The following is a 144,179-nucleotide window of genomic DNA, read 5'->3' on the forward strand; positions in this document are numbered from 1 at the left end:
CTCAATCACACTCCTCACTGCCCTATTCCTACCTGGAGAAAAGGAACACCTACGTGGGAAGCTGTTCATTGACTACAGCTCAGCATTCAACACCATAGTGCCCACAAAGCTCATCACTAAGCTCAGGATCCTGGGACTAAACACCTCCCTCTGCAACTGGATCCTGGAATTCCTGACAGGCCGCCCCCAGGTGGTAAGGGTAGGCAACAACACATCTGCCACACTGATCTTCAACACTGGGGCCCCTCAGGGGTGCATGCTTAGTTCCCTCCTGTACTCCCTGTTCACCCACGACTGCGTGGCCAAGCACAACTCCAACACCATTAAGTTTGCTGATGACACAACAGTGGTAGGCCTGATCACTGACAACGATGAGACAGCCTATAGGGAGGAGGTCAGAGACCTGGTAATGTGGTGCCAGGACAACAACCTCTCCCTCAATTTGAGCAAGACAAAGGAGCTGATCGTGGACTATAGGAAAAGGAGGGCCAAACAGGCTCCTATTAACATTGACGGGGCTTAAGTGGGTGGAGAGTTTCAAGTTCCTTGGTGTCCACATCACCAACGAACTATCATGGTCCAAACACACCAAGACAGTTGTGAAGAGGGTACGACAACACCTTTTCCCCCTTAGGAGACTGAAAGCTTTGGCATGGGTTCCCAGATCCTCAAAAAGTTATACAGCTGCAACATCAAAAGCATCCTGACCAGTTGCATCACCGCCTGGTATTGCAACTGTTCGGAATCTGACCGTAAGGCGTTACAGAGGGCAGAGCGTACGGCCCAGTATTTCACTGGGGTCAAGCTTCCTGCCATTCAGGACCTATATACTAGGCGGTGTCAGAAGAAGGCCCAAAGAATTGTCAAAGACTCCAGTCACCAAAGTCATAGACTGTTCTCTCTGCTACCACACAGCAAGCACCAAGTCTAGGACCAAAAGGATCCTTAACAGCTTTTACCCCCAAGCCATAAAACTGCTGAACAATTAATCAAATGGCCACCCGGACTATTTACACTGACCACCTCTGGTAAATTCTATTGATTGGACATGATTTGGAAAGGCACTCACCTGTCTATATAAGGTCACACAGTTGACAGTGCAGGATTGTGTTGAGGCACAGATCTGAGGAAGGGTAACAAAACATTTCTGCAGCATTTAAGGTCCCCAAGAAAACAGTGGCCTCCCTCATTCTTAAATGGAAGAAGTTTGGAACCACCAAGCGCTGGTCGCCTGGCCAAACTGAGCAATCGGGGGAGAAGGGCCTTGGTCAGAGACGTGACCAAGAACCTGATGGTCATTCTGACAGAGCTCTAGAGTTCCTCTGTGGGGATGGGAGTACCGTCCAGAAGAACAACCATCTCTGCAGCACTCCACCAATCAGACCTTTATGGTCGAGTGGCTAGTCGGATGCCACCCCTCAGTAAAAGGCACATGACACACCACTTGGATTTTGCGAAAAGAAACCTGAAGACTCTCAGACCATGATTAACAAGATTCTCTGGTCAGATGAAACCAAGATTCAACTCTTTGACCTGAATGCCAAGCGTTACATCTGGAGGAAACCTGTCACCATCCCTAAGGTGATGCATGATGGTGGCAGCATCATGCTGTCGGGATGTTTTTCAGCGGCAGGGACAGGGAGACTAGTCAGGATCGAAGCAAAGATGAACAGAGAAAAGTACAAAGAGATTATTGATGAAAACCTGCTCCATGTGCTCAGGACCTCAGACTTGGGTGAAGGTTTACCTTCCAACAGGACAACGACCCTAAGCACACAGCTAAGACAACGCAGGAGTTGCTTCGGGACAAGTCTCTGCATGTCCTTGAGTGGCCAAGCCAGAGCCCGGACTTGAACCCAATTGGACATCTTTGGAGAGACCTGTGCAGCGACGCTCCCCATCCAACCTGACAGAGCTTAATAAGATGACCTGCAGAGAAGAATGGGAGAAACTCTCCAAATACAGATGTGCCAAGCTTGTAGCGTCATACCTAAGACTCAAGGCTTAATTGCTGCCAAAGGTGCTTCAACAAAGTACTGAGTAAAGGGTCTGAATACTTATGAAAATGTGCTAAAAATGGTTTTACCTGTTTTTGATTTGCCTTTATGGGGTATTGTGTGTAGATTGATGAGAAAAAAAATATTTAATCAATTTTAGAATAAATCTGTAACCTAACAAAATGTGGAAAAAGTCAAGGGGTCTGAATACTTTCGAAGGCACTGTATATTATATATTTATTACACAATCATTTCTGCCTGCATTTGACCTCCTACAGAAATTACCCTTGATTTAGCCAAGCTGAGTTGACGTATGAAGGCAGGAATAGCTGCTGGTGACAAACTATTCCTTGTTGATATTCATTCAGTAAAACAAAAAATGTACCTCCCAAATGATGGAGTCTGACTGAGGTTATGGTTTAGATTAGGAACAACAACAGTATAATTTACATTGTATAGTGAAAGTCTATGTTGGTGAGGTTTAGGAAGAAAACTGAGTCCCAGGATGATTGTTGCTCACTAATACTCACTCAGAGTCCACACACTCTTGTTTTCTGTTGCTACTTCAAACCGGATGGGAGGGTTTTGCGCACTCTGGTCAAACATCACTTAATCTGGACCGCAGATTCCCCATTGAGGTAGACCCTGATGAGAAATTGTGTATTTGTTGATAAGAGCATTACATACCAGCTGCCCGACTCAAACACAGACCCTAAACCTCACCGAATTGTGACAGAGATACAGACTCATCATTTACATTACATTTAAGTAATTTAGCAGACGCTCTTATCCAGAGTGACTTACAAATTGGTGAATTCACCTTCTGACATCCAGTGGAACAGCCACTTTACAATAGTGCATCTAAATCATTTAAGGGGGGGGGGTGAGAAGGATTACTTATCCTATCCTAGGTATTCCTTGAAGAGGTGGGGTTTCAGGTGTCTCCGGAAGGTGGTGATTGACTCTGCTGTCCTGGCGTCGTGAGGGAGTTTGTTCCACCATTGGGGGGCCAGAGCAGCGAACAGTTTTGACTGGGCTGAGCGGGAACTGTACTTCCTCAGTGGTAGGGAGGCGAGCAGGCCAGAGGTGGATGAACGCAGTGCCCTTGTTTGGGTGTAGGGCCTGATCAGAGCCTGGAGGTACTGCGGTGCCGTTCCCCTCACAGCTCCGTAGGCAAGCACCATGGTCTTGTAGCGGATGCGAGCTTCAACTGGAAGCCAGTGGAGAGAGCGGAGGAGCGGGGTGACGTGAGAGAACTTGGGAAGGTTGAACACCAGACGGGCTGCGGCGTTCTGGATGAGCTGTAGGGGTTTAATGGCACAGGCAGGGAGCCCAGCCAACAGCGAGTTGCAGTAATCCAGACGGGAGATGACAAGTGCCTGGATTAGGACCTGCGCCGCTTCCTGTGTGAGGCAGGGTCGTACTCTGCGGATGTTGTAGAGCATGAACCTACAGGAACGGGCCACCGCCATGATGTTGGTTGAGAACGACAGGGTGTTGTCCAGGATCACGCCAAGGTTCTTAGCGCTCTGGGAGGAGGACACAATGGAGTTGTCAACCGTGATGGCGAGATCATGGAACGGGCAGTCCTTCCCCGGGAGGAAGAGCAGCTCCGTCTTGCCGAGGTTCAGCTTGAGGTGGTGATCCGTCATCCACACTGATATGTCTGCCAGACATGCAGAGATGCGATTCGCCACCTGGTCATCAGAAGGGGGAAAGGAGAAGATTAATTGTGTGTCGTCTGCATAGCAATGATAGGAGAGACCATGTGAGGTTATGACAGAGCCAAGTGACTTGGTGTATAGCGAGAATAGGATAGGGCCTAGTACAGAGCCCTGGGGGACACCAGTGGTGAGAGCGCGTGGTGAGGAGACAGATTCTCGCCACGCCACCTGGTAGGAGCGACCTGTCAGGTAGGACGCAATCCAAGCGTGGGCCGCGCCGGAGATGCCCAACTCGGAGAGGGTGGAGAGGAGGATCTGATGGTTCACAGTATCGAAGGCAGCCGATAGGTCTAGAAGGATGAGAGCAGAGGAGAGAGAGTTAGCTTTAGCAGTGCGGAGCGCCTCCGTGATACAGAGAAGAGCAGTCTCAGTTGAATGACTAGTCTTGAAACCTGACTGATTTGGATCAAGAAGGTCATTCACAGCAGTATTCATTCCAAGTCAAAAAAGGCAGCAAACACTGCAGATTTCAATTACAAAATATGGATACTTGATAGTGAAAAACTGGCATTGAGTTTTGACAACAAGAGGTTTCATGAGTTACAGTCTCTTTACAAAGACCTGGGGCTGTTTGATAATTGGTGTATGTACTGTATACATCTAAAAGGTCAGGTCAGTCCTGAATACATATTTGTACATGACAAATAATAACCAACAATCCAGTACTAAACACACATGCCCTTCCCATATCTCCAAGGCTTTATTCAACCACGCCAATAAAAGCATTTTTAGTTGGTAATAATGACACATTCCCCAGTAACTGCTCATAAAGAGAATACAATGCCTGAGGGTATATGTGTTATTGAACTCAATAAACAGCAGGGTCCCAAATGTTACCTTATTCCCTATTTAGTGAGCACATAGGGCTCTGGTCAAATGTAGTGCACTATGTAGGGAATAGTGTGTAATTCGGGACACAGATTAATTTTACAGGAAGGGCATTTAAGGTGTATCATTGCGTGTGGTGAGAAGGTGCATGCGTTTCAACTGGAAAAGGTCAGGACTGAAATGGTATCTCAGACTGGCAGCATGGAACAGCAAAAAGTTGCACCCTATTCTCTATATAGTGCTGACCTTTTGACTCAAGCCCTATGGGTCCCCATCAAAAGTAATGCACTATATTGGGAATAGGGTGCCATTCTGGAAGCACATTGAATGTACAGTACCAGTCAAAAGTTTGGACACACCTTCTCATTCAAGGGTTTTTCTATATTTGTACTATTTTCTACATTGTAGAATAATAGTGAGACATCAAAACTATGAAATAACACACATGGAATAGTGTAGTAATCAAAAAAGTGTTAAACAAAAAAATAAATAATAATATTTTATATTCTTAGAGTAGCCACCCTTTGCCTTGATGACAGCTTTGCACCCTCTTGACATTCTCTCAACCAGCTTCACATGGAATACTTTTCCAACAGTCTTGAAGGAGTTCCCACATATGCTGAGCACTTGTTGGCTGCTTTTCCTTCTCTCTGCGGTCCAACTCATCCCAAACCATCTCAATAAGGTTGAGGTCGGGTGATTGTGGAGGCCAGGTCATCTGATGCAGCACTCCATCACTCTCCTTTTTTGTCAAATAGCTCTTACACAGCCTGGTGGTGTGTTGGGTCATTGTCCTGTTGAAAAACAAATGATAATCCCACTAAGCCCAAACCAGATGGTATGGCGTATCGCTCCAGAATGTAGGTAATTTGCCCCTTGAAAAGCACTGTGTTGCTGTTTGTCAGAGTTTGGTATTGCTTGTGGTTGATCTCCCCCATCTCTTCCACAGTCTCATAAAATGTAAACTGAATGATAGAAAGATCAGGGCTAAGTATATTTTTGTACTTCCAAAACCACATGGAAAAGCAATAGGAATCCCTTTCAAATCAAATCAAATCAAATGTATTTATATAGCCCTTCGTACATCAGCTGATATCTCAAAGTGCTGTACAGAAACCCAGCCTAAAACCCCAAACAGCAAGCAATGCAGGTGTAGAAGCACGGTGGCTAGGAAAAACTCCCTAGAAAGGCCAAAACCTAGGAAGAAACCTAGAGAGGAACTAGGCTATGTGGGGTGGCCAGTCCTCTTCTGGCTGTGCCGGGTGGAGATTATATCAGAACATGGCCAAGATGTTCAAATGTTCATAAATGATCATAAATTTCACATGGTTTCTATGTACATGTACTATATTACAATACAGAGAATGTTTTAAACACTTCTGAATAGGCTTCTGACTGGAAATCACATTTAATTGTCAGTATTGTGAAGTATGGAACTCTTTGTCAGCCTCTTTGTGGTCAGATCTCCCTTATTCACAGATTCCCATCAGGAAAAAGAAGTCCTTTAGTTCTATAAATCTTAACTTCTCTAGGGTGGGGGGCAGCATTTGGAATTTTGGATGAAAAGCATGCCCATATTAAACTGTCTTCGACTCGGGCCCAGAAGATTGGATATGCATATAATTAGTAGATTTGGATAGAAAACACTCTAAAGTTTCAAAAACTGTTAAAATGATGTATCTGAGTATAACAGAACTGATTTGGCAGGCGAAAACCTAAGAAAAATCCATTCAGGAAGTAGGATTTTTGTTTGTTTGTAGCTTTCTATTCAATGCCATTACAGTATCCATTGACTTAGGACTCAAATTGCAGTTCCTATGCATTCCACTAGATGGAGATGGGAGTAACAGTCTTTAGAAATTGTTTCAGGCTTGTATTCTGAAAAATGAGGAAGCAGTCTGAATGAGTGGACCCTACCTTGTCACAGAGCTTTTTCATGCACGCGACCAGAGAGAGTGCCTTTCTTGTTTACCTTTTATATTGACAACGTTATTGTCCGGTTGAAATATTATAGATCACATTGGCTAAAAACAACCTGAGGATTGAAGGATACAATTTCGATTTTTTTGTCTGCGTGTTGTGACTGCGTTTGAGCGCGAACAAAACAGAGGTTTTTGGATATAAAAAGAGACTTTATCGAACAAAAGGAACATTTATTGAGTAAATTAATGTCTTCTGAGTGCAAACATATGAAGATCATCAGAGGTAAGGGATTAATTTTATCTCTATTTCTGACTTGTGTAACTCTTCTACTTGGTTGGTTGCTGTTTGTCATTATTTGTCTGCTGGGCTATGTTCTCAAATAATTGTAAGGTATGTTTTCGCCGTAATGCATTTTTAAAATCTGACACCGTGGTTGGATTCACAAGAAATTAATCTTTAAACCTATGTTTAATAGTTGTATATTTTCTGAATTTTTATAATGAGTATTTCTGTATTTGAATTTGGCGCTCTGCAATCTCACTGGGTGTTGGCCAGGTGGGATGCTACCGTCCCACATACTCTAGAGAGGTTTTAATACCATAATCTACTTTAGAACGATGAACAAAACACAGTAGACTCAAACAGGCCCATAGCAGCCTATTGAATCAGCAGTGGCTGAATTTTAGTCACAGGGTTTTTACCACACGAAGTAGCCGTGCTTGCAATCTATGGAGTACATGTGTGTATGTACTAATACATTACTAAATGGGTGCTAGGCTTATTCTTGAGAGGGCTTCAGTACTGGCAAACCCCTCCCTGGAGCTGCCAATGTCAGCCATCCATTAAAACACGTATGGTATCAGAAGAAGCTACATATCATGTTGGTGTACCCCAGTGGATTCCAGCCTTGGCACTTCGCCACTTCTAGTCCCATACTTCAAACTCACTCTGGTCTGAACAAGTTACTGTAATGATCTGCAACACGATTGGCTAAACAAACATTTATTTGTATTTATAGTGTGCAGGTTTATTTTGATTGACAAGATCTACAATTATTTGATACAAAGCTTTTCCTTGCCGTAGCATGAAGTCACCCCTTTTGATAGTGATGCCCTCTAACTTTGAATAGATTTGCATGAAGCAGGCTCAGTTTATCATTCTGTTCACAAACATGTCTGTGTCATTGAACACATTCAACATCAATCATTCAGACCATCAGGATATTTACTGAAAATATTCATACCCCTTAAAACGTTGTGTTATAGACTGAATTTAAAATGGATTAAATAAAAAATGTTATTTTAGCAAATGAATTAAATGAAATACAGATATATCTCATTTCCATAAGTATTCAATACTTTGTAGGAGCACCTTTGGCAGAAATGAAACCTTAGAGACATACCTAAGATGACTCAATCAGCTTTGCACATTTGTATTTGGTGATTTACTACATTTTTCCTCGCAGATTTTCTCAAGTTCTGTTAAGAAGGATGGGGAACTACGTTGAACAGCAATAGTCAAGTATTTCTACAGATTTTCAGTGGGATTCAAATCTGTGCCACTCAAGGACGTTCACATTCTTGCTTTGGCTGTATGCTTGGGGTCATTGTCCTGTTGGAACGTAAATCTTCACCCCAGTCGAAAGGTTGTTTGCACTCTGAAGCAGGTTCTCATCAAGGATTTGCCTGCATTTGTCTTCATTCATTGTTCCCTCTATCCTCACCATTCTCCCAGTCCCTGCCACTGAAAAGCATGCCCATAGCATGATGCTGCCAACAAACATGCTTCCCGGTAGAGATGGTGTTAGACAGGTAATGATCTGTGCCTGGTTTTCTCCAGACATAGCGCTTTGCATTCAGGCCAAAGAGTGAATTTTCTGTCTCATCAGTCCAGATCTGAGTTTCCACATGCCTTTTTGCAGAACTCCAGGCGTGCTGTCATGCTTTTTTCTCAGGAGTGTCCTCTGTCTGGCCACTGTTCCATAAAGCTTAGAATAGTAAAGTGCTGTTGCTGTAGAGACTGTTGTCCTTCTGGCAGATGCATCTAAAGCCAAGGAACTCTGTAGTTCTGTCAGAGTGGTTGTTGGGCTCTTGGTCACCTCCAAGGACCTTCTTGCCCGGTTTCTCAGTTTGGTCAGCCAGCCAGCTCTAGGCAGAGTCTGGGTAGTTCCATATTTTTTCAATTTCCCAATGATGGAGACCACTGTACTCTTAAAACTTTCAACGCTCTAGACATTGGTTTATACCCTTCCCCAGATATACAGTATATCTTGGAAATCTATGGACAGTTCCTTGGATTTCATGGTACAGTTTCTGCTCTGAAATGCACTGTCCACTGTGTAGACAGGTGAATGTCATTTGGGACTCAATCAGTGTATCAGTGGGTGTGCATCTACAGCTCCTAGTGTCATTGCTCTAGTCTGACACAGCAGTACACTCTTCGAAAAAAGGGTTCCAAAAGAGTTCTGCAGCTGTCCCCTAGGAGAACCCTTTTTATTTCTAAGTATAAGCCTTTATGATTCCAAATATAACTATTTTGGGTTCCATGTAGAACCCTCTGTGGAAAGGCTTCTACATCAGAGGAGGCTAGTGGGAGGAGCTATAGGAGGACAGGCTCATTGTAATGGCTGGAATAGGAATTAATGGAGCAAAGTCAAATGTGGTTTCCATATGTTTGATACCATTCCATTTATTACATTCCAGCCATCACAATGAGCCCATCCTCCTATAGCTCCCCCCTCTAGCCTCTTCTGTTCTACATGTAACCCAAAAGTGTTATACCTGGAACCAAAATGTTTTTTTTTCAAAGGGTTCTCTTATGCCGAAGAACCATTTTTGGTTTGAGATATAACCTTTTTTTCTAAGAGTGTATGAACAGTGTTAGGGCTATAGTTAAACCCAGCAGTAATGACCATTACTGACCTCCATCTCATGTGTAAATCAGAGGCATGTGGAAAGCCTGGACGGACTAGGGACAGGCGAGGGGGCAAGGGTGTAGCGGAGGGGAGAGAGGGAGGAGAGAAGAGGAAATAGGGGACGGGGTAGAGAGGGATGGGGGAAAGAGTGGAAAAGTCCTGTCAGTGGAATAAGAAGCACCGTAATACACGGAAAAGGCCTTTACTGCAGTACATATTATGACATGTGGTGGTTGCTGATGGTCTCCATTAAGACAGCAAAGCCTTAGACACTGACATTATGGAAAAGATCCTGCCAATCATAGCTCTTGCAGAAATATTCCATACGAGTATGGGCATATAGACCATTTGACTCAGAGGTTAGAATACAGCACGTCAGTGGCACTGTAGTGCTCAGTTGCAGGGATATGTGGAACTTGCCTCTGCAAGTCTGAATGTCAATCTGTTGTTCACTGGAACTGATCCTCTTTTCACAAAAAATAACTGTCTTAGAGCCAACATGAGAACCTGAAGAAGCTGTACAAGAAACACATTGTTCGTTGATGCAGAGCAGAGGAAAAATTAAATAAAAAATACTGTTTACCTAAAGTAAACTCTTTTCAGGTTGAGAAATAAAGAACTGCTGTACTGTTAACAAACAAACCTGAAGAAGTGAATAGAGTTGTCCATTGATGCATTGCAAATGAAAAATAAATGGAATGAAGAATAACAAAATTCAAGGTCGGCCGCCTGTCTTTTCTTGTGTGAGGTTTTTACACTTGTTTTTGGATGGAAGTTTGTGTCAGCGCTCCTTATTGTGATTTCCCGGTCTCTGTAAAATCATACCAGTCTCTGTGCGTCACACCGTCCTACAGCATAACTGTAAATATAATTGATGTCTTTTCAGCCCCAGGATGCAACAGTAGGCCAAGGCTTACCCTCTCCACTGACAGTGGAATAGTCTCTAAGATGGATGTGTTGCTTTTCTGCAGTTGGAAATGTTGCAGTGTTTTTCTTGGTGAAGATTTAAAGATCATAAGGATGAAATTCAACCTCTCAGAGAACCAGCACAAAGAAAAACAGATGACACTTGGAAAGCAACCACTGTAAACAGAAATATGACATTTGAAAGTGTTTTTGTTAAAGATGCAATATGCAGAAATCGCTCAATTTCCTGGTTGCTAAAATTCTAATAGTTCGCCTAATTTCAGTGTATGTGACAAAACAAGCAAGTTTAGTGTAGAGAATCACTGTACAATCTAAACCGCTATTTTCCACAACCAAAAATAATGTATTATGAACTGCTTGAAGCTGGTGTACAAAACCGAAAGTAAAATAAGCAAAAACAAAACTTAAGAATGGGAAGCATAGAAATAGCGCACATAGTATAAGAAGTGTTAGATCTGTTCTTTCTTTCAATGAGATTTCCCTATCTATAATAATAATCCTAATAATAAAACTAGAAATCCAAGATGGCAGCATGTCAAGTCATTTGTCTGTGACTAGTAGATTTTATTAACCTACTAATAATTTAATAACAATTTCCTTGTGTAGTGCAAACTATTTTGTTTTGCTGGTGTAAAGATCGAGGGTCTCCCTCAACTCCGATGCATTTTTTTCTCGCTATTTGCATTTCTTTACTTGAAGTTTACCAAAGTAACCCCTGGCTGGCCTGAGTTCTTTCTTCAGCTTTCCCTCCACGGAGTGTCTCGTCCAAGCTGCTCCTCTTCGCTCTCCGCCTGGCTGTCAGATGCAGCTCAACAATCCCCAACCCGTTTTCTCAATCGACCCCCACACCCAATCTACTCACACGCGCACACACTCTAGTGATTTGTATTCCGGCTCTTTTCAGTGCGCCGGCTCTTTTCAGTGCGCCGGCTCATTCGGCTCAGCTCAACAAAAAGATCTGTCTCTTTTGGCTCCCAAACGGCTCTTTAAAAAAACATGTTTTGTATTTTTTCAAGTCAAACAGTTTGCGATAGTTTGACATATGATTGGTGTTAAAACAATTCAAATTAAATTATTAAATGAAATCTTACTCTACCTTAACCACAATGTATTTAAAAAATGCATTGGTTTGTTATGAAAAATAATGCTATAAAACTTTTGCATTTAAAGTATAACTTTTATAATGTATATAAACAAAGTGCATATGAATGTAACAATTCAAAACAAATGCAATCTGAACAACATAATAGAATATTGTATCATATCAAAGAAAAATAAATAACAATGTGCAAAACTGCAGCATCCCACTTAAAACATTAAACTGGTCCCTCTTTTCTCTCTCTTCTTTATTGCCCTGTTATAACCAGCAGCACACAACAATGCTGACCATATATTGCTTTTATGAGAGATTTGCATTCAGAAATGCAAGCTGCCTCACTTTCGAGGGGCTGATGCGGTTTCTTCTCTCAGTAATTATTTGTCCCGCTTTCGAGAAGAACCTCTCAGAGGGAACGGATGTGGCCACGATGCAGTCTCCCTGTCATGACTTTAGTAAGCCATGGGTAGACAGAGGCCTTGTTCTTCTGCCAGCTCAGAGGATCTGCAGATCCTCCAAATAGGATCGGACCATTATGGCATCTGCTGAGGGATTCCTTCGTGCTGCATCCCCAGTTGCTCTCTCGTCAAACAGCATCCAAACAGTAGACGTTTGTGGCACTACTGCTGGTGCTTCTGCTCCATCTGTTCCCTCTTCTTCCTGTTGCCCTGGTGCTTGAGCCAGCTGACTGCTGGGTCTGTCCCTCCCTGCTGCCTAGGTTATTCTTTGAAAAGCCTCATCAATCGCTCTGGCATCACTGAAGGCTAACTTCTTAAACCTGGGGTCAAGTGCAGCGGTTTCTGATAGCACGTGATTCTATTCTATTCTGTGGAACTTTCTGTCCATTGATGAACATAGGGTATCCATTAACTCTGTCACATGTCCTGTGGTTACATTTGCTTCTCTCTGGCGGCTCGCTGTGATTCGCTGCAGACTCTTACCCTTTTTGAGGCTGTCACATAACTGAAACGAGAGGACAGTAAATTATTAGTTCAGATTCATGTTTTGTCTACTGACAATACATTCTCATCTACTGCTCATATACATATTGTGGCGTACAGCAGGTCAGCCACCAGGGGGAGACTCGTCGAGGCCTGGTAACAGATGGAGTATACATCACGAGGCGGTGACTCCATCTGCTGGACGTGCCAGGTCTCGACGGGCTCTCCGGACAGGACTAATTGGGGCTGATTGGGGGTGGATTGCTCAAGGGCAGATTGCTCAACAGCTGTGCGAGGCCCATTAAGCTGCCAGAAGGGCAGCACACAGAGAGAGGACTAGGGGAAGTGAGGTGACTTCCTTGTGGTTGGATACGGTTACCCGAGCTAAGCCGAGGGAGTTGAGTTTGTGTGGCCGACAGGATATAGGAGGACCGGAGCCCAGGAGAAGGTATCCTGGAGAGGATCTCATGAGGGAGACCTGTTCTTTTCTTTTTGATTTATTATTTAATAAACACCCTTGAAACCAAGCTAATCATACTCTGACCGTGTCTGATCTATGTAAAAGTCTTGACCAAACCCCCTGGTCTGCCACAAGTGGTGGAGAATGCGGGCATCCTGATAACGTGGTCAGATCAGGGTTGACGTTTATCAGCATGGACGAGTTGATAGCTCAGTTTGCCCGGGCCCAACAAGCACAACAGGCATTCAGGAACGAACGCTGGAGGAACAGCGACTAAAAAACGTCCGCCTCGTTGAGGAAGTCTGGATGCTGCAAAGAGGAGCATCTCCTGGATCACATCCCAACCAGTTTTTAATCAAGCTAACGGAAGATGAGGACCTCGAAACATACCTCTGTAGATTTGAACGGACAGCACTACGGAAAGGATGGCCAAGGCCGTAGTGAGCAAGTCTGCTGGCCCCGTTCCTTTCTGGGAATGCCCAAATGGTGTATTGGGACCTGAATGACAAACAGGCGGATAACTACAACGGACTCAAACGGGAAATACTCAGTCGCTACGGGTACAGCCTGGCCCATCAGGCTCAATGGTTCCACGACTGGAGGTTCGTACCCGACACCTCCCCCGAGCCCAGATGAGAGCCCTACTGTCTATCACCAGGGCATGGCTCCTCACCGACGTATCCACCCTATCCTTCCTTGACAAAGTGGTCCTGGATTGCTTCTTACGGGCACTACCTGTAAGACATGAAGAGGGCAGCAAGTTTATGCGCACCCCAGACCTTTGAGGGCCTCCTGGAAGCAGTAGAGACACAGAAGAACACTCAGGCACTGCTGAGTGGGAGCCGGGACGAGTCGGCGACCCGTCCGAAGGGATGGAAGGACAGCCCCACCGCAGTGTACCCCAAACCGACAGTCGGCAGGGCCAAAGGACCGCAAACCCGTGGAGAGACGGCAGGGGTAGGGCCGACCCGACAACCCCAGGTAGATGGAGATGTTTTGAGTGTGGCGCCCGGGGTTACATTGCCTGGAATTGCCCGGCTCGAGAGGAGTTGATGCCATCAGCTAGCCCCGTAGGTGAGGTGGGTCACGCCATGAACTATGTCACCTCCTATTGGGCGCACCATGAGTCAACTGCACCCATGGTCCCGGTGAAGGTTGACGGACACGACATGGAAGCACTATTAGACTCCGGAAGCATGGTTACATTTGTGACCACGAGCCTGCTGAACCAGGAGACCGAACGGGGTAGGGAGATGTCCATTTTCTGTGTTCACGGTGACACAAAACGGTATCCCACCGTATGGACCAACATCGTAATGCCACAAGGGAGCTGTCAGATGATGGTGGGTGCAGGACCAGAGCTGCCGGTACCCCTCCTAGTGGGACGGAATTGTCTGCTGTTTGCGGCCCTACAGGGGCACGAGTTGAGGAAGAAAGTATGAGCCGGCCAAAGAAGAGAGCAGGGACAACCCATCGCCTGTGTGGCCCGGAAGCCACCGGTTAACCAACCTGACTCTACGGGTCCGGAGTCGGAGGGGGAGCCGGAACCTGAACCCCCTGGGGAACCACTTGAAGAGGAGCCCAACCTCCCCCTCCTCGATTTCGAGGGGCCAGTCGAGACCCCGTGGGGGGCCAACTGAAGGGACAATTCAGGGCGGCCCAGTGGGAGGATCCGAATTCGAAAGCTGCCGCCGCCCAAGTGGTAGTGGTGGATGGACAGCTACTTCCGGGGGTGAGTGACTGGCGATACCCTCATTTCCAAATCAAGAATATCTTTTTGTATCAGGTGTCGCACCAACATAGGGAACTTCAAGAGGTATTGTTGCTGACCCAACGGTACGTAGGAACCGTTCTTCAGCTGGCCCACACCCACCTGTTGGGGGCGCACCTGGGAATGGAGAAGACCCGGGAACGGATCGCCACCAAGGTTCCACTGGCACAGGATGACAAGGTCCGTGGAAGACTACTGTTGCAGCTTTCCGGAGTGTCAACTTACTGCCCCGAAAGCACACTTCCGGAACCCTCTAGTCCCCCTGTCAATAATCGGGGTGCCCTTTGAATGCATCGCCATGGACATAGTGGAACCCCTGGTAAAGACTGCACGAAGACACAGGTACATCTTTGTAATAGTGGACAATGCCACTCGGTATCCCGAGGCCATTCCCCTACAGGCGGCGGTGTCCAAGGGAATCGCCCAGGAGCTGTTCCACCTCTTTAGCCTGGTGGGCATCCCGAACAAGATCATGACAGACCAAGGGACAGAGTTTATGTCCCGCCTCATGAAAGAGTGGTGTGCCCTCCTGCAGATCAAGCAGATCCGGACCTCCGTTTTTCACCCGCAGAAGGATGGGCTCGTCGAGCGCTTTAATAAAACGCTCAAGTAGATGCTGCGGCCTACTGGACCTCGCCAAGGCGGTGTGGGAAGCCCAACCGACCCCCTTATGCAGCGTGGTAGAACACGTGAAGACGATGCAGGAGCGGATGACAGCCATACGGCCAGTCGTGAGGGAACATATGGAAAAGGCCCAACGTGCCCAAGCCCAGGTCTACAATCGGGGAGCCCAGCCCCGGGAATTCCAGGTGGGAGACAGGGTGTTGGCTTTGATCCCCACGGCTGAAAGTAAGTTCCTGGCAACATGGCACAGACCATACGAGGTGATCGAGAAGCTGGGACCTGTCAATTACCGCGTATGGCAACCTGGGAGATGGAAACCCCAACAGATTTACCACGTGAACCTGTTGAAGAAGTGACACTAGAGGACAGTCTTGGCCGTGTTAGGGACGCCAACGGTACCAGTGGAGGTCCCGAGCAATGAGGACCTTGGCCCAGAAGCAAGAGCTCAGGGAGGTATCTTCCGTGTGGTTGGATACGGTTACCCGAGCTAAGCCGAGGGAGTTGAGTTTGTGTGCCCGACAGGATACAGGAGGACCCGGAGGCCCAGGAGAAGGTATCCTGGAGAGGATCTCATGAGGGAGACCTGTTCATTTCTTTTTGATTTATTATTTAATAAACACCCTTGAAACCGAGCTAATCATACTCTGTCCGTGTCTGATCTATGTAAATGTCTTGACCAAACCCCCTCGTCTGCCACAATATATAATACTGGATTAACTAATGATGTAGTAATAACTGCTTACTGTATCTCTCTCCACTGATCTCCACAGTGACCTGCTCAAAGGGTTCCAGGACTCTGCACACTTCCTCCACCACCTCCCATTCCTCTTGGGTCAGAGCATCAACAGGTGCCTTGAAAATGGACAGGGTAGAGATGATGGCATCCTTTGACTCAAGAAACGCATCAATATATAAAATGTTGAATTCCACCTTATAGTGCAGTCTTGTTTAGGCCTCAGCTCAGGCATCCCCATCTGGCGTTGTATAAACTTTAGTTTTTCAGCATCTACTGTGCTCCTGTGGAAGTTTTCCACAGCTGCTTTCACTTTGTCCACAGTGGGCTTCATCACCTTCAGAGCATCTCTTACTATCAGGTTGATTGTGTGGGCAAGACATGGATGATGTGTCCATTTAAACATTTTCATGGATTTGGTTATGTCAGCTGTATTGTCGCTAACACAACAGACAACTTTTCCATCTACTTGCCTTTCTCTGGCCACTCTCAACAGTTTCTCTGCCAAGTTATTTGAGGTGTGTATGTGGCTGAACTCAAAGTAGTCCAGAAGACAGCTAGACTTGGCTCTTAGAGCCGACTCGTTCGCGAACGACTCATCACTAACACAGTCACATATAGACTCATACATAAACACTGTCCCTCTCTCCCCTTACCTTTCCCTGGCCTCTATTTCTTACATCTCTCAGAGAAAATGACCATTTTCATGGTATTGCTTTGTGCACTGACTTTATTGAACTCTGGAGATAACGAACATTATCGCTGGGTAAGTATATCTGACAATGTGCTCTCCCGACCATTAGACATTTTGTCTGCGGGAACTCGCTCTTTTTCACTCTGTCCACTTGTCCAAGTGCCGATGCATTTGTAACGGGCAACCTAACCCTGGCCCTGATATGCAATGTCTTCAAACCCCCTCTGATTTTAAATCTAGATCTGGTTTTGGTATTTTTCATTTAAATGTACACAGCCTGTTGTCAAAAATGAATGGGGTTAGGATTTGGGCTAAATCAACTGATGCTGATGTAATTGTGTTTTCTGAAACCTGGCTCAGCAAGCCTGTTGTTGATAAGGATATTTGTATAAATGGTTACAATGTGTATCGCACTGATCGAGTTAAGAAAGTTGGGGGTGTGGCTATATATGTAAAGACTAAATTCCTTGTAAGTGTGGCAAAGTCTGAAACTTTTTGTAAACAGTTGGAATTTCTTGCTTTGAATATTGAGGTTTCAAATGGGTCTCTCTATAACTGTGATTGGCTGTTATAGACTCCCCTCTGCTCTCAGTGATGGATTTTCTTCTCTGATGCACCTCATGTCTAAACTTCTTTACAGTGTAATGATCTTGATTGGTGATCTCAACTGGTGTTGGTTAAAGCCGGTGTCTGATGATTTAAAAATGTTTTGTAATTCTGTGAATCTTACCCAGTTGATTAACTCACCCACTCGCCCAAATCTCAGATGTCCAGATAAATCTACCCTGATTGATTTGATATTGTCACGTTCTGACCTTAGATCTTTTGTTATGTCTTTGTTTTAGTATGGTCAAGGCGTGAGTTGGATGGGTTGTCTATGTTAGTTTTTCTATGATTTGCTATTTCTGTGTTTGGCCTGGTATGGTTCTCAATCAGAGGCAGCTGTCCCTGATTGAGAACCATATTTAGGTAGCCGGTTTTCTATTGTGTTTCGTGGGTGATTATTTTCTGTTTAGTGTGTGTTGCACCTGATGGAGCTGTTTCGTTTGTTCTCTTTTGTTACTTTGTATTTAGTGTTCAGTTTATTAAAAGGATGAACACTTACCACGCTGTGCATTCGTCTGACATTTCTTACTCCTCGTCAGAGGAGGACGAAGACAAGCATTACAGATATGGACAAATGTTCCATATAAATATTCTGCGGCGGGTGTTATTTGTAATGATTTAAGTGACCATTGTGCTGTTAGAAATACTAAGGTTCCTAAGACAAACCCACGCTTTATTCATAAGAGAAATTTTAGTTTTAATGAGCAGGCTTTCTTTCACGATTTGTTTTATTTTGACTGGAGCAAGATTGAGCTTATTCCTGAAGTGGAAACTGCCTGGAAATTCTTTCATGATGTTTTTTTTTCCCAAATAGTAAACAAACATGCCTCATTCTGGAGGTTCAGAGTTAAAGGGCGGGATAATCCATGGTTTTCTTCTGAGCTGTCTTGTATTATTCACAACCGTAGTCTAGCCTGGGCTAAAGCAAGGAAATCATGTTCTGATGCTAATTGGCTTATTTTTAGGCAGTTACGAAACAAGTGTTCTTTTCTTCTCAGGAAGGCCAAGTCTGAATATTTTTGTCTGTTAATAACAACCTGAATAAACCTAGAAAGTTTTGGAAGGCTATTAAGTCTATGTCTGGTAACAGTAATGTTAATGAATTACCGTCATGTGTACTGAAGGAATTTGTTGCTGTACAGTCGTGGCCAAAAGTTTAGAATGCCACAAATATTAATTTTCACAAAGTTTGCTGATTCAGTGTCTTTAGATATTTTTGTCAGATGTTACTATGGAATACTGAAGTATAATTACAAGCATTTCATAAGTGTCAAAGGTGTCATAAGTGTCATAAGTGTTTTATTGACAATTACATGAAGTTGATGCAAAGAGTCAATATTTGCAGTGTTGACCCTTCTTTCTCAAGACATCTGCAATCCGCGCTGGCATGCTGTCAATTAACTTCTGGGCCAAATCCTGACTGATGGTAGCCAATTCTTGCATAATCAGTGCTTGGAGTTTGTCAGAATTTGTGGGGTTTTGTTTGTCCACCCACCTCTAGAGGAATGACCACAAGTTCTCAATGGGATTAAGGTCTGGGGAGTTTCTGGCCATGGACCCAAAATAACGATGTTTAGTTTCCCGAACCACTTAGTTATCACTTTTGCCTTATGGCTAGGTGCTCCATCATGCTGGAAAAGGCATTGTTCATCACCAAACTGTTCCTGGATGGTTGGGAGAAGTTGCTCTCGGAGGATGTTTTGGTACCATTCTTTCTTCATGGCTGTGTTCTTCGGCAAAATTGTGAGTGAGCCCACTCCCTTGGCTGAGAAGCAACCCCACACTTGAATGGTCCCAGTATGCTTTACTATTGGCATGACACAGGACTGACGGTAGTGGTCATCTTGTCTTCTCTGGACAAGCTTTTTTCCGGATGCCCCAAACAATCGGAAAGGGAATTCATCAGAGAAAATGACTTTACCCCAGTCCTTAGCAGTCCAACCCCTGTAGCTTTTGCAGAATATCAGTCTGTCCCTGATGTTTTTCCTGGAGAGAAATGGCTTCTTTGCTGCCATTCTTGACACCAGGCCATCCTCCAAAAGTCTTTGCCTCACTGTGGGTGAAGATGCACTCACACCTGCCTGCTGCTATTCCTGAGCAAGCTCTGTACTGGTGGTGCCCCGATCCCACAGCTGAATCAACTTTAGGAGACGGTCCTGGCACTTGCTGGACTTTTTTTGGGCACCCTGAAGCTTTCTTCACAACAATTGAACCACTCTCCTTAAAGGTCTTGATGATCCAATAAATGGTTGATTTAGTGCAATCTTACTGGCAGCAATTTTTTTTATTTTAATTTTACCTTTATTTAACTAGGCAAGTCAGTTAAGAATTAATTCTTATTTTCAATGACGGCCTAGGAACAGTGGGTTAACTGCCTGTTCAGGGGCAGAACGACAGATTTGTACCTTGTCAGCTCGGGGATTTGAACTTGCAACCTTCCGGTTACTAGTCCAACACTCTAACCACTAGTCCAACGACTCTAACCCTGTGTGGATGAACCAGCGAGAGCTGGTCAAACTTTTAGCTTTTTGCCATTCTCAGTGCAGGAGGTACATAGCCCTGAAATCCTTAGATCATGTCAAATTGTCTGTCTGTAATGTCTGTCTGTAATGGTGTGCCCCAGGGTGCTGTACTTGGTTCCCTCTTATTCACTATTTATATAAATAATTTAGACAACAATTTGTAAAATGTGCAACGTCACTTTTATGCTGATGACAGTGTTATTTATTGTTGTGCCTCATCTCTCACAAAAGCTTTCCAGAACTTGAAGACTGCTTTTTATACTGTTTATACTTTTTATACTGTTCAACATACCTTTTGAAGTTTTTGAAGCTTATATTCAATACTTACAAAACTAAAATGATAGTGTTTTCTAAAGCAAAAAATATATCCCTGAACCTTTCACCTATTACTACCTGTCAGGGCAATGAGATTGAGACTAACCTCATATACATATCTTATTTTATATATGACTGCTTCTGCTCAGTGTTTGAGATCAATTGATACCCTGTACCATGGTGCATTGAGATTTATTTTAAACTGCAAAACACTTACGCACCACTGCACTTTGTATACCAGGGTTGGCTGGCCTTCTCTAGTCGCTCGTAGACTCAGTCACTGGTATACTTTTATTTACAAAGCCATTTTGGGTTTACTGACATTTTATTTGGTAATTTTTATTGTTCAGACTTATGGTCGGGTCACCCATAAAGTTACATATTGCAGCTAACGTCAAATGCATATGGTGGTCTGATATGGTGTATTGATGTATTTGATACCATTCCACTAACTCCGCTCCAGCCATTACCATGAGCCCATCCTTCCCAATTAAGTTGCCACCAACCTTCTGTGGTGAGTACAGACAAATAACCATTTTTTCTAAAAGAGTGTAGGATCCAGTGAAAGGAACTATTAGTGCAACTGTTGAACCGTATAGCCATAAACACTGGCTTATTGTACACTAACACTTGGCCTCTGTTTGTAGATCTGCAGCCAGATCGAGATAACTTCCTGATCTGATCTGTATTCCTGCCAGAGCAATACATCTCCTGTTCTGGGATCAGTTGGTTGTGGTTATAGTCTGGATAGAAGCAGATAGTTGACGTACCAATCATATAGCAAGTACGCTATGGCCCTACAAACACAAACATGTTAATCTGGACCTCGAAGCCAGTTCTACTTCTGATTTTCATCCTTCCCCTCTAATCAAGGATTGATTTAGAACTGGGACAGCAGGTGGGTGCAATTCATTATCAGGTAGAGCAGAATACCAGCAGTACTCTGGACCTGCTGAATGAGACATGAGGCCCCCTAAATGCAACAAAGTCAGATTTTGGGGGATTTCTGAATAATGCTAATTTAACCATTCTCCTATTTTTTTTATGCAATTTGTACTGCTACTGTACAGTGATATATATGAAAATTAAAGCTTATTCCAAATTCAACTAAATACCCCCACCTCTGTGTCATGGTTTAAAAAAATATCTCACGTGTCTGTACATCCTGGGACAGTCCTCTATCTCAGCCCCTTTTTAGGTGTCCCAACTTTTCGTTCTTCATAAAAAGTCTAAGAGTCTAGACCCAATGACAATCGCAGAATGTCATTACACTTTTTGGTGTTTAACAGATGTCTATTTCCATTCATCAAATGGTGCGAAGAACCCTTAAAGTCTAAACTCTTAACCCTTAAAGTCTGACATTCGGGGGTCTCTATTTTTTTGACTGGACCTATGTGTGCACAAACTTCCATGACATTTTTTATGGGCCTAATAGTAAAGACGTCATTTAATGGTGTTTTTTACTTATTCACTTTTAAGTTGGCATGACCACAACCAGTCATGATGTTTTCATCTTATTGTCAAACAAATCACTTCAAAAAGTAGGCGACCTGCGCATGTTTGTCCACTCCAAAACAGTTCCAGCATCCAAACAGTGCACAGTGATTTAATAAGTTGAAAACATCATGATTGGTTGTGTTCATGCCAAATTAAAAAGTAATAAATTAAAAAAATACTGTTAAATGACATGTCTTTACATGTCTTTTTTTATGTATGCGCAAGCGCGTGCACACAGGAAGTCCAGTCAAAGAAAAATAGAGACCCCTGAATGTCACGGTATCATTCACACTCTGATATTTGACATTTGCTTTAGATTTGGCTTCGTTCTCACTTTGAGTTTCTCTTTAGAGGGAGCTAGGTTAAAGTAACAATTCTAGCAATGTCAGACTCTTCTATAGTTTTTAGGAGATCTAAAAAACAGACAATCCCTTTTCCCTCCTCAAATAACTAGCGTTATACTAAGAAAATGGAATTCATTAAGTAGGCAGGGACCAGTACACTGGCACAAATTAGATTTGGTTATCATACATCTTCTCCGCAAATTTAGTAAATGTGATTCTAAAATGTAACTTGACTTTATTTCCTTATAGTGATGAACTACTAAAAAGTTTTATAACGAAGGGTTTTCTCCTGGCGAATGATGCACTTCATATCCAAGAATATACTTTATTGGAAAAGGTTTAAAAACTGCAGTAAAAAAAAGCTATTGAGAGAATACAGTATGTGAAAAGTTAAGTTTGTCAGAATGTTGCACATTTGAAACATCTAAAAGCAAAGACACGATCAATATCTGAATGTTTAGCAAGGTAGACAGAAAGGCAGAAAGAGAAAGCAAACACACTACTGTGACATTCAAGTCAGATCAGAGCTGAAATTACATCTGGTAGAAAAATATAAACATTTGCAGAAGTACAGTCAGAAAATAGCAATCACATTTGTATTTTATTTATTTTTATATGAGCACCACAAACTTGATATTATGCAGAGGTAAATTTAAAAAGTTCCCAAAAATTACTAAAACTTCCCAAAAATCCTGTTGTATCACCTCAACCAATGGCCAAGGCTTCCAATAGCTTGGTTTTAAAGATTATTTTGCTACCTCTGGCTAGCTTTTAATCTTTCATCTCTAATACACCCCCAAAACCCACAAATATGTGTACACTATTTACATATATTGATGGCTTTTAGTTATCTTTAGATACATTCACCAATGATTTGTGTTTTGTTTAGCAAATGGCTTTACTGGTCTCACTAAGTTCAAGTTCTGTATGTCTACACACACGTCATTTGGAGTGTAGCGCTTGTATGGGAGACCGATCATTGACATTATCTCTGTTGTTCCTCTCTGGTTGCTGGTGCATCTTCAGTCACCTGGTCTGTCCATGTTCATGCACTTTGTTCCTTTGGTCTGACATTCCTTCTGGGACCAGCTAGGAACAGAGACAACAGAAAGATCATCATACACTCAAAATCATAGAAATAAAGTTCCTAGAATGGACATTTCCATTCAAGTCAATGTTCTTGGTCATTCTATGTATATGGTCGCAATCACAGCTCCTCATAGGATGATATTGCCAATCATTTGAATCCTTCCAAGGAATAATGTTTTACCTGGAATTCTCTTGCTATTTACTGGTCTTGGGTTTCCCACTGTGAAGACAAATTTACGACGTCAAATATCCCAGGGTGGAAATGTGACAGTTTGAATCCTGTTTGTCAGTCTCTGCTTCACACTATCTGCTAAACCCCTATTCTAACAACCTGTCACATGTCCACCCAGTGACATGCATATACGTGATTTTCAATGAAACATTGCATTATTTCCTCTATATTAAGTTATCTATTTTTGACTAGAGAGGTGATGTTACTGACCTTTCTGCTGGAGGTTTGCGATACCAATGCTGGAGCCACTGTTGCTGGCTGAGTATTGAGGACCTGTGGATGACATCATAATGAAACACTACATCAGTCTTCACATAGAAACATCATGTTTTCACAGAGGGGCAGCTGTAGGAGTCATGAGGGGGGTGACGTACAGTAGAGGGGATTCAGTACAAAAGACTCACATCTGCAGACCTGTGTCTCACCTCAGCAAACCAAACACACCCTTCTTTGTTTCATGTAGTGCATCAATACACTATATAGCAACTATAGACCAAAACAGGCATAGCATACTGTAGCCTACAATACGTTTATTTTACTAGATGTTACTATGTACCCAGAGTTCTTCAGACCTCATGGACAAGAGTCAATAAAGACGTGTGTCTGTGAGGTACGTACCTGAGACCACTCTCGTAACTTTGGTGACCTTGGGCTCTCCCTCGATGAGACGAGTAACCTTGGTGAACTTTGGCTCACCTTCAATGACTCTGGTCACCTAATAATCATAATCATGTATTAGATTTATGTAACGCTTTTCCCGATTGCTAAAAGTGATTTGGTGGGTACATGGGTGGGTACAACAGTTGAAACATGGGTTGTTACATTGGTGTTACCTTGGTGATGGTAGGCTCTCCCTCAATCACCCTTGTCACCTTGGTGATGGTAGGCTCTCCCTCAATCACCCTTGTCACCTTGGTGATGATAGGCTCTCCCTCAATCACCCTTGTCACCTTGGTGATGGTAGGCTCTCCCTCAATCACCCTTGTCACCTTGTTGATGGTAGGCTCTCCCTCAATCACCCTTGTCACCTTGGTGATGGTAGGTTCCCTTTCGATAACCCTAGTCACATGGGTCACATCAGGAACTTTAGAAAGAGAGAGAGGACAACAAGTTTATTAACTGGAATAAGCAACAACAAAAGCGTCATTGAAGAACATGAAGTTTAAAGGGCACACTAGTGAGATCTGAAGGATCGAATGAACTTAGAAACTCTAGACTCCACAAACTACAGACATGTAGTGTGTCAGTGGTTCCTCTACTCCATTAATAGAGATGACAGTTTATAGGTTTTATCAAATTAGACTGAATGGCAATATTTCACAGACTCTAAAAGGATTCATATGACTGGAATATTTTACATAATCAAAGGAATTGTGGATATGTGCTTTGCAGATACTTTCCAGGTAAAGGCTTTCTCCATGACATCAGTTTTCCCCTTAGAATTGCAACTACACTACCGGTCAAAAGTTTTAGAACAGCGACTCATTCAAGGGTTTTTCCTTGTTTTTCCTATTTTCTGCACTGTAGAATAATAGTGAAGACATCAAAACTATGAAATAACACATATGAAATCATGTAGTAACCAAAAAAGTGTTAAACAAATCAAAATATTTTTAATATTTGAGATTCTTCAAAGTAGCCAGCCTTTGCCTTGATGACAACTTTGCACACTCTTTGCATTCTCTCAACCAGCTTCATGAGGTAGTCACCTGGAATGCATTTCAATTAACAGGTGTGCCTGTCACGCCCTCATCTGTTTCACCTGTCCTTATGATTGTCTCCACCCCTTCCAGGTGTCGCTGATTTCCCCCAGTGTATTTATCCCTGTGTTTTCTGTCTCTCTGTGCCAGTTAGTCTTGTATGTTTCAAGTTAACCAGCAGTTTTTTCCATACTCCTGCTTTTGCTGTTTTCCTTTTTCTAGTCCTCCCGATTTTGACCCTTGCTTGTTCTGGACTCTGTACCCACCTGCCTGACCATTCTGCCTGCCTTGACCACGAGCCCTTCTGTCACTCTGTACCGTCTGGACTCGGATCTGGTTTTGATATTTTGCCAAATTGAGATGGTTTGGGATGAGTCGGACCGCAGAGTGAAGGAAAAGCATATAACAAGTGCTCAGCATATGTGGGAACTCCTTCGAGACTGTTGGAAAAACATTACAGGGGAAGCTGGTTGAGAGAATGCCAAGAGTGTGCAAAGCTGTCATCAAGGCAAAGGGTGGCTATTTGAAGAATCTCAAATATAACACTTTTTGGTTACTACATGACTCCATATGTGTTATTTCATAGTTTTGAGGTCTTCACTATTATTCTACAATGTAGAAAAATAGTCAAAATGAAGAATAACCTTTGAATGAGTAGGTGTTCTAAAACTTTGGACCAGTAGTGTATCTCTTTCAGAATCTTGACTAGAGATAATTGTATAGACAGTAACTTGAACTTCTGTGCATATTTCTCTTTGAAGTCAGGAATTAACAACACAAATCAAAGGTCAGGATTAAGCCCAATAAAGTAGGGTTATTTTACCCAGAACAGATAAAAAACCTTCCCAGGTGTGGCAAGTATTTTCTTGTTGCTGTCTGTACTGTAATTATCTGAACAGCCATAATGGTTTTTCCTCTTGGACGTGGGTCATGAATTTCATTGAAGGCGGATATCCTCCCTATCTGAACTGTGCCAACTATTCTATCAACTCTTGTAGCACAATGTCTTCAAGTCTTTCCAAGACTAAATGTGAAATATCATTTACAATTATATACACTGAGTGTACAAAATATTACGTGACATAGACTTCTTCTGGTGAATCCAGGTGAAATATATGATCCCTTATTGATGTCACTTGTTAAATTCACTTCAATCTGTGTAGATGAAGGGGAGGAGACAAGATAAAGAAGCATTTTTAAGCCTTGAGGCAATTGAGACATGAATTGTGTATGTGTGCCATTCAGATGGTGAATGGGCAAGACAAAATATGATATGGTATTAGGTGCCAGGTGCACCAGTTTCAGTGTCACCGTGGGCCAGCATCCCTATTGAATGCTTTCGACACCTTGTTGAGTTACGAACTGAGGCTGTTCTGAGGGAAAAAGGGGGGTGCAACTCAATATTAGGAAGGTGTTTCTAATGCTTTGTACACTCAGCATATTACACAAAGCTAAGATTTATGCATGAAGAATGTTGCTTCGATCCTTTAACTGTAACTTACCTGACTCAATGAAGCGTGTGATGACCGTCCTCTCTAGAAGAAACAGAAGACACACAGCAGGCAGTTACTCACTGGACAACAACAAAGCTACAAACAAATGTAATTTCAATGCAAAAAGGTACAGCAGACATCTAAGACTTGAACAGATATAGTTTAACTCACTCATGAATGTGAGGGGGATTTCCTTATAGCTGTATCCTGACACAAACTGCGAATGAATGGAAAGAAGGATTAGAGGCTGTAAACTATATTATTGTAGGTCTGTGTGCACATCGTTCTGCTCAACTCCAATGCAGAGGGCAACAATGAACCTTCAGATGCACTGCTTGGGTTTTATGAAGGCAGGAGAAATGTCTTCCTCTATTATGTGGTGGGTACTGTATTTGCTCAAGGCTTTACATGATGTCTTGTCATCTTAAGGTAATTTTGTAACAAACACTTAGAGGTTAATCTCATCTTGTTAGCTCGGGGTTCTCTGGCATTGTAGTCATTTTCCTAATCATAATAACCTGTCTGGCCTTGTTCAGAACTGTAAGTAATGCTGTGGCACGATAGTCATGTGGGTGTGGCCTATTGTCCTGGTTCATTATATGGGCGTGGTCTGTTCCTTTATGTGGGTGTGGCCTGGTACTGTACCTTGATCTCCATGTACTTGATGAGTCTTCTCAGCAGCCCAAGCAGGTCAGAGTTTCCAGCAGGCAGCTCTACAGGACATTAGAGTACAGGGTGTTAGACATACTGGTAACACTTTATACTAGGGTTCATACAGTACAGGATGTTAAACATACTGGTAACACTTTATACTAGGGTTCATACAGTACAGTACAGGGTGTTAGACATACTGGTAACACTTTATACTAGGGTTCATACAGTACAGTACAGGGGTTTAGACATACTGGTAACACTTTATACTAGGGTACATACAGCACAGTATAGTGTTTTAGACATACTGGTAACACTTTATACTAGGGTACATACAGCACAGTACAGGGTGTTAGACATACTGGTAACACTTTATACTAGGGGACATACAGCACAGTACAGTGTTTTAGACATACTGGTAACACTTTATACTAGGGTACATACAGCACAGTACAGTGTTTTAGACATACTGGTAACACTTTATACTAGGGTACATACAGCACAGTAAAAGGTTTTAGACATACTGGTAACACTTTATACTAGGGTACATACAGCACAGTACAGTGTTTTAGACATACTGGTAACACATTTACATTTAAGTCATTTAGCAGACGCTCTTATCCAGAGCGACTTACAAATTGGAACACTTTATACTAGGGTACATACAGTACAGTACAGTACAGGCTGTTAGACATACTGGTAACACTTTATACTAGGGTACATACAGCACAGTACAGTGTTTTAGACATACTGGTAACACTTTATACTAGGGTACATACAGCACAGTACAGTGTTTTAGACATACTGGTAACACTTTATACTAGGGTACATACAGCACAGTACAGGGTGTTAGACATACTGGTAACACTTTATACTAGGGTACATACAGCACAGTACAGTGTTTTAGACATACTGGTAACACTTTATACTAGGGTATATACAGTACAGTACAGGGTGTTAGACATACTGGTAACACTTTATACTAGGGTACATACAGCACAGTACAGTACAGGCTGTTAGACATACTGGTAACACTTTATACTAGGGTACATACAGCACAGTAAAAGGTTTTAGACATACTGGTAACACTTTATACTAGGGTACATACAGTACAGTACAGTACAGGCTGTTAGACATACTGGTAACACTTTATACTAGGGTACATACAGCACAGTACAGTGTTTTAGACATACTGGTAACACTTTATACTAGGGTACATACCAGTATGTCTAAAACACTGTACTGTGCTGTATGTACCCTAGTATAAAGTGTTACCAGTATGTCTAACACCCTGTACTGTGCTGTATGTACCCTAGTATAAAGTGTTACCAGTATGTCTAAAACACTGTACTGTGCTGTAACACTTTATACTAGGGTACATACAGCACAGTACAGGGTGTTAGACATACTGGTAACACTTTATACTAGGGTACATACAGCACAGTACAGTGTTTTAGACATACTGGTAACACTTTATACTAGGGTACATACAGCACAGTACAGTGTTTTAGACATACTGGTAACACTTTATACTAGGGTTCATACAGTACAGTACAGGGTGTTAGACATACTGGTAACACTTTATACTAGGGTACATACAGCACAGTACAGGGTGTTAGACATACTGGTAACACTTTATACTAAAGGTTACTGCCAAAATAAATAATTGGAAACACTTGAGTAAATGAGGGATACTATGTATATTGAAAGCAGGGGCTCCACACAGGTGTGGTTCCTGAGTTAATTAAGCAATTAACATACCATCATGAATAAATGGGTCATGAATAAAAAGGCAGGGCAGGCCATTCTTTGGCTACCATGGTTATGCGCCCATAGAATGACAATGCCCCCATCCACAAGGCACGAGTGATCACTGAATGATTTGATGAGCATAAAACCACGTTCGGGCTTGTGTTAGCCCTATTAAGACACTTTATGTTGGTGTGTTCTTTATTTTGGCAGTTACCTCTACATACATACATTAGCATACATACAGCACAGGGTGTTAGACATACTGAACCATTCAGCACTGCTAAATATGTGTATTATATCAATAAATGATTCACTGCACAGTGCGTCTCTCAACACATGACAATATAATCAGGGTATAATCAGTTTCTCCAACAGAGGAGATGGCAGTCAGAGACGTTTGAGTCAGTCTTACCACCAGGGTAGAGGAGGGTTTTGACAAAGTGAATGACTCCATTAGTGGCCATGATATCGTGTTCAGGGACCTCAATAGTGTTCACTCTGATTGTGTTGTTAGCCTGGAGGAGAGGAGTAGAGAGGATTAAGATCCAAACACTGATGAGCTGATGAGTACAAGCTGGTAATGCACCATATGTTTCTCAATTAGGTTGGCATTGATGACATTATATACAGAACATTTGCAACAGTTGTGGTGTTGTGGTGTGATCATAACATACAGGAACTCAAGTCATTTTGTTCACCTGACCTAGAATTCCTTACAATAAATTGCCGGCCGCATTATCAACAAAGAGAATTCTCTTCGATTATAATCACAGTCGTGTATATCCCCCGAGCAGACACCTCGACGGCCCTGAAAGAACTTCATTCTCAGCCCTCTCCTGTACTCCTTGTTCACCCATGACTGCGTGGCCATGCACGCCTCCAAATCAATCATCAAGTTTGCAGACGACACTACAGTGGTAGTCTTGATTATAGAAGTTGGATTAGCTAACTCAACGTGCCATTAGAGCACAGGAGTGATGGTTGCTGACAATGGGCCTCTGTACAGCTATATACGTAGATATTCCATTAAAAATCTGCAGTTTCCAGCTACAATAGTCATTTACAACATTAATAATGTCTACACTGTATTTCTGATCAATTTGATGTTATTTTCATAGACAAAAAAATGTGCTTTTCTTTCAAAAACCAGGACATTTCTAAGTGAGCCCAACTTATGAACGGTAGTGTACATTTTTTAGTAACTTGGTGGTAGTTTTAAATTAATCCGTTAATAATTTTTCTGCCATGTAGCAGTGTAGCTAACTACTGTGTAGCAGTGTAGCTAACTACTGTGTAGCAGTGTAGCAGTATAGCTAACTACTGTGTAGCAGTGTAGCTAACTACTAACTTTTTTGCAAAAATAAAATATGGGTGAAGTAGGCAATGATTTCATGTCCTTTTCGGCATCAGACTAATTCTCACTTGAACCATTGTTTTTGTTTTAATTAATAGGCTAAATTAAACATGCTGTTGACATGTGACCCCAAAGTGATATGTTCTTGCAGTTTGTAGTCTACGACATTTCAGATTTACATACTGTATGATCATTTATCACAAAGTAATTTTGATATAGTGAACAACATTTTCAAAGTAACTGTAGTTAAGTGAACTATATTTTTTTAAGGGTATCTTAAACTACACTAAACTTTTTCCAGTGTGAAGTAATTGGTAGCAATGGAATGCAACGGTCTGTTGTTGGAAGTAAAATGTCATCTAAACTAAATCATGAATAGTCTGCACTACAAACATCCAGGGACTTCACGTGGCGTTAGGGTTTATTTCAAGAAAGGATTTGTTTGAATGATCTTAGAATATGACCCTAAGGACATTGCTGTAATCAAACTTAAAAGCTAAGTATAAAATTAACCCAAGGTCAAAACAGTAAATATCAAAGGTCAATGCAAGCCTTTGTGAAATCCTAAATCCTGTCAGCATGCTGAATTATGTTTGGGGGAGTTGTTTCCAGGGAAGTTAATCCAACAAATACGTTTTGGTTTCTTACTCATCAGATAAACGTTATTTAAGACGTCCTCTTTCTCCACGTTGAACTGTTTTATATACGTTTTCGAAGAAGTAATATTTAGTCATAATTCCTACTTTGAACGTTGGTTTACATTGTTGATGACAAAGGATTGCGGATGTTAATAATACTGAGTGGATCTGGAGGAGGGGCTCTTGATTCACTGTAAAAACATTGTACAATCTCTTCAGGGTCTGTCTGATAATAGCTTTCTTTCCTGGCTTTTCATACACACGTACATTGGAAAATGCCATGATTTCTTATATTTACAGTCTTGTTGAATGTTGAGAGATTTGGACTCACATGCAGCACTCGGAGGTTATTGCCCTGCAGAGACTTGAGGAGGTTGGTCACCCCAGTCTCCAGACCTCCACCGATGAACACTCCGTTACTGAAGTGGTAGAGCAGGATGGTACGCAGGGCATTCATATTACCTGGCCAGGACAGACAGGACTTTAGACTGAAGACTACAGTACCATAGAACGTGCCGTACATACAACCACTAAGTCTTATGGATGTTTCTCTGACATTACAACCTTCAGGAGAAAGCTAGTAGCTATGGTAGCTATGGTTAAGGTCAGCAGTTTTTCCTGACCATCATGATGTGGCCTGACAAGAAAAACCTCTGGCTATGATTTTTTTGTAGAGAGACTGACACAGACTAAGAAGGACGGAGAAAATGATGGAGAGAGTGACAGAGAGACGGAGAGAGAGACGAACCAACCTCTGAGCAGAGCCAGGTCGCTGTCTCTGACGCCAGTGAAGGCCTCATCACTGGGAGCAAACAGAGTGTATTCTCCTTCCTGTTTGAGCAGGTCAGTCAGACCAGCCGTCTCCATCAGTGACAGGAAGATCCTGCAAACAAAACAACATTAAGGAAACAGTTCCCTGCCACTCATGACAACCACTGAGGGTAGATACTGTATAACCGGTAACCAGTGCCAGTGTGATAGCTTAGCATATAGCGCTGCCTCCCTAAACTCGCCTCTGACCGGGCTTGACCAGGGTTCTCTACCTCGCCAACACACGTGACCGCCGGCTTGACAATGTACAAACCGATTGACCTATAGAACAGGATCCTCTTCAGTGATGAGATCCTATGTATTAATTAGATAATAAGATAACTTGCAAGAGGTGTATATGATTTAGAAAGAAGTTGGCCCACATGTCTGTATAAACTGTTTTCCAGCTTGCTCCCAGGTCTGTATGAAATTGATTGAACTCTGTCTGACTAGTGAACTCTCTCTGACTCTGTGGCTGTTTGGTTAGCTAAAGAACATCCTTTCCCGAGTAGGGAGTGAGACAAGGTTGTGAATTGGCCACAAAATCAGAACCATCTTTGTCTGTCCCTTGATCAAAATCCTTCCACTAGACTGGTCTCAGATCTGTATGAGCTTGAGCTAACTTCTCTGACTATTTCATTTGCTGAAGCACATACAGATCTGGGACCAGGCTAAAGCACACAGAGTCTATATGTGCCCAAGAAGCTTACTTGAATCTTCCATTGTCTGTGAGGATCTGGAACATGGTGGTCTCAGCTGGCTTCATCAGAGTCTTCATCAGGTGGAGGGCTCCGTTACTGCCCTCCTTGCTGCCGCGCACCAGGCAGGAGTTCTCTATGCACACCGCCTACAGACAGACAGGACAGGTTAAAGAACCACTTTAGTGAAAACTCTACTTTTTTTGTTGTTGAAAACTGTTTTTCTGGGTTTTATCCTAATAATGTAACTCTAGTCCTAATATCCTAATTCTAGCAAAATTATTACATATTTGGGCATGTGGGTATGCTAGCATAAGCACCTAACTAGTTAGCTAGCCAGATAGTTAGCTAGCTAGGCTAATGGTTTCTCAATTCACGTGACTTCTGTTTTGAGCATCTTTAAAACTGGAATTTGAGTTGGAACATCTGCTGAAGTGGCTCTTTATAAGGCATGGAATTGAACAGTCTGCTAGCTACTGAATTAACAGCCTCTTAGTCGGTCCAGTAGATGGATAGCCCAGTGAAATGGATTTGTGTTGTATGGCCATTGTGTTTGACCAGCTGTTCAGAGACAAGAGACACACACACATCACACAAACTCACACAGACACCCCCCCCCCCACACACACAGACTCACTGTGCGGTAGATGAAGACTCTGAGGAACTTCCCGGCAATGGTCTCCAGGCGCTGTCCATTGTATAGCTGTCCCAGAGTAATCTTCTCCTTCAGGATGTGGTTCTCTAGAATCATCTTCAGAAAGCTCTGGTCAATGGACATCACCTCATCTGGAAGACAAGATATTTCATATAGATACATTGTAAGAGATCAAAATATGACATTAAATATGTTTGTAAACAATAACTTTTTTAGAAACTATCCCCAATTCTGCAAAAATGGAGATACAAGGTTTTCTCAGGACGCAGACGATAACAAAAAGTATATAGGCTAATGATGCAGTCTGGTGGTCTAGTCAGTCATTGTAAAATGTCAACCTTATTTTCCAGGAAACCAGATTGATCAGCCACATTGTAACAGTATTATTCCCATAGGGCTCTGGTCAAAAGTAGTGCACTATATAGGGAATAGGGTCCTATTTGGGACACAACCAGGGACTGTTCCAGTCTGCAATACCCTGGGGTTGTCATTTTATATTATTTATTTGACCTTTATTTAACTAGGCAAGTCAGTTAAGAACTAATTCTTATTTTCAATGACAGCCTAGTGGGTTAAATGCCTGTTCAGGGGCAGAATGACAGATTTGTACCTTGTCAGCTCGGGGATTTGAACTTGCAACCTTCCGGTTACTAGTCCAACGCTCTAACCACTAGGCCAACGCTCTAACCACTAGGCTACCCTGCCGCCCCATACTGACTATACTGATGTCCCGTGGAAGAAGAAGAGCTGCCTCCTCCAGAGAGGAAACTGTGGCTCTATTAACAGAGGAACTTTTAACAGCTGCTGAGCTGTCTGAGATACAGAGCTGTTCCACACTGTACTTCACGTCGAAAATGGACAGACTATGTAGGGTCTAAATCAGAGAACAGTTCAGTGGGGGAATTTACGAACTCAACGCCGTAACACAGCTTTTCCACCCTGGGGGATTATTTTATTTCCTGGGGCGTACAGCAAGCTAGTCTATCATACTGGGGATTATTATACTGTCGTTCAGTTTATCACATGGGCGTTACAAATGTTGGGTTAAGGTAGGAGATATCTCTCCCCACGCCTTTTGAGGTTCTATGTTCCTATGCGGTGTGTGTGTGTCTGGTTTGCATGTCAAAAAGCTCCAGCTATAAATCATTCCAGCACTCTTCCCTTGGTGACCCATATATAGTAAGTCTAGTATATGAAGCTTACTAGTGAGTCAGCATGACAGCAAGACTAATGTCACAGTTTGGAGCTCAGTGTGCATTACCCACCTGTTGAGAGGAGAGAAACAGAAAGAAGGAGAGGAGTGATAAAGTAGTGACAGAGGAGTTAGAGAGAGGAAGAGGGGGGCAGAGAAAGGAGCTAGAGAGAGGAAGAGGGGGACAGAGAGAGGAGCTAGAGAGAGGAAGAGGGGGACAGAGAGAGGAGCTAGAGAGAGGAAGAGGGGGACAGAGAGAGGAGCTCGAGAGAGGAAGAGGGGGACAGAGAGAGGAGCTCGAGAGAGGAAGAGGGGGACAGAGAGAGGAGCTCGAGAGAGGACGAGGGGGACAGAGAGAGGAGCTAGAGAGAGGAAGAGGGGGACAGAGAGAGGAGCTAGAGAGAGGAAGAGGGGGACAGAGAGAGGAGCTAGCGAGATGAAGAGGGGGACAGAGAGAGGAGCTAGAGAGAGGAAGAGGGGGGCAGAGAGAGGGAATAGGGGGACAGAGAGAGGATCTAGAGAGAGGAAGAGGGGGACAGAGGATCTAGAGAGAGGAAGAGGGGGACAGAGAGAGGATCTAGAGAGAGGAAGAAGGGGACAGAGAGAGGAGTTAAGAGAGAGGAAGAGGGGGACAGAGAGAGGATCTAGAGAGAGGAAGAGGGGGACAGAGAGAGGAGTTAAGAGAGAGGAAGAGGGGGACAGAGAGAGGATCTAGAGAGAGGAAGAGGGGGACAGAGAGAGGAGCTAGAGAGAGGAAGAGGGGGACAGAGAGAGGAGCTAGCGAGATGAAGAGGGGGACAGAGAGAGGAGCTAGAGAGAGGAAGAGGGGGCAGAGAGAGGGAATAGGGGGACAGAGAGAGGATCTAGAGAGAGGAAGAGGGGGACAGAGGATCTAGAGAGAGGAAGAGGGGGACAGAGAGAGGATCTAGAGAGAGGAAGAAGGGGACAGAGAGAGGAGTTAAGAGAGAGGAAGAGGGGGACAGAGAGAGGATCTAGAGAGAGGAAGAGGGGGACAGAGAGAGGATCTAGAGAGAGGAGGATGGGGACAGAGAGAGGAGCTAGAGAGAGGAGGATGGGGACGGAGAGAGGAGCTAGAGAGAGGAGGATGGGGACGGAGAGAGGAGTTAGAGAGAGGAGGATGGGGACGGAGAGAGGATCTAGAGAGAGGAAGAGGGGGACAGAGAGAGGATCTAGAGAGAGGAGGATGGGGACGGAGAGAGGAGCTAGAGAGAGGAAGAGGGGGGCAGAGAGAGGATCTAGAGAGAGGAAGAGGGGGACAGAGAGGAGTTAGAGAGAGGAAGAGGGGGACAGAGAGAGGAGTTAGAGAGAGGAAGAGGGGGACAGAGAGAGGAGTTAGAGAGAGGAGGATGGGGACGGAGAGAGGAGCTAGAGAGAGGAAGAGGGGGACAGAGAGAGGATCTAGAGAGAGGAGGATGGGGACGGAGAGAGGAGCTAGAGAGAGCAAAAGGGAAAGGGAGAGACAGAGAGATAGGATGTTCAGTTCTGGATGTTCAAGAGTGTTTAAGGGAACGAGAGAAGTGATACAGACAGAACTGAGCCGGGCCATGATGTGTAATCACAGTGACAACATAATAGAGCCGGGCCATGATGTGTAATCATAGTGACAACAGAATTGAGCCGGGCCATGATGTGTAATCACAGTGACAACATAATTGAGCCGGGCCATGATGTGTAATCACAGTGACAACAGAATTGAGCGGGGCCAGTAGTGTGTTACTCACCAGTGAAGACAGAATTGAGCGGGGCCAGTAGTGTGTTACTCACCAGTGAAGACAGAATTGAGCAGGGCCAGTAGTGTGTTACTCACCAGTGAAGACAGAATTGAGCGGGGCCAGTAGTGTGTTACTCACCAGTGAAGACAGAATTGAGCGGGGCCAGTAATGTGTATTCTGCCTTGGCTTCCATGGCTGCAGACAGACCCAGCTCTGACACCATGTCACTGAAGGTGGACTGGGAAGGGGTGAGCAGCTCCATCACCTGCTTGGCTTAGAGGACACAGACAACACCATTAAAAGCTTTTCTACCACTGAAAGATCAACACTTCCACACTTATTCAGAGTTTTCAGATTTTATCTTAGTCTTGGTGGCATTGTGTCATTGTTTCCATCTATTTTCCTATGTGTATGGTTGACTTGTATACTAGTGTAACAGCAAAGAGAGCTCCAAATAAAGGTGTTGTGTATTTTGTGAAACAGTTCATTCCATTTACATTTCAACAAAGAAATGCAAATGCAAAAACATGCATATTCTGAGATGTGTGTTACAGCTCTGTAATGAAAGCACTATACAAATGACATTTATTTTTATTAGGTGGACCGAGAGCTAACCTGAGTCAGGCATGAGGACCTCGTCAATGAGGTGGATGACTCCGTTGGTGGTGACAATGTCTTTCTTCAGCACCATCTTGATGCCGTTCACCGTCAGGCTTTCCCCATCACAGCCAATCTCAATATTGTGGCCCTCCAGGGTCTCAAAGGTCTGGCCGGACATGATGCCCTCTGAACACTGGACAGAGTTCAGCATGTGGAAGTTCAGCAGGGCTGGAGGATAGAGGAGAGAGGAGAGAGGAGAGGATAAAAGTGTTAATCAGACCCACAGACTCAGAAACTTCTATATATACAGTGCCTTGCGAAAGTATTCGGCCCCCTTGAACTTTGCGACCTTTCGCCACATTTCCGGCTTCAAACATAAAGTAATAAAACTGTATTTTTGGGGGGAAAAATCAACAACAAGTGGGACACAATCATGAAGTGGAACGACATTTATTGGATATTTCAAACTTTTTTAACAAATCAAAAACTGAAAAATTGGGCGTGCAAAATTATTCAGCCCCTTTCCTTTCAGTGCAGCAAACTCTCTCCAGAAGTTCAGTGAGGATCTCTGAATGATCCAATGTTGACCTAAATGACTAATGATCATAAATACAATCCGCATGTGTGTAATCAAGTCTCCGTATAAATGCACCTGCACTGTGATAGTCTCAGAGGTCCGTTAAAAGCGCAGAGAGCATCATGAAGAACAAGGAACACACCAGGCAGGTCCGAGATACTGTTGTGAAGAAGTTTAAAGCCGGATTTGGATACAAAAAGATTTCCCAAGCTTTAAACATCCCAAGGAGCACTGTGCAAGCGATAATATTGAAATGGAAGGAGTATCAGACCACTGCAAATCTACCAAGACCTGGCCGTCCCTTTAAACTTTCAGCTCATACAAGGAGAAGACTGATCAGAGATGCAGCCAAGAGGCCCATGATCACTCTGGATGAACTGCAGAGATCTACAGCTGAGGTGGGAGACTCTGTCCATAGGACAACAATCAGTCGTATATTGCACAAATCTGGCCTTTATGGAAGAGTGGCAAGAAGAAAGACATTTCTTAAAGATATCCATAAAAAGTGTCGTTTAAAGTTTGCCACAAGCCACCTGGGAGACACACCAAACATGTAGAAGAAGGTGCTCTGGTCAGATGAAACCAAAATTGAACTTTTTGGCAACAATGCAAAACGTTATGTTTGGCGTAAAAGCAACACAGCTCATCACCCTGACCACATCATCCCCACTGTCAAACATGGTGGTGGCAGCATCATGGTTTGGGCCTGCTTTTCTTCAGCAGGGACAGGGAAGATGGTTAAAATTGATGGGAAGATGGATGGAGCCAAATACAGGACCATTCTGGAGGAAAACCTGATGGAGTCTGCAAAAGACCTGAGACTGGGACGGAGATTTGTCTTCCAACAAGACAATGATCCAAAACATAAAGCAAAATCTACAATGGAATGGTTCAAAAATAAACATATCCAGGTGTTAGAATGGCCAAGTCAAAGTCCAGACCTGAATCCAATCGAGAATCTGTGGAAAGAACTGAAAACTGCTGTTCACAAATGCTCTCCATCCAACCTCACTGAGCTCGAGCTGTTTTGCAAGGAGGAAGGGGAAAAAAATTCAGTCTCTCGATGTGCAAAACTGATAGAGACATACCCCAAGCGACTTACAGCTGTAATCGCAGCAAAAGGTGGCGCTACAAAGTATTAACTTAAGGGGGCTGAATAATTTTGCACGCCCAATTTTTCAGTTTTTGAAATATCCAATAAATGTCGTTCCACTTCATGATTGTGTCCCACTTGTTGTTGATTTTTCACAAAAAAATACAGTTTTATATCTTTATGTTTGAAGCCTGAAATGTGGCAAAAGGTCGCAAAGTTCAAGGGGGCCGAATACTTTCGCAAGGCACTGTATATATACACACCGTTATTGATTAACAGCATTTTTTTATTATACATGACTGGCCCAGCATCCTGAGAAAATTTGAATTCATATACTGTACTAGCAAGGCATATGTTTTATCCTTAGTAACATAATAAAAGAATCCCCAAAAATCAGTCAGTTTAAGATAGTGACTTTTTGCATGGGCTGCGTGTCAATCCACCACATCCTCCCATGTTGGCCTTCCGCATCTGCGCTGGAAGTAAGCCAAGCTACAGTTTGTCAGACCATGAGACATGCCGAAAATTGATCAGTGGCCTTGTGGTTCGAGTGTCTACGCTAAAGTTGGAAAATTGTGAGTTCAATCCCAGGCTGGGTCATAACAAAGACAGTAAAACTCACCTGAGTGCATCTTCCCTTGTCACTCAGTGTTAAGGAGATAGATTGGGGGTAAAGCCATGTGATGGACTAGCATCCTGTCCTGGGGATGTACATCAAGCTGCCTCACACTACAGAAGCAGGAGATAGGCTCCTGCCCTCTGAGCTGTTCCACTTGTGCAAGGCTACTTATTTACCCACAAAAGCTTCCCACGAGACTTGTCTGCAGTTGATAGCGCTGATCTGCCAACTTCTGTCTGTAGCATCTGAACAGTTTGGGCTTCAAACTAATATGACCCCACTGTGGAAAGGGGAGACACTCATAATGGTGTTCTCCATTTGCTCTAAACCGCCCCAACACACACACACGTTTTATTAGGACTATAAAAAGCTTTAAGGATATTGGTATAGGTTTTTATACTTTCATACGCTCTGGCACCGTATCGGATTGTAGGAGCAAATCCATGGTTACCTAGTATTATGGCTTGTATTACATGTCTGGATGAATTTGACTGAGATTTGAACATGAGAGTAGGCCAGTTGGATGCTAGAAACAGAGGCGCCTTGCATCGGATTATGTAATTTCCAGCATGGCTTCAAAATAGCGAATGAATCACAGGTTGCGTGCCAAATGGCACCCTATTATCCATTAGAGGTCCAATGTAGCCATTTTTATCTAACAATATAATAATTTCTGGGTAACCTTACTGTGATTGTTTTCAATTAAAACGGTCAAAAAGTAACAAAAATAGCTTCTAAGCAAACAGCAATTTCTAAAGCAAGAACTTTGCTAGGATTGTCTGGGAGTGGTTTGAGTGGAAAAGGAAAAACTGAAAATGTGTTGTTATTGGCAGAGAGGTTTGGAACTCTCTTATTGGTCCATTAACTAATTTACCGCATGGTGTTATCGCCATAGAAGGCCAAAACCTCTGATTTGTTTTGTTTAAATAATCCAGGCCACAATGTGGCAGCAGCTTGTTTGTCTCATGCCTGCTGTAGATAATGTAAGCTAACTAGCAAGCTGTGCTCATGGGTCATCACTAGTTATCACAGCCACAAAGTCATAAACCCCACCTATTTCTACCCCAAAAAATCTTCTTAAAATTTTTACTCTATAGCCAATAATGACAACTGCGCTAATGTTGTTATCCGGTGTCCTGTGTGAATTTCAGTATGCTCTCTCGAATTCTCTCTTTCTCTCGTTCTTTCTTTCTCTCGGAGGAGGACCCGAGCCCTAGGACCATGCCTCAGGACTACCTGGCATGATGACTCCTTGCTGTCCCCAGTCCACCTGGCCGTGCTGATGCTCCAGTTTCAACTGTTCTGCCTGTGGCTATGGAAACCTGACCTGTTCACCGGACGTGCTACCTGTCCCAGACCTGCTGTTTTCAACTCTTTAGAGACAGCAGGAGCGGTAGAGATACTCTTAATGATCGGCTATGAAAAGCCAACTGACATTTACCCCTGAGGTTCTGACTTGTTGCACCCTCGACAACTACTATGATTATTATTATTTGACCATGCTGGTCATCTATGAACATTTGAACATCTTGGCCATGTTCTGTTATAATCTCCACCCGGCACAGCCAGAAGAGGACTGGCCACCCCTCGTAGCCTGGTTCCTCTCTAGGTTTCTTCCTAGGTTTTGGCCTTTCTAGAGAGTTTCTCCTAGCCACCCTGCTTTTACACCTGCATTGCTTGCTGTTTGGGGTTTTAGGCTGGGTTTCTGTACAGCACTTTTACATATCAGCTGATGTAAGAAGGGCTATATAAATACATTTGATTTGATTTAGCTATGTTGTGCTAAATTGCTAACCGTTTAGCTAAAGTTAGCTAGGAAGCAAACTGGTACTGGAAGTATGGGATAATGGAGAATTAATTTAAACATCATCTTGCTAGATTGCTAGCTTGGTAAAGCATTTAGTGTTGTGTACATTATGCTGCACTTACCACCACATTTGTTTCATATGAAGTGTGTGTGACTGCATGGCTCAGTTAGCAAGTTAAAGTAAGCTAGCTAGCTAGCTAACTAATGAGCAGGTGCACATTATCAAACTGAACCTAACAAAAAAATCCTTCTTCATGCACAAGACACCTTAGCTCGAGGTAAAAGACATGAAGACTTGCGATAGAAAAATGAGTCATGTGTCCGCGGCCTGCTATATAAAGCAGGCAGACAGGCATTGAGACATTCAGTTGCTGTTCACATGAACATGAGAATGGGCAAAACGAGTGAGCTAAGCGACTTTGAGCATGGTACGATCGTCGGTGCCAGGCGCGCCAGTTCCAGTATCTCAGAAACGGTCTAGGGATTACCGAGCATGGTGCGACAAACAGGCAAATAACGGCGCAGTACAACAGTGGTGTGAAGAACGACATCTCCTTGTGACCTTCGGTCCTTGTCACCGATAGGCTATTGCAGCAGACAACCACACTGGGTTCCAGTCCTATAAGCTAAAAACAAGAAGAAGCAGCTCCAGTGGGCACGCAATCACCAACACTGGACAGTTGAGGAGTGGCAAACATCACCTGGTCCTACGAATCACGGTTCCTGTTGCATTATTCTGATTGAGGATTTGGCGTAAGCAGCTTGACCCATGGCCCCATCCTGGCTGGTGTCAATGATACAGGCTAGTGGCGTAGGCAATGTTTTCCTGGCACACGTTAAGTTGCTCAATTGGTATCAAGAGACCTTTCTATGCCCGAATATTTCAGGCTGTTCTACATTTACATTTTAGTCATTTAGCAGACACTCTTATCCAGAGCGACTATCAGGAGCAATTAGGGTTAAGTGCCTTACTCAAGGGCACATCAACAAATTTTTCACCTAGTTGGCACATGGACTCGAACAAGCAACTTTTCGGTTACTGGCCCAATGCTCTTAATAATGCTTAATGCTCTAAAAACCACTTAACCACTAGGGGGTCCAACCTGGTACTAGATGTGTGTACCTAATAAACTGTCCACCGAGTGTTTATAAAACACAGGAAAAAACTTTTTGGACTACAAGTGCTCAACTTCTGACCAGATCCCTATGAGCCCTGGTCAAAAGAAGTGCTCTAAATAGGGAATCGAGTTCCATTTGGGACGCACCCTATGAAATTCAGGAGACCTGGAGATCCCTTAGATCTCATGGGTTCTGGTGTCGGGAGACTATTGAGTGCAGGGAGATTCCTGACTGTTTTACTGCCTTGTTTGACTCTGTTCGACTGTGTGTGAAGTTGTGATCTCATAGCTCAGGGAAGCCCTAGGACTAATATTAGGGATCATCACACCGCTGCCAACCCTCCTAATGCTCTGAACCTTCTGAACCTTTCCAGTCCCAACACTCTGACTGGGGTGTGTCCCAAAATGGTACCCTATTAATAGTGCACTACTGTTGACCATAGCCGTATGATCGAAGTAGGAAATAAGGTGCACTGCCTTTGGGACACAGGCAGAGCGGGGTGCTTCCTGCTTCCTGCCCTGTGGTGTTTAGAACCGTATGAACGATACCTCTTTGGAAATGTTTTGGAACAAGTGAGAGTGTTTTATTATTGTGTGCCACCCAGACATAAATTATAGAGTGACAGTAAATGTTAAGCTCTTTAATGTGTCAAATTATCAAAAAGCTTCACCATATGAAGGTTTATGTCTGAATAGCTATTATTTCATAGCCCATCATCTGAAACTAGAGCTCTTTTGTTTTTCATTACTCACTCACACAACTGTGGTGAACGCTCAGTTTGCCAACTGTCTGAGAATTCAAAATCCACAGCTCAGACTGTAACTAGTCGGCTCCATCTGTTTAGAGTAGGAAAAGGCTCTTACATGTAAAAAGTCTGCGGTTACTCAGCCCTGCAAACCTGGCGAGCGGGAACCATTGAGTTACTTTTCCTGCACTTTCATCTCATTAAACACGGATATGGCCTGAGTTTGGAGGTTTATATAAAGTCTATATGTCTCCCCTCTGCTTTACTCTCCTGGGAGCTACTCTCTGTATTCATAGAAGACATTCCAGAGAGGTGATAGACCGTTGAAGCCTGGCCCAGCGGTTTGGTTTACCTTGGAGGACACCCTTGTCACCCATCAGTCGTTGCAGCACATCCGAGTCCAGCTTGGCGAAGGCATCGTTGGTGGGGGCAAACAGGGTGTACTGGCCGGACTGTCCCAGCTTGTCCAGCAGGCCTGAGGCCAGGGCCACATCCTGTAGTGAAAGAACACATCATTCCTCCATCATATCCTCCGTTAATACTGTGTGTGCCACCCTGTGTAAATCGAATAGAATGAAAACAAAAAGACGAGAAGTGGAAAGGAGACAAGAGGAGAACCATAATGAAGAAAAAGGTAGGAAAGGAAGTGAAAGGAATGGAAATGAAGGGGGAAGAAGAGAGGAGAGGAGAACAGAAGAAAATAAAACTTACACTGAGAGTGGTGAGGTCATCGTCAACCTCAATCACATCCTGGATGGTGTTGCTCACGCCAGTGATGACACGGTCAATGACGTGCACCACTCCGTTGGTGGCAACCTGGTTGCCATGGATAATCCTGGCACAGTTCACCGTCACGATCTTCATACATAATAACACACCGCATAGGACATGCACAGCACAGTTAGTATCTGCACACATCACACAACAGCATACTGTCCTTAACTCTCCAATGTTCACACAACACAGCCTTCAACAACTACCTGCACACAATAAAGCCTTAGCTCTCCATGATGGCAACTTTCCTATTTCATGGCATGGAAACTATTGGATTGCCAATACATTCCATGGATGCTGGTCAAATTAGTGCACTGCATGTGGAGTAGGGTGCCATTTGGGATGCAGATATGATGTTGTGTAGGTTTAGTGGGATGCTCACCCCGTTGGAGTAGTGGTTGATGTAGAGTCCCAGGTCGTTGTACATGGAGTCGACCACCAGGCCGTTCTTCAGGTCTTTGGTCTGTAGGCGTTTGTTAACCATGTGGTAGTGCAGGGCGTTGTACAGCTCAATGTTCACGTTGCTCACCAACGCACTACGCACTTCCTGTTGAAGAAATGCCGAATAAAAAGGCTTAAGATAACATATATACTTAACACGAAGTGATGACAGCAACTGGCTGTAGGGTTCAGGTATATTAACCATTCTGGTGATTTATGTTGTAGCTCTTTTAAATGGTCACATTACAAGCACTGAATGGTTTTGGTTTTGGAATAGTTACTACTATCGCTGGTGGGTTCATTTTTCCAGGTAATTTATCTGAATTACCTGGAATTTTCTAGCTGTAAGAGATGACACTTATCCTGACTCACCCCATCTAACAAGTCCCAAGCATCATTGCTGGGAGCGAAGAAGGTGTATGACCCAGATCCCTCTATCTCCTCCCTTAGCTTGGAGATGTGAGAGTATTCCTGGGTGGAGATGGCCTTGACCAGGCCCAAGGTACCATACACATTGTCTATAGGGGCCACTGTGGAACAGGGAAGAGAAGGTACCATAATGATTACATCTCCCTACATACCAGGAGTGATCCCAAATGGCATCCTATACCCTATATAGTGTACTACTTTTGATTAGAGCCCTAAAATATTGCAGTACATATGGAATAGAGTGCCATTTGGGACACACACAAGCCTCATTAAAACAACTAACAACTATAAAGAACCCCAAAGACAGCCGGATGATGCTGAAAGGGAACATGTATGGGTAGTATGATGTGCCAGCTGAATCTTTATGTTGGTGTGGCGTTGTGACTCGTACATTTTATGAGAAAATGTAAAGCCCATTGATTTGTCTTAGTTTAACCTCTTGTTGAACCTTTGAAGTACACTATAACATTAAGTGCACTACAAACTTGAGTACACTGCGTATCCTGTACATTACATACACTGTAACCGACCGTAGCTACATACCTGCAGGGCATCCTTTCATTCCTTCCAGCTTCATGTAACCTGGACAGCACTCATACAGCACCGTCCTACAGACATAGAGACACAGACACACCATGTTTAGGGACAGATCACTCATACAGCACCGTCCTACAGACATAGAGACACAGACACACCATGTTTACGGACAGATCACTCATACAGCACCGTTCTATAGACATAGAGACACAGACACACCATGTTTAGGGACAGATCACTCATACAGCACCGTCCTACAGACAACACACAGAGACCAAATTTAGAGACAACACATGTACACGTCACATTTTAGAGACAGAGACAACACACAGAGATACACCATAAACAGCACTGTCCAACAGACAACACAGGGACACAAAAGTTAGAGACAGAGAGGAGGGAGGGATGGAGACATCCCACACAGATCACGCTTTAGAGACAGAGACAACACACAGACGGACAGATCACGAGCTAGAGAAAGAGACATACCCTATTCTCTGTTTAAATATTCAGAGTTGGGGTACATAAACAGTGATCACCACATACCATGTAATTAGAGTGTTCTATAACTTATTTCAGAACATCAGAGCACATCTTATATTTATCCTGGAGTTCATCCTACTGTATTTCAGCTGAATCATCACTAATGTCTGTACTGAAAGGCTGTTTCATGCTCCTGTGTGTGTGTGTGTGTGTGTGTGTGTGTGTGTTCAGTTGTTTCCACATGGTCTTCATCATCTGTTTTATTAACCATAAGGCTTTGTGGTCCCAGGGCCCAGGCCAGCACGCCCCCAGGGTAACGCTACCACATTGTATACTGTAGATACATAAACTGTCTGCCTCCCGAACGGCACCCTAGTCCATATATAATGCACTTTGTAGGGAATAGGATGTCATTTACCAAGGACCCTGCCCCTTTGAAGCTAAACAAACAATTATTCTAGCCCTCTAGTCCATGATTTAGCCTTGTTTAACCTCTAAGACATTATGTTTTGGGTCTTGAAATCAAATCTGTAAGCAGTTGACAACCTTGGTTAGGAAATGGAACTTTTCAACTCCTGCATATGCCACAAACTGTTGAATGGGCTATGTGTAAACTGTAACAGACTAGCTCATTAGAAATGACTAATGGGGGGGGGGGGGTGATTTGAGGAAATGGCACTGTTATCTTTAATCTAAATCAAACATCTTTGAACAGCAGTCGTAATCACAGGGACACAAAAACAGAACATGCCTCTAATTAAACCCCGTGACATTGCAACCCAGCTAACAACAAGCATTCCCACAACTTTAGGGAACGTTCCCTTGGGAGTCTCATTAGGTCATTAACTAACATTTCCATAGGAATTTTCCTGTGATATGCAAGATATTGTTTCCAAGAGACCATTATATTAACCCTTTACAGCAGCATGTTCCCGGGACCCCAAGGGGTGCACGGTTTGTTTTACCCTAACACTACACAGCTGATTCAAATGATCAAAGCTTGATGATTAGTTGATTACTTGAATCAGCTGTGTAGTGCTCGTGCAAAAAACCTAAATGTGCACCCCTTGGGTAAGAGAAACCCTGCTCTGGAGTCTAAGCCCTGTCTAAGACTCCTTAAGGTATATAATTAAAAAAATATATATTTAATGAAACATTGCATTTGGCATGACTACCATTAGCCAAAAGAAACACATTGAATAACAGATTCTCTACATGGAACAGATAGCCCCCCCCAAAATCAAAGGAAATTTGTTCTGAAGTGTCTATCTTATATCTGAGAGATATAAGAAAGATCAGGAAACTATTTTTTTTAAATCAACATGTATTTAACCACTTATTTTAGGCACTAAACTATCACCATATATATATTGAACAATAATATAAATGCAACATGCACCAATTTCAAAGATTTTACTGAGTTACAGTTCATATAAAGAAATCAGTCAACTGAAATAAATAAATTAGGCCCCAATCTATGGATTTCACATGGGAATGCAGATATGCATCTGTTGGTCACAGATACCTTTAAAAAAAGTATGGGCGTTTATCAGAGATCCCAAACATGCTCAATGGGTAACATGTCTGGTGAGAATGCAGGCCATGGAAAAACTGGGACATTTTCGGCTTCCAGGAATTGCGTACAATCCTTGCGACATGGGGCCGTGCATTATCATGCTGAAACATGAGGTGATGGATGGCACGACAAAGGGCCTTAGGATCTGGTCACGGTATCTCTGTGCATTTAAATTTCCATCAATAAAATGCAATTGTAGCCTCCCTGGTGGCGCAGTGGTTAAGGGAGCTGTACTGCAGCCCAGCCTCTGTCGTAACCAACTGGGAGGTCCGTGGTGTGACGTACAATTGGCCTAGCGTTGTCTGGGTTAGGGAGGGTTTGGCTGGTAGGGATATCTCATGGGATGTCTCATTGCGCACCAGCGACTCCTGTGGGGGGGCGGGCGCAGTGTGCGCTAACCAAGGTTGCCAGGTGCAGTGTTTCCTCTGACACATTGGTGCGGCTGGCTTCTGGGTTGGATGCGCGCTGTGTTAAGAAGCAGTGCGGGTTGGTTGGATTGTGTATCGGAGGACGCATGACTTTCAACCTTTGTCTCTCCCGAGCCTGTACGGGAGTTGTAGCGATGAGACACAATAGTAGCTACTAAACAATTGGATACCACGAAATTGGGTAAAAATAAATAAATTTAAATGCAATTTTTATGCCTGCCCATACTAGTTTATGCCAGCAACAGCTCTGGTGGACATTCCTGCAGTCAGCAAGCCAATTACACGCTCTATCAAAACTTGAGACATGTGTGGCATTGTGTTGTGTGACAAAACTGCAGATTTTAGAGTGGCCTTTTATTGTCCCCCCGCACAAGGTGCACCTGTGTAATGATCATGCTTTTAATCAGCTTCTTGATACAGTTGAAGTCGGAAGTTTACATACACCTTAGCCAAATACATTTAAACTCAGTTTTTCACAATTCCTGACATTTAATTCCCTGTCTTAGGTCAGTTAGGATCGCCATTTTATTTTAAGAATGTGAAATGTCAGAATAATCGTAGAGAGAATGATTTATTTCAGCTTTTATTTCTTTCATCACATTCCCAGTGGGTCAGAAGTTTACATGCACTCAATTAGTATTTGGTAGCATTGCCTTTAAATTGTTGAACTTGGGTCAAACATTTTGCATAGCTTCCACAAGCTTCCCACAATAAGTTGGATGAATTTTGGCAGAGCTGGTGTAACTGTGTCAGGTTTGTAGGCCTCCTTGTTTGTGCACGCTTTTTCAGTTCTGCCCACAAATTGTCTATATGATTGAGGTCAGGGCTTTGTGATGGCCACTCATACATACCTTGACTTTGTTGTCCTTAAGCCATTTTGCCACTTTGGAAGTATGCTTGGGGTCATTGTCCATTGGGATGATCCATTTGTGACCAAGCTTTAACTTCCTGACTGATGTCTTGAGATGTTGCTTCAATATATCCAAATAATCTTCCATCCTCATGAAGCCAGCTATTTTGTGAAGTGCCCCAGTCCCTCCTGCAGCAAAGTACACCCACAACATGATGCTGACACCCCCGTGCTTCACGGTTGGGATGGTGTTCTTCAGCTTGCAAGCCTCCACCTTTTTCCTCCAAACATAACAATCGTCATTATGGCCAAGCAGTTCTATTTTTTTTTCATCAGACCAGAGAACATTTCTCCAAAAAGTATGATCTTTGTCCCCATGTGCAGTTGCAAACCGTAGTGTGGCTTTTTTATGGCGGTTTTGATCAGTGGCTTCTTTCTTGCTGAGCGGCCTTTCAGGTTATGTTGATGTAGGATTCGTTTTACTGTGGATATAGATACTTTTGTACCTGTTTCCTCCAGCATCTTCACAAGGTCCTTTGCTGTTGTTCTGGGATAGATTTGCATTTTTCTCACCAAAGTACATTCCTCTCTAGGAGACAGAACACGTCTCCTTCCTGAGAGAGGTATGACGGCTGCGTGGTCCAATGGTGTTTATACTTGCATACTATTGTTTGCACAGATGAACGTGGTATTTTCAGGCATCTGGAAATTGCTCCCAAAGATGAACCAGAATTTTTTAGAGGTCTTGGCTGATTTCCTTTGATTTTCACATGATGTCAAGCAAAGAGGCACTGAGTTTGAAGGTAGGCCTTGAAATACATCCACAGGTACACCTCCAATTGACTCAAATGATGTCAATTAGCCTATCAGAAGCTTCTAAAGCCATGACATAATTTTATGGAATGTTCCAAGCTGTTTAAAGGCACAGTCAATTTAGTGTTTGTAAACTTCTGACCCACTGGAATTGTGATACAGTGAATTGTAAGTGAAATAATCTGTCTGTAAACAATTGTTGGAAAAATAACTTGTGTCATGCACAAAGTAGATGTCCTAACCGACTTGCCAAAAATATAGTTTGTTAACAAGACATTTGTGGAGTGGTTGAAAAACGTGTTTTAATGACTCCTACCTAAGTGTATGTAAACTTCCGACTTCAACTGTATGCCACACCTGTGATTGGATTTTCTTTGCAAAGGAGAAATGCTCATTAACAGATCTCTAAACACATTTGGGCACAACATTTGAGAAAAATAAGCTTTTTGTGCATTTGGAACATTTCTGGGATATTTTATTTCAGCTCATGAAACATGGGACCAACACTTTACATGTTGTGTATATATTTTTGTTCAGTGTACTTCCATCCATCCATTCAAACTTGTACTGGGGACCTTCAGATGAGTGTAGTGAGGCTTGTGGGCGTGGTTCCAAAAGGGTTCTTCGGCTGTCCCCATAGGAAAACCCTTTTGGTTCCAGGTAGAACGCTTTTGGGTTCCATGTAGAACCCTCTGTGGAAAGGGTTCTACATGGATCCAAAATGTGTTCTTCAAAGGGTTCTCCTATGGGAACAGTCAAATAACTCTTTTAGCTTCTAGATAGCACCTTTTTTCTACGAGTGTAGATTAAACAGACAGATTTTGATGAGGATTTAAAAAAAATGTTGATTAGAATTCCACATGCTGAACTTGGTATTTTTGGAGGGACGTCTCGGGGGACGTTGAAGGAATATTTTCATAAACCACAGAAATATAGACACATGAATGTTCTTGCAACGTTCCCATAAAACGTGTCTAGAACATGAATATCCTATATTCTGAGCACATGGCAACCATGTTCTGTGTATGTTTGGTAGGACGTTGATGGAACATTCTCCGAACCCTAAAAAAACTGGACACATGAATGTTCTTGCAACGTCCAATGACTTGTTTTTAGAACATTAATATTGTGCATTCTGAAAACATGGCAACCACGTTATGGGCATTTTCTGTTTTCTGTCTCCTAACTAATGCCAAAACATGTTCTCAGAAGGTTTTTGCTAACATATATGTTTACCTTCATTTAACTAGGCAAGTCAGTTAAGAATAAATTCTTATTTTCAATGGCAGCCTAGGAACAGTGGGTTAACTGCCTGTTCAGGGGCAGAAAGACAGATCTGTACCTTGTCAGCTCAGGGGTTTGAACTTGCAACCTTCCGGTTGCTAGTCCAACGCTCTAACCACTAGGCTACCCTGCCACCCCCAGTGTTCCCCTAACTAATGGAAAACTGGACACTCAAACATTATGGCAACATTACGTGTAACATTACAAAACCCTTTTCTCTCCCTAGAATTGTAGAACTGTATCAAAGACTGATGCTTTCAGACTTGGGTTGTGTCCCATTTGGCACCCTATATCTCGTCCACCCAGCCAGCCATCTCTCTAGCAATTGAGCCTGGGGACAAGGTTAGATGTTTTGTGACTTGTACCAACATGTGACGTGAAGTACTGTTTAATCTAATTGAATGGGATCAGGACAGGACACCATAGCTATAAATTACTACAAAGAATTATAAGATATAAAGACGGGGAAATCCAACCTGCAGCTGTTATAAAGGGACTTATCTGAGCGTGTGTGTGTGTGTGTGTGTGTGTGTGTGTGTGTGTGTGTGTGTGTGTGTGTGTGTGTGTGAGAGAGAGAGTCTGTGTGTGCACGTTTTTGAGCGTACAGTAAAAGTCTGATTTATCCACTCAGAGAAACCGCGTCACTACTCTTCATCTCTGTCTTTAGCGGTAATCAGCTCCTACTGTATATAGGTATTTAAACTGTAGACAGTACCACGTGGGCACAAAGTTGGCATCAGAGTTTAATTCATTAATTATAAGCAGAGCCCTTCCAGCTCTGTTGGGTTTAATAGACAAAAACCATAGAATGACACTATCTGACTCCTGAATCGCACCCTACTCTTTATATATTGCACTACTTTTGACCAGAACCCTATGGGCATTGATCAAAGTAGTGCACTATAAAGGGAAAAGGGTGCTATTTGGGATACAGACTAGCTAGACAATTTCATAATCCCACACCTCATGAACCATGACATGACTCGTTAAAGCAGAACAATGATGCTTCAATTTGTGCAGAGCCAGCGGTACTGTTGAGAGAGGAGAACTCACAGACTTTGCTTTATGATATGCCAGTAAATGCCCCAGGGTGTATTCTACTGTTTAAGAAGAAGAAATGACTCAAATGTCAAATGTAAGTAAGCCTTTTCTGAGCCAGAGACAAACGTGAGGCAGCTTGATGTACAAATACACTCCTGGACAGCAAACTATTCCACTGTTTTCGGCTGCAGAAATTCTAAACCACGACAACAAATCAGCAAATTCTGAATATACAAATAATAACGATAGATGAAGTAGGCTAGAGTAGGAGACGTGTCCAGTTTAATATGGACCAGACCTTACGTGGTTGTGAAACTGAAATGTCTAGTGTGGTGAAACCCACTTCTCTGAAGAAAACTTTATGCTTTCTGAACCCTTCCACTGTTCACACACCGGTTGAATCAACATTCTTTCTAAGTTATTTTAACCAAATTTGACGTTGAATTGACTTTTGTGCCCAGTGAGCTCACCCTGCATGATGCTGAACCTAGGTAACTCACTAACACATGTCTGGATGATGGAAGAGGATTTAGTTTCTTTTCTCCAGAGTAATGGTTTATGAGTAATGGTTGCTGGTTGTTCAGTCTGTGGTGGCTTGGAACTTAAGTCCAGCTGTGCTTCTTCATCAGTGGTCCCCCCTGGGACGTCTGCAAACCAGAAAAACATTTCCACATGTTCTCCATGTTCCAGTGGTAGCTGGGTCCATACTAGGACAAGACAGCATTGTCTAAATCAACAGAGTTTGACTGGAGAGAGAGGGGTCAAGGGCAGGATGGAGTGAGGTTTACAGTGGCTTGTTTCCTTCAGAGAGACAGACGACGAGGCTACAGTGTGGTTGGGTGTTCAGGGCTGTCATCCACGGCTCATCCCTCAGATACACATGCATGCAAACGCACACACACACAGAGCAGACAGAAACAGAGCAGATCAAGGCCTGCTGTACGATGAGAAGTGCTATGTCCCAAATGGCACCCTATTTTCTATATAATGCACCATTTTGACCAGGGCCCATAGGGCTCTGGTCAAAGGTATTGCACTATATAGAACAGAGGTATTCAACTCTTACCCTGATTATTAATTGCATTCACCTGGTGTCCCAACTCTAAATCACTTCCTGATTAGATGGCAACTATGAAAAAACGCAGAGTAACTGGCTTTGAGGCCCAGAGTTGAGTTTGAGGGACTAGGGTGCCAATAGGGATGCAGATGAGGAGAGAAGAGGCCATGGCTCATGGCTGCCATAGTTGTCTTCTTTTGAACTTAGCCCCTGGAAACACAGAGAAGAAGAGGAGTGGGGAGACGAGCCAGGCATGAGATCACACATGCCCTGATGAGGCACAGTCAGCAAAACCATCTCCACTCTCCCACGCACATACAGGAGAACCAAGACTCCCGCTGGCCTGGCCTCGGGGTTGGAAATTTCCGTCTGTCTGGTCAGCAACTCTACTTTATGCTGGAGATCTCTGTATGTCAGCCAGCCAAACCAATACTACTGTAGTACTGGCATGTGGTCACAGGAGAAAACTGTTCTGTTTCCAAAACACATATCATTACTAATGAGCAGGGACAGTTGTTTTGGTAGTTTTTTGTGGGTGTTATCTATCCAGCATTATCCATTTGGTTTGCTGCAGATAGAAAATGTTAGGACATGTTATTTAATTGAAAGAAGCTGTCTCCAATCAATCAATAAATCAATAAATGTCTGATTGTGCGTGAGTGTTTGGTGGGGGGATTGCCTAAGCCAGGGAAGCGGAGCTCTACGAATCTTAATTGCACAAAGTCTTATTTGACAGGCAATACTATTTTTAGATCAGTGATTCAACACCTCAATTTGCTCGAGCTGATCCTCTCCAACAGACTCAGAAGTTACAGTTTAAAATGGGTCAATTATGGGGCAGTTTAAGGGGACAGTCAATGGAGCCAACCATGTAATCCAACACATTAACCATTCCACCAAGATGTTTGGACCTGTTAGTGTAACACTTATGTTGGCTTGATAGTCGCTGGACCAGGGTTTGACAAAGCCTATCATTTGGGAGGGAATTATATTTGTAGATCAGTGATTCTGCACATCACCTTGCTCAAGCTGATTGTCTCCAACAGACTCAGAAGTCTAGAGCATAGAAGTCCAGGAAGTCCATAGAACACTACTCAACATCCAGGAGCAAAGAACACTACTCAACATCCAGGAGCATAGAACACTACTCAACATCCAGGAGCATAGAACACTACTCAACATCCAGGAGCATAGAACACTACTCAGCATCCAGGCACATAGCTAGCATTGAACACTACTCAGGATCCAGGAGCATAGAACACTACTCAGGATCCAGGAGCATAGAACACTACTCAGGATCCAGGAGCATAGAACACTACTCAGGATCCAGGAGCATAGAACACTACTCAGAATCCAGGAGCATAGCTAGCATAGAACACTACTCAGGATCCAGGAGCATAGCTAGCATAGAACACCACTCAGGATCCAGGAGCATAGGACACTACTCAGGATACAGGAGCATATAACACTACTCAGGATACAGGAGCATAGAACAGCAGCACTATGTGGGCAGCAGCACTATGTGAGCAGCAGCACTACGTGGACAGCTGCACTACGTAGACAGCAGCACCACTATGTGAGCAGCAGCACTATGTGGACAGCAGCACTATGTGGACAGCAGCACCACTATGTGAGCAGCAGCACTATGTGAGCAGCAGCACTATGTGAGCAGCAGCATTATGTGAGCAGCAGCATTATGTGAGCAGCACTATGTGAGCAGCAGCACTATGTGAGCAGCAGCACTATGTGAGCAGCAGCACTATGTGGACAGCAGCACCACTATGTGAGCAGCAGCACTATGTGGACAGCAGCACCACTATGTGAGCAGCAGCACTATGTGAGCAGCAGCACTGTGTGGAGCAGCAGCACTATGTGGAGCAGCAGCATTATGTGAGCAGCACTATGTGAGCAGCACTATGTGAGCAGCAGCACTATGTGGACAGCAGCACTATGTGAGCAGCAGCACTATGTGGACAGCAGCACTATGTGAGCAGCAGCAGCACTATGTGAGCAGCAGCAGCGCTATGTGAGCAGCACTATGTGAGCAGCACTATGTGAGCAGCACTATGTGAGCAGGACTATGTGAGCAGCACTATGTAAGCAGCACTATGTGAGCAGCAGCAGCACTATGTGAGCAGCACTATATGGGCAGCAGCAGCACTATGTGAGCAGCAGCACTACTATGTGAGCAGCAGCACTATATGAGCAGCACTATGTGAGCAGCAGCAGCACTATGTGAGCAGCACTATGTGAGCAGCACTATGTGAGCAGCACTATGTGAGCAGCAGCAGCACTATGTGAGCAGCACTATGTGAGCAGCACAATGTGAGCATCACAAGTTGAGCAGCAATATGTGAGCAGCACTATGTGGGAAACCTCTCTGTACTATGTGGGCTCTGTCCTCTGTCTGTACTCACTGAGTTTCCAATGTTTCAACCTCCAACCAGTAAATATGGCTGTAACATTACTGCCCTATCAGAGCCAGGACCCAGCAGTGAACCACAGTGGCACCCCTACGGCGTCCACACTCACCATACCATAATAACCATCATAACCATAGTAACTAGGACCTTTATAATGCATGTGGTTGTTTATTGATGTTTCGTGCAAGAGTTGAAGGCTTGCTTGGGTATAATCTTAAAACTTGTTCCTTTGACGTTCATTACTAAACCCTCTGAACTCCTCTGCTTCAGACTAGTCTTTGTTTCCCAACATACACTGGATGAAGAGAGGGTATTTGATGGTCCGTCATCGTCCTAGATTAATCTTGAGTGCTGTTCATTTTTATGTTAATTTAACCTATCCTTCTTAACTGCTCTCCCTCTCAAATTCAAATTCAGGCATAGTTCCGTTAAAGGTCTCTTTGTTTCTCAACATCCTCCTACATCCTCTGATGTTGGTGACAAAATAAGTCAAAGATAACACAGACCTTTGTTATCTTCCCTAAAACTCCCTGCTTCATTCCAAATGGCACCCTATTCCCTATATTGTGTACTACTTTTGGTTCTGGTCAAATGTAGTGCACTATATAGGGAATAGGGTGCCATTTGCGACATACCCTCAAAATTCCTGACTGGTTTTAAAGGGTGTTCGTAAATCTACACACATACCCGTTTAACACGTACCATAACACGTACCCCGTATAACCCATACCCCGTATATAATCCGTACCCTGTGTAATCCGTACCATATCACATACCTTGTACCATATCACATACTCAGTACCATAACACATACCCCGTACCATAACACATATTCCGTACCATAACACATACACCGTACCATAACACATACTCCGTACCATAACACATACCCCGTACCATATCACATACCCCGTACCATATCACATACCCCGTACCAAAACACATACCCCGTACCATATCACATACCCCGTACCATATCACATTCCCCCGTACCATAAGACATACCCCGTACCATAACACATACCCCGTACCATAACACATACTCCGTACCATAACACATACCCCGTACCATAACACATACTCCGTACCATAACACATACCCCGTACCATAACACATACTCCGTACCATAACACATACCCGTATAATCCGTACCCCGTATAATCCGTACCATATCACGTACCCCGTATAATACGTACCATATCACATACCCCCGTACCATATCACATACCCCCGTACCATATCACATACCCCGTATAATACGTACCATATCACATACCCCCGTACCATATCACATACCCACGTACCATATCACATACCCCCGTACCATATCACATACCCCGTATAACCCATAACACATACCCCGTATAACCCATAACACATACTCCGTGGCTCGACGACTCATTGCGAGCTCACAGAACAGGGCTCCGGGCAGCCGAGCGGAAATGGAGGAAAACTCGCCTCCCTGCGGACCTGGCATCCTTTCACTCCCTCCTCTCTACATTTTCCTCCTCTGTCTCTGCTGCTAATGCCACTTTCTACCACTCTAAATTCCAAGCATCTGCCTCTAACCCTAGGAAGCTCTTTGCCACCTTCTCCTCCCTCCTGAATCCTCCTCCCCCTCCCCCTCCTCCCTCTCTGCAGATGACTTCGTCAACCATTTTGAAAAGAAGGTCGACGACATCCGATCCTCGTTTGCTAAGTCAAACGACACCGCTGGTTCTGCTCACACTGCCCTACCCTGTGCTCTGACCTCTTTCTCCCCTCTCTCTCCAGATGAAATCTCGCTTCTTGTGACGGCCGGCCGCCCAACAACCTGCCCGCTTGACCCTATCCCCTCCTCTCTTCTCCAGACCATTTCCGGAGACCTTCTCCCTTACCTCACCCCGCTCATCAACTCATCCCTGACCGCTGGCTACGTCCCTTCCGTCTTCAAGAGAGCGAGAGTTGCACCCCTTCTGAAAAAACCTACACTCGATCCCTCCGATGTCAACAACTACAGACCAGTATCCCTTCTTTCTTTTCTCTCCAAAACTCTTGAACGTGCCGTCCTTGGCCAGCTCTCCCGCTATCTCTCTCAGAATGACCTTCTTGATCCAAATCAGTCAGGTTTCAAGACTAGTCATTCAACTGAGACTGCTCTTCTCTGTATCACGGAGGCGCTCCGCACTGCTAAAGCTAACTCTCTCTCCTCTGCTCTCATCCTTCTAGACCTATCGGCTGCCTTCGATACTGTGAACCATCAGATCCTCCTCTCCACCCTCTCTGAGTTGGGCATCTCCGGCGCGGCCCACGCTTGGATTGTGTCCTACCTGACAGGTCGCTCCTACCAGGTGGCGTGGCGAGAATCTGTCTCCTCACCACGCGCTCTCACCACTGGTGTCCCCCAGGGCTCTGTTCTAGGCCCTCTCCTATTCTCGCTATACACCAAGTCACTTGGCTCTGTCATAACCTCACATGGTCTCTCCTATCATTGCTATGCAGACGACACACAATTAATCTTTTCCTTTCCCCCTTCTGATGACCAGGTGGCGAATCGCATCTCTGCATGTCTGGCAGACATATCAGTGTGGATGACGGATCACCACCTCAAGCTGAACCTCGGCAAGACGGAGCTGCTCTTCCTCCCGGGGAAGGACTGCCCGTTCCATGATCTCGCCATCACGGTTGACAACTCCATTGTGTCCTCCTCCCAGAGCGCTAAGAACCTTGGCGTGATCCTGGACAACACCCTGTCGTTCTCAACTAACATCAAGGCGGTGGCCCGTTCCTGTAGGCTCATGCTCTACAACATCCGCAGAGTACGACCCTGCCTCACACAGGAAGCGGCGCAGGTCCTAATCCAGGCACTTGTCATCTCCCGTCTGGATTACTGCAACTCGCTGTTGGCTGGGCTCCCTGCCTGTGCCATTAAACCCCTACAACTCATCCAGAACGCCGCAGCCCATCTGGTGTTCAACCTTCCCAAGTTCTCTCACGTCACCCCGCTCCTCCGCTCTCTCCACTGGCTTCCAGTTGAAGCTCGCATCCGCTACAAGACCATGGTGCTTGCCTACGGAGCTGTGAGGGGAACGGCACCGCAGTACCTCCAGGCTCTGATCAGGCCCTACACCCAAACAAGGGCACTGCGTTCATCCACCTCTGGCCTGCTCGCCTCCCTACCACTGAGGAAGTACAGTTCCCGCTCAGCCCAGTCAAAACTGTTCGCTGCTCTGGCCCCCAATGGTGGAACAAACTCCCTCACGACGCCAGGACAGCGGAGTCAATCACCACCTTCCGGAGACACCTGAAACCCCACCTCTTTAAGGAATACCTAGGATAGGATAAAGTAATCCTTCTCACCCCCCCTTAAATGATTTAGATGCACTATTGTAAAGTGGCTGTTCCACTGGATGTCATAAGGTGAATTCACCAATTTGTAAGTCGCTCTGGATAAGAGCGTCTGCCAAATGACTTAAATGTAAATATGTAAATATAACACATACCCCGTATAATCCATAACCAATACCCCGTATAACACATACCCCGTATAACCCATAACACATACCCCGTATAACCCATACCCCGTATAATCCATAACACATACCCCGTATAACCCGTACCCTGTATAAACCGCACCATAACACATACCCTGTACCATAACACATACCCTGTATATCCCGTGACATAACACATACCCAGTTATTTAAAAAAAAAAAATTTGAACTATGCAAGTCAATTCTTATTGACAATGACGGCCTACCCCGGCCAAACCCGGACAACACTGGGCCAATTGCGCGCTGCCCTATGGGACTAACAATCACAGCCGAATGTGATACAGCCTGGATTCGACCAGGGACTATAGTGACACCTCTTGCACTGAGATGCAGTGCCTTACACCACTGTGCCACGTTTAACCCATACCATAACACATACCCCGTATAATCTGTACCATAACACATACCCCGTATAATCTGTACCATAACTCATAACCCGTTTAATCTGTACCATAACTCATAACCCGTATAATCTGTACCATAACTCATAACCCGTATAATCTGTACCATAACACATACCCCGTATAATCTGTACCATAACTCATAACCCGTATAATCTGTACCATAACACATACCCCGTATAATCTGTACCATAACACATACCCCGTATAATCTGTACCATAACACATACCCCGTATAATCTGTACCATAACACATACCCCGTATAATCTGTACCATAACTCATAACCCGTTTAATCTGTACCATAACACATACCGCATATAATCTGTACCATAACACATACCCCGTATAATCTGTACCATAACTCATAACCCGTATAACCCGTATAACCTGTACCATAACACATACCCCGTATAATCTGTACCATAACTCATAACCCGTATAATCTGTACCATAACACATACCGCATATAATCTGTACCATAACACATACCGCATATAATCTGTACCATAACCCGTATAATCCGTACCATATTCGACTCTGGAACGGATTCAAAGCCTCACGAAAGGCACATAAATCTGTTACATTGACTTCCAAGTGAAGGAATGTGACCCCTGGCTGTATACCAACGGGGGAGTTGGGATATGCAAAAAAACACATTGCCAATTCATATGTGTATTAATACACACTTACTTGTACATATGTGAAAAAGGACAAATATAAACACCCACTTAATAATAATTGTTATTATTATTATTATTATTGCTATTATTAAGCTCTGCTCTGAGGTTCTGTGGTTTCCATGGCACTAGGGAGCATCCAGGGTTCATGTGGACATTTCTGTGTGGTACATGAGACTACGTCATTCCTGGGTTCATGTATGTCCCTAATGGCACCCTATTCTTTGTATAGTGCACTACTTTTGACCAGAAGCCTACGGACTCTGGTCAAAAGTAGTGCACTATATAGGTAACACGATGCCATTTGGGACACATCCTCTGTGGTCCACACAGTGGTCCCTATCAAAGCACCGAAGCTAAACCTAGCAGTGTCATATTATTCATCTTTGAACCCAGAGGAAATAATGTGTCCAGGAGGAGCCTAAAAAATAAATCAAAGTCACTTACGCTTTCTTTCCACAGATGGCCCCTTGATACCAGTTACGACACGTGCTGAAGTACTTCTTCTTGGTCCCCATGACCTGCTGCAGAGCGCACACGTTGGGTCTAACGGTCGCCAGGGAAACAGAGGAGACAGAATGTTAAATGAACACAGTTGGAATAGCTAAAGTGTTCTGCATGCAGCATACCATGTAGTAAATACTACAGTATATGTCTGTTTGATTTCTTATCCTTATTTCACTTTCACAGTATATTTCACTTTTGTTATTTCACTTTTGTCAATTTGGGAATATTTTCTTTCATAAAAATGTATCTGACATAGCAAGTTCTTTACATGAATCCGTACCATCCAGAAGGCGAGGTCAGTACAAGTGCATCAAAGCGGGGACTGAGAGACTAAAAAACAGCTTCTATCTCAAGGCCATCAGACTGTTAATAAACAGCCATCACTAACAGAGTGACTGCTGCCAACATAGACTCACATCTCTGGCCACTTTAAAAAAATATATATAAATGGATGTAATAAATGTATTACTAGACACTTTAAATAACACAACTTCAATAATGTCTACATTACTCATCTCATATGTATATACTGTACTCTATACCATCTACTGCATCTTGCATATGCCGCACGGCCAACGCTCATCCATATATTTATATGTACATATTCTTATTCATCCCTTTACATTTGTGTGTATTAGGTAGTCGTTGTGAATTTGTTAGGTTACTTGTTAGATATTACTGCACTGTCGGAACTAGAAGCACAATAATTTTGCTACACTCGCATTAACATCTGTTAATCGTGTGTATGTGACCAATAACATTTGATTTGATTTGATATTAGCTCTTAAATGTAGTTTAGTGAACTTTAAAGCATGATCAATTTATCATTTATGAAATAATCCTATTCAGAATTAAAGTCTCTGTAAATTATTATAAAAGCAGAAAAAGAGTATTGTTTCAACTCAGAAAAAGTTTGCATTAAAAAAGATTTTTGCATGACACATTTGTAGAGACTGTATGGATCAGCATAAATCAGTGACTGCAGAGCAAGCCCTTCAGATAATAATAGTAATAATAACAACAATAATAATAGAAAATAATAATAGCAATAATAATAATACTGCTACTACAACTATTACCAATATGAATAACAATAATAACCAAAATAATAAACTTACCCCTCTTTTCTTGCTCTGACTTTACTGTGGTAGACTATCTTATCATAAGAAGAGTCCACCATGTCAAAGTTAGACAGGACAAGCACAGCAAGGAGAGCTGCAAACAGGATCTTCATGATGATATCCCAGGAAGCTCCTCCAGGTACACAGGAACACTGAGAAATGGGATCTGGCTGGGGAGAGGGAACTTATATAGTAGGAGAGACTCACTAGGCTGGCTGGTTGAGGAACTAAGAGAGAGAAATGCAACACATCAAAGTCAGAGCCACGCCTGGACCACCCAGCACCCCTCCAAGACCATGTTACTCACTCCTACGCTAATACTGTGTGGTGGACATGCTACTGTACAGTGAAATAGTTGTAGAATTAACGGAGGGTGTTGTCATCCTTAAGATTGTTATTTAGTAATCATTTTCATACTGATAATTTGCTCTCACTTCAGATTTTGTACTTCAGACTTGAGATTACGTTTAAATTGAGATTACGTTTAAATTAAGATTACGTTTAAATAGAGATTACGTTTAAATAGAGATTACAATTAAATTGAGATTACATTTAAATTGAGATTACGTTTAAATTGAGATTACGTTTAAATTGAGATTACCTTTAAATTGAGATTACGTTTAAATTAAAAGAAAAACCATACATATGGTATTCACTTATGCTATGGAAAACACATGCTTGTGGAAACCACACTGGCATGTAGAAGCCAGAACATAGATCCACCGTTCCTGTCTGAAAACAAGTAGCTAGACAGAGAGTTATCTTGTTCTAGTCAGACAAGGTCCAGACAGACATGGTTCCATATTGCAGCATTAGTCACCTCTGTGAACAGGCAGGCACCACTGGAGGCTGTAAGTCATTTTATTCAGAACAAAGCTGGCCTCCAGATTTAAAAAGCCACAAACACACTCCAGATGGACTTAAAGTCCTCCAGTGCCAGTCACTGATCTGTATATCAACTCCTAATTATTAAACCACACAAACAAAACTCACACTGAGGTAGGAGTGAAAAATGGATTCTGTCAGAAGTAAGTTTGTGTTTAGCCCCACCTAGGGGACTGAGGGGAGTGTGACATAGAGGAGCCTATGACTATTGGAGAGGATAAGAGTGTGTAGAGGAGAGGAGGTTCAGAGTGTGGCTGTAAATACCAGAGCCATATGAACTATTTAATACACTAGAGATGTTAGGGAGGGAGGCCTCGCTCAGCCTGTCTGTCTACACGTCAGAGGAACAACCAACGCCACAAACACAAGCCAGGGTCTCATACATCCAAGAGCCTTTTAAAAAAATTATTCAGAATTTAACAAACTCAATTGTTGTGGGAGGAAATTTGAGAAATTGCCAGTGATGCATTATGGGCATAAAAAATCCAGAAAACATAACACCATTCTAAAAAAGGTTTTGTGTAAGAGACGCCTCATACCAGTGTTTGTTTGTCATATGGGTCTGTTGTCACTTAACTTCTAACAGAAAGGAACAAGATCATTTATTTCTATTATCTGTTGATTGTTTGCATGTGTTTGAAATGACATTTTTAAAATGAGCTGTGCAACTTTACTGTACCTTTGGAAATGGGGCAATCGAATCAAATTCTTTCTCAGAGCTACTTGAAGAGTTGAGTCTGCACCAAACAAAACCAACTAACAAGTCAATCATTGTTTTGAGCTGCCTCACATGCGCTATGAGAGACAGCGATATGTGAGGTTGGCAGGACCATGGAGATAACCCTACCGTTAGGGAGGGCAGTCTCTCTCTCTCACTCTGGTTAGATGAACAGAACACGCCTACTGCTCACTAGATTCTGCACAAACAGCGGAAACTACACAGTACACAGTATACACGCCAGAAACTACACAGTACAAGTCCCCTGAACCCTAACACTCACAGTTTATGACACATACTGTGGAGAATGCAGGCAGTTGTTTACAGCCCATAGTCCAAAATCAGGGTTTCCTAACGCCAATCTCTGTCATTGTCAAACCAAACATCCACCACATCCATGGTGATTTGATACAGTTTAGAATCCTATTAAACAATCTACAATCAATTCACTCTACAATCCATAATTAAGTATTTCCATTAGCCAGAGTTACCAGGCAATCTCCCGGAGCAGCATGTCCCTGTTAGATGAGAGAGTAATGACAGTGTTTCTACACCCAGACTGGTCAACTCATTTAACACATGCAGTGTGACTTTTCCCTGTAAAGGCCAGCAGACTGCTGGAACACTGAGTGACTCAGGAGAAGAGCAGCAGGGAAGACGGGCCATGTCTGACTCTGAAATGGTAACCGTTTCCCTATAATAGGCACAAATGTTGACCACAGCCCATAGTGCGACACGGCAACGGGGGGTTTGAGTCCCGGCTCAGCTGTCTGTCTGTGCCCTTAAATCCTTTATGTCCATCTCCCAAACTGTACATATCTATCCTATCATAAAAAAGAATATTTTAAAAATATGTCAGACGATCGGGGGAAAATAGTATCATCCAAGACAGGGTTCCTCTGTGACCTTAACTAGTCATAAGTAGCAGTGAAGTACCTTCACTATAGACTTGCCTAGTTAAATAAAGGTTAAATACATTAAAAAATAATAGAAAAGGATTCTTCCAATTCATGTTACCATGGAGACAGATCTAATGAGTAGATGGGACACTCCAGCAGATCTTTAGGTGTGAAGCTGAGAATATCCATGGAAGTGCAAAAAGCTGAATGAGGAATGGTGATATGAGAGAAACTCGCTGTCTATTGAAAGGATGGTGATACTGACTTCAAATCATTTATGTTAAAAGCATATTACGTTTATTGATTCATGTTGTATAGCCCTCTGGAGCTTGAATGAATGCCAGAAATAAAATACAATACAAATACTGGCAACATTAGCACTCCCTCAGACATTATACATATCTAGCCAACTCGCATATCAGAATACAATTCAATATTTCATATGTGAATGCAGTATTATGTCATTAAGGTTAACAATGGGATGCTGAGAGTCCAAGTATATTAACGTAAAGGGCAAATCTGGGATTCCAAAAACAGTGGCAACCCTGCCACTTGTTGTAATAAAAAGCAGAGGGATGGGCCTAAAGAAATAAATACTTACATTCATAAACTCAGCTATAAAAAGCCACCAAAATATGCACAAATGGATGTACCAATCTCAGGTTTCCCCTTTAAGGAATTCCTCACAAAAGCTAACTGCTAAGGAATTGGATTTCACAAGCTAAGCCATGTCAACATTCAGTTGTAGGGGAGAGTAGGGTAAGTTGAGCCATTTTTTACATTCAGTATCACTCAGTCATGGGAAATATAGTATTATTTCTAACAAAGTTTCTTGGCACAACTTACTCAGAGTATGGGGTAAGTTGAACCATGGGACAGGGTAAGTTAAGCCGCCTTCACATTTCTGTACTATTACCACTAACTTTTTAAAACCATGTGTAACGGCTTTCTTCATGTGAAGGAGAGTCGGACCAAAATGCGGTGTGGCTAGACTCATGTTTTAATGAAACACGAATCAATAAACGTAACGTGAAAACCGAAACAGCCTAAACTGGTGCAAACTAACACAGGAACAATCACCCACCAAACACTCAAAGAATATGGCTGCCTACATATGGTCCCCAATCAGAGACAACGATAAACACCTGCCTCTGATTGAGAACCACTTCAGGCAACCAGAGACTTTTCTAGATAACCCTACTAATTCACAATCCCAACACCTACAAAAAACCCAAGACAAAACACACCACATAATAAACCCATGTCACACCCTGGCCTGACCAAAATAATAAAGAAAACACAAAATACTAAGACCAAGGCGTGACAGAACCCCCCCCCCCCCAAGGTGCAGACTCCCGGCCACACACCTAAACCCATAGGCGAGGGTCCGGGTGGGCACCTGTCCACGGTGGCGGCTCCGGCGCGGGACGTGGACCCCACTCCAACAAAGTCTTAGTCCACCTGCATCGCGTCCTTTGATTGGCGACCCTCGCCGCCGACCTTGGCCTAGTAACCCTCACCAAGGACCCCACTGGACCGAGGGGCAGCTCGGGACCGAGGGGCAGCTCGGGACCGAGAGGAGGTTCAGGCAGGTAGTTGGCTCTGGCAGATCCTGGCCGGCTGGCGGTTCCGGCGGATCCTGGCCGGCTGGCGGTTCCGGCGGATCCTGGCCGGCTGGCGGTTCCGGCGGATCCTGGCCGGCTGGCGGATCCTGGCCGGCTGGCGGTTCCGGCGGATCCTGGCCGTCTGGCGGTTCCGGCGGATCCTGGCCGTCTGGCGGTTCCGGCGGATCCTGGCCGTCTGGCGGTTCCGGCGGATCCTGGCCGTCTGGCGGTTCCGGCGGATCCTGGCCGTCTGGCGGTTCCGGCGGACCCTGGCCGGCTGGCGGTTCCGGCGGACCCTGGCCGGCTGGCGGTTCCGGCGGATCCTGGCTGAATGGCGGATCCTGGCTGAATGGCAGCTCCATGCAGACTGGCAGCTCTGGCTGCTCCATGCAGACTGGCAGCTCTGGCTGCTCCATGCAGACTGGCAGCTCTGGCTGCTCCATGCAGACTGGCAGCTCTGGCTGCTCCATGCAGACTGGCAGCTCTGGCTGCTCCATGCAGACTGGCAGCTCTGGCTGCTCCATGCAGACTGGCAGCTCTGGCTGCTCCATGCAGACTGGCAGCTCTGGCTGTGCTGAACAGGCAGGAGACTCCAGCAGCGCTGTAGAGGAGGAAGGCTCTGACAGCGCTAAACAGGCGGGAGACTCCGGCAGCGCTGGAGAGGAGGAAGGCTCTGGCAGCGCTAAACAGGCGGGGCGCACTGAAGGCCTGGTGCGTGGTGCTGGCACTGGTGGTACTGGGCCGAGGACACGCACAGAAAGCCTGGTGCGGGGAGCTGCCACGGGAGGGCTGATGCGTGGAGGTGGTACTGGATAGACCGCACTGGAGCTCTTGAGCACCGAGCCTGCCCAACCTTACCTGGCTCGATGCCCACTCTAACCCGGCCGATACGAGGAGCTGGTATGTACTGCACCGGGCTATGCACCCGCACTGGAGACACCGTGCGCTCCACAGCATAACATGGTGCCTGCCCGGTTTCTCTAGCCCCCCGGTAAGCACAGGAAGTTGGCGCAGGTCTCCTACCTGGCGTCGCCATACTCCCTGTGAGCCCCCCCCAAGAATTTTTTGGTGCTGACTCCTGGGCTTCCTTCCACGCCGCCGTGTTCGTCTCGCCAACCTCATTCTCCTGTAACCTTCCTCGCACTGCTCCATCGAATCCCAGGCGGGCTCCGGCAATCTCCCTGGGTCGACCGACCACCTGTCTATCTCTTCCCAAGTAGTGTAGTCCAGATTCTGCTCCCATGTCCCAAAATCCTGACATCGCTGCCTCTCCTGCTCCTCGTAATGCCGCCTCTCTGTTTTCGCTGCCTCCAGCTCTGCTTTGGGGCGGCGATATTCCCCAGCCTGTGCCCAGGGTCCTTTACCATCCAGGATCTCCTCCCAAGTCCAGAAGTCCTGTGATCGCTTCTCCTCCTGCCGCTGCCTGTCACCACGCCGCTCGGTCCTGTTGTGGTGGGTGATTCTGTAATGGCTTTCTTCATGTGAAGGAGAGTCAGACCAAAATGCAGCGTGGCTATTTAGATTCATGTTTTAATGAAACAAAGGAAACACGAATCAATACAAAAACAATAAACGTAACGTGAAAACCGAAACAGCCTAAACTGGTGCAAACTAACACAGGAACAGGAACAATCACCCACCAAACACTCAAAGAATATGGCTGCCTAAATATGGTTCCCAATCAGAGACAACGATAAACACCTGCCTCTGATTGAGAACCACTTCAGGCAACCAGAGACTTTTCTAGATAACCCAACTAATTCACAATCCCGACACCTACAAAAAACCCAAGACAAAACACACCACATAATAAACCCATGTCACACCCTGGCCTGACCAAAATAATAAAGAAAACACAAAATACTAAGACCAGGGCGTGACACCATGTCTATCTTTAACACAATTAAAATCACTTTTTTGTCTTTAAATAAGTTTAAGCATCTTTTAACAGAGGCTTAACACCTTAAAAGCAATGTACATTTTAAAGCACTATTAACATAGGAGGTAACAACAGGGACTGGCCTATCACAGCGATAATGCCTTGCAATAGGCCTGGGAAGAAAACATTTCAATTTGCTCAACTTGCCATTAGGTCAACCTACACCAAGGCAAACATTTTGACATATTAGCCAACACAGCTACTAGGATGTACTTTCATGCTAGGTTTAGGACTTCATATTGCAGCATATAACCTAAACTGATGTATAGAACAATCTTAAAATTATCTACTTTTGTTTAGATACAAGCATCATGAAACCTCTAACACAATACATTTATTTGACTTGGTGAAAATCCATTTTTGCTCACTAATTTTCCCAATTTCCTTCACAGAATCCATAAAATTACCTCTTCCTAAACATTTGGTCCAATTATTAATTTGGTGTATGGTTCCCAAGAAACAAGCGGGGCTCAACTTACCCCACTCTCCCCTACATGTACAGTATAGCATCTCTTGTGGGATTTCACTTGAAAGAAAACGTTGCTTCTAAAGGTCTTACTCGCTTGCATAGAAAACCAATCTTCTGTAGGCCCTACTTCTGGTCTTCTGGTGATAGTGGAGCCCAATCCTGGATTTCCAGCTGCAGTGGCAGACAGGGCATGTGAAGGCTTGGTTGGAGGGGGGCAGGAGTAGCGCTGCAAGCATCAGGAGTAGCGCTGCGAGCATCAGGAGTAGCGCTGCGAGCATCAGGAGTAGCCCTGCAAGCATCAGGAGTAGCCCTGCGAGCATCAGGAGTAGCCCTGCAAGCATCAGGAGTAGCCCTGCAAGCATCAGGAGTAGCGCTGCAAGCATCAGGAGTAGCCCTGCGAGCATCAGGAGTAGCGCTGCAAGCATCAGGAGTAGCGCTGCAAGCATCAGGAGTAGCCCTGCAAGCATCAGGAGTAGCCCTGCGAGCATCAGGAGTAGCCCTGCGAGCATCAGGAGTAGCCCTGTGAGCATCAGGAGTAGCCCTGTGAGCATCAGGAGTAGCCCTGTGAGCATCAGGAGTAGCGCTGCGAGCATCAGGAGTAGCGCTGCGAGCATCAGGAGTAGCCCTGCGAGCATCAGGAGTAGCCCTGCGAGCATCAGGAGTAGCCCTGTGAGCATCAGGAGTAGCCCTGTGAGCATCAGGAGTAGCCCTGTGAGCATCAGGAGTAGCGCTGCGAGCATCAGGAGTAGCGCTGCGAGCATCAGGAGTAGCCCTGCGAGCATCAGGAGTAGCCCTGCAAGCATCAGGAGTAGCGCTGCGAACATCAGGAGTAGCGCTGCGAGCATCAGGAGTAGCGCTGCGAGCATCAGGAGTAGCGCTGCGAGCATCAGGAGTAGCCCTGTGAGCATCAGGAGTAGCGCTGCAAGCATCAGGAGTAGCCCTGCGAGCATCAGGAGTAGCCCTGCGAGCATCAGGAGTAGCCCTGTGAGCATCAGGAGTAGCGCTGCAAGCATCAGGAGTAGCCCTGCGAGCATCAGGAGTAGCGCTGCAAGCATCAGGAGTAGCCCTGCAAGCATCAGGAGTAGCCCTGCGAGCATCAGGAGTAGCCCTGCGAGCATCAGGAGTAGCGCTGCGAACACCTGCATACTACTCCAGGTGTTGCCCCATAGGACTCTGGTCAAAAGTAGTGCACTATATAGGGAATAAGGTGCCTTTTGGGAAACACCCGAGATAATAGACTAGACAGCATCATCCAACTACTTATTTGCCAATGTGTGACATTGTATAGATCTACCTGCAAGATTTATTAGCGTTTTCCATTATACATTATGGCAAAGGATTGTTTTGCAAATAGCAGGGGGCTGACTGGGAGAAGTAGCAGAGACAGGGTCTGTTAATAAAATACTGATAGTTCTATCACGTACAGTATAGGTTGGCAAAACTCCAGTAACTTTCCCCAAATTCCCAGGTTTTTCAGAAATCCTGGTCGGAGAATGACGTCTTATCTGCTTGTTCCACATGACATCCTATTCCCTACACAGTGCGCAACTTTTGGCCAGAGCCCTTTTGTCCCCTGGTCAAATGCAGTGCACTATATAGAGAATAGGGTGCTATTTGGGACACAGACCAAGAAACAGACTTCTTGTCTCCTGTTTTCCAGCTTATACATTCTGTCTTATAGACCAGAATATATTAGTCTGAGAGCTGAATTGGTTCTGGAGAAGCAAGGCGAGCTACTACACAGGCCTCCAAGAAGACGCATCATAATGATACATTAAAATAAGTCCTTCTACATCTCATCCTCAACCGTCTGTTTTAACGTGGACTCTCTCTCTTCACTCTCCCCTCTCTTAATTTTCTTCCTTCTCTGTACACGTCCTCTCCCTCGCTCCACCCTGCTCCTCCTTCTCTCTTCACTCTCCCCTCCCTTCATTGTCTTCCTTCTCTGTACACGTCCTCTCCCTCGCTCCACCCTGCTCCTCCTTCTCTCCATCACAGTCCAGCTCCTCCAGGTCAACTTCTCCCATCTCCTCAGACACAGAGTAGAGCCCAAAGTCACAGATAACTTTGGGAAAGTCTTTCCTGGCCAGCCTGTCTTTGGTGGAGGCATGGATGGGAGTGGAGGAGGAAGAGGAGATGGGAGTGGAGGAGGAAGAGGAGATGGGAGTGGAGGAGGTGGGGCTGGAGGAGGTGTCAGTGGAGGCCCAAGAGGGTACCACAGAGCCGTTGACCAGTCGGTTCAAGCCCTGAGAGGTGGAAGGGGATGTGGAGGAGGTGGAGGAGAGGGCTGCCCTCTGCTGGAGTATGGATGTGGTGTCGGGAAACATGTTGGTCTTCGGCGTGGCTGGGGAAAACTTGGGGGAGTACTTGAAGGAGTGGTCAGGGTAGACCAGAATGGAGGCCCCTGCATCTTCACTGGGTTTACTTTCTGCTAGAGCCACGCCCCCACCCCCGGGCCCCACCTTCCCCTTCATCATCCCCAGGACCTCATACCTAAAGCTGGAGATGTCCTGCTTCAGCTCCTGGGGAAAGAAACATACACACATACAACTTGTTTATCTATTTATGACATTTACAGTGGACAGTGCACATTAATCAACATTCATTGCTGGAGTTAGAAACAATTCTTATTGTTCTTCTGTCGTCCCTGTCTGGTGCTGGATAGAGAAACAATTCTTATTGTTCTTCTGTCGTCCCTGTCTGGTGCTGGATAGAGAAACAATTCTTATTGTTCTTCTGTCGTCCCTGTCTGGTGCTGGATAGAGAAACAATTCTTATTGTTCTTCTGTCGTCCCTGTCTGGTGCTGGATAGAGAAACAATTCTTATTGTTCTTCTGTCGTCCCTGTCTGGTGCTGGATAGAGAAACAATTCTTATTGTTCTTCTGTCGTCCCTGTCTGGTGCTGGATAGAGAAACAATTCTTATTGTTCTTCTGTCGTCCCTGTCTGGTGCTGGATAGAGAAAAAATTCTTATTGTTCTTCTGTTGTTCCTGTCTGGTGCTGGATAGAGAAACAATTCTTATTGTTCTTCTGTCGTCCCTGTCTGGTGCTGGATAGAGAAACAATTCTTATTGTTCTTCTGTCGTCCCTGTCTGGTGCTGGATAGAGAAACAATTCTTATTGTTCTTCTGTCGTCCCTGTCTGGTGCTGGATAGAGAAACAATTCTTATTGTTCTTCTGTCGTCCCTGTCTGGTGCTGGATAGAGAAACAATTCTTATTGTTCTTCTGTCGTCCCTGTCTGGTGCTGGATAGAGAAACAATTCTTATTGTTCTTCTGTCGTCCCTGTCTGGTGCTGGATAGAGAAACAATTCTTATTGTTCTTCTGTCGTCCCTGTCTGTTGCTGGATAGAGAAACAATTCTTATTGTTCTTCTGTCGTCCCTGTCTGGTGCTGGATAGAGAAACAATTCTTATTGTTCTTCTGTCGTCCCTGTCTGGTGCTGGATAGAGAAACAATTCTTATTGTTCTTCTGTCGTCCCTGTCTGGTGCTGGATAGAGGAACAATTCTTATTGTTCTTCTGTCGTCCCTGTCTGGTGCTGGATAGAGAAACAATTCTTATTGTTCTTCTGTCGTCCCTGTCTGGTGCTGGATAGAGAAACAATTCTTATTGTTCTTCTGTCGTCCCTGTCTGGTGCTGGATAGAGAAACAATTCTTATTGTTCTTCTGTCGTCCCTGTCTGGTGCTGGATAGAGAAACAATTCTTATTGTTCTTCTGTCGTCCCTGTCTGGTGCTGGATAGAGAAACAATTCTTATTGTTCTTCTGTCGTCCCTGTCTGGTGCTGGATAGAGAAACAATTCTTATTGTTCTTCTGTCGTCCCTGTCTGGTGCTGGATAGAGAAACAATTCTTATTGTTCTTCTGTCGTCCCTGTCTGGTGCTGGATAGAGAAACAATTCTTATTGTTCTTCTGTCGTCCCTGTCTGGTGCTGGATAGAGAAACAATTCTTATTGTTCTTCTGTCGTCCCTGTCTGGTGCTGGATAGAGAAACAATTCTTATTGTTCTTCTGTCGTCCCTGTCTGGTGCTGGATAGAGAAACAATTCTTATTGTTCTTCTGTCGTCCCTGTCTGGTGCTGGATAGAGAAACAATTCTTATTGTTCTTCTGTCGTCCCTGTCTGGTGCTGGATAGAGAAACAATTCTTATTGTTCTTCTGTCGTCCCTGTCTGGTGCTGGATAGAGAAACAATTCTTATTGTTCTTCTGTCGTCCCTGTCTGGTGTTGGATAGAGAAACAATTCTTATTGTTCTTCTGTCGTCCCTGTCTGGTGCTGGATAGAGAAACAATTCTTATTGTTCTTCTGTCGTCCCTGTCTGGTGCTGGATAGAGAAATAACTGTAAATACATGTGTAATGTCAGAGGAAACCAAACCTGACCTTAAAGTTCTCCTCAGTCAGTCCTTCCTCTGTCTTGGCATCTCTGATCATGGCTGCTACATATCTCTTCACCAGGTTCCTCAAAACCTCCTGAAAACAACACAGTCCACAGGTTGATAAAATCCTATCAAATACATCCACTGCTGGGTTACTAACAACTTCTGGCGATAATATGGAAAACATCATCCTAAGAGTGGACAGGTACAGGGATGTGTTCCAAATGGCATCCTATTCCCTATATACTGTAGTGCATAACTTTTGACCATGGCCATAAATGTAGTGCATTATATAGAGAATAGGTTGCCATTTGGGGAAAAATCAAGTTCAAAATATGTGCATCTACAGAATGAAACACATTGAAAACTGAAACATAATGAATTTTATATTGAAAAAAGAAACACATAAATACCTGATACTGGTGGTTTGTTCTTACGTTTAAGGCAGCCCGTCTCTACAAAAGAGGAACATTAATTTACTCCAAAAGCACACCAGGCAGCATGACTAATCAGTTCATGTGATTTCCTGCTTGGTAGAGAGTTGGCCAGTTAGCGCTGTCATCACCTGCCCATTCTCTGTTAAAGGGATAGTTTGGGATTTGGGCAATGAAGCCCTTTATCTTCTTCTCCAGAGTCAGATGAACTCGTGGATACCATTGTAATGTCTCTGGATCCAGTATGAAGGAAGGTAGAGGTGTTTTTGTGAGCCAATGCTAACTAGCTGTATGAGAAGACTTCCCGTCTTTGGGCTACGTCTTTTTCGCTAAGCTAGCGCGTATGCTAGTTAGTATTGGCTTGTGAAACTACCTCTAACTTCCTTCATACTGGACGCAGAGACATAAAAAGGGTTACTTGCCAAAATCCCAAACCATCCCTTTAACTTCTAACTGCTGATGCTGTCAGAACAGTTATGTCTCATGATGCACGTCTAACCATTCTGGGAAGAACAGGTCATTTCATTCATGATAATTCGTTGTGAACAACCCACTGAGAGCAGAGAAGAGAAGGAGTTTCAACTGGAAGCTGGTCAGTGGAGTTGCAGAACTCCAGTAACTTCACTAGAATTTTGCAACCCTAGTGTTCAGTAAAAGTACTGTTGATGTAGACTAGAGACCACATCCTCACCCCTATGGATCCAAATGTTTCTGTTTTCTTGGCCCTGGTGATCTTGAAGATGTGTTTCTTGATCCAGCAGATGAAGTACCAGATTGACTTGGGGCTAGGGATGATGTTGAATGGAGAAGGCAGAGTCCCCCCCTCTTCAAAGTAACTCATCCACAACTTGGTTCTTGCAAACTTCCACTCAATGTCTGCATGATCCTGAACAGAAACAACACATGCTAAGCAACTGAACAAGTGATATGAACAAAACTGTGTGATATTAAATGACAGCAGACAGGTTGTTGGACTCATAAACAAACAAGTGAATGAATGAATGATTTTGCATTCCAGTGATAGAGTAAGACTCACAGCAATATGTTGGTAGCAGTTGTCCATCATGGCTGGGGTTAGTGTTAGGGTTAAGGTCAGGGTTACACTCACAGAGTTGTGTTAAGTTGTCCATCTTGGCTGGGGTTAGTGTTAGGGTTAAGGTTAGGGTTACACTCACAGCGATGTGTTAAGTTGTTCATCATGGCTGGGGTTAGTGTTAGGGTTAAGGTTAGGGTTACACTCACAGCGATGTGTTAAGTTGTCCATCATGGTTGGGGTTAGTGTTAGGGTTAAGGTTTGGGTTACACTCACAGCGATGTGTTAAGTTGTTCATCATGGCTGGGGTTAGTGTTAGGGTTAAGGTTAGGGTTACACTCACAGCGATGTGTTAAGTTGTCCATCATGGTTGGGGTTAGTGTTAGGGTTAAGGTTAGGGTTACACTCACAGCGATGTGTTAAGTTGTTCATCATGGCTGGGGTAGTGTTAGGGTTAAGGTTAGGGTTACACTCACAGCGATGTGTTAAGTTGTTCATCATGGCTAGGGTTAGTGTTAGTGTTAAGGTTAGGGTTACACTCACAGCAATGTGTTATGTTGTTCATCATGGCTGGGGTTAGTGTTAGGGTTAAGGTTAGGGTTACACTCACAGCGATGTGTTGGTAGGAGTTGTTCATCATGGCTGGGGTTAGTGTTAGGGTTAAGGTTAGGGTTACACTCACAGCGATGTGTTGGTAGGAGTTGTTCATCATGGCTGGTGTTAGTGTTAGGGTTAAGGTTAGGGTTACACTCACAGCGATGTGTTAAGTTGTTCATCATGGCTGGGGTTAGTGTTAGGGTTAAGGTTAGGGTTACACTCACAGCGATGTGTTAAGTTGTTCATCATGGCTGGGGTTAGTGTTAGGGTTAAGGTTAGGGTTACACTCACAGCGATGTGTTAAGTTGTTCATCATGGCTGGGGTTAGTGTTAGGGTTAAGGTTAGGGTAAGGGTTACACTCACAGCGATGTGTTCATTTGTCCATCTTGGTTGGGGTTAGTGCTAGGGTTAAGGTTAGGGTTACACTCACAGCGATGTGTTAAGTTGTTCATCATGGCTGGGGTTAGTGTTAGGGTTAAGGTTAGGGTTACACTCACAGCGATGTGTTAAGTTGTTCATCATGGCTGGGGTTAGTGTTAGGGTTAAGGTTAGGGTTACACTCACAGCGATGTGTTAAGTTGTTCATCATGGCTGGGGTTAGTGTTAGGGTTAAGGTTAGGGTTACACTCACAGCGATGTGTTAATTTGTCCATCTTGGTTGGGGTTAGTGCTAGGGTTAAGGTTAGGGTTACACTCACAGCGATGTGTTAAGTTGTTCATCATGGCTGGGGTTAGTGTTAGGGTTAAGCTTAGGGTTACACTCACAGCGATGTGTTAAGTTGTTCATCATGGCTGGGGTTAGTGTTACACTCACAGCGATGTGTTATGTTGTTCATCATGGCTGGGGTTAGTGTTAGGGTTAAGGTTAGGGTTACACTCACAGCGATGTGTTAATTTGTCCATCTTGGTTGGGGTTAGTGTTAGGGTTAAGGTTAGGGTTAGACTCACAGCGATGTGTTAATTTGTCCATCTTGGTTGGGGTTAGTGCTAGGGTTAAGGTTAGGGTTACACTCACAGCGATGTGTTAAGTTGTTCATCTTGGTTGGGGTTAGTGTTAGGGTTAAGGTTAGGGTTACACTCACAGCGATGTGTTGGTAGGAGTTGTTCATCATGGCTGGGGTTAGTGTTCGGGTTAAGGTTAGGGTTACACTCACAGCGATGTGTTAAGTTGTTCATCATGGCTGGGGTTAGTGTTCGGGTTAAGGTTAGGGTTACACTCACAGCGATGTGTTAAGTTGTTCATCATGGCTGGGGTTAGTGTTAGGGTTAAGGTTAGGGTTACACTCACAGCGATGTGTTAAGTTGTTCATCATGGCTGGGGTTAGTGTTAGGGTTAAGGTTAGGGTTACACTCATAGCGATGTGTTAAGTTGTTCATCATGGCTGGGGTTAGTGTTAGGGTTAAGGTTAGGGTTACACTCACAGCGATGTGTTAATTTGTCCATCTTGGTTGGGGTTAGTGTTAGGGTTAAGGTTAGGGTTACACTCACAGCGATGTGTTAATTTGTCCATCTTGGTTGGGGTTAGTGTTAGGGTTAAGGTTAGGGTTACACTCACAGCGATGTGTTGGTAGGAGTTGTTCATCATGGCTGGGGTTAGTGTTGGGGTTAAGGTTAGGGTTACACTCACAGCGATGTGTTGGTAGGAGTTGTTCATCATGGCGATCAGCATGTTGAGTAGAACCACCAGAGAGATGACATTATAGGTTCCAAACATGGTGGCCCCTACAAACTCTGTGAACTGGTGGTCTGCCTCCACGTTGGTCACATACAGACTGATCAACCCAAAGATAGACCAGAACAACGACTGGAGCGTCTCAAACAACCTAAAGGAGTGAGTGAGAGAGAGAGAGAGAGAGAGAGTAGAAAATGGAGGAGAGAGAGAGTAGAAAGGGATGAGAGAGAGAGAGAGTAGAAAGGGATGAAAGAAAGAGAGCGAGAAAGTAAAAAGTGATGAGAGAGAGAGTAGAAAGGGATGATATATATAGAGAGAGAGAGAGTAGAAAGGGATGAGAGAGAGAGAGAGAGAGAGAGAACGAGAGCGAGAGCGAGAGAGAGAGAGAGAGAGAGAGAGAGAGAGAGAACGAGAGCGAGAGCGAGAGAGAGAGAGAGAGAGAGAGAGAGAGAGCGAGAGAGAGAGAGAGAGAGAGAGAGTAGAAAGGGATGAGAGAGAGAGAGAGAACGAGAGCGAGAGCGAGAGAGAGAGAGAGAAAGAGAAAGAGAGAGAGAGAGAAAGAGCGAGAGAGAGAGAGAGAGAGAGAGAGAGAGAGAGAGAGTAGAAAGGGATGAGAGAGGAAGGGTTATATTTCTAAATATATAAGGTAAGCAGGATTTACAAGAATAGTCAATTTATCATAACAGGCTACCATTCTACTTTTGCCACAATCCAGGTAATTGTCAAAACATACATATCCGCCTAAATTACAAAAATGATAATTGCCTCCTGATTCTGGGAATATTGGGAAAGTTACCAAAATTTTACAAACAAACACATTATAATGGCATGGTCTTTACTAACGTTGAGAAAGCGTTGTTCTGTGTTGCGCAGCGGATGCCCTTGCATCCCTTCAGTCCCTCGTCTGTCTCGTAGTAGAAGTAGAGCTGGTTGAGCCCGTTAGCGAAGGCCAGGAGCACCAGGCAGTAGATAAACAGGAACTTAAGGATGTCCAGCAGCATCCTGCCCAGAGAGATCTGGAATAATGAGGATTATCATCATATTCATCATCATAGTCATCATCATCATAAACGAGAACCTTTCATACAATAAATTGCAGCTCAAAGTGCATTACAGATCAGGGGCCATGTGTACCAATCTTATCAGAGTATGATTGCTGATATAGGATCAGGTCCTCCCCTGACCATGTAACATTATTCATTGCGAATTAAAAGGAAAAACTGATCCTCAATCAGCAATCCTACTCTAAGACGTTTAATACATATACTCCTGGACATAATGACAGAAACGCAGTTGTATGATAATCCTGACCTGTAGAGGTCCCAGGTGTGAGTTAGCTGTAAACAGAGAGATGAGGCGGATGGAGCTGAAGATGTTAGCGATGGCAAACACAGCCTCTGCTACCAGGGTAGGATGCCACATCTGCCATTCATTTCTGGCCCTGAAGCCACTGTACTGTGAGAGAGAGGGAGACACAGAGGGGATAGGTCAGAGTCTACTGTGGGAGAGAGGGAGACACAGAGGGGACAGGTCAGAGTCTACTGTGGGAGAGAGGGAGACACAGAGGGGACAGGTCAGAGTCTACTGTGGGAGAGAGGGAGACACAGAGGCGACAGGTCAGAGTCTACTGTGGGAGAGAGGGAGACACAGAGGTGGACAGGTCAGAGTCTACTGTGGGAGAGAGGGAGACACAGAGGCGACAGGTCAGAGTCTACTGTGGGAGAGAGGGAGACACAGGGGGGACAGGTCAGAGTCTACTGTGGGAGAGAGGGAGACACAGAGGTGGACAGGTCAGAGTCTACTGTGGGAGAGAGGGAGACACAGGGGGGACAGGTCAGAGTCTACTGTGGGAGAGAGGGAGACACAGAGGTGGACAGGTCAGAGTCTACTGTGGGAGAGAGGGAGACACAGGGGGGACAGGTCAGAGTCTACTGTGGGAGAGAGGGAGACACAGGGGGGACAGGTCAGAGTCTACTGTGGGAAAGAGGGAGACAGAGGGGGGACAGGTCAGAGTCTACTGTGGGAGAGAGGGAGACACAGGGGGGACAGGTCAGAGTCTACTGTGGGAGAGAGGGAGACACAGGGGGGACAGGTCAGAGTCTACTGTGGGAGAGAGGGAGACACAGGGGGGATAGGTCAGAGTCTACTGTGGGAGAGAGGGAGACACAGAGGGGATAGGTCAGAGTCTACTGTGGGAGAGAGGGAGACACAGAGGTGGACAGGTCAAAGTCTACTGTGGGAGAGAGGGAGACACAGGGGGGACAGGTCAGAGTCTACTGTGGGAGAGAGGGAGACACAGGGGGGACAGGTCAGAGTCTACTGTGGGAGAGAGGGAGACACAGGGGGGACAGGTCAGAGTCTAATGTGGGAAAGAGGGAGACAGAGGGGACAGGTCAGAGTCTACTGTGGGAGAGAGGGAGACACAGAGGGGATAGGTCAGAGTCTACTGTGGGAGAGAGGGAGACACAGAGGGGACAGGTCAGAGTCTACTGTGGGAGAGAGGGAGACAGAGGGGACAGGTCAGAGTCTACTGTGGGAGAGAGGGAGACACAGAGGGGATAGGTCAGAGTCTACTGTGGGAGAGAGGGAGACAGAGGGGACAGGTCAGAGTCTACTGTGGGAGAGAGGGAGACACAGGGGGGACAGGTCAGAGTCTACTGTGGGAGAGAGGGAGACAGAGGGGACAGGTCGGAGTCTACTGTGGGAGAGAGGGAGACAGAGGGGACAGGTCAGAGTCTACTGTGGGAGAGAGGGAGACACAGGGGGGACAGGTCAGAGTCTACTGTGGGAGAGAGGGAGACAGAGGGGACAGGTCAGAGTCTACTGTGGGAGAGAGGGAGACAGAGGGGACAGGTCAGAGTCTACTGTGGGAGAGAGGGAGACACAGAGGGGATAGGTCAGAGTCTACTGTGGGAGAGAGGGAGACACAGAGGGGATAGGTCAGAGTCTACTGTGGGAGAGAGGGAGACACAGAGGGGACAGGTCAGAGTCTACTGTGGGAGAGAGGGAGACAGAGGGGACAGGTCAGAGTCTACTGTGGGAGAGAGGGAGACAGAGGGGATAGGTCAGAGTCTACTGTGGGAGAGAGGGAGACACAGAGGGGATAGGTCAGAGTCTACTGTGGGAGAGAGGGAGACACAGAGGGGATAGGTCAGAGTCTACTGTGGGAGAGAGGGAGACACAGAGGGGATAGGTCAGAGTTTACTGTGGGAGAGAGGGAGACACAGAGGGGACAGGTCAGAGTCTACTGTGGGAGAGAGGGAGACAGAGGGGACAGGTCAGAGTCTACTGTGGGAGAGAGGGAGACACAGAGGGGACAGGTCAGAGTCTACTGTGGGAGAGAGGGAGACACAGAGGGGACAGGTCAGAGTCTACTGTGGGAGAGAGGGTATTTCAAGCGTATTTCATATTATCTCGTACACAACAACCATCATACCTTGACATAGGCAACGAACTTCAAAGAGATGGTAGCCAGGTACAGAGAGTTCATAACAAAGTCCATGAGGTTCCACCAGTCATGGATGTAGTCCTGGAACCCTCCATCCCACATCTGTTTAATCTCTGCCCAGATGAAGCCTACAGGACAGAGAACAGACCAGCAGGTTATGATAATGTCCCAAATAGCACCTTGTCTCTTACAAAGTACATTACTTTGACCTGAGCCCTATGTAACTCACCCTATCCCCTACATAGTGCACTACTTTTGAAGAGGGCCTGTGGGGGCCTGGTCAAAAGTAGTGATCTAAATTGGGAAAATGGTGCCATTTGGGACGCAGTCCTAGGGTTAGGGTTGTCATGCCTGTTTGACGCCCGACAGAGCTAATTTATCATGTCTGTCTCACTTCTCTGATCTACAGCCACATTCCTCAGGTGAAGAGGGAGTGTTAAAATCAAATCAAATTGTATTTGTCACATGCGCCAAATACAAGACTTAACCTTGAAATGCTTGCTTACGAGCCCCTCCAAATGATGCAGAACTATTATAATAATTAGTAACACAAGCGGAACAAAATATAGAGGGAGTACCAGTACCAGATCATACCAGTATTTCAGGGAGATATGTACAAGGCAGGGTAAAGTGACTCAGTATGCATGTGTGTGTACAGATGTAGGATCTTCATTGTATCACTTTTCTTGTTTTCTGAGGATGTTCCTGCATAGCAGGAAATGCAAACGTGTAGTGTATTTGAGTTTTAACAAGGCTTCTAAAGTTTGCCCTAATGAAAAATGTATCAACCCCTATCAAAATGTCCATTAATTATAATCCACATAATAATTCACATTTCCTGGTGCTGCAGGATTTGTTTCCTGCTGTAGCAAACTGGCTCAAATGAAGATCCTACAGAACACCATAATGGAAGTTACATAGGACACACATGGGCTGGGTTGTCTTACAATGCAGTGTGCGTTCAATGCATGAAAACCAGGTGTAAACAGTTGATAGAGTATTTGGCTGAAACACAAGCTTGGTTTCCACCCTTTCCTGTCAGAATTGTCATCAACTATCATTAACATCAATAGCAGTCCACTTGGTATGTCTCAAATTACTCTAATATCAGCTGACCTTCTGTGGAGTTGACATGTTGTTTGTATCAATGAAGCACGTGTCCAAGTCTTTCCTTTCTTGATCAACTATGTTGTGCAACTCTGCGCACGTAAAACACACACACACACACACACACTTTCTTACCCAGTACCCAGGGTAGTATCATCCATTCCACCACAGTAGGAGGCGGCCCCTGTCTGTTAGGGTCTGTAGAGACGATGTGCTGGGAGGCCAGCAGCAGGAGGAACAGGAAGGTAAGATACGACGTTGTGTGGCAGATAAACTTGATGAAGGGCTTCCTAATGAGGAAGAAGAAGATTACTTAATTGACCAATAGTTCTAACAGAAATTCAACTTCAGCTTCCTGACAGATTTTTCCCATCAGACCAGGGATTCAAACTGGCAACCCTTCGGTTGCTGGCCTGCCTATCTAACCTCTAGTCTACTTGCCTGATGAAGTGTCCATAGCGGCTCTTAGGAGAGACCAGGTAGCAGAAGGATAAGAGGGGGAAGAGGAGGCCGATGAAGACACAGGTTAGGAACTTCACTGCCCAGTGACGACGCCTCCACCCAGGGAACTCATCGTACCAACGAGATGCAAGCAGCTGCTGACAGTTAGGCTGGGCTACAAACTGGAGGAGGGAGATTGAGGAAGGAAGGAGGGGAGGAAAAGAGAGAAGGGAGGAGAAAGGGGAGGGAGGGAGCGATGGAGAGGGGGAGAGAGAATTAGAGGGAGAAGGCAGAGGGCAAAGAGTAGGGAGGGAGGGAGGGAGGGAGGGAGGGAGAGGGGGAGAGAGAAGGAGAGGGAGAAGGGAGAGGGCAAAGAGTAGGGAGGGAGGGAGGGAGGGAGGGAGGGAGGGAGGGAGGGAGGGAGGGAGGGAGGGAGGGAGGGAGGGAGAAGGAGAGGGAGAAGGGAGAGGGCAAAGAGTAGGGAGGGAGGGAGGGAGGGAGGGAGGGAGGGAGGGAGGGAGAGGGTGAGAGAGAAGGAGAGGGAGAAGGGAGAGGGCAAAGAGTAGGGAGGGAGGGAGGGAGGGAGTCAGCCTTTATGATACATTACTAATTAGTTGTTAGTGGAGACGTGTGTCTAATGCAACTTCACAATGTTTACATTTCTTTCTCATTTACTTTCCACTCCACATTGACAAACAACTGACACAAAAACAGTTGCCTGGGCAGTTGAGTACAGCATAGAGCATACTGACAGTTGGACAGTTGGGTACAGCAGTTAACACACTCAGCTAATGGAGGAGGTCCAAATTACACCATATGTGCCATTTGGGCTGCAGTCAATGACTGTTTAGTCTGGTTTAGTCCAGCAGCACCTCCAGACCTTAATCATCCTGATCATTCTGGTGAGTGTTACCAGCTGTCCCTGCCCTGGTCCCAAGTGTCCCTCCTTGGCATCTTTGTTCCTCTCTAATATCCTCCTCACACACTGTACTGCGCTGTGCCGGATGCTTTCTCTTCATATTGTCCTTGTCAGCACAGTTCCAGGAACTGCGGTGGATGTGTAACAAGACCATTACAGCTTGGCTCAACTCGGCTCAGTACTGTGAAAAGGGCATTTCTTTCAGATCTGCCTCTGCTCACAAGGTTTGATAAGAAATACTCTGACTGTCTCAGGGACCATCTAAAACACACTCTGTCTCAGTCGCTCTCTGACTGATGACATCACTGATGACCTCATACCCACAATGCCCTGCTCTAAGTGATGGGGATCCATTTGGTTGTAATGTGTTCGTAATTCGGTTAGACTGAGATTAACCTCACCGTCACACAGAGCAGTGCAGATGGTTCAATCAAATCTCCCAAAGAGAAAAACATAACAATGTTTCATGAGGAACAGATTTGACGGACAGGCACTCTTTCAAACAGGAACATGGAGTTCTTATAAATGTCTCTCCCTAACCCTAAAGGGATATAGCATGTTGTGTATTTTCAGCAGTGTCATACTGTAAATGTCCGTCTCACGGAAAGGGTTAAAAGTATTATGCAATGAGTGTGTGTGTTTTTTCTGCAGTTCTCAGTCATCTTCACTCTCTACGTGAGTACAGATGCCGTGTCCCCTTCTACTCAGGAGGGGGCAACATTTCACAACTTCCATTTCAGAACTGTACTAGGGAATAGGGTGCCATATAGGACAAGACCAAGGTTGTTGTTTTCCTGTGCAACATGCTGCTTTCTGGGTAATTTAGATGTATTGCGAGTTAGTATTCCAAGCAAACATTATCCTATTAGTAGCATCCTTATTACTTTATCATTATGTTTCATTACGTTCCCATCAAGGGACTGGACAGCAGACTGAGGCATCGCTCAAGTAATGTGTTGTTTCACTGAGGAAAGATGCCATTTTCAGACACAACCTGGTGATTACCACAAAATTACAACTCCCATAGGAAGTGTCCACCCCAATCTGGCCATCTACTACTTCTAAATCCTATCTTAGAGATAACAGCAGACATTAGCTTCGTGCTTTATCCACTGAAATACAACATGTAAAACCCTCAGCTGTACTAAAGACATTGGGAGGAAGAGCCAACTGGCTGAGCTTCAACATGCAGTAAAATAAGAATAAACACACCTTTCTGAGGAAACATGGGTTATGTCTTACCTCTTTCTGTGTGTATTTGATAGCCAGTTTGAGTCTGGCCAGATCGTTGGTGTTCTCATCCAGTAGAGGGTTGATGTCATCTCTGTAGTTCAGGATCAGCTCTAGTTCTCTAGAACTTCTGGTTTGGTCCAACAGGTCCTTGGCAAACTGTTTACACTGCTGAGATAACTCTTCATACTCCGACATAAACTCATTCTCCACCTGAAACAGACAGAAACTGTTAGTTAACAGTCAATAAACTAGTTAATAACTCTTTATAAAACCTTTATACGGCTAGGACAACTCCTCATACTCCGACATAAACTCTTTCTCTACCTGAAACAGACAGAAACTGTTAGTTAACAGTCAATAAACTAGTTAATAACTCTTTATGAAACCTTTATACGGCTAGGACAACTCCTCATACTCCGACATAAACTCTTTCTCCACCTGAAACAGACAGAAACTGTTAGTTAACAGTCAATAAACTAGTTAATAACTCTTTATGAAACCTTTATACGGCTAGGACAACTCCTCATACTCCGACATAAACTCTTTCTCCACCTGAAACAGACAGAAACTGTTAGTTAACAGTCAATAAACTAGTTAATAACTCTTTATAAAACCTTTATACGGCTAGGACAACTCCTCATACTCCGACATAAACTCTTTCTCCACCTGAAACAGACAGAAACTGTTAGTTAACAGTCAATAAACTAGTTAATAACTCTTTATGAAACCTTTATATGGCTAGGACAACTCCTCATACTCCGACATAAACTCTTTCTCCACCTGAAACAGACAGAAACTGTTAGTTAACAGTCAATAAACTAGTTAATAACTCTTTATGAAACCTTTATACGGCTAGGACAACTCCTCATACTCTGACATAATCTCTTTCTCCACCTGAAGCAGGAATAAACTGTTAGTTAAAAGTCGAGCACAAAAAAACACTGTCATACAACACGGTCCATCTCCTAATAGGCAGAAGATGGGCCGCTGTGCACTCTCTTGTGGAGGCCTTATGTTCCACATAAGAATGAAGAGGATAAAGTCAATTCATAGTCCATAAACCGCTTATAAAGTACTTACACTGCTGAGACAACTCCTCATTCTTCTTTGACTCATTCTCCACCTCAATTGAATTAAATGAAATAAACGTAGCAAATCTCTGTTAAAACCCCCACCTTGCTGAGTTCCTGGAGTTCCCAGGAAAGCTGGAAGGCTGTGAGGAAAGGGTCTTCACTGGAGAGGGCCAGGAGTGATGGGCTGGCCAGGGCCTTGTAGATGTTGAGACGTGAGCGGGAGTGACGCAGACTATCCACATCAGAGCTGGACACGCACTCCATGCAGTTACAGCGCACCTGGTACACACACCGGTAGTGGAGAGTTAGGGGACGGAGGGCAGTATTGGAACTATCATACTGTACTCTACTATTGTATCATACTGTATAGTGTCGTGTAGCCTGCTGTGACAATTGTACTGTACTACATTACATACTATATCATACTGTAGCACGTAGTACTTAATCATTTACCATAGTACTACACCATAGTGTAGCATATATCCTGGTTCAGACCCACCTCATGTGGCTGGGGCATGGACACCCCCTTCTGCACCAGCAGTTTGATGATCTCATAGTTGTTGGTGTGAGCTGCCAGGATGATGGGTGTGATGTCAGGAGTAAAGTTAGAGAACTGCTTGTCCAATAGGATGGGAGGAACCTGGAGGGAGGGCGGAGCAGAGAAAAATAAGGGTTATAGTCAAATAGGGATGATGATGGGCAAGAGAGAAGATATGTGTTCAATCCAGATATCGATTGAAGAAGAAAACTGAATTAGACAAAACTGAATTAATAACAACATTGTAGTATTATCAATATCAATACCATAATGTTTCGTTATGAACCAATACAATAGAGGTACATGGCTTAGGTTTTACTTGAGAAGTAGCTGTGTTTTGTGTGTGTGTGTGTGTGTGCGTGTGTGTGTGATTGTGCGTGCGTGTGTGTGTGTGCGTGTCCGTATGAGTCACTGGCTTGCTAGTGCTCTTCCATGCCTACCCTAGGAGGGGTGCATAACTTTTGAGTATCGCTATACTCTAATTGAGTGGGTTGAGTCACTGAAGTGATCTTCCAGTCTGGTTTTGCGCACCCTTGAGCTCTTGCGGGGGGGGGGTGATCTTTGTTGGCTATACTCCACCTTGTCTCAGTGAAATAAGTTGGTGGTCTGTTGATATCCCTCTGGTAGTGTGGGGGCTGTGCATTAGCAATGTGGGTGCGGATATATCCTGCCTGGTTAGCCCTGTCCTGGGATATCTGTATAATCACTATGATTGTTATTTGTCCCTGCTTGTCATCTATGAATGTTTGATCATCTTGAAGAATGATCTTGCCTTAATGACCATGTACTCTTATAATCTCCACCGGGCACAGCCAGAAGAAGACTGGCCACCCCTAGCCTGATTCCTCTCTCATTTTCTTCATAGGTTCCTGCCTTTCTAGGGAGTTTTTCCTAGCCAGCCACTATGCTCCTACATCTGCATTGCTTGCTCTTTGGGGTTTTAGGCTAGGTTTCTGTAAAAGCACTTTATGACATCTGCTTTATAAATCAGTTTGATTGATTGATTGACAGGGTCTAATCATTTAGTGTGCATCCCAAATGGCACCATCATAAGGCTCTGGTCAAAAGTAGTGCACTATATAGGGTATAGTGAACCATCTGGGACACAACCACAGTCTGATTGGTCTCCCTCTGGGAGGAGATAATAAGGAAAGAGGCACTTGAGTGACCACTTCACTTAAAGTACGAGGAAATACTAGCTAACAGGATTACATTACTGTTCCCCTTATCACAACAACTCAGATCTAAGTGATGTTCCCGTAAACCACAGGTCTTCTTGTCATTGATTCCTGATGGTATGTGTGCATGCATGCGTATGGTCCAGAGGACCATGCATTAACGATGTGATGTTGAAACAATGACTAGCATCGCTGGCAGTTAGGTCATGCTGTTGAGATGGAGTCTGACCTTATTATCATTATCTCTAATCTCCCTCAGAAGAGATGGAGAAAGATAGGTGGAGAAAGAGAGGTGGAGATACAGTAGAGATGGAGGAAGAGTGGTGGAGAAAGGCCCTGGCCAGCCCATCACTCCCTCTCTGTCCATCCGATGGAGGGACAGAATCCTAACTCAGATGTGATACAATAGCTAACCAAATGGAAGGTTCTGTGAGTTCTTGTCCATCTAGTTAAAAGGGTCTCAGTTGAATCCAAAGTGTTTCAGAGCAGCACTGGTGCTGTGGGAGTTTTCTTTGACGTCTTTGAAAATGTGTTTGAGAAGTGTTCAGCCCCCATATACTTTCTCTGTAATGGTATGTGTGTCCGTATTTGTGTGTGTGTGTGTGTATGTGTATGTGTATGTGTGTATGTGTATGTGTATGTGTATGTGTATGTGTATGTGTGTGTGTGTGTGTGTGTGTGTGTGTGTGTGTGTGTGTGTGTGTGTGTGTGTGTGTGTGTGTGTGTGTGTGTGTGTGTGTGTGTGTGTGTGTGTGTGTGTGTGTGTGTGTGTGTGTGTGTGTGTGTGTGTGTGTGTGTGTATGTGTGTGTGTGTATGTGTGTGTGTGTGTGTGTGTGTGTATGTGTGTGTATGTGTGTGTGTGCGTATGTGTGTGTGTGTGTATGTGTGTGTATGTGTATGTGTGTATTCTGTTCTGTTACATGTTTTAAAACTAGCTAAATCATATACTTGATAATGCAGTGTATTTTATAAAGTTGTATGCATTTCAGGACTGTGTCTTCCGGTTACATTTCACATTCTATTTTTGGCCCTCTACAAACAAGAGTAATAGTCACACTAAAATATCTTCTTTCAAGATAAATGGTTCAGTTTAAATAGCTTAATATCATAATTCAAGATATTGTATCCTTTGTTAGGAAGAGTTTTGCCTGTGATGGCCATAGCCCCGGTCTCACTTGTGTACCCTTGAGTTAGGCCTAATTATGTTACTGTGTTTATTGTTACTGTTTTTAACATGTGCACTGCTGCTAAATACTTGTTTGCAAGTGTCCAATTATCTATGTGATTCTAGTGAAGTTATTTTCCTTCAGTTTGAGCATGTATTTTTAATACTTTGACCGTGTCCTTGTGTGTTGCTTCTTGGAGCTCCCTCGCTCCCCACTCACATATGTTTACTCTCCCCTTCAGAGCATACAGGACAGTGAACCAGCAACCTTTCAGTTACTTTGCCAAGGCTCTTAACCACTAGGTTACCTGGAGCACCGGGGAAATACATTTTCCCTCCTAGTTCGTTTGTTTTTGTAAGTAATTTTGCCTATCTTCACAACATGTTTATTTATTCTACCATCACTACCGTTATTTAGACAAATATATTTTTGCACCTTATCCTTTTCCTACTGCCTGCCTGCCTGCCTGCCTGCCTGCCTGCCTGCCTGCCTGCCTGCCTGCCTGCCTGCCTGCCCTTAGGACTGGTGAGACCATGTAACCTTGTCACAGTTTCACATAACAAGATGTCGTCAATAGGCTACAGATGTATCACTGTACACACAAATCAGACAAATACAGTAGCCTATACAAATGAAAGACAGTACCTGCCTATTGACTCGTTTGCTATAGTGATCAACAGACATGTAAATCCGATGATTAACATATCACGAAGCGAGTGCATAAGTAAACAGACTGCAAACAGAGGAATCACGGGAGGGCGAGGAGATGTGATTAGGAGGATCTAGTTTAGTGGATCAGCAGTGATTTAAATAAAGTGATGAGCAGAGTAAAGCCTCCCCCTGTCTGGTTTATCATACCTCTGTTCACCTGTTCATGGCTAAGTCTCAATGGCACCATATTCCCTACATAGTGCACTCATTTTGATAAGGGCTTATAGGGTTGTGTGCACTATATGGAATAGGGTGCCATTTTGGGACGCAACCAAGATCAACACAGAGAGGGAAGACATGCTGTGGAGAATATATAGTAAGAATTATGGTTCAAATATCCAGAGTGCAAGTGTATGGGGAAAATGTGTAAACTGCCCAGAGTAGCATATCTCATTGCAGTCCTGAGAGAACTAGTTAATTAGAGTAGACCAACACATACAGAGAGAGAAGTGAAAAGGGAATTATGTGCAGAAGAGAGAGACACTGTGCTGAAGCAAGAGATGTGAGGAGTAAGAATATATAATTCACCAACATCGAATGGTTCAAATATACAGTGTGTAATGGCATGGAGAAACATTTCTAAATTGCACATGTACATTTTCTCCTGGTAGCTTTCAGTTCGGGTTGAATGTTAATGTTTTCCACCGAGTCCCCTAACCAGGGGAGAGGGGGGTTGGCATTATATATAAGAAGGGGGCGGGATTAGAAGTGATGCAAGTAATGTTATTTAATAGACTCAAATCTGCTAATTTCATAGCTGATCTATTCCATGACAAATAAAATAGGGTTGAAGTAATCCTTATAGGAATGAGTATGTGCCTGGGAGGGGATGGGGTAGTGTAAAACACAGGGAAACAAGAAGAGTGCATATACAGTGCCTTGCGAAAGTATTCGGCCCCCTTGAACTTTGCGACCTTTTGCCATATTTCAGGCTTCAAACATAAAGATATAAAACTGTATTTTATGTGAAGAATCAACAACAAGTGGGACACAATCATGAAGTGGAACGACATTTATTGGATATTTCAAACTTTTTTAACAAATCAAAAACTGAAAAATTGGGCGTGCAAAATTATTCAGCCCCTTTACTTTCAGTGCAGCAAACTCTCTCCAGAAGTTCAGTGAGGATCTCTGAATGATCCAATGTTGACCTAAATGACTAATGATGATAAATACAATCCACCTGTGTGTAATCAAGTCTCTGTATAAATGCACCTGCACTGTGATAGTCTCAGAGGTCCGTTAAAAGCGCAGAGAGCATCATGAAGAACAAGGAACACACCAGGCAGGTCCGAGATACTGTTGTGAAGAAGTTTAAAGCCGGATTTGGATACAAAAAGATTCCCCAAGCTTTAAACATCCCAAGGAGCACTGTGCAAGCGATAATATTGAAATGGAAGGAGTATCAGACCACTGCAAATCTACCAAGACCTGGCCGTCCCTCTAAACTTTCAGCTCATACAAGGAGAAGACTGATCAGAGATGCAGCCAAGAGGCCCATGATCACTCTGGATGAACTGCAGAGATCTACAGCTGAGGTGGGAGACTCTGTCCATAGGACAACAATCAGTCGTATATTGCACAAATCTGGCCTTTATGGAAGAGTGGCAAGAAGAAAGCCATTTCTTAAAGATATCCATAAAAAGTGTTGTTTAAAGTTTGCCACAAGCCACCTGGGAGACACACCAAACATGTGGAAGAAGGTGCTCTGGTCAGATGAAACCAAAATTGAACTTTTTGGCAACAATGCAAAACGTTATGTTTGGCGTAAAAGCAACACAGCTCATCACCCTGAACACACCATCCCCACTGTCAAACATGGTGGTGGCAGCATCATGGTTTGGGCCTGCTTTTCTTCAGCAGGGACAAGGAAGATGGTTAAAATTGATGGGAAGATGGATGGAGCCAAATACAGGACCATTCTGGAAGAAAACCTGATGGAGTCTGCAAAAGACCTGAAACTGGGACGGAGATTTGTCTTCCAACAAGACAGTGATCCAAAACATAAAGCAAAATCTACAATGGAATGGTTCAAAAATAAACATATCCAGGTGTTAGAGTGGCCAAGTCAAAGTCCAGACCTGAATCCAATCGAGAATCTGTGGAAAGAACTGAAAACTGCTGTTCACAAATGCTCTCCATCCAACCTCACTGAGCTCGAGCTGTTTTGCAAGGAGGAATGGGAAAAAAATGTCAGTCTCTCGATGTCCAAAACTGATAGAGACATACCCCAAGCGACATACCCCAGCTGTAATCGCAGCAAAAGGTGCCGCTACAAAGTATTAACTTAAGGGGGCTGAATAATTTTGCACGGACAATTTTTCAGTTTTTGATTTGTTAAAAAAGTTTGAAATATCCAATAAATGTCGTTCCACTTCATGATTGTGTCCCACTTGTTGTTGATTCTTCACAAAAAAAACAGTTTTATATCTTTATGTTTGAAGCCTGAAATGTGGCAAAAGGTCGCAAAGTTCAAGGGGGCCGAGGCAAGGCACTGTAGCAAGGCACTGTAGTAGAGACTGTTCTGTTCTGGGGCGGCAGGGTAGCCTAGTGGTTAGAGCGTTGGACTAGTAACTGGAAGGTTGCGAGTTCAAACCCCCGAGCTGACAAGGTACAAATCTGTAGTTCTGCCCCTGAACAGGCAGTTAACCCACTGTTACCAGGCCGTCATTGAAAATAAGAATTTGTTCTTAACTGACTTGCCTGGTTAAATAAAGGTAAAAAAATATATATATATATCGACATGTCTGGTCTCCTTTCCTCTCATCCCTTCATCCCTCTAAGGCCTTTCTCTAGACCAATCTGATTGTAAAGCAGGTAGCCTATTGGTATGTAGGTGATAACACAAGCACAGTGTGTTGTGCTGTATCAGGTGAACCCCTCCTCCAGGTGTCTATAGCCAACACTCAAGAAAAGGGTGCAAATACCTGTTTCTCCCCGCTGGGCTTCTTGTGGTTGAGCAGCATTTCCACGGCCCCCACCACCTCTTTACGGATGGCGTGTAGGAGAGCATCACCGATGTACACGTTATAGCTGAGCAGCAGTTCTATAATCTCGAGGTTCTCATTCTCAATAGCGATCAGCAGAGCTGTGCGGCCCAACGGGTCTATACAGTTAATGTTGATCCGGAAGTAGATCTCTGCCTCCTACAGGCGGGAGAGGGAATTACAACGGATGTTTACTTAGTTATATGGTATCGGGATAGCAAATTGTATCATGTTTATTGATGTTGTACTTGAACTGAGACCTATTTATCCCTCCCTCCCACCCTTCCCTCTTCCTCTCTCTCTCCCTCCCTTCCATCTCTCTCCATTCCTCCCTCCTTCTCCCCTCCCACTCCTCCCTCCATCCCTACCTCTAAAGCTTGTTGGAGGGAGGTGTAGTATACTTTCCCTCTCTCCCTTCTCCCCCCCTTCCTCCCTCTCTCCACATCTTTATCCCTCCCTTTCCCCTTACTCCTTCAACCCTCCCTCTCCTTCCTTCTTCCCTACTTCCAGAGCCCGTCTGACTGAGGTGCAGTCTCCTTCCTCCTCCATCCCCTCCCTTCCTTCCTCCCCCCTCCTTTCCTCTCGTCCCTTCATCCCTACCTCTAGAGCCTGTTTGACTGAGGCATAGTCTCCTTCCTCCCTCCTCCTTTCCTCTCGTTCCTTCATCCCTACCTCTAGAGCCTGTTTGACTGAGGCGTAGTCTCCTTCCTCCCTCCTCCTTTCCTCTCGTCCCTTCATCCCTACCTCTAGAGCCTGTTTGACTGAGGCGTAGTCTCCTTCCTCCCTCCTCCTTTCCTCTCGTCCCTGCCTCACTACCTCTAGAGCCTGTTTGACTGAGGCATAGTCTCCTTCCTCCTCCATCCCCTCCCTTCCTTCCTCCCCCCTCCTTTCCTCTCGTCCCTTCATCCCTACCTCTAGAGCCTGTTTGACTGAGGCGTAGTCTCCTTCCTCCCTCCTCCTTTCCTCTCGTCCCTTCATCCCTACCTCTAGAGCCTGTTTGACTGAGGCGTAGTCTCCTTCCTCCCTCCTCCTTTCCTCTCGTCCCTTCATCCCTACCTCTAGAGCCTGTTTGACTGAGGCATAGTCTCCTTCCTCCTCCATCCCCTCCCTTCCTTCCTCCCTCCTCCTTTCCTCTCGTCCCTTCATCCCTACCTCTAGAGCCTGTTTGACTGAGGCGTAGTCTCCTTCCTCCCTCCTCCTTTCCTCTCGTCCCTTCATCCCTACCTCTAGAGCCTGTTTGACTGAGGCATAGTCTCCTTCCTCCTCCATCCCCTCCCTTCCTTCCTCCCCCTCCTTTCCTCTCGTCCCTTCATCCCTACCTCTAGAGCCTGTTTGACTGAGGCGTAGTCTCCTTCCTCCCTCCTCCTTTCCTCTCGTCCCTTCATCCCTACCTCTAGAGCCTGTTTGACTGAGGCGTAGTCTCCTTCCTCCCTCCTCCTTTCCTCTCGTCCCTTCATCCCTACCTCTAGAGCCTGTTTGACTGAGGCATAGTCTCCTTCCTCCTCCATCCCCTCCCTTCCTTCCTCCCCCTCCTTTCCTCTCGTCCCTTCATCCCTACCTCTAGAGCCTGTTTGACTGAGGCGTAGTCTCCTTCCTCCCTCCTCCTTTCCTCTCGTCCCTTCATCCCTACCTCTAGAGCCTGTTTGACTGAGGCGTAGTCTCCTTCCTCCCTCCTCCTTTCCTCTCGTCCCTTCATCCCTACCTCTAGAGCCTGTTTGACTGAGGCATAGTCTCCTTCCTCCTCCATCCCCTCCCTTCCTTCCTCCCTCCTCCTTTCCTCTCGTCCCTTCATCCCTACCTCTAGAGCCTGTTTGACTGAGGCGTAGTCTCCTTCCTCCCTCCTCCTTTCCTCTCGTCCCTTCATCCCTACCTCTAGAGCCTGTTTGACTGAGGCATAGTCTCCTTCCTCCTCCATCCCCTCCCTTCCTTCCTCCCCCTCCTTTCCTCTCGTCCCTTCATCCCTACCTCTAGAGCCTGTTTGACTGAGGCGTAGTCTCCTTCCTCCCTCCTCCTTTCCTCTCGTCCCTTCATCCCTACCTCTAGAGCCTGTTTGACTGAGGCGTAGTCTCCTTCCTCCCTCCTCCTTTCCTCTCGTCCCTTCATCCCTACCTCTAGAGCCTGTTTGACTGAGGCATAGTCTCCTTCCTCCTCCATCCCCTCCCTTCCTTCCTCCCTCCTCCTTTCCTCTCGTCCCTTCATCCCTACCTCTAGAGCCTGTTTGACTGAGGCGTAGTCTCCTTCCTCCCTCCTCCTTTCCTCTCGTCCCTTCATCCCTACCTCTAGAGCCTGTTTGACTGAGGCGTAGTCTCCTTCCTCCCTCCTCCTTTCCTCTCGTCCCTTCATCCCTACCTCTAGAGCCTGTTTGACTGAGGTGCATAGTCTCCTTTCTCCTCCATCCCCTCCCTTCCTCCCTCCTCCTTTCCTCTCGTCCCTGCCTCACTACCTCTAGAGCCTGTTTGACTGAGGCGTAGTCTCCTTCCTCCCTCCTCCTTTCCTCTCGTCCCTTCATCCCTACCTCTAGAGCCTGTTTGACTGAGGCATAGTCTCCTTCCTCCTCCATCCCCTCCCTTCCTTCCTCCCTCCTCCTTTCCTCTCGTCCCTTCATCCCTACCTCTAGAGCCTGTTTGACTGAGGCGTAGTCTCCTTCCTCCCTCCTCCTTTCCTCTCGTCCCTTCATCCCTACCTCTAGAGCCTGTTTGACTGAGGCGTAGTCTCCTTCCTCCCTCCTCCTTTCCTCTCGTCCCTTCATCCCTACCTCTAGAGCCTGTTTGACTGAGGCGTAGTCTCCTCCCTCCCTCCTCCTTTCCTCTCGTCCCTTCATCCCTACCTCTAGAGCCTGTTTGACTGAGGCGTAGTCTCCTTCCTCCCTCCTCCTTTCCTCTCGTCCCTTCATCCCTACCTCTAGAGCCTGTTTGACTGAGGCATAGTCTCCTTCCTCCTCCATCCCCTCCCTTCCTTCCTCCCCCCTCCTTTCCTCTCGTCCCTTCATCCCTACCTCTAGAGCCTGTTTGACTGAGGCATAGTCTCCTTCCTCCTCCATCCCCTCCCTTCCTTCCTCCCCCCTCCTTTCCTCTCATCCCTTCATCCCTACCTCTAGAGCCTGTTTGACTGAGGCGTAGTCTCCTTCCTCCCTCCTCCTTTCCTCTCGTCCCTTCATCCCTACCTCTAGAGCCTGTTTGACTGAGGCGTAGTCTCCTTCCTCCCTCCTCCTTTCCTCTCGTCCCTTCATCCCTACCTCTAGAGCCTGTTTGACTGAGGCGTAGTCTCCTTCCTCCCTCCTCCTTTCCTCTCGTCCCTTCATCCCTACCTCTAGAGCCTGTTTGACTGAGGCGTAGTCTCCTTCCTCCCTCCTCCTTTCCTCTCGTCCCTTCATCCCTACCTCTAGAGCCTGTTTGACTGAGGCGTAGTCTCCTTCCTCCCTCCTCCTTTCCTCTCGTCCCTTCATCCCTACCTCTAGAGCCTGTTTGACTGAGGTGCATAGTCTCCTTTCTCCTCCATCCCCTCCCTTCCTCCCTCCTCCTTTCCTCTCGTCCCTGCCTCACTACCTCTAGAGCCTGTTTGACTGAGGCATAGTCTCCTTCCTCCTCCATCCCCTCCCTTCCTTCCTCCCCCTCCTTTCCTCTCGTCCCTTCATCCCTACCTCTAGAGCCTGTTTGACTGAGGCGTAGTCTCCTTCCTCCCTCCTCCTTTCCTCTCGTCCCTTCATCCCTACCTCTAGAGCCTGTTTGACTGAGGCGTAGTCTCCTTCCTCCCTCCTCCTTTCCTCTCGTCCCTTCATCCCTACCTCTAGAGCCTGTTTGACTGAGGCGTAGTCTCCTCCCTCCCTCCTCCTTTCCTCTCGTCCCTTCATCCCTACCTCTAGAGCCTGTTTGACTGAGGCGTAGTCTCCTTCCTCCCTCCTCCTTTCCTCTCGTCCCTTCATCCCTACCTCTAGAGCCTGTTTGACTGAGGCATAGTCTCCTTCCTCCTCCATCCCCTCCCTTCCTTCCTCCCCCTCCTTTCCTCTCGTCCCTTCATCCCTACCTCTAGAGCCTGTTTGACTGAGGCATAGTCTCCTTCCTCCTCCATCCCCTCCCTTCCTTCCTCCCCCTCCTTTCCTCTCGTCCCTTCATCCCTACCTCTAGAGCCTGTTTGACTGAGGCGTAGTCTCCTTCCTCCCTCCTCCTTTCCTCTCGTCCCTTCATCCCTACCTCTAGAGCCTGTTTGACTGAGGCGTAGTCTTCTTCCTCCCTCCTCCTTTCCTCTCGTCCCTTCATCCCTACCTCTAGAGCCTGTTTGACTGAGGCGTAGTCTCCTTCCTCCCTCCTCCTTTCCTCTCGTCCCTTCATCCCTACCTCTAGAGCCTGTTTGACTGAGGCGTAGTCTCCTTCCTCCCTCCTCCTTTCCTCTCGTCCCTTCATCCCTACCTCTAGAGCCTGTTTGACTGAGGTGCATAGTCTCCTTTCTCCTCCATCCCCTCCCTTCCTCCCTCCTCCTTTCCTCTCGTCCCTGCCTCACTACCTCTAGAGCCTGTTTGACTGAGGCATAGTCTCCTTCCTCCTCCATCCCCTCCCTTCCTTCCTCCCCCCTCCTTTCCTCTCGTCCCTTCATCCCTACCTCTAGAGCCTGTTTGACTGAGGCGTAGTCTCCTTCCTCCCTCCTCCTTTCCTCTCGTCCCTTCATCCCTACCTCTAGAGCCTGTTTGACTGAGGCGTAGTCTCCTTCCTCCCTCCTCCTTTCCTCTCGTCCCTTCATCCCTACCTCTAGAGCCTGTTTGACTGAGGCGTAGTCTCCTCCCTCCCTCCTCCTTTCCTCTCGTCCCTTCATCCCTACCTCTAGAGCCTGTTTGACTGAGGCGTAGTCTCCTTCCTCCCTCCTCCTTTCCTCTCGTCCCTTCATCCCTACCTCTAGAGCCTGTTTGACTGAGGCATAGTCTCCTTCCTCCTCCATCCCCTCCCTTCCTTCCTCCCCCCTCCTTTCCTCTCGTCCCTTCATCCCTACCTCTAGAGCCTGTTTGACTGAGGCATAGTCTCCTTCCTCCTCCATCCCCTCCCTTCCTTCCTCCCCCTCCTTTCCTCTCGTCCCTTCATCCCTACCTCTAGAGCCTGTTTGACTGAGGCATAGTCTCCTTCCTCCTCCATCCCCTCCCTTCCTTCCTCCCCCCTCCTTTCCTCTCGTCCCTTCATCCCTACCTCTAGAGCCTGTTTGACTGAGGCGTAGTCTCCTTCCTCCTCCATCCCCTCCCTTCCTTCCTCCCCCCTCCTTTCCTCTCGTCCCTTCATCCCTACCTCTAGAGCCTGTTTGACTGAGGCATAGTCTCCTTCCTCCTCCATCCCCTCCCTTCCTCCCTCCTCCTTTCCTCTCGTCCCTGCCTCCCTACCTCTAGAGCCTGTTTGACTGAGGCGTAGTCTCCTTTCTCCACTGCTCCCAGGTAGTTCTTCTCCAGGCCAGACAGTTCAGACTCGGCCCTGACAATCCTCAGAGCGATCCGGTCCCTGTAGGAGGAGTTGTCTGTCCTCCTGTAGTACAGTCGAGACATCGCTGCTACTGCTAGGCAATCTCACTCACCTAGACAGGTTAGATTGGATAACATTGATTACCCGTAATCTACATTTTGGGGAGGCAGTGGACAGAGACAGGGGGAATCAGATTTGTAATGTGTCATGCTCAATGGTGTTGTGGATCAGATTTACATACCAAATCGTATTAATTGCCCTGAGGGCAGGTTGACTCATTCCAACGTTCTTGGCAGTAAAGAAAAAGTCCAGCGGAATCTAAATCAACAAAAATCCAAAGACTAACAACAAAGTCAGCAAAGCATTTACATACATTTTCTGGATAATATAAATATTTCTTAGTTTATTTTTTAAATGAATACGATAACAACAACTGCTGGTAATAACTGAATTTGGTGAAACCATTAATATCCACAAACGTTGAATGTGGTTGTTTGCAGATCATCCCATCAATGTCAATATACTATACAAACGCATTTGACAAGCAAACAAAAATACACAGCTAAACTTACCGTCTCAGTCCAGTACGTTTTGACTATGACATTTGACTGTCAAATAATTATACACTTCTGTTTCATTGCTTGAAACACATAGGCCTACTACAGCAGGGCTTCTGTGGGTTGCATAACAGAAATAGGACGAAGAAAAACTATTCCACCTTGTTCCTTTGGGTATTCCAGTTGACAGAAGTAGCCTATACTGAATATGTAACCTAAAGCAACAGCGTTATAATTAGAGCAAGCTGATACTATCTTCCTCTCTGGTCGCGATCAAACATGCAAAAAAAATCCTTTTCCAGAATTTCCAACAATTCCCTGAACATTCTCGGGACTCATAACCATTCAATTCAGTAGGTGTGATCTTGGGAAACAATTATTTGTTCAAGAGTAGGAAATCCAACCTCGTTAAAAACATTCCCAAGCAATCCAGTCCACCGGAGACGCACGCATCCTCTTCGCTGCCTCCAGCTTCGCGCGCTCTTCCGTTGATAGACTGCAGGAGCTTCTCGTGACTCAGTAGGAGTGTGTGCGCTCGCAGAAGAAAAACATGCAGGGATCATACAGAAACGCCATCTGCTATCTTCCTTTGAGATACATGTCCATGTGAATTGATTGATTGGTTTAATTGATTTATAATTGAACGTAAAAGGTTGTTCCAGCCAGAGACAACATTGCACATGGCAACATCGCAAGAAATATACAAACCACTGCAAAATAAACTCAACGATCCTTTTCTCATTTAAGCAAACCTTTTAAAATACATTTAGAGGAGGAAAACACAAGGTTGAAATATCTCGTGAGGTGCAACACGTGGCATTGACTTTGTAATAAGAGGTTGCTTTAGCTGACGTTGTGAACAACATTATGCTGCACCAGACACTTCAATATCTTCATTAGGCTCCATCTGAATAAAGTAGAACTAAGAGAATTGTGATGGTTTAGTTAGAGCCTCTGGGTAGAGTTAGGAAGACTGAACAGAGAGGATGAAGAGGGGACTGAAGAACATTCCTGAGGGAACTTAATATTGTGAATTCCAAGGTGAAGTTCATCCTGAAACAAACAGAGACAGACACACTTCAGTGCCGGAGGACAGGGACTGAACACAGTGTTACATTTGCCATGTGTCTGACAGTTTAACATACTTTCCTGCTGAACAGTTGTCTGTATCACATTAGAGGAGAACTGAAGAGGGGTAGTTGACTTTAATTGAATTAATATTAATCATATGATTGAGTTACATTCCATTTGTTTAGTTAGGAGTCCTGAGCAACAGAAGGATTAATGAACTTCCTGATAGTGGAGCTTTCAGTTGAGGACATTTATGTGTGTGAGGTGTGTCCTAAAATCTTCATGACTATTTGTCTGTTTTTATCATCCTTACAGCATTTACCATCCGCATGTAGATGTGTTCACAATCTTAGTGAACATCTAAGAGCAACTCATCAAGTCCCCACAAGATAAAAATTGGAGAAGCTTTTCTGTAGAAAAACGTACATAAGATTAAACACTGTACAACCAATCCTTACAGTATACAGTTTGGTCCACCATAATTGATAACCTACTTTGTTTTACAAGCTCATGTAAACATACGGCAACATTAGGTTTTGTTCTTCTCACTATCAGTTGTAACATTGACAGTGAGACAAAGCAGATGCATGAGTTGTGAATGTTTCCCATCATCCCGGCAGCAGGGCCATGATTCTGCACACTGCACAGCTTCTAAAACTAAGGGCAGTCAGGTGGACAGAGGAGACTCTGGTGAACATTTCCCATCGTCAAGACGATGCACCACATCTTTAAACAAGCTGAGAGTCAAGAGAGGATAGGAGGGGACAGGAGAGGGAAGTTGATGTGGCACATGCTCCATCTCTTAGACTGCCTCCTTTATAAATTCCTCTCCCACAGCCCTGTCAGAGGCAGTAGGAGACAGTCAAGAGTCCCTCTCCCACAGCCCTGTCAGAGGCAGTAGGAGACAGAGTCAGGAGTCCCTCTCCCACAGCCCTGTCAGAGGCAGTAGGAGACAGTCAAGAGTCCCTCTCCCACAGCCCTGTCAGAGGCAGTAGGAGACAGAGTCAGGAGTCCCTCTCCCACAGCCCTGTCAGAGGCAGTAGGAGACAGAGTCAGGAGTCCCTCTCCCACAGCCCTGTCAGAGGCAGTAGGAGACAGTCAGGAGTCCCTCTCCCACAGCCGTGTCAGAGGCAGTAGGAGCCAGTCAGGAGTCCCTCTCCCACAGCCCTGTCAGAGGCAGTAGGAGACAGAATGAGGAGTTTGATCCATTGACGTCGTTAGTAACGGTCAAGAACACCAACTGGGTATGACGGATTGGTTTAGGTCAGGGTTGTATTATGTTCTGAAACTTGATATGGGTACTAAGGCATGACAGTGTCCTTTTTGTCTCTCTCTCTCTCTCTCTCTCTCTCTCTCTCTCTCTCTCTCTCAGCCACATGACAGTTCTCTCCCCTTTTTCGTGACATCTAGTTGCGATCAAATGTTGTCTCATTGCTGCTCGCTTAACCCGGAAGCCAGCCGCGTCAATGTGTCGGAAGAAACACTGTTCAACTGATGACTGAAGTCAGCTTGCGCCCGGCCCGCCACAAGAAGTCGCTAGAGTTTAATGAGCCAAGGAAAGCCCCCCCCCCGGCCAAACCCACCCCTAACCCGGACAACGCTGGGCCAGTTGTGCACCGCCGTATGGGACTCCCAGTCAATGCCGGCTATGACACAGCTTGGGATCGAACCCCAGGCTGTAGTGATGCCTCAACATCGCGATGCAGTGCCTTAGACCGCTGCGACACTCGGGGGGCCCATCATCTTGTATTCTAATTATATAATTAGAATAAATGGTGATGTGTTGGTATATTTAGCCTGGGCACCAGTCTGTTTTTTCCCATCATACCACTCCTTGCCACACATTGTCATTGTTTTGGCATAGCAAGGAGTTGACGTGATAGCACAAACAGATCTGGGACCAGGCTACCGTATATTTCCAGCATCATAACAAATGCTGATGTACTGTAGGTCTCCAGCATCTCACTTCTTCTGCATTGACTATAACATGGCACTCTCCAGATTGAAACAAAGTGCCACCTTGTGTGCTTCATGTCAATCTATATTTATAATAGGCTTCTTCTCTGTTAAGGCTTTAAGTATAACAGTACTTTATAACACAGGCACGAGCTGATGTCAAATAACTCTAAAGAAGACATCTCTGGTACTGTAATGAGGAGAGGAGAACATGAGTTGTGTGTTTGTGTTTGTGTGTAGTGCGATTGTGTGTGCATGCGCGTGTGTGTTTACAAATCCAATTTGTACATTATGTCACAAATTTGTTGTCCTTAAGATCCCGGACTGCATCTTTAATCTGTGAAAGCATGAGCATTGCCTTTCAGCGGTGCATTGTCGACAGTGCTCCACAGATTGAATACCGGCCAACGAGCAGTTGCAATGATGAGTTGGAGTCTTCTTTATATAATTGTCGTTCTTACACATAATTTGATCAAATGATAATTTGATCAGCCGGAACTGATGTGAACTTGTTTTCTTCATGTCCATTACCACCCCACAACGTCATTCTTAGGCTGCGTCCCATATGGCATCCTATTCCCTACATAATGGGGAATAGTATCGTCAAAAGTATTGCACTACATAGGGAATAAGGTTCCAGTTGGGACGCGACTGTAACCTTATGTTTGAAAGAACAGCGGTCCTTAAAACAGCCTTCCGACATCTGTTCTTCCTATGCATCTAAATCTATGGAACTAGCCGAAACAAAATGTATAAGACCTTGTGATCTACCACAAATAATGTCTATTAGGTTCTCCAATCAAATTGACATAGATTGATATAGAGGATCAGGGCATTCACTGCAGTAGTGTGGCCTTGATATACCCATTGCCCACAATGTTAAAAGCACAAAGCAGTTTTGTATATTTGATTATTTTATTTCCAGGGAATAATAGAGGCCTACAGTACATCTACTCAGCCCAGTTTTGAACCAGTCTTTCCTCCACAGCATTGGAAGTCGTGTGTGTATGTGAGCAGAATGACAGTTGTTTGGGCCTTGTGTTACTAAGCTCTGTGAAGGTAGGTACCAAATCGAAACACACAACGACTCCAGAGGTACTCTTGCACTATGACCAGGTGATCAGATTTAGATTGCTGCAATGTTTCCATCTCTGCATCCCAAATGGCACCCAGGCCATTTCTACACAATTTTACTCTGTATTCTCAGTCAGATTTCACTCCGTGTTGTATTATCTTCTATCTTCTAGTGCTACAACCACATTAGTATCATAATATCATGGCAGCTTTTAGTGGTTTCAGAACCACTCTGTACCCAGATAGGCTTTACCGGCAATGCAATATTTATGCAACAAGGCCCGAGGGGTTGTAATATATGGCCAATATACCACAGCTAAGAGTTGTTCTTAGGCATGACGCAAAGCATCTGTCAGTACAGATGGCAGACAGAACCATAGGATAGACCTCACAGCAGAATAACACCCAATTTCTATGCCTGCTAGTCATCTGGTGACAGGTAGCACCATTCACTATCTGACACAAAGACATAGAATTGTTTGGAAATGGTCCTCTCTGCAAGCCAGAAAATGAGTCAAATAAAATAACATTTTATTTATCACTTGCACAGAAAACAACAGTTGTAGACCTTACCTTGAAATGCTTACTTATAAGCCCCTAACCAAAAATAAGAATTTACTAAATAAATTAAAGGAAAAATAGTAGCTGTAACGGTTTTCTTTACTTGAAGGAGAGGCGGACCAAAATGCAGCGTGGTGGTTATTCATGTTTAATTTAAAAAGACACTATACATGAATAAACTAACAAAACAAGAAACGTGAAAACTCAAAACAGCCCTATCTGGTGCAAACACAGAGACAGGAACAATCACCCACAAACACACAGTGAAACCCAGGCTACCTAAGTATGATTCTCAATCAGAGACAACTAATGACACCCATAGAAATACCCAAATCATAGAAAAGCAAACATAGACTGCCCACCCCAACTCACACCCTGACCATACTAAATAATGACAAAACAAAGGAAATAAAGGTCAGAATGTGACAGTACCCCCCCCCCCCAAAGGTGCGGACTCCGGCTGCAAAACCTTAACCTATAGGGGAGGGTCTGGGTAGGGCGTCTGTCCGCGTAGGCGGCTCTGGCGCAGGACGCGGACCCCACTTCACCAACGTCTTAGTCCGCCTTCTTGTCCGCTTCCGTGGCCTCCTAACCACGGTGACCCTACTAAATGACCCCACTGGACTGAGGGGCAGCTCGGGACAGAGGGGCAGCTCGGACAGAGAGGCGGAAGCTCTGGACAGAGGGGCGGAAGCTCTGGACAGAGGGGCGGAAGCTCTGGACAGAGGGGCGGAGGCTCTGGACAGAAGGGCAGGGGCTCTGGGCTGAGGGGCTCTGGCGCCTCTGGGCTGACTGGCGGCACTGGCGGCCCCTGGCTGACTGGCGGCACTGGCGGCCCCTGGCTGACTGGCGGCCCCTGGCTGACTGGCGGCACTGGCGGCCCCTGGCTGATTGGCGGCACTGGCGGCCCCTGGCTGACTGGCGGCACTGGCGGCCCCTTGCAGTCTGGCGGAACTGGCGGCTCCTTGCAGACTGGCGGCACTGGCGGCTCCTTGCAGACTGGCGGCACTGGCGGCCCCTTGCAGACTGGCGGCACTGGCGGCGCTGGGCAGACTGGCGGCACGGGCGGCGCTGGGCAGACTGGCGACTCTGATGGAGCTGGGCAGACGGGTAGCTCCGGCAACGCTGGAGAGGAAAGCTCTGGCAGCGCTGGACTGAAGAGCTCTCGCGCCTCTGGAATGAGGGGCTCTGATGCCTCTGGAATGAGGGGCGGGAGCTCTGGCAGCGCCGAACAGGCGGGAGACTCCGGCTGCGCTGGAGAGGAGGAAGGCTCTAGGACAACGTGAGCAAGGCTGGTGCCATGAAAGCCGGCCCAAGGAGACGCACTGGAGACCAGAGGCGTAGAGCCGGCTTCATGGCACTTGGCTCAATGCTCACTCTAGCCCGGCCGATACGCCGAGCTGGTATGTACCGCACCGGGCTATGCACCCGCACTGGGGACACAATGCGCTCCACAGCATAACACGGTGCCTGCCCGGTCTCTCTCGCCCCCCGGTAAGCACAGGAAGTTGGCGCAGGTCTCCTACCTGGCTTCGCCACACTTCCTGTGTGCCACCCCCCAAGAAATTTTTGGGGCTGACTCTCGGGCTTCCTACCGCGCCGCCGTGCTTGTCTCTCCAACTCCATTCTCCTATACCCCTCTTCACACTGTTCCAGCGAATCCCAAGCGGGCTCCGGCACTCTTCCTGGGTCGACCGCCCACCTGTCTATCTCCTCCCAAGTAGTATAGTCCATCCTCTTGCTGTCCAAAACGTCCTCCCATGTCCATTCCTCTTTTCGCTGCTCCTGCTGCCGCTGCCTGTCACCACGCCGCTTGGTCCTGTTGTGGTGGGTGATTCTTCCTGTCTCTGTGTCTGCACCAGATAGGGCTGTTTTTGGTTTTCCACGTTTATTGTCTTGTAGTGTTCGTGTTTATCTTTTTTTTATTAAACATGAATCAATATAACCACGCTGCGTTTTGGTCCGCCTCTCCTTCACCACAAGAAAACCGTTACAGTAACACAATAGAATAACAACAATGAGACTATATAGAAGGAGTACCAGTACCAAATCAATGTGCAGGGCTACGGGTTAGTCGAGGTAATTGCGGTAATAAGTACATGTAGGTAGGGGTAAAGTGAGAGTAGCAGCAGCTCATGTGAAGAGTGTGAAAGAATATGAATGAGTGTGTGTGTGTGTGTCTCATCAATATGCATGTGTGTGTGTGTGTGTGTGTGTGTGTGTGTGTGTGTGTGTGTGTGTGTGTGTGTGTGGTTGGAGTACAGTGAGTGTACATTGAGCCTGTGCAAGAGAGTCAGTGCAAAACAACATAAAAAACAATAATAAAATAAGGGGTCAATGTAAATAGTCTGTGTAGCTATTTGATTAACTGTTCAGCAGTCTTATGGCTTGGGGGTAGAACCTGTTCAGGAGCCTTTTGGTCACAGACTTGCCGCTGCAGTAGCAGAGAGAACAGCGTATTTAAGTCTTAATTGAAACCTTTAAGTCTTTATTGAAGACTCATCTCTTCAGTAGGTCCTATGATTGAGTGTAGTCTGGACCAGGAGTGTGAAGGTGAACGGAAAGGCACTGGAGCAACGAACTGCCCTTGATGTCTCTGCCTGGCCGGTTCCCCTCTCTCCACTGGGATTCTCTGCCTCTAACCCTATTACAGGGGCTGAGTCACTGGCTTATCAAATCAAATCAAATCACATTTATTTGTCACATACACATGGTTAGCAGGTGTTAATGCAAGTGTAGCGAAATGCTTGTGCTTCTAGTTCCCGACCATGCAGTAATATCTAACAAGTAATATAACCTAACAATTTCACAACAACTACCTTATACACACAAGTGTAAAGGAACAAATACAAATGTACATAAAAATGTACATAAAAATGTACATAAAAATATATAAATGTGTGATGGCCGAACGGCATAGGCAAGATGCAGTAGATGGTATAGAGTACAGTATATACATATGAGATGAGTAATGTAGGGTATGAGAACATTATATAAAGTGGCATTGTTTAAAGTGGCTAGTGATACATTACATCAAGATGGCAAGATGCAGTAGATGGTATAGCGTACAGTATAAACATATGAGATGAGTAATGTAGGTTAAGTCAACATTATATAATATAGTGGCTAGTGATAAATTAATTTTTCCACTATTAAAGTGGCTGGAGTCAGTATGCTGGCAGCAGCCACTCAATGTTAGCGGTGGCTGTTTAACAGTCTGATGGCCTTGAGATAGAATCTGTTTTTCAGTCTCTCGGTCTCAGCTTTGATGCACCTGTACTGATCTCGCCTTCTGGATGATAGTGGTGTGAACAGCTAGTGACTCGGGTGGTTGTTGTCCTTGATGATCTTTTTGGCCTTCCTGTGTCATTGGGTGGTGTAGGTGTCCTGGAGGGCAGGTAGTTTGCCCCCGGTAATGCATTGTGCAGACCTCATTACCCTCTGGAGAGCCTTACGGTTATGGGCGGAGCAGCTGCCGTACAAGGCGATGATACAGCCCGACAGGATGCTCTCAATTGTGCATCTGTAAAAGTTTGTGAGTGCTTTTGGTGACAAGCCGAATTTCTTCAGCCTCCTGAGGTTGAAGAGGCGCTGCTGCGCCTTCTTCACCACGCTGTCTGTGTGGGTGGACCATTTCAGTTTGTCCGTGATGTGTACACAGAGGAACTTAAAACTCTCCACCCTCTCCACTACTGTCCCGTCAATGTAGATAGGGGGCTGCTCCCTCTGCTGTTTCCTGAAGTCCAACTCAATCATCTTGACTCATCGTTGTTGGTAATCAAGTCTACCACTGTAGTGTCTTCTGCACACTTGATGATTGAGTTGGAGGCGTGCATGGCCACGCAGTCGTGGATGAACAGGGAGTACAGGACAGGGCTGAGAACTCACCCTTGTGGGGACCCAGTGTTGAGGATCAGCGGGGTGGAGATGTTGTTACCTACCCTCACCACCTGGGGATGGCCCGTCAGGAAGTCCAGGACCCAGTTGCACAGGGTGGGGTCGAGACCCAGGGTCTCGAGCTTAATGATGAGTTTGGAGGGTACTATGGTGTTAAATGCTGAGCTGTAATCAATGAACAGCATTCTTACATAGGTATTCCTCTTGTCCAGATGGGTTAGGGCAGTGTGCAGTGTGATGGCGATTGCGTCGTCTGTGGACCTATTGGGGCGGTAAGCAAATTGGAGTGGGTCTAGGGTGTCAGGTAGGGAGGAGGTGATATGGTCCTTGACTAGTCTCTCAAAGCACTTCATGATGACGAAAGTGAGTGCTACAGGGCGGTAGTCATTTAGCTAGCAGATGCCATAATGGAGGTCTGATCCTATTTTGAGGAGCCCATCCGTTAAAGATCTGCAGATCCTCTGAGCTGGCAGAAGAACAAGGCCTCTGTCTACCCATGGCTTACTAAAGTCATGACAGGGAGACTGCGTCGTGGCCACATCCGTTCCCTCTGAGAGGTTCTTCTCGAAAGCGGGACAAATAATTACTGAGAGAAGAAACTGCATCAGCCCCTCGAAAGTGAGGCAGCTTGCATTTCTGAATGCAAATCTCTCATAAAAGCAATATATGGTCAGCATTGCTGTGTGCTGCTGGTTATAACAGGGCAATAAAGAAGAGAGAGAAAAGAGGGACCAGTTTAATGTTTTAAGTGGGATGCTGCAGTTTTGCACATTGTTATTTATTTTTCCTTGGTGTGGTGCAATATTCTATTATTATGTTGTTCAGATTGTATTTGTTTTGAATGGTCAGATTTATATGCACTTTGTTTATATACATTAAAAAGTTATACTTTAAATGCACATTTTAATAGTATTATTCTTCATAACAAACCAATGCATTTTTAAATACATTGTGGTTGAGATAGAGTATGATTTAATTTAATGATTTAATTAGAATTGTTTTAACATCAATCATAGTCAAAATATCGCAAACTTTTTGACTTGAAAAAATACAAAACAAATATTTTTTTAAAGAGCCGTTTGGGAGCCAAAAGAGACGGCTCTTTTTGGTGAGCTGAGCGGAATGAGCCGGCTCACTGAAAAGAGCCGGAATGCCCACCCTTACCCTACACAGACTGGTGCGCCATAACCAATCAGAGCTGCAGTAGGATTATATGCTAATAGAGCATGGCCATATTTGGATTTGTGCCGTTCACGTTGAACTGGACTGTTTTACAGTGGTTGCGAGTATTATGCGTTGCTTGTTTTGAGATCAAAGAGAGAGAGCTGCATTTAGCCACTTGTGCACATTTGTTCATATTATTTTCTAGTTAGTGAGTTATTAGCCCAGGTATAACTAATTTGTAGTGTTGATAAAAGTGAGAGACACAGGTAGGCGAGTCGGTCAAGGATCGATTCGGACGAGGAGATAAAGGTATAACATGTGGCAGTTTATTCAGAGTAAAGATATCTGGTACAGCGTATACGGGGCCGTTCATTCGGCTCCTAAGGAACCATCAGAAAGAAGCCCCGATAACAGAGTGTAAGCATGTTATATACAGTACAGAAAGTAGGTTGAGTCTGGAAGTTCTGGTTGGTCACAGTTGAGGTGTTGTCTTCTTGGATTGGTCCTGTTGAGCCGTGCATCATCCTTCTGAGTCTCGTCGTGCCTTTCCCCGTCACACAATGTTCAGCTAAGAGGGAGATTATGTGTGTGTGCTTGTCTCTGCAAGTCAAGGTTGTCTCTCCCTATTCTGTTTCTCCCTGCCAATGTGTGTAGGAGTCTTATCTGTATGTCCTCGGTAGTTAGTGTGTAATGTGTGTGCGTTCGTGTCCTCACTGGATGTTGTGGCCGAACTGAAGGCTAGCACCTGTGGCTAGGATGTATCCTATTTTGACAGTGTTGAGGATGATTTAAGTGAGTCTGTGAAAATACGTTGCTATGTGTTGTCTCAGTTACAGCAAGGCAATAGCAGTAAGTTGGTCACCTGCATAAGAATTAACATTTCTTTACAAATCCCTCTCTTCACGTCTCCCCAGAGACGTGACACAACCTAAACTGGATCCAGACACAAAAAGAAAACTTTTCCCAGAAGGAAAAGTTTGTGTTAATCATATATATGGTATGGCTACAATGTAAAATAACCCCAAGGGTGTGAATACAAAACCAGCAATGAATCATATAATAGTCACAAGGTTTAAAATACCTACATGTCCTCCATTCAATCCCACTATGTACTAAGTTGGCTACCAGCCACCTAGGAACTCAAAACCCTCATTTAACAGAGCGGAGAACAACAACTCAAAAATAAAAGTAAAATGTTTGTCCACATAAGCAAACTTTTTTCCAGCAGGAAAAAGTTGTGATTCCCTCTCTTCACATCTCCAAAGAGATGTGATAACTTGCTTGTGAAGAACATCCAGGCTCTCATGCTCCATACCGTTATCTCGCACCTGGCTCCTGTTATCTAACAAAAGACCGCTTGTTCTCGCAACACCCCGCTCTGAATGTGCCCCCTCCCAACTCATTGAACAGTTCCTGTCTTCATGCTACTTTTCCATCATGAGAAAGGCCCATGGCCTTGAAACTTTTAACAATGTTTCAAGTCAGCTATGTTGCACAACACATACATCCACACAAGGCAACAGCAGATAATATTCAATCATATATATGGTAATGGCTATAATGTAAAATACAGGATCCAACAATCCCCCTTTTTCCCCTTTTGACAAAAACAGGATAAGACTTTATTGTTTATTGACATGTAAGATGTAGGATAAAACTTTGGTCCTGGAAAACAGAGTAAAGCAGAGCAAAGCATTATTATAAACCATCTGGTCCTCCCAGCTACTCCTATCCTGCACCAGGTGGGCACCATGCCACCCAGGAACTCCAAACCTTCACAACAGGGAGAACAAACATACATGGGTCATCCTCAGTCAGTCTCATCCTCCCCTGATAGCATGCTTCAGTATCAGCATCTCCAACTGGAGCATCAAGCAAAGGCATCATGCCTGAAGCCTTCACCACATCTGTAACAGACTTCTTAAAATACGGTATGATGCAAGCAGCACAGCACATCAAAAACAAAAATACAAGAATTAGGGTCAGAAATCCAGCAACCACCATACCAGTGTACTTACCAAACCAGGCTCCCAACCAAGAGAACAGTCCAGACTCCTCCACCCCCGCCATGGTCCTCATCTCAGCAGATAGTGCATCAAGCCCACTAAGGGCCTTAGATATACTACCATCAGGACTGGTGTTATTAGGAATAAACGTGCAACGTTGTTCACCGAACATCTTGCAGACGCCCCCCTGACTGGCAAGAAGCATATCCAAAGCAAGTCTATTCTGTCTGGCAACCCTAGATGTGGCCTCAAGCTGTTCAGACATACCAGTGAGTGCATCACGGGAGTAATTCACAAAACACTGTTGATTATAGTAGATATAATTAATCCATGCAGTCTGTCTAGCATCCACTATGGCTGGACCCATAATAGGTAGTAAGTGCCAGGGTCCATCATTCCTACCCAAGGCCTGAAACTCATGATGAACCCCCACTGGCACTCCCAACAGGTTAGTGTGTATGTCAACTACATCCTCTGTCCATGGAGCACTACGTCTATGTCTCCCATGGGATGGAATGTTTTCAGGTCCCCTGGATACAGAACCCAGCAGCTGTTCAGCAGTAACATCAACAATGGTCAGTGGAATTATCAAACTGGTCAGACCACATGTACCTTGCCATTCTCCTCTAAGAATGGGTCTCAGCACTCTTTTGGGTCCACAGATCCACCACACATCAGCCAGACCACTAGTTTGGTTTAGGCCTGTAACTGGCCAAGTGGAATTAATGGTTATGTTACTACTGCAATCAGCTTCAGGCAATCTCCCATAATCAATGCCATTACCTGTACCCGTGATGCAACTGTAATTGCCCCCATATGTCTCAACACCCCAAGAGGCCCGATGAGGAGGTACTGCAGGAAACACAAGGCTCAAAGAGGAACAGAGGGTTGAATTGGGCTGAACCTGGTGAAAACTTCTCAGAATACACAACCACCCCTCTCCTTCTCCTATAGCAAATGGGTGTGTAGTCAGAACAGGTCTAGCATGACTACAAATTATGCAGTCCTTTCTTCTCAGGGTGTTAGCTGTATACCTCATATAGGACAGCCACAAATTGTCACTACCATCAAAACCAGTCTCAGTGCCTAACTGATCAATAGCTGAATAGTCTCTAACATTAATTACCTGAATGGTATTTTTAACACAGTGGTGGCAGGTTCGGTCCAGGGGTGGTAGAGGAGTGTGTCTGGCTCTGGTTCGTCTGGGACCTCTGGTTTTGGCAGCACCTTAATAGAAAACACACCCATCGTGTCTGTCCTCGTCCTTTGTAGTCCGAGGGTGTAAGTGCCTGCATCAGAGAACTTAATAGTTTTGATGGTTAGTAGGATTTCATCACCTTTACAGAGTTCAACAGTGCTCCCAGGTTTTCCCCATATCATGGAAAACCTATCCACCTTGGTGGGATCCCCTATGCTATAAGGATACCCTCTTCTCCAATCCTAGAACTGTCCGAAGTCGGTTATCATGTAATCTCTACTCTAACTTCCTGTCTACCCAGATCTAGGGATATCTTATGCTTATTTTGGAACAAAATCCTCATCGTCTAAACCATGGGTCAAATTACCACTCTCCGCATACTCAAGTAGGACTTGCTGTATCAGGAATATGTCACCCACGATAGCTCAGACGAACAGCTTCCATTTGAAGCCCCACCCTCCCCGAGAACACATCGCTTAGCAAGAGCCAGACACATCTTCACTTCTATGAACAAAAACAGGGGTGACAGGACAGGGAGGGTTACTTCATTCGAGAGATGGCCCCCAGAATTCTGTTAATTCCAGTTCTCCTCTCGAACACTGTTTATTGTTCGACAGTGCCAATGTGTCTTACCCTCCCGCCGTGCGATATGAATCTGGGTAGCTCTTTCAGCTAGCTGTCACCAGGAGTCCTTGGTATGGTCCCCCCAACAAGCCTCTGGGACTGGATTGAGTGACTTCACCTGTAGTTCACCTGTAATGCATAAAATCCTGGGCATACAGGGTTGGTTAACAAACAATTTCTCATATGTTTTATCTGATTATATCTTTAACTTCTATGCCCATTTGTTAGCTACATTTCTTTAAATTATTAGTTTCTTATCCAATAGGCCCCATCCTATCCTAGACCACAATTTACCCATCCCCCTTTTGATACCTGGCTCTGCCCAGGTAACAACCTTACCTACTCTAAATAATGACTTAGGTAAGATTAGTATATTATCCTTCTGTTCTGACATTATCATGTAGGAGCTCCCCTTTCATTTTCCACATGTCCAATTCTCCCTTTTGTCTCCATTCAGTAACTGTTATCTTTGCCTGTCCTGGCTCCCCTTCTAAAACTTCTCCTCTCTGCTCTCCAACCTTCAAGGTCTCTGCAGTGCGGGTTACATAATTGCTGCAGTGTGTGTGCTTGTAACTTAGGCTATGAATAACATATGGGTACATGAGTATATTCTGGTTTTAAGCATTATATACTGGTTTAGGGCAAAACATCCTTTTTAGTGGCAGAAGAGGGTATGGGTGCTCGCACAAAACAGATATTCAACAGCCATTTAAAATAGTAAATATACAATGGGGCTCCCCTAGTGTCCATCCATGGAGCCAAAACAAAGGATTGACAACTTTCCACCTGGCCTGGTGGAATGACCAGTCTCAACCCCACTTGTAGTTTAATTAACGTAAGCCTACTTCGCCATAATAAGACGCTCTTACCCTTAGAGTAACTTGACCAGTCCGGACCTGTTTCAGCAACGAGATTATTCCAAGACCATTCACTCACGCCCCCTAAGGTCATGTACCAATGGTATTTGGTTTGCCATAAGGTCCTGCCCCTGTCACCAGCACTTGAGCTCTCCAGCATTCCCCATGGCACCGTAACAGTGGTGGTGGTAATATTAATCGGAACGCATAGAGTAGTGCTTCTAACTGAGTCGGTGGTACAATTTCGGTCTATAGACTCAATATTCCGCTTGTGTATTATGTGGCTGTGTTCTACGTGGCTGGGAGGTGGATTAGTGGTGTTCGTGGTGGAATAGGCCTTATCATTTATTCTAGCAGTATTACTAACCATGTGTTCTATAGCCCAAAGCATGATTCCCACCACGCACCCTGAGGTGATTAAAAATAACACAAATACTGGAGCAGAGCACCCTAACCTGCCCCATGGTGTTGTGTTCCGTCTAGCCCACGGGTGCCCCTCCCTGTCACCTGAGGAATGGAGTCGCCTCCACATTCTTCAGTTGTCAGGGCCTGCCGAATTTGTAGCCGAATTAGATGCGATCAAATCGCTTCTGACTTCAGTCAGTGTTCTATCAGGTGCTGGTGCTGGTGTACAATGAGTCAGGTGGTGCCAAGGTGCGCCTGATTTACCTTTGACCTGGACTGAGTGTGAAGTAACCTCCTTCACTTCGTACGGTCCAGACCACCTGGGATCAGCCCACTTTCTCTTGTGGATCTTGATCCTTACCCAGTCACCAACTTTTACCCTTGGTCGTTCTGGTTCATCAGTCAGCTCCCCCTCTGCAGCACGGTGTATCTGTTTGGAGAGAGCTGCAGATAATTCCGTCAATTTTTTTACATAATCAGACATTCTTATTTGGTGTACGTCAAGAGGGGGCATATGACCTCCCTCTCTTGGCGGCCCAGGCATCACTCGGCCTGTCATTATCTCATGGGGTGATAGATGTGTCCCTGCTCCTGGTGAGGACCTCATGGCCATCAACGCCAGGGGCAGGGCTTCCACCCATGTCAATTTTGTTCCTGCACAAACTTTAGCTATCTTAGCTTTCAGAGTTTGGTTACAGCGTTCCACAAGTTCCTGCGATTGCGGCTTATACACCGAACCAAGTTTGTGTATTATGCCAAACCTCTCCTCAACCTGTCTCAGGTGTTGATTGGAGAAGTGGGACCCATTGTCGGATCTGATTTGCCGCGGAACTCCATACCTGGGTATGAGTTCCGTCTGAAGCCACTTAATGACAGATCTCGCATCTTCCTTCGCTGTGGGGATGGCCTCTACCCATCTAGAGAACCTATCTACCATCACTAGCAAGTACCTTTTTCCTCCCTCAGCTCTTCTTCCATAGCACTCAACTGACACTTGGTTGGTGTCCCCCCTGCTAGATAACCTGCCTGTGTCCATTTCAACTTCAAACCTTCCCATACTTTCTTAATATGTTTCCACTGTTCCTTCCCTCCTGATCTGTCCTGCATACGTTGATCTAGATAGTCATTAAATTTCAGTTTCGGAAGTTGCGGAGTTGCCATGGTGTCTTTAAGAAATTAAGACTATCTGAATATACTTAGCCCGTCACCGTCATATGACTGTGATGTATTCTTGGAGACACTATTGCTCGTACTCTGTCTTATCACAGAGCTTCTCCGTCGTATATCCAGAGTTTATCGAGACATGTAACCCAATTGAAAAACCTTGTGAAACGCTGTGTACAGCAGTAACCTCACTGGTCACAGCCAGTCTGTTGGTCAACCAATTAACACACAATTCATATGCCTCATTCGTATACTTCTCAGAATTAAGGTAGCAACTCTACAACGCATTTAACCAGTCATGAGCTAAGTTATGGTATGCAAATCCCCTTATTCAAGTATCAAACGAACTATCGGTCATATTTCAATTCACTTTCGAATCAAACCTATTCCTCATCGGTCACAGCCGAACTATATGAATAGTGTTTTTAACACAAATTAAGCCTATTTCATCTCAATTTACATTCTACCACACAAATTAAGCCTATTTCATCTCAATTTACATTCTACCACACAAATTGAGCCTATTTCATCTCAATTTACATTCTATCACACAAATTGAGCCTATTTCATCTCAATTTACATTCTATCACACAAATTGAGCCTATTTCATCTCAATTTACATTCTATCACACAAATTGAGCCTATTTCATCTCAATTTACATTCTACCACACAAATTGAGCCTATTTCATCTCAATTTACATTCTACCACACAAATTAAGCCTATTTCATCTCAATTTACATTTTATCACACAAATTGAGCCTATTTCATCTCAATTTACATTTTATCACACAAATTGAGCCTATTTCATCTCAATTTACATTTTATCACACAAATTGAGCCTATTTCATCTCAATTTACATTTTATCACACAAATTGAGCCTATTTCATCTCAATTTACATTTTATCACACAAATTGAGCCTATTTCATCTCAATTTACATTTTATCACACAAATTGAGCCTATTTCATCTCAATTTACATTTTATCACACAAATTGAGCCTATTTCATCTCAATTTACATTTTATCACACAAATTGAGCCTATTTCATCTCAATTTACATTTTATCACACAAATTTAGCCTATTTCATCTCAATTTACATTTTATCACACAAATTGAGCCTATTTCATCTCAATTTACATTTTATCACACAAATTGAGCCTATTTCATCTCAATTTACATTTTATCACACAAATTGAGCCTATTTCATCTCAATTTACATTTTATCACACAAATTGAGCCTATTTCATCTCAATTTACATTTTATCACACAAATTGAGCCTATTTCATCTCAATTTACATTTTATCACACAAATTGAGCCTATTTCATCTCAATTTACATTCTATCACACAAATTGAGCCTATTTCATCTCAATTTACATTCTATCACACAAATTGAGCCTATTTCATCTCAATTTACATTCTATCACACAAATTGAGCCTATTTCATCTCAATTTATATTTTACCACATATGTTTACTTCACTGCATATTTGATTATAATGATAAAATTTGCACAAAATTCATACTCACACTCGGTACTACTGGTCTTAATTTGGTTTCAACTATACGACAATATGCAAAGTTTGATTTAACAGGTTTTGCTTACCTTTTTAGTGGTCGACCAGAGATCAGTTTCCCGAGTTGAGAAGAATTGATGTCCTCCCCCGAATCACTTCCCCTGTCCTCCTTGAATCGTCCTTTCACCAATTCGCCTCCGCACTCTCACGACAATCTCCTGATTTTGGGTCTTTAGTAAACCATCCTCTGCTACCAAGATTCTGTTGATAAAAGTGAGAGACACAGGTAGGCGAGTCGGTCAAGGATCGATTCGGACGAGGAGATAAAGGTATAACATGTGGCAGTTTATTCAGAGTAAAGATATCTGGTACAGCGTATACGGGGCCGTTCATTCGGCTCCTAAGGAACCATCAGAAAGAAGCCCCGATAACAGAGTGTAAGCATGTTATATACAGTACAGAAAGTAGGTTGAGTCTGGAAGTTCTGGTTGGTCACAGTTGAGGTGTTGTCTTCTTGGATTGGTCCTGTTGAGCCGTGCATCATCCTTCTGAGTCTCGTCGTGCCTTTCCCCGTCACACAATGTTCAGCTAAGAGGAGATTATGTGTGTGTGCTTGTCTCTGCAAGTCAAGGTTGTCTCTCCCTATTCTGTTTCTCCCTGCCAATGTGTGTAGGAGTCTTATCTGTATGTCCTCGGTAGTTAGTGTGTAATGTGTGTGCGTTCGTGTCCTCACTGGATGTTGTGGCCGAACTGAAGGCTAGCACCTGTGGCTAGGATGTATCCTATTTTGACAGTGTTGAGGATGATTTAAGTGAGTCTGTGAAAATACGTTGCTATGTGTTGTCTCAGTTACAGCAAGGCAATAGCAGTAAGTTGGTCACCTGCATAAGAATTAACATTTCTTTACAGTAGTCAGAAATGTGGGAGTGGTTGCTTCTTGTAAAGAGCACAAAACGTGAACATCTCTAGCCATCTTTGAAAAGCGAGTCAGGTAAAGAGCTTTTTTTTTATCTCTTAAGGGGGCAGTGTTGTATTTTGAGACAGGCTTGAATATGCTATGTAGCCAATAGGCAGAGGGGAGGATAATTTGTCTGATTCTCTGTAATAATGGTAGAAGGAATAATAATGCATTTTATTTTGTAAAGTCGTTTCTTGCATCAAAGAACACAACAAAATGTTCAGTCACCTCCTTGTCTGAAGGACAAGTGAATAAACAGGTTAATGTCAAACCCTGCATGTTTTTCCCCCCAAAAGTCTCATGGAATATAGGCCTACATTGAATATCACATATTGGTTGCTACTGTAGGCTGAATGATAGAACCGCTATTTCCATGTTAAAATGTTAGGTGATGCATTTTCTCCATTGTTTTATATGGTAGGACACTCTGGTAGGCCTACATTATGATCAAATAGTCACAGTAGCCTACTTGGCCACTGTTATAAAACACTAAATTAAAGTGGGTACAGCCTCAGTGTTCACAGTAAACGCCCGCAGGAAGTTGCACAGAATTTTCACAACATTCAAGCTCTGTCGACCTGAAGTTTGCTCAGTTCCAAAATATTTTTTAGGGAACATTGCTTGTTACTAACAACTGTTGCGTTTGCTGCTGCTAGGTGTACTGTAAGGACATCGTGTTTCATTGAACTGAAGTGAAGGCTGATCTTAGTTTCTTTAGTTTTAAGTTTTATCTCCATCTCTACATTAAAAAACTCAATCATGAACACTTACTGACACTTGTGGCTGATTTGCTTGATGCATTGTTGTCTCTACCTTTTTGCCCTTTGTGCTGTTGTCTGTGCCTAACAATGTTTGTACCATGTTTGTGTCATGTTGTGTTGCTACCATGCTGTGTCATGTTGTGTTGCTACCATGCTGTGTCATGTTGTGTTGCTACCATGCTGTGTCATGTTGTGTTGCTACCATGCTGTGTTATGTGTTGTTGCCATGTTGTGTTGTTGTCTTAGGTCTCTCTTTATGTAGTGTTTTGGTGTCTCTCTTCGTAGGCAGTCATTGTAAATAAGAATTTGTTCTTAATTGACTTGCCTAGTCAAATAAAGGTTCAATAAAATTAATATAAACACTTTTTTTTAAAGTACATGATGTTTCTTCCATTTGACATCCTTTTCTCGCTTTTGGTGATTTACATTTTCATATTGTGTTTGGATCTGACAAGTGAAAGAGTAGGGTATGTTTGAGAGAGAGAGGGAGAGGCAAAAAGACAAACAGAATATTTTATTTGCTGATTTAGTGAGTTTGGGAATACCTAGTGTTTTCTACAGTTACATAAGACTTTGTCATCAATATTTAGAGCTTCCTCTGAAGTTATGTCTGCAGCTAACAGTACTGTATATGCAGTAACTTTTTCAAGGGAAACTAAACTCACAGACTGTGTCCCAGTCACTTATAATGCATTCGGACCCCTAGACATTTTCCACATTTTGTTAGGTTACAGCCTTATTCTAAAATAGATTAAATTGTTTTTTTCCACCTCATCAGTCTACACACAATACCCCACAATAACAAAGAAAAAACTGTTTTTTGGAACAATTTTGAAAACTGAAATATAACATTTACATAATTATTCAGACCCTTGACTCAGTACTTTGTTGAAGCACCTTTGGCAGCGATTACAGCCTGAAATCTTCTTGGGTATGACGCTACAAGCTTGGCACACCTGTATTTGGGCACATTCTTCTCTGCAGATCGTCTCAAGCTCTGTCAGGTTGGATGGGGAGCTTCGCTGCACAGCTATTTTCAGGTCTCTCCTGAAATGTTTGATCGGGGTGAAGTCCGGGCTCTGGCTGGACCACTCAAGGACATTCAGAGACTTGTTCCGAAGCCAGTCCTGCGTTGTCTTGGCTGTGTGCTTATGGTTGTTGTCCTGGTCGAAGGTGAATTTTTGCCGCCCAGTCTGAGGTCCTAAGCGCTCTGGAGCAGGTTTTCATCAAGGATCTCTCTGTACTCATCTTTCCCTCGATCCTGACTAGTCTCCCAGTCCCTGCCGCTGAAAATATCCCCACAGCATGATGCTGACACCATCATGCTTCACCGTAGGGATTGTGCCAGTTTTCCTCCAGACATGACTCTTAGCATTCAGGCCAAAGAGTTGAATCCTGATTTCATCAGACCAGAGAATCTTGTTTCTCATGGTCTGAGAGTCCTTTAAGTGCCTTTTTAGCAAATTCCAAGCGGGCTGTCATGTGCCTTTTACTGAGAAGTGGCTTCCGACTGGCCACTTGACCATGAAGGCCTGATTGGTGGAGTGCTGCAGAGATGGTTGTCCTTCTGGAAGGTTCTCCCATCTCCAAAGAGAAACTCCACATTACTACTTCCTGCTGTTTGAGATTTACAGTATTAGAACTGAATGTATATATTATTTCGCTTTATACAGTCTACAATATATTCTCTCTGTATTCTCTCCATAATGGTTGATTCAAAGACCACATAGATCCTATAAATTATATAGAGTATGGAATTCTATGGAAAAAACTCATGGAATACAGTATTGTATAGGTCAATGTAAACACACCAGATTCCCCATGGAAACCATCTATTCTCAGATATCACAGAGGCTGCTTCCTCAGACCTAGTTGTGCACATAGAAATCTTATAATTCATGTTTCTATATGGAATTCTATACTCTAGGAGTCCATCTTTCCTTTCCATGGGGTCCTGTCCTGTCCTGAGCTGTTTTAATCATCAGACTATTAGACGTTTTAAATGTACTGTGGAGCATGGAGAGGTTCGGTACAGCAAATGAACACTCAAAGTGCCCTGACGCAATACTCCAGCTCAGAACATAATTTCAGACTTCACAAGGTACAGTTTTTAGCCGAGTTATGAAACTTAATATAGTTTGTCAGACATACTGCATTACTGTGAAAGTATCTCCTTGTGTGCACAGAGAAGAAACACAGAGGAGTGCAGGCCATGTTCTTCCTGGCAGAAAGGTGATACAAGCAGAGTGGTGACACTGGACTACAGGATAGATCTGAGGCATGTCTCAAATGGCACCCTATTCCTTTAATAGTGCACTACTTTTGAACGCATAAGACTCTGGTCAAAAAGTGGTGCATGTGACTCTTAAATTGCCCATGTCTTTCCAGCGGCTAATATAAACCCACACCAGCAAACCAAATGATCTCACTCTGTTTAGCTCTCTCTCTCTCTCTCTCTCTCTCTCTCTCTCTTTACCTCATTCTCTCTCATTCTGACTACCTGTCTGTCTTCCACTCTCCTGTTAGACTGCAGACATTGATTAGCGGTCGGACTCTGATCAAACAGACATTGATTAGTGAAAACCACAGAGCTCAGAGAGAGACTGGATCAGCTAGTCTGTAACACTGTTACTCCTCCGCTACTCTCTGAGATGCCTTTAGGTTCCTCTGTAAAACCAACCAGTGATGACAAAGGAATGCTTCCAAAATGGCACCCTATTCCCTTTATAGTGCACTACTTTTGACCTGGACCCATAGGCCCTTGGGTCAAAAGTTGTGCACTATATATGGAATAGTGTGCCATTTGGGACACATTTAAATACTAATGGCGCTTAAAGGCATGTCTTATGGTCTCTCAGAGACTTGAACAGCTTGGTGCTCTATATCTTTCCATTCTGACTCAGTTTTCCAGTAGGCAAACTCTGCTAATAACAGATATCTCATATTGGATTTTACTGGAAATACATTTGAGTAAAATAGTAATGAGGGCACAGGCTCATCACTTCCTATCTAGAAATGCAAAGTAGATTGAAGTGAGGAACATGATACAATAAAGATATACAATGTTACATTGCCACCTTCTGGCATCGAGCATGAAGTACAAGTACATTAGCAGTTTGTATAGAAACTTCATGTACTACATAGGAAACATGGTGCTATTTGAAACACAGCCACTGACTGCCTGCCCCAGTGGGACCTGAGTGGGCCCTTAGTAGGTCGCTGCTGTCCAGGGCAATAGTGCAGTACACATGGTTCTGGTCAAAAGTAGTGCAGTATATAAGAAATAGAGTCCCATTTTGGAAGCAGGCATTGTCATTATTTGGGGTTGATTCTGGCAGCAGTTGCCAGTGTATTTCATCCTGATAGTCTGAGAATAATTTTAGTAAAAGTACAGAAACTGATAATAACCTCCTAAAAAATAGTGTTTTACGTGGTTAATGTCTGTTTGCCCTCTGGTTTAACAGTAGAACTAACTGTCAGTTCATATGATTCCACGGTTTCAATCCAGAGAAAAACAATTCACCATGAGAGCAGCATTGTCATAGAACAAACACAGAGAGAGAGAATGAAAGAGAGACAAAGAAAGAGACACACACACAGAGACAGACAGCTAGACACACAGAGACAGATAGACACACAGAGAGAGCAATGAAGAGTAAACCTCATGCCATTATGCAGTAGAATCATTGTTAACCAATATGAATCTCAAAGCCAGCAGCTCTCTCTGTAGACCCAGAAACCACCACAGTTTGGATGCAATTTTCTGACAATTTCCAGAAGGCTGTTGTTATTGTTATAGTGTGTGACACAGAAGTGTCAGGTTGTGAACCAAACACAGATCCATGTAATGCTGCTCAGACTACTGCTGTCCTCCCACCAGGAATTATGAAACTCTACTTTCACAAGTAGAGGTGTGATTCTTAATGACAAAGACAGTGTTATCTTTTCATTGTATGACGTACAGGTGTGGGATCTTAATTTGACCAGTTTCTCACAGCAGGAATAGAATCCTGCAGCAAAAGGGATTGTGAATTATTGTGTGGATTATACTTAATGGACATTTTTGTAGGGGTTGATACTTTTGTATTTACGGCAAATCCAGCTGAGAATTCTCAATCCCACAATGGAGTTGAGTGGTGATGAGATTTGGCTGAGTGTATCTCCGACTACATCGAGTCGGTATCAGTCGTTACTTAAAATGTTTCTTTTATTTAATCCAGAGTTTTTGATAAAAATAGCTTTTTACGCAGCCTCCGCCAAGGGAGTTGTTGTTTGTTAATGGCGAAGGAGCAGCCCAGTCATTTCACCACTGTAGCGGGGTGCGTAATTGGCGGCAGAGAAGTCAGGCGCAGGAGAGCAGAACTGGGTAATAACCGGAGATTTATTAAGCAAAACCAACAGCATCCAGAACAACAAGATAAATGGGCACAAAAATAACCCGTTGTGCGATCACGGGGAACGTGCACAAGCACTACAATAAACAATCCCACACAAAGACATGGGGGGAACAGAGGTTTACATACACAAGTAAATGAGGGAATTGAAACCAGGTGTGTGGAAAAACAAGACAAAACAAATGGAAAATGAAAAGTGGATCGACGATGGCTAGAAACCCGGTGACGCCGAGCGCCGCCCGAACAAGGAGAGGACCCGACTTCAGTGGAAGTCGTGACAACCGCATATATTTTAGTATCGTGGAGTTGAGAATCCTCAGCTAGGGCAAACCAAATCTGGAATTTTCAGTTGGAAATTGCAAACTTGATAAGCCTTTTTAAACCTTGAATACACTACAAGTCCTGCTGTGCAAATTTCCTGCAACAACAGGTGACCAAATTACGATCCTGTAGTATGTTAAAGGGATGGTCTGGGCTTGGTACAGCCATAAAGTGGGCCTGTGGGTTAAGTGCTTCGAGTTTAAAACTCATCAGCAGCCTGTGTGGGATCTAAGCAGAACTGGCACAAACCGGATTAAACACAGTGACCTCTGAACTCTAGGTGACTACAGCCCAGCAGGAAAAACCTCAGGAACTTTTGAATGAGTTCTATAAAAGCTCACAGCTCTGGGCAAGAGTCAGACAGTTTTCTATTGTGGTTGAATAGTCACAGAAGTGACATTATTGATGCAGTCAGTCATTTAGACCCTGCAGGATCTTTATTACCCTAACCCAGGCTACATCCCAAATAGCACCCTATTCCCTATATAGTGCACTACTTTTGACCAGAGCCCTACGGGCCTGGAGCCCTGGTCAAAAGTAGTGTACAGCATTTGGTATGTAACCCCAGCCTCTCAGCAACTAGTTAAACACCGGAATGTGAGGAGGGTAGTTGTGAAATAACTCTATTCCCTGTCCTTGGTGTTTCTAGTAAATCCCTCTGATTTAATAGAAGGTTAGGGGTGAATAGGGATGGGCAGCCAGTCAGTGGAAATAGTTAGGATGGAGCTAACAAGTTTTTTTTTTTTCAGGAAAAAACAGGTGTATGTGCTTGAGTCCAAAATGACACCCTATACCCTTTATAGTTCACTATATAATGGGTTCAGATCTGTGTGAGTAATCGACAGGGCCCAGTCAAAAGTAGGGCACTACATGCATAGGGTATTCCCTATGGGTGCCATTTGGGAAACACCCACCGATGGAGTGATCTGATTTGGAAGAGGAGCTCTCATATCATTTACCCCTACCCCTGTTATTAAAGATATCAGAAGAACTAGTGTTGCATGTACTTGCCCTGGAAATGTCTACGGTCTGTGTTCATGTTGAGGCACCTCGGTTCATAATAAAAAGCATTATACCCTACTCTGTCTGTTTGATCTGGCTGCCTTTACTTAAAGTCCTATGTCTTAAAATGGCTGTGTGAGATCCATATTAAACATACCAGGAGTGGGGTAAAGAGACAGTAAAATGGATAATTCCATCACAACAGAACAGCTGTCTTGTTCCTTGCATGCCTCATCCTTTCTTTTATGAATTGTCCACTACATGCCTCACACCCAAACATTGTACGTATGTACTGTATACCATAAAAGGGTGAAGACTTCAATAATGGTTTTTGGTGTGACCGTTAGTATAGTTTTACTGGCATTCTGAGCTTTAACTAGAACACTTATAGAAGTATGTCTTGTAACATTTTTCTGCCAGAGAATCTGGGAATCTGTTATTTATATCAACTCCTCCTGTCAAAGACGTCGTAAGAAGTGGACCAAAGTGCAGAGTGGTGAGCGTACATATTCCTTTTATTTGAATGAATGTCGCCAACAAAACAAAGAAACGACTGTGAAGCTTAACTGGGCGATAATGCCACTAACAAAGTTAACTACCCACACTGAAAGGAGGGAAAAGGCTACCTAAGTATGATTCCCAATCAGAGACAACGATAGACAACTGTCCCTGATTGAGAACCATACCCAGCCAAAACATAGAAAGAAAGAAACATAGAAAACAAAACATAGAATGCCCACCCAAATCACACCCTGACCAACCCAAAATAGAGACATAAAAAGGCTCTCTCAGGTTAGGGCGTGACAGTACCCTCCCCAAAGGTGCGGACTCCGGACGCAAAATCTGATCCTATAGGGGAGGGTCCGGGTGGGAAGATATCCGCGGTGGCGGCTCTGGTGCGGGACGTAGACCCCGCTCCACCTCTGGCTCACCCCACTTTGGTGGCGCCTCTGGTGTGGGGACCCTCGCCGCTTCTTGCCATGGATCGTCGCTGGAGGCTTCGTGTCATGGATCATCACTGGAGGCTTCGTGACATGGATCATCACTGGGCTGGAGAGACATACAGGAGGCCTGGATCTGGGAGCGGGCACAGGATACACTGGGCCGTGGAGGAGCACTGGATGTCTCGAGCGAAGAGCCTGCACAACCCGTCCTGGCTGGATGGTTACTTTGGCCCAGCACGTGCGGGTCGCAGGCACAGGGCGCACTGGGCTGTGCAGACGCACTGGAGAGACAGTGCGCAGAGCCGGAACCCTCCGACATGGCTGGATGCCCACTCTAGCCCGGCCGATTCGGGGAGCTGGAAGGTAGCGCACCGGGCTGTGAACGCGCACTGGAGACACCGTGCGCTCCACCGCATAACAACCAAAAAATTGGGAGGGGGGGTCTTGTCCCCTGCCATAACCTCCTCCCATGTCCAAGATGTCCTCCATTCTCTCTTCTCCCGGGCCCAGGATCCTTGCTCCTCCTGGCCACGCTGCATGGTCCTTTGGTGGTGGGTAGTTCTGTCACGGCCATCGAAAGAAGTGGACCAAAGTGCAGCGTGGTGAGCGTACATATTCCTTTTATTTGAATGAATGTCGCCAACAAAACAAAGAAATGACCGTGAAGCTTAACTGGCCGATAATGCCACTAACAAAGTTAACTACCCACACTGAAAGGAGGGAAAGGGCTACCTAAGTATGATTCCCAATCAGAGACAACGGTAGACAGCTGTCCCTGATTGAGAACCATACCCAGCCAAAACATAGAAATAAAGAAACATAAAAGGCTCTCTCAGGTCAGGGCGTGACACCCCCACCATTTTAGCTGGATGGGAAGAACTTGTTAAGGGTTTTGTTTTATTGTAACTCATTTTCTGAACAGTTGATAAAGATAATCAATAATCAAGTTTTAATCCACACATTTTTACTGCCGCTAGCAGGGAATCTATCAGAGTAAGTTACTACATGGTGTGTTATGACAGATCGACAGCTGTATACATCTGTCTCTCTCTACTCCATTTTCTTTTTTTTCTGCTACAAATGAGTCTACAGACTATCTATTTTGTGTTTCATGTATTGCATCATGTTGGATAGTGTGTCAGTATGAACTCAGAAATATCAGTCCTGATGTACTAATGGGTATCTGAATAAACTAAACTATTGCCCTGGACAATGAAATGTATGTAGGACCTAGCCTCAATATCAAAGTAGTACACTGTTTAGGTCAATAGCACCACTTTTCCTTGTCTACCCCTGTGTGCGTCCCAAATGGCACACCCCTCTAACTCATCAGGGGTCGTTGGATTCTGCCCCCCGTTTGTTATGGTACAGCTGTAGGTTACCTGTGTGTGTGTGCATGCTTGTGTGTGTGTGTGTGTGAGTGAGCGTGCTTGTGTGTCAACCCCACCAGCATTAGTGATGAAGCCTGTTCCCTGGCTGTGAAGTAAAGTAGTGAAACAGCCGTAATGAGCAGAGTGGGGCCCAGCCAGCCAGCCCTGTCTTTCTAACAACCCAGCAGCTAAAATAGATCTGATAAGCTCCAACTATTATTCCACTGGAATCAACATGAATTACACTGAAGGCAATGTGGGGCTGACGCCTGGGGGGACAATTAACAGGAATAGATTTCAGCAGGAAGATCTAGACCCCGTCCCAAATGGCACCCTAGTGCACTAGATAAGGAATAGGGTGCCATTTTGGATACAGTTCTATGAGAGGGGAGACTGCTGTCATGTTACTACAGCTTTCAACAAATCATGGATGGATGGACAACACACAGACCCATGCTTTTAACAATACCACAGACAACCCAGATTAAACATTCAACAATACCAGGGATGGAGAACACACATGCTTTAAACAGTACCACAGACAACACACCCATTTCTGTTTGTCTGTTATTATAGTGGATACACTTTAACCAGTGTTTGAAGTTAAATGAAAAGGATGACAGGGCTCACTTTAATTTGACTGTAACAGAGTTGATGTTTTAGAGGTATTCTAGAAGAGGTTCCAGGCGGTGGTTCTCTACCAGTCTGCCGTGACCCACTGCACCTCAACTGTTGACTAGATAATGACTTTAGTTACTATCAAGTCCAACATGTTTATCTCCAGGGCCCGTAATCATAACGCCTCTTAGAGTAGGAATGCTGATCTAGGATCAGATTCCTCCCTGTCCATCCGATTATGATCTAAAAGGCAAAACTCATCCAAGATCAGCACTCATACTCTGAGACGCTTTATGAATAGGTGCCCATGTATGTCGGTGGGTTGTGTGGTGCATTATGCCCACCCTCTCCTGGTTACTGGTTATGCCTCTTCCTCATGGGGCTTTCCACTAACCATCACCGTTGCATTCAGAGACAGAGCTGTATCCTTAGTCTACAGATTGTGTGTGTAGAAACATAGCTTAAACATAGTATACAGGATCGAATGGTTCCAAACATACTAGTGGCGTGATTACAGGGTGATGTACTGTAGCGTAGTCTTGTATGACCCACTTTGAACACAAACGTGTCTATTTAAGGACATTACCGAAAAATAGAAGACAATATTTTCTTATTGTAAATGTAGCCCATGTATGTGTTGTCCATTCAGGATATTGGTGAACAAATAGGTCACCTGCGCTTCAGTAATTTTTTTAAATGTCATAAATGGAACAATCTTCCTGTACAACATCTGCACAGCACCCGTCCATATTACTCTGTCTTTAGCACCTGTGAGTTCCCCAACATAGTACAATACAGTTATTTACTCTTCTTCCTTCCCTCCCTCCCTCCCTCCCTCCCTCCCTCCCTCCCTCCCTCCCTCCCTCCCTCCCTCCCTCCCTCCCTCCCTCCCTCCCTCCCTCCCTCCCTCCCTCCCTCCCTCCCTCCCTCCCTCCCTCCCTCTCTCGATCTATCTTTTTCCTCCAGGCCCTGTATGGCTGGGGGCTTCGCTCTGCAGTCAACCTCTTTTCATTTGTTTTTAATTGGGCCCTGATGGAAAGGCCTGAAGCCCCCATGGTGTGTTCCTTCCTAACATACTAATGTGTTCTGATCTATACAATTCAACACGTGTTAGTTGGGAGAGGTTTTATCTGCTTTCTGTAAAGCAGTCAAATAGGTTTATACAGTGCCTTGCGAAAGTATTCGGCCCCCTTGAACTTTGCGACCTTTTGCCACATTTCAGGCTTCAAACAAAGATATAAAACTGTATTTTTTTGTGAAGAATCAACAGTGAAATTTTTTGTTCAGTCTCTCGATGTGCAAAACTGATAGAGACATACCCCAAGCGACTTACAGCTGTAATCGCAGCAAAAGGTGGCGCTACAAAGTATTAACTTAAGGGGGCTGAATAATTTTGCACGCCCAATTTTTCAGTTTTTGATTTGTTAAAAAAGTTTGAAATATCCAATAAATGTCGTTCCACTTAATGATTGTGTCCCACTTGTTGTTGATTCTTCACAAAAAAATACAGTTTTATATATTGATGTTTGAAGCCTGAAATGTGGCACTGTACTTTCGCAAGGCACTGTAAATGTTGTAGGTTCTCCATGATAGGATAGGGTGCCATCCTGTCATGCACGTCTCTTTTGTAAAGCAGTCAGATATGTTCATAAACAAAGCACATCCTCCATGATCCAGGATCACATTGTCTAAATCCCATGTCCATCTCTCCTGCCAGCCAGACAGAGAGGCTGAACCCTGGAGCCAGTGGATGAAATGATGGCAGTTCTCCGAATGGAAGCCAAGGAGCCACAGTGGAGCCACAGCCCAGTGACAGCTCCTTCAGTGGTGGCATATTTTATGCCAAACTTTCTCAGCTCATCTAAAGCTGCAGGGACATTCCAACTGGAGGGAAGCATAAGGTATGTGTGACATTGTGAGGTTGGACCCAGGTGCAGAGAAGAGACAAGTAATCAGCGGTTAAGGATAAACTTAAGACTTTACTGAGGAACGGTAACGGAAGGATCACGGTAACACTGGGAAAACAACAATCACGGAGTCTCAAATAAGGTATGTGTGAAATTGTGAGGTTGGACCCAGGTGCAGAGAAGAGACAAGTAATCAGCGGTTAAGGAAAAACTTGAGACTTTACTGAGGAACGGTAACGGAAGGATCACGGTAACACTGGGAAAACAGCAATCACGAAGTCTCAAAAACTCACTCATACCACCCCCCCCTCCTGCAGCAGCTCCCGCCGCGGAGCCACCACGCAGTTCGTTGAAGTCCCGAACAAGTCCCGGATCCAGGATGTCCCGGGCAGGCACCCACGCCTGCTCCTTGGGGCCATAGCCCTCCCAGTCCACCAGGTACCTCAGGGTGCCTTGGACGCGACCAGCCCCCAACAGACACCGGACAGTGTAGGCCGGGCGATCATCGACAAATCGAGGGGGTGGAGGAGCAGGTGTGGGGGGAGAGAAGGGACTGGTCCTTACCAGCTTGAGACAGGAGACATGGAAGGATGGACCCTCATAGACCTGGGAAGCTGGAAATGATAGGTGACCGGGTTGATGCGACTCAGGATCTTGAATGGTCATATGTAGCGTGGAGCGAGCGAGCTTCTGCGAGGGTGGACAACCACACTCGTTGACCCAATTGGAGGAGCCGAAGAGGCCTTTCGGTGCCAGTTTGCCTGGTGTTGGTGTCGGGCAGATGAGCGGAGCAAGGAGGATGGCGCTCAGATCCAGGTGCGGCGACATCATCAAATGAATGCCTCGGCTGGTGGCACCCCTGTTCAGGAAACAAGAGGGGGGCGAACTTGAACTGACACTCGAATGGCAACAGTCCAGTGGACGAGTTCGGCATTGTGTTGTGAGCATACTCCGCCCAGACAAGGAACTTTCTCCAGTTGCTGGCCTGGGTGGAGACAAAACAGAGGAGGAACTCTCCTGGTTGACCCGCTCCATTTGCCCATTCGACTGGAACCCTGAGGTGGGGGTGGAACCCCAAGGAGACACTCACCGACACCCCCAACAGGGAGCAGAAGGCTTTCCAATACTGTGCGACGAACTGGGGCCCACAATCCGAGACAATGTCCTGAGGAAGTCCGTGTAGTCAAAAGCCATGGGTAATCATGAGCTCAGAAGTCTCCTTCGCTGAGGCCAACTTGGGTAAGGTAAATGGGCTGCCTTGGAGAACCGTTCAACGACCGCCAGGATAGTGGTAAGCCCTTGGGATGGATGTAACCCTGTGGTAAAGTCTATGGACAGGTGGGACCAGGGCTGGCTGGGGATGGGCAGAAGTTGGAGCAACCCAGCCAGTCGCTGTCGTGAGGACTTGCTTTGGGCACAGGTGGAACAGGCCGCAACAAAGGATCTCACATCCTCAATCATGTTGGGACACTAGAAATTCGGCCTCAGGAACTCGTGTCCGATTAACCCCTGGATGGCCAGTTAATTTAGTGGAGTGTCCCCATTGTAGCACTCGAGAACGGGCTGATAGCAGAACATAAAGTCTGCTAGTGGGACCCCCGCCGGGTCTGGTCTTGTCGTACAGTGATTCTTGGATCCCGGGCAATAGACTAGAGTGAAGTTGGACCTGTTAAAAAACAGAGCCCACTTAGCTTGGCAAGCATTCAACCACCTGGCTTCTTGAATGGAGACCAAGTTCTTATGGTCCATCCAGATCACGAAAGGATGAGGTGCCCCTTCTAAACAGTGTCTCCACCCCTCAAGGGCCCACTTGACTGCCAAGAGCTCCCAGTTGCCAACATCGTAGTTGCGTTCCGCTGGCTGGGCACATGGGTGCATTCTCTTGTCCCCCTCGTTCCGCTGTGGAAGGACCGCCCCTGCTCTGGTTTCCGAGGCGTCCACCTCTACCATGAAGGGACGAGTAGGATCAGGATGAACGACGATGGGTCTGGAGGTGAAACGTCCCTTGAGCTCCATGAATGTCCAGTCAGCCGGGGTCCAGACAAAAACAAGTCTGGGACTTGCGGGTTAGGGCCGCGAGAGGTGCTGCCAACGAACCAAATTTCAGTATAAAACGCCTGTAAAAGGAACTGCTGGACTAGTTTGAGTGAGGCAGGACGGAGCCAGTCAGTGACCGCCCTAACCTTAACAGGTTTCATTTGGATGCCGGCGGTAGAGATCATGTGGCCCAGGAAAGAGACTTGGGATACATGGCACTCACCCTTCTCAATCTTGACGTATAGTTGACTCTGCAGGAGGTTTCTCAGGACTTTGCGGACGTGCAGGATTTGTTCCGGAAGGGTCTTGGAGAAGATCAGGATGTCGGCGAGGTAAAGAAAGATGAACTGATTCAACATATACCTAAGAGTGTTATTGACCAATGCTTGGGAGACTGCCGGTGAGTTCGATAATCCGAATAGCATGACTAAATACTCATAGTGGCCACTAGGGGTGTTAAAGGCAGTTTTCCATTCATCTCCCTCCCTGATTCTCACCATATTGTAAGTGTTGCGGAGGTCCAGCTTGGTGAAGAATTGGGCCCCCTGGGCCAGCTCCAAGGCAGCGGACATCAGGGGTAACGGTTCTTAATTGGTTCTTAATCGGGATCCTATTCAGCCCTCTGTAGCTGATGCAGGGACGCAGACCTCCATCCTGCCGTGATTAAAAGAAAACTAAGAGTCTCTGAGTATTTCACCCCAACTTGCAATAGAATGGGCTTGATCTGATATTCCACCTGGCCTGGAGCCAATGGGGCGTCCATGTAGGACTTGAATCTGCAGAGGGATGGGACATTTCATGCAGGGGATTTGTAATTCTCTGGCGAAGTCAGAGAAGAGACCAGATGAGGAACGGTTGATGATAAACATAATACTTTACTGAGATATGGTAACGGATGGATCACAGTAACCCTGGGAAAACAACAAACACTAAGTTTCGAAAACTCACGCAGGAAACAAACGCACACGGCACATAATTCAAGCTTCAGCAAAGGACAACAGAAAACATACCTCTTTTAACAGGGAAATCATAATGAGTATATAGGACACACCTGAGTGTCATCAATGTCTTTAGGATGGTCTCCAGTCAAAACTGTTCGCTGCTCTGGCCCCCCAATGGTGGAACAAACTCCCTCACGACGCCAGGACAGCGGAGTCAATCACCACCTTCCGGAGACACCTGAAACCCCACCTCTTTAAGGAATACCTAGGATAGGATAAAGTAATCCTTCTCACCCCCCCTTAAATGATTTAGATGCACTATTGTAAAGTGGCTGTTCCACTGGATGAATTCACCAATTTGTAAGTCGCTCTGGATAAGAGCGTCTGCCAAATGACTTAAATGTAATGTAATGTAATGTCTCTGCTGCCCTCTGGTGACAGGTAGAACCATTCATCTAAGTAGATAGTCTGTATCCCAAATGGCACCTTATCCACTACTGTATAAAGTATACTACATATGGGCCAAAGTAGTGCACTATATAGGAGATAGACAGGGTGGGGCCCTCTCTACATGTACGGTAGAGCACAGTGGATGAGGTGGTGAATGACAACCTGGCTGACACTCATACAGTAAGTATACTCTCAAACTGACTGGAACACTATATCATTGTTTAACTCGATTACTTTTAGCATCAGATAGAGCCTTCAATATACATCAATATTCTTCAGTCTCCTTTTCTTCGTTAAACCGTGCAATTACGTCTAAAAGCCTCCCTCCAGCATGTCAATGGACATGTAACAGCCTCTGTTGGCTACACTTCTCCAGCCTCAGGGTACACTTAAGCTCAGAAAATGTTGTCATTTTAAGACATTAAGCTCATAGGGGAATGCACATTTTGTTTGAGTGTTGTATGTATTTTGTGTTTGCATTGCTCACTGTTGACTTGCTGAATGAATAAAAGTTATACCCATGTGCTATACTGCGTACTAAAACTAAACTGCATAGTAAATATGACCCAAAACAATTGTGGGCCTATCTATAATATCTATATCTATAACCACCAGGTTCTGCATGCACTGTGCTAATGAGCTCATTTAAATGAGCTGGCAGTATCATATCATACTTTCATACCAGTATCATATCATACTTTCATCCCAGTATCATATCATACTTTCATCCCAGTATCATATCATACTTTCATCCCAGTATCATACCAGTAACATACCATTGTCTTTGACTGACTGTAGTCTCTCAATCAATATTCAGCTACCAGCCGATGGGTGTGGAGAGAGAGATGAGGGGTGTAGAGAGAGAGAGAGACATTCTGACTGGGGGAGAATGGGGAGAGATGAGCGGAGCATCAGATTAGCAGAGGGAAGAGAGAAAGTTCAGGGGTGTGGAGAGAGGTAGAGGCACCCTGACCGTGCCTGACAGCTGTCGGAGCAGAATGCTCTGTTTAGGAAACATCTGACAGCTAGAAGACCTGGGTGATGAGAGAGACGGATGGAGGGAGGTAGGGAGGAAGGACACAGATTGAGGAAGTCACTGCATGGCTCTTAGCACTGCTAAAATCTGCAGGATAGAGTAAATCAACAACAACTAATGATATTGGGCTCTGGTCAAAAGTAGTGCACTAATGTAGGGAATAAGGTGCAATTTGGGGATGCATGAATAGAGACATTAATCAACTGTGTGCCAGCAGACTAGAACACTCAATACTTCCCTTTCTGATGGTGTTGGCATCAGCCTGTTGTCCATGTTCTCTCTCACATTCATTATAAGCAGCTAGCTGCCTTCTCCACTCAGATTTGCTGTACAAAGCTATGCAATGCTATGCATTACATGTCAGTCAACACATATCCCATATCACATATTTCAGATGATTGTCCTGGATTAGACCCATTGGGTCATAATGTAAGCCTAGTATGTGGAATATGTAGAATGAGGAATATATATGTGTATTGGTATAAGGAATTATTAGTTTTATGAATTTGTATGTGCAATATGTCCTTATACAGTAGACCTATTTAGCAGTGTTGGGGAATAGTGAACTACATGTAGTTCAACTTTGCAGTAGCTTGGTGGTAGTTAAACTAAATTGAAATCTAGGTAGTGGTTTCAGTAGTTAATAATTGTTTTGTGTAGTTAACTACTGGAACTACACTCTACTTTTTTTGAAAAAATAAAATAAAATATGGGTGATGTAGGCAAGGATTTCCTTTCTTTTTCGGCATCAGACCTGCATAATTCTCACTTAAAACATACAGTATGGTTTTGTATTTAATAGGCTAAACCACACATTCTGACAACATCTGACCCCAGAGGGAACTATTCTTGCAATTTGTAGTCTGACATTTCAGATAAAGATATGATAATCTTTTACGAAGTAGTTTTGTGAACTACTTTCTCAAATTAACTTTAGTTAAGTAAACTATATTTTTCTTAAGGGTAGCTTTAGTGTAACTTCACTTATTCCAGTGAGAAGTTAAGTGACAGATTAAGATTAGAGTGTCTAGTTTGAGAAATCGACGCCTCACAAGTCCTCAACTGGCAGCTTCGGGATGCTGGCATTCTAGGCAGAGTTCCTCTGTCCAGTGTCTGTGTTCATTTGCCCGTCTTAATCTTGTCTTTTTATTGGCCAGTCTGAGATATGTATTTTTCTTTGCAACTCTGCCTAGAAGGCCAGCATCCCAGTCACCTCTTCACTGTTGACGTTGAGACTGGTGTTTTACGGGTACTATTTAATGAAGCTGCCAGTTGAGGACTTGTGAGGCGTCTGTTTCTCAAACTAGACACTCTAATGTACTAGTCCTCTTACTCAGTTGTGCACCAGGGCCTCCCACTCCTCTTTCTATTCTGGTTAGAGACAGTTTGTGCTGTTCTGTGAAAGGAGTAGTACACAGCATTGTACGAGATCTTCAGTTTCTTGGCAATTTCTCGCATGGAATAGCCTTCATTTCTCAGAACAAGAATAGACTGTCAAGTTTCAGAAGAAAGTGCTTTGTTTCAAGCCATTTTGAGCCGGTAATTGAACCCACAAATGTTGATGCTCCAGATACTCAACTAGTCTAAAGAAGGCCAGTTTTATTGCTTCTTTAATCAGAATAACCATTTTCAGCTGTGCTAACATAAGGGTTTTCTAATTACCAATTAGCCTTTTAAAATGATCAACTTGGATTAGGTAACACAATGTGCCTTTGGAACACAGGAGTGATAGTTGCTGATAATGGGCCTCTGTACACCTATGTATATATTCCATTAAACATCTGCCATTTTCAGCTACAATAGTCATTTATAACATTAACAATGTCTACACTGTATTTCTGATCAATTTGATGTTATTTTAATGGACAAAAAAACGTGCTTTTCTTTCAAAAACCAAGACATGTCTAAGTGACCCCAAACTTTTGAACGGTAGTGTACACCATAGATGGCTTTGCCATGGACCAGAGCTACCCAAAACGATCAATTCTATTACACCACAAGAGGGAGCTCGAACATGTTTCCTTAAACTCTACCCTATATTGGTTTTTATACAGAAATAATCCTCTATTTTAGGATATAATGTGTAAACTATTTGATGCAAATCGAAATGTTTTGTAAAAAATATATTCATGAAATGTTGATGGAGATTCGTTATGTTAATGTAGCATATTTAAATCATATGTATTGATATACTGTGTTGACTTGTTATATATAGAATGCTGATGGAGAGTCGTTATGTTAATGTAGCATATTTAAATCCTATTTATTGATATACTGCGTTGACTTGTTATATATAGAATGCTGATGGAGATTCGTTATGTTAATGTAGCATATTTAAATCCTATTTATTGATATACTGCGTTGACTTGTTATATATAGGCTTATTATTGCAATAATAACCGACTTACCAACAGCGTTTCCATTGCTGTTGAAGAGGTCCAATTAAGCCTAATATGTTTTGGACATTTGTGTTTAGGCCTCCTGTCAACTAATTACAAAAGAAAGAGATTCAAGGGGCAATCTATGATTGCTATATCCATTTGTGGACTTTTAAATACCCATATGCCTATCTATTTATATACCCATTGATTCTTTGAAAAAAACAATGTATACATGCCTCGACCTTAGTTAAATTGTGTTAAAATATAAGCTTGTTTTACTCCTTTGTTTGTAAAGAAAGTAATTGTAAACAAACACTGTATCGCCTCGAAACATGGTTAAAACGATCATTTTGATCTCATGGATGGTCAGTCATTGTACCCATAGCTGTCTATGAAATTTGAGTGATTAAATGTCTCCATCCCCATCACGCAGCTATTTACGAAATCAGTGGCGAGGGTGCCCGATTGCTTTGTCATTGTTTTAACTGCAGATTTCCCATTTAAAGGTAAAGTGGTTTATTAAGGCCTACCTGACTGCACACATCATTCCTATTCAAGTTTAAATGTATTTTTCGGTAGAATTTCGCACCTTATTCGCACCTTATTCAACCTGCTTCTTCAAATCCAACCCATGCGCGAGCGTTTTCGGGTTTTGATTGACATCTTTCCATTCCATTCAAAAATCAATAAACGCATTCCAGCCTAAATATCCTCCAATCGGCGGACGAGAGGGCGTATCTCTCACTCTGGGGCTCCAAGTGCTTGAAGTTTATCCTGAACAGAAGAGAGCAGCGGAGAGAGAGAGAATGGTGCACCTCAGCGCGGATGCGAGTGAGATATTTATCAACACTCATTTTATACTCTCATAACTTTAGCTGAACTGCTCGTATTTCTTTCTGGATTTTATGTGCAAAATTCTGCTCATCTTTGCATTGGCTTCTCTCTCCAAATGGCTTGGATTATTCCTCCGCTGTTGCAACGCCAAGGGACTGGTACTGGCGCTGTTGTTTTGCTCTTTGCTTTGATCGCGGTGATTGTGACAGAGGACTCCGCTGCGCAGGTTTTCGACAGTTATGGATTATCATACGCATTGAGATCGGAACTGTCAGAGGATGCTATATTGGTGGCCAACAATGGAATACGCGTGCCTTTCGGGAGAGCAGTGGTCATTGATCCTATCAATGATCTGGTAATTCAAGTACAACCGGGAGACAGATGTAGTATAACGGTTCTGGATAACGACCCGCTCTCCCAGAGGCCAGGGCAGCTCTCTCCCAAAAAGTTTCCCTGTGAATTTGGTCCCAATGACGTAAAGTATTCTCACTTCGGGTCCAGGAGCCCCCCGCTGGATAGGGTGAGGCTACAGCTCAGATATGACACTCATACCGATACCATAATCATCCCGTTTATGATGGAAGTGGAGGTGATTTTCACACAGTTGGAAGTGTTAACCAGAAACATGCCTCTGACTGTTGACAAACTGCTTGGCACTAGTAACCCCATTGACAGTAAGATTCTGGAGTTCACCTATGATAGAAGTGAACATCAGTGTAAAATAACATCTCTCTCCAGTGGCAGTGCATTACCCAGGTATGGAAAACTTGTGGATGAGGGAAAACTTGGAAAGATGGTGGACTGTGACAAATTTATTAAAATGAATACCCGCTATCAGCACACTTTTGCACACAAATCACCCAATAGAGATTATTTCCCAATGATTGTGGAATTACAAGATAAAGAGGGTAATCTGCTGAAGCAGGAGTTTTTCCAGGTGATGGTGCGTATTAAGGATGGAGAGGAGAACACGGCTCCTAAACCCAGCTTCGTGGCCATGATGATGATGGAGGTGGATCAGTTTGTCATGACAGCCATCACCCCCGACATGCTGGCTGCTGAGGACATTGAGTCTAACCCTGACAACCTTATCTTCAACATCACCTCCCCCCTCTCCTTCGAGGAGGGGTACATTGTCAGCACAGATGACCGGAACCTGCCCATCACCTCTTTCTACCAGGGAGACCTCAAAGAACTAAAGATGGCCTACAAGCCTCCATCTGTGGACTCTGAGACAGAACGTATCTTCCAGATAGAGTTTGAGGTGGTGGACACTGAGGGGGCTGTGTCTGATCCGTTTGCCTTCATGATTGTAGTGAAACCTATGAACACGCTTGCTCCAGTAGTCACCAGGAATACGGGTCAGCTTCTCTATGAGGGTCAGTCCAGACCACTGTCCAGCTCTCACAACCTAGAGGTCAGTGACGAGGACAACCTGGATGATGTCAAGATCACGGTGGTCGACGGGCTGCGGCATGGCCAGCTGACAGTGCTCGGGTCACGCAGGAAGTTCTTCGCCCCAGCTGATCTGGATGGGGGCGTGGTCATCTACCAGCACGACGGCAGCGACACGTACAGCGACAACATTATCTTCCGGATGACGGATGGGAAGCACGAGGTGGAGTTCCTGTTTCCCCTGACAATCGTTCCCACGGATGATGAGCCGCCCATTATCAATGCCAACACGGGGTTAATCCTCTTCAAGAACCAGATGATGCTCATTTCGCCACTCACACTCAGCGCTGCAGACATCGACTCTGAGGACTCCACTATCAAATTCACCATTGAGGCACCGTTCTCCCCAATAGGGGAGGTGCTGCTGAGGCAGTCAGAGGCCCCAGAGGACCCCTCCACCTGGAAATTCAACGCTGAGGATGAGCTGTATGAGAAAGAGTTTACAGAGTGGCTGCAGCAGGATATCACAGATGGGAAACTGTTCTACAGACACACAGGGCCTCACAGCACTGACACAGTCATGGACCAGTTTGTTTTCCGGGTCCAGGATGATAACGACCCCCCTAACCAATCAGAACAGAGCTCGTTCATCATCAAGATTCTGCCTGTGGATGACATCCCCCCTGAGCTGTATCCTGGTACCACCCTCCAGATGACCGTACACGAGTACCAGCTCACCTACTTCCGGAAGAAGTTTCTCCGCTACACTGACCTGGACTCGGAGGACAGAGATCTGAAGTACACCGTCACCCAGCCCCCGACAGACACAGACGAGAACAGCCCTGTGGTACTGGGCTCTATTGTGTTAACAGAGAGTCCAGACACTGTAGTGACTGAGTTTACTCAGGCTCAGGTCAACCACCATAAGATATCATACAACCCACCTGACCTGGAGCTGGGGATCACAGCCCACGTTCTGCAGGTCCAGTACACGGTGGAGGATACGTCAGGGAATACTGTCACCGGAACGTTCTCTATATTCCTGCAGCCTGTCGACAACAAGCCGCCTCAGATAACCAACACCGGCTTCACTATATTCGAGCGGGGAACACACAAAATCACCAGAGCTGAGCTGCATACTGTGGACTTAGACACGGACAGTAGCCAGATCTCCTTCACTCTAACTCAGCCCCCTCAACACGGCACGGTCCAGTACACCTTCACCGACCTGACCAAAGGAGACGCGTTCAACCTGTTGGACATCGCTAACGACAGGATCTCCTACATCCACAACGGAGACGAGTCCAGCAGCGATTTCTTCCAACTGGATGTCAGTGACGGTGTCCATGTTGTGACCATCACCATCAGGGTTACCGTGAAGCCCATTGATGACGAGACCCCGACCATCAGCCTGCCGGCCGGAACCATCGGCTCCTACATTGACGTCCTGGAGAACGGAGCCACTGAGATCACGACTAAAGTCATCCAGGGGCGGGACGAGGACACAGACGACCTCCGTTTGACCTTCATTCTGGAGGACCCACCGATTTTCGGGGAGATTCTGGTGAACGGGGTCCAATCAGGAAGCTTCACCCAGGCTGACGTCATCAACGGACTGGTGGTGTACGCCCACACCAGCGGAGAGATTGGCCTCAACACTAAATACGACTACTTTAATCTGACGCTGACAGACATGTCTGATGAGTGGACGGTAGGGGGCAACAGGGTCACGGGGGTCAGGGTTCAGATCACCATCCTCCCCATGGACAGCCAGGCTCCAGATGTGTTTGTAGGCCCACAGTTCACTGTCGTAGAGGGAGAGAAGAATGTGATAGAGATTTTTCACATTAGCGCTGATGATATTGACACTCCTAATGATGACCTGCTTTGTACCATCATCGTCCAGCCCACGTCAGGCTACGTGGAGAACATCTCCCCTGCCCCAGGCTCAGAGAAGTCCAGGTCTGGGACTGCGATCAGTGCATTCACCATCAAGGACATCAGACAAAACCACATCTACTACGTCCAAAGCATCCATAAAAGAGTGGAGCCGGTAGAGGACAGGTTCACGTTCAGATGCTCTGACGGCATTAACTTCTCCGAGAGACATTTCTTCCCCATCGCTATCATCCCGTCCAACGATGAGAAGCCAGAGATCTATATGAGGGAGTTTGTCGTCATGGAAGGGATGAATATTGTCATCGATACGCCCATCCTGAACGGAGCCGACGTGGACATCCCCTCGGACGAACTCACTTTCATCATCACCAAACCACCAAAGCACGGCTTCATCCTCAACCAGCTGACAACCGGCACCGTCACAGTCAGCAACTTCACCCTGGACCAGATCAGGGAAGCCTCCAGTATAGTGTATGAACACGATGACTCTGAGACCAAGGAGGACAGCTTTGACTTAATTCTGACGGACGGTAAATATACTGTGGAGAAGACCATCATTGTTATGATCATCCCTGTAGATGACGAGACACCCAGGATGGCCATCAACGACGGTCTGGAGCTAGAGATAGGAGACGTTAAAGTGATCGATAACAATGTTTTAAAAGCCACCGACCTGGACTCTGAGGATAGTACTCTGACGTACGTTGTTCGCTACGGGCCGGGCCAGGGGTTGTTACAGAGGAGAACCCCTTACGGGACGTTAGAGAACATCACAGTGGGGATGAACTTCACCCAGTACCAGGTGGACCAGGCTCTCATCGTCTATATCCACAACGGGCAGGAAGGAATCCGGGACCTTATCAAGTTTGACGTGACGGACGGCATCAACCCTCTGATCGACAGGTACTTCATTTTTACAAATGTGTTTATTGAGGTTTTCTAAAATACAAACAATACACTACAGCTACAACAATAGAATAAACAACTTGAAAAAAAAATGATGATGATTCTTGCTAGGTATGACATTTCAGTTTGTCAGGGTGCCTCCTAATGGATCGTCTTGCAATTATTTGTTTTGTTTATTGGTTATATTCTTTTTGTTTTTTGACAGGTACTTCTACGTGACGGTGGGCGGCATCGACGTGGTGTTCCCTGACGTGGTCAGTAAGGGGGTCTCTCTGAAAGAAGGAGGTAGAGTAACGTTGACCACAGACCTGCTCAGCACCAGCGACCTCAACAGTCCCGACGAACACCTGGTGTTCACCATCACCAGAGCCCCACAGAGAGGCCATCTGGAGTGTACTGACGGCCCTGGTATGCCCATCTCCTCCTTTACCCAGCTCCAGCTAGCTGGGAGCAAGGTACTTCGATCTTATGTTTTTTTTCCTTTGTGTTATTCTCAACAATTTTTTAAAATACTCATGATTTTATCCTTTTTTTCCTGTAAAGATTTTCAATGGCTTATTGTTTTGTCTTTTCATGTGTGCAATTTTTATAATAATAAAGGTGTACTACATACACACGGCCGATGATGAGGTGAAGATGGACAGCTTTGAGTTCGAGGTCACCGACGGTTACAACCCTGTGTTCCGCACGTTCCGTGTCTCCATCACCGACGTGGACAACAAGAAACCGGTTCTAACGGTTCACAGCCTGGTGGTTAACGAGGGAGAGAACAAACTCATCACACCCTTCGAGCTGACTGCAGAGGACCGCGACACGGCTGACCCCCTCCTGAAGTTCACAGTCACCCAGGTCCCTGTCCACGGTCGCCTCCTCTTCAACAACACCCACCCCGTCACCTCCTTCACCAAACAGGACCTGAACGAGAACCTCATCAGCTACAAACACGACGGTACTGAGTCCTCCAAGGATTCCTTCTCCTTTACCGTGACTGACGGGACGCACACCGACTTCTACGTGTTCCCAGACACCGTGTTCGAGACGCGGCGCCCCCAGATGATGAAGATCTCGGTCCTGTCGGTGGATAACGGGGTGCCCCAGATCGTGGTGAATAAAGGGGGGCCCACCCTGAGGGTGTTAGAGACGGGTCACCTGGGGTTCCTCATCACCTCTAAGACTCTTAAGGCCGAGGACAGGGATAGTCTTCAACTATCTGTCACCTTTAAGATCACCGTGGGACCAGAACATGGATACCTCATCAACCTGGGTACAGGCAACGCTACCGTCACCACATTCACTCAAGGTAAGACGACCGTTACTTTAAATAAAAAGTTATACTCTACTATACTTTAGTCTTTTACAAGTACAATATAACTTTATTGTCCAATGTGTTTTTTTTTCATTCTTCATAAGCTGTTGAGTAATTCTCACTTAGAGCTGTAGCGCTGTTGCCCTTATAATGGATTAAGAGCTTACTTACCTGTATACCTGTAAAATGTAACTACTGTAGTATGGTCATTGGCTGCAACTGCACAGTGGTGTTCAGGAATTAAGCTTAATTTGACAGATAAATCTTTTGTCTTTCTAGAGGTGTTTTTGAATGGCGTTCAACAATTTCTTCAAACAGAAAGATAGGTTTTCACAGGGCAGTGGTTTCTCCTACCCCAAACCTCATCTAGTAATCTTCTACAGGGTATTATAGCTCTTGAATAAATACCAGCAGATTTGACCTTACATGAAGGTAGGGGGCCACAGACATGAAGAATAGAGAGTGAGAACATGAATACCCTGTCTGAGAGTGAGGGAGGCAGAGAGAGAGAGGGAGGCAGAGAGAGAAAGAGAGAGGCAGAAAGAGAGGGGGAGGCAGAGAGAGAGAGGGAGGCAGAGAGAGAGAGAGGCAGAGAGAGAAAGAGGCAGAGAGAGAGGGAGGACCAGAGAGAGAGGCAGAGAGAGAGAGAGAGAGAGGGAGGCAGAGAGAGAGAGAGAGGGAGAGGCAGAGAGAGAGAGAGGCAAAGAGAGAGAGATGTGTTAACTTCACTCACAGGGACAGCAGGCCAACGTTTGTTTAAGCCGCAGAAATAGCTACAGTATAGAACAACTACATACATACAGCCCAGTCTACAGTACAAATTTAAAGTTAGGGTAAATAAATAGTAACACAGTCAGTAAGGAATGTATGAATTAGATCGATCTCTATATACCTGCATCCCAAATGGCACCTTATTCCATATACTGTATAGTGCACTTTTATGGGCTCTGGTAAAAAGAAGTGCACTATACAGTATAGGAAATAGGGTGCCATTTGGGTTGGACGTAGACCCATTCTCTCCTTTATTTACTGACCCACATTCATCCCCATTCTCCTCCCGCTGTTTTCTCCTTCTGCAGACCTGTTAAATATTTCAGGCAGATCCATCGCTGGTAAACAGACAGTAAATAACTCTAGCTTATCCAGCATAGCCGGCGGCAGTGTCCCAAAACTGGCTTTACATTTTTATGAGCCGGCCGCTTGAAGGGAAATGTTTTGACATGAAATATAGAAGCCAGCAGTAATAGACCTCACACCCTCCTCCCTGATAGCAGCCTCCCGACCTATCAAGAAGCCACTCCAGAACCAACCCTCCTCCTAGACAGTATCAGTCTTAAGAACCCACTCCAGCATAGCGTTGTTAGCGGATGCGGCAGACAGACGTGGAGTAGCTTCTGCAGTCCGCCTCTTCTTTATGGCCCCTGTCTTTCAGCAGACTAATAGATAGACAGACACTAAACAGCCTGAGTTAATTCAGCTCTCCTCTCCTGTGTTCTTCTTCTTTATTACCGGTGAGGCTTCATCCATTTAAGTTGTCCAACAGTATATAAATCAAATCCAATGTTATTTGTCACATGCGCCAAATACAACAGCAGTAGACCTTACGGTGAAATGCTTTACTCACAAGCCCTTAACCATCAATGCTTTAAGAAGTTTAAAGAAAAGAAGTGTTAAGTAAAAAATGTAAAATATAAAAATAAACAATTAAACAGCAGCAGTAAAATAACAATGGCGAGGCTATATACAGGGGGTACAGGTACAGAGTCAATGTGCAGAGGCACTGGTTGTTGAGTTAATGGAGGTAATATGTTCATGGAGGTAGAGTTAAAGTCACTATACATAGATAATCAACAGAGAGTAGCAGCGTAAAAGAGGGGTCTGGGGAGCCCTTTGATTGGCTTTTCAGGATTCTTATGGCTTGGGGTTAGAAGCTGTTATTAATAAGCTTTTTGGACCTAGACTTGGCGCTCCGGTACCGTTTGCCGTGCGGTAGCAGAGAGAACAGTGTATGACTTGGGTGGCTGGAGTCTTTGACCATTGTTAGGGCCTTCCTCTGACGCCGCCTGGTTTAGAGGCCCTGGTTGGCAGGAAGCTTGGCTCCAGTGATGTACTGGGCCGTACGCACTACCCTCTGCAGTACCTTACGGTCTGAGGCCAAGCAGTTGCCACACCAGGCCAGTAGGTTGTAGTAGTTCAGTGATATGTGGAAGTCGTCTTAAGCCACATCAGACAAGCTATAATAGAGAACAACCCTTCATCACAGATATGCATATCAAATGGAATGTTGTATTGTATTATGTACCCTGCCTACCTTATCAGCGTCATTCCTTTTCTCAGTCTTTCTTAAGTCTATTAGGCAACATGCAAGGCATGAACTATACATTCAAGCGCAATATGTTTCTAGACGAGTAGAAGAGTAAATTACATCAATCTGATTTTCTTTTTCAGCTGAAGTTGATGACATGAAGATTTGCTACGTGCTAAGAGATGGTCACAATGCTACGAGCGACATCTTCTTTTTCTCCATTGAGGACAATGGTAGGTCATTCTATACATGTTTTACTGATGGTGCTTGTTTACATCAAATAATACCACATCTAACTATTTTAATTGTTGAGAGGCTTTTTGTGAGCCAACATTGTGGATGGAGGATTTTCCAGTTGTAGCCTTAATCTTTTCAGTGAAGGAGAAAATCTAAGCTGCAGTAGATGAGTGCATTGGCATGAATGGGGCTCTAGATAGTGGTATAGAACCGAGCAGCAGGTAATCCCTTTAAACTACAACAGCAGTATATAAAACAATGTTGACGTCCCCTCCGCTTGAAGTTCTGCTTGAGTGAGGCCAGAAATCTGTTTAAAACATGTCGACAACATTTTCTTTAAGGCAGGAACTGTTCTTTGAGGCAGGAAGGAATCTTCAGTTGTTCCAGCAGCTTGTTGGGGCATGATTTTATCACGTTTAGCATGTAGGCCTACAGCACTATGAGGTTTCTCTAAGGGGGATGTGGAAGCAGGCTGGAATTGTATATGTACAGTATGTTGGATCATTATGTAGCACAAGTCCAGTTCACAGGACACCTGTTGAACACCTCTCAGCAATGTAATAAAAGTAACATTCATTGGGCCACTTGAATTAGCCGAAAAATACTCTCACCTTGAGCTCGGTCTGCGATGAGAGGCATTGACTGCGATGAAAGATAGTGGTTACGTCCCAAATTCCACCTTATTCCCCACATAGGGCACTACTTTTGGCTCTGGTGAAAAGTAGTGCACTATATAGAGAATAGGGTGCCGTGTGAGGAGGTGTAAATGGTGTTGGATGCGGCTGGTGCTTCGTGATTAGTTTAAGTAGAGTGGCTGACAGTGTGTTCTTTCTTCTGCTCTTCTACGGCCGTGACGGTCTGATGGAATACAAAGAGGTCCTCAGACAAGGGCCTCTTTTCCCACAGGCTCTTCTCTGGGCCTCTAAACACCTCCTGTACACCCCCCCAACCCCACCCACCCTTACCCTCGACCTGGGAGTAATCAGGGGGTTCAGTGATGCTCAGTGAGGTAATACACAGGTTATTACATCAGGGGGTTTAGTGAGGTAATACACAGGTTATTACATCAGGGGGGTCAGTGAGGTAATACACAGGCTATTACATCAGGGGGGTCAGTGAGGTAATATACAGGTTATTACATCAGGGGGTTCAGTGAGGTAATACACAGGTTATTACATCAGGGAGTTCAGTGAGGTAATACACAGGTTATTACATCAGGGGGTTCAGTGAGGTAATACACAGGTTATTACATCAGGGGGGTCAGTGAGGTAATACACAGGCTATTACATCAGGGGGTTCAGTGAGGTAATACACAGGTTATTACATCAGGGGGGTCAGTGAGGTAATACACAGGCTATTACATCAGGGGGGTCAGTGAGGTAATATACAGGTTATTACATCAGGGGTTCAGTGAGGTAATACACAGGTTATTACATCAGGATGTTCAGTGATGTAATCCCCTGTCTATTACATCAGGGGGTTCAGTGAGGTAATACACAGGCTATTACATCAGGGGGATCAGTGAGGTAATACACAGGTTATTACATCAGGGGGTTCAGTGAGGTAATACACAGACTATTGCATCACGGGGTTCAGCGAGGTAATACACAAGTTATTACATCAGGGGGTTCAGTGAGGTAATACACAGGCTATTACATCAGGGGGGTCAGTGAGGTAATATACAGGTTATTACATCAGGGGGTTCAGTGAGGTAATACACAGGTTATTACATCAGGGAGTTCAGTGAGGTAATACACAGGTTATTACATCAGGGGGGTCAGTGAGGTAATACACAGGCTATTACATCAGGGGGGTCAGTGAGGTAATACACAGGTTATTACATCAGGGGGTTCAGTGAGGTAATACACAGGTTATTACATCAGGGGGTTCAGTGAGGTAATACACAGGTTATTACATCAGGGGGTTCAGTGAGGTAATACACAGGCTATTATATCAAGGGGGTTCAGTGAGGTAATACACAGGTTATTACATCAGGGGGTTCAGTGAGGTAATACACAGGCTATTATATCAAGGGGGTTCAGTGAGGTAATACACAGGTTATTACATCAGGGGGTTCAGTGAGGTAATACACAGGTTATTACATCAGGGGGTTCAGTGAGGTAATACACAGGTTATTACATCAGGGAGTTCAGTGAGGTAATACACAGGTTATTACATCAGGGGGTTCAGTGAGGTAATACACAGGCTATTACATCAGGGGGTTCAGTGAGGTAATACACAGGTTATTACATCAGGGGGGTCAGTGAGGTAATACACAGGCTATTACATCAGGGGGGTCAGTGAGGTAATACACAGGTTATTACATCAGGGGGTTCAGTGAGGTAATACACAGGTTATTACATCAGGGGGTTCAGTGAGGTAATACACAGGCTATTACATCAAGGGGG

The 144,179-nt window shown here is 44.9% G+C and overlaps 3 protein-coding genes and 1 long non-coding RNA gene across 5 annotated transcripts in view; 1 reads left to right on the forward strand and 3 right to left on the reverse strand.

Annotated features, from left to right (window-relative positions):
• Positions 1-22,498: 22,498 nt before the first annotated feature.
• Positions 22,499-61,091, reverse strand: LOC135552838 (periostin-like). 2 transcript variants are annotated; one of them, XM_064984732.1, is made up of 22 exons: positions 60,849-61,091; positions 59,671-59,769; positions 44,661-44,725; positions 44,061-44,218; positions 43,630-43,794; positions 43,185-43,331; positions 42,826-42,967; positions 36,529-36,741; positions 36,052-36,186; positions 32,971-33,119; positions 32,346-32,482; positions 31,578-31,708; positions 31,157-31,287; positions 29,246-29,348; positions 27,076-27,143; positions 26,602-26,647; positions 26,440-26,472; positions 24,110-24,321; positions 23,856-23,952; positions 23,448-23,510; positions 23,187-23,225; positions 22,499-23,005 (listed from the first exon to the last, which is right to left on the reverse strand). In XM_064984732.1, the coding sequence occupies exons 1-22, from the start codon at positions 60,962-60,964 to the stop codon at positions 22,962-22,964; spliced, it is 2,493 nt and encodes an 830-aa protein (XP_064840804.1). In that variant the 5' UTR covers positions 60,965-61,091; the 3' UTR covers positions 22,499-22,961. The 2 variants fall into 2 exon arrangements, with proteins under 2 accessions (XP_064840804.1, XP_064840803.1); XM_064984731.1 differs by having other exon boundaries at positions 24,071-24,321; positions 60,849-61,090.
• Positions 61,092-66,467: 5,376 nt separating this feature from the next.
• LOC135553395 (short transient receptor potential channel 4-like) lies at positions 66,468-91,550 on the reverse strand. Its single transcript, XM_064985534.1, has 15 exons — positions 90,882-91,550; positions 90,222-90,440; positions 84,200-84,340; positions 83,803-83,979; positions 82,637-82,837; positions 80,472-80,657; positions 80,170-80,320; positions 78,916-79,055; positions 76,791-76,934; positions 76,323-76,495; positions 75,435-75,630; positions 72,867-73,061; positions 72,155-72,196; positions 71,746-71,835; positions 66,468-69,887 (listed from the first exon to the last, which is right to left on the reverse strand). The coding sequence occupies exons 1-15, from the start codon at positions 91,548-91,550 to the stop codon at positions 69,279-69,281; spliced, it is 3,333 nt and encodes a 1,110-aa protein (XP_064841606.1). The 3' UTR covers positions 66,468-69,278.
• A 14,750-nt stretch (positions 91,551-106,300) lies between these two features.
• Positions 106,301-114,671, reverse strand: LOC135552839 (uncharacterized). The gene is made up of 2 exons (XR_010457518.1): positions 113,692-114,671; positions 106,301-112,971 (listed from the first exon to the last, which is right to left on the reverse strand). It is a non-coding gene; the product is annotated as an uncharacterized LOC135552839 (long non-coding RNA).
• A 19,016-nt stretch (positions 114,672-133,687) lies between these two features.
• LOC135552840 (FRAS1-related extracellular matrix protein 2-like) overlaps positions 133,688-144,179 on the forward strand; it is a 124,739-nt gene continuing 114,247 nt past the window's right edge. The window contains exons 1-4 of the mRNA XM_064984733.1: positions 133,688-137,920; positions 138,129-138,378; positions 138,524-139,223; positions 141,678-141,767. Coding sequence (XP_064840805.1) covers positions 133,839-137,920; positions 138,129-138,378; positions 138,524-139,223; positions 141,678-141,767 — 5,122 coding nt within the window. The 5' untranslated portion in view covers positions 133,688-133,838. The remainder of the gene's footprint in view (positions 137,921-138,128; positions 138,379-138,523; positions 139,224-141,677; positions 141,768-144,179) is intronic.

The sequence above is a fragment of the Oncorhynchus masou genome, chromosome 13 (assembly GCF_036934945.1).
Source record: "Oncorhynchus masou masou isolate Uvic2021 chromosome 13, UVic_Omas_1.1, whole genome shotgun sequence".
In the NCBI taxonomy this organism is placed as follows: domain Eukaryota; kingdom Metazoa; phylum Chordata; class Actinopteri; order Salmoniformes; family Salmonidae; genus Oncorhynchus; species Oncorhynchus masou.

What these genes read in the sequence shown, in the direction of transcription:
- LOC135552838 (XM_064984731.1), bottom strand. Translation starts at nt 60,964, where the DNA reads ATGAAGATCCTGTTTGCAGCTCTCCTTGCTGTGCTTGTCCTGTCTAAC. An exon ending in ACAGACAATGGAAGATTCAA is followed by an intron (nt 31,709 to 32,345) that starts GTAAGCTTCTTG and finishes TTTTGTTTGCAG; the next exon opens with GATCTTCCTGTCACTGATGG. An exon ending in TCAAGTACATGGAGATCAAG is followed by an intron (nt 26,648 to 27,075) that starts GTACAGTACCAG and finishes ATTCATTCGCAG; the next exon opens with TTTGTGTCAGGATACAGCTA.
- LOC135553395 (XM_064985534.1), bottom strand. Translation starts at nt 91,550, where the DNA reads ATGGAGGAGGAAGGAGACTATGCCTCAGTCAAACAGGCTCTAGAGGTA. An exon ending in CCATGCCCCAGCCACATGAG is followed by an intron (nt 83,980 to 84,199) that starts GTGGGTCTGAAC and finishes TGTGTGTACCAG; the next exon opens with GTGCGCTGTAACTGCATGGA. An exon ending in CACACCTGGGACCTCTACAG is followed by an intron (nt 76,496 to 76,790) that starts GTCAGGATTATC and finishes TCATTATTCCAG; the next exon opens with ATCTCTCTGGGCAGGATGCT.